The sequence below is a fragment of the Lemur catta genome, chromosome 12, assembly GCF_020740605.2.
Source record: "Lemur catta isolate mLemCat1 chromosome 12, mLemCat1.pri, whole genome shotgun sequence".
NCBI lineage: Eukaryota > Metazoa > Chordata > Mammalia > Primates > Lemuridae > Lemur > Lemur catta.
Window position 1 is genome coordinate 35,079,976 of NC_059139.1, and position 144,179 is coordinate 35,224,154.

The 144,179-nt window shown below is 38.6% G+C and overlaps 2 protein-coding genes, 1 non-coding gene and 2 pseudogenes across 6 annotated transcripts; 3 read left to right on the forward strand and 2 right to left on the reverse strand.

Annotated features, from left to right (window-relative positions):
- Window positions 1-2,162: 2,162 nt before the first annotated feature.
- Window positions 2,163-3,374, reverse strand: LOC123648045 (annotated as a pseudogene).
- An 8,205-nt stretch (window positions 3,375-11,579) lies between these two features.
- GPBP1 (GC-rich promoter binding protein 1) lies at window positions 11,580-90,317 on the forward strand. Of its 4 annotated transcripts, XM_045566338.1 has the most exons (14): window positions 11,672-11,846; window positions 13,096-13,132; window positions 13,776-14,053; window positions 45,600-45,719; window positions 64,471-64,594; window positions 64,728-64,951; window positions 67,648-67,714; window positions 68,787-68,846; window positions 76,065-76,249; window positions 76,818-76,958; window positions 78,926-79,093; window positions 79,603-79,790; window positions 86,264-86,366; window positions 89,826-90,317. In XM_045566338.1, the coding sequence occupies exons 4-14, from the start codon at window positions 45,657-45,659 to the stop codon at window positions 89,982-89,984; spliced, it is 1,482 nt and encodes a 493-aa protein (XP_045422294.1). In that variant the 5' UTR covers window positions 11,672-11,846; window positions 13,096-13,132; window positions 13,776-14,053; window positions 45,600-45,656; the 3' UTR covers window positions 89,985-90,317. The 4 variants fall into 4 exon arrangements, with proteins under 4 accessions (XP_045422293.1, XP_045422295.1, XP_045422296.1 ...); XM_045566337.1 differs by having other exon boundaries at window positions 11,580-11,846; window positions 13,096-14,053; XM_045566339.1 differs by lacking the exon at window positions 68,787-68,846 and having other exon boundaries at window positions 11,580-11,846; window positions 13,096-14,053.
- LOC123648766 lies at window positions 87,233-87,397 on the forward strand. Its single transcript, XR_006738773.1, has one exon. It is a non-coding gene; the product is annotated as a U1 spliceosomal RNA (small nuclear RNA).
- A 17,915-nt stretch (window positions 90,318-108,232) lies between the features above and the next one.
- LOC123648156 (SWI/SNF-related matrix-associated actin-dependent regulator of chromatin subfamily E member 1-like) lies at window positions 108,233-108,929 on the reverse strand. The gene is made up of 2 exons (XM_045565876.1): window positions 108,801-108,929; window positions 108,233-108,698 (listed from the first exon to the last, which is right to left on the reverse strand). The coding sequence occupies exons 1-2, from the start codon at window positions 108,845-108,847 to the stop codon at window positions 108,233-108,235; spliced, it is 513 nt and encodes a 170-aa protein (XP_045421832.1). The 5' UTR covers window positions 108,848-108,929.
- A 12,256-nt stretch (window positions 108,930-121,185) lies between these two features.
- On the forward strand, window positions 121,186-140,074 carry LOC123648157 (annotated as a pseudogene).
- The last annotated feature ends 4,105 nt before the right edge of the window (window positions 140,075-144,179 follow it).

Here is a 144,179-nt window from a genome sequence, read left to right on the forward strand (position 1 = left end):
GTTGGAGGATTTAAAAGATAGTAATTCCTCAAACTACTCTATTATTCTAATATTTAATAAATTCCTTTTTATCAGAAATCCTCTCTTTAATTCTGATCAAAATCACCAATGCTCTGATTTACAAGCACATTTTCTTTGGTTGTAATCTTGACAGAGATATCAAAGAGTTGTGACAAACTTTGCTTTAGTAACTTTACAGCTTGGAAAGAGAAAACTAGAAAGAAAAAGAAAATAAAACCAAGGAGGAAGAGACACAAATAAATCAGAGGCAAGGTAGCTATAAAAATGAAGTGTGGTTCTGACTGAGGCAATCAGGAGCCTTAGCTATCACTGGGTAAACACTGGTGACGTGGGACAGAGATTTCCACAGTAACACTGAGTAATGCTGATGTGCAAAGGAGGCAATCCTTAATCACTCACTGCAACAAGAAACCAGGGGTAGGAAATCCACAGATAATCCAAGCATTTCATTTTCATCATGCTTCTAGCTCCTTTGATAAGCACTAAAAATATTTGATTTGAGTTTCAGTTCCTGTTCTTTTGCCTGTCAATTTTGAGACAGAAGTGGTAATAAAAGTTGAAATGTCTGAAAGTATGGTAGTATGAAACCAAACAAATGAAAAGCCAAGAACCTTTATTGTTCACCAAAAGACTCACTGCTGAAAAAACATTAGGGTGTATACATGGGGGATGGTGAGATGACCGTAAAAACCTTTAAATAAAGTGAGGATTTAGTGACTGATAGGTTATTTGATATATAACTAGGTAGTAATGTCATGTCCAGATATATGTATAAGAATGTTTATTGGGCCAGGTGTAATGCCTCATGCCTGTAATCCTAGCATTCTGGGAGGCCAAGGCAGGAGGATTGCTTGAGCTGAGGAGTTTGAGTTCAGCCTGAGCAAAGAGTGAGACCCTGACTCTACTAAAAATAGAAAAAATTAGCCAGGTGTGGTGGAGCACACCATTAGGGGGACTGAGGCAGGAGGACTGCTTGAGCCCAGGAGTCTGAGGTTGCTGTGAGCTAGGCTGACACCACGGCATTCTAGCCCTCTAGCCCGGGCAACAGAGCAAGACCCTGTCTCAAAAAAAAAAAAAAAAAACCCAAAAAAAAAAAAAAACAAGGGATGACTCAACAGTGTAACATTTATGAGCCAATGATAGGCATCAAATAAGAACAAAGATCTCTCAGCAGATTCCAACATTGATAGGTGACTTGAAACCCTGTCTTTCCCTGAATCCTTAGCACTATACAAGCTACCCCTCTCCAAATCAGACACAACTGGAGGCAAGGTGGAAACCTAAGTTGATTGCGGTTACCACTGGAATATAGAGCTTATTGTGGAAATTTACCTGAATTTTATTTCTTGCCCACATGAATTTTTGGTCTGGGATGCATACTCACTACATGTCTCATTACATGTCTCCATGGATATAGGAAAAAAACCAAAGTGGTTTTTCTATTCTCTCAACAATCCACACAGAAGACTTTTGTGACCTCAGGTTATCAAGAAGTGTGTGGGGATTTCTGCCCACCAACAACCAGTCAATCCTGCATTGGACAGTCTACTTGCTCAAGGCTTCTTAGGTGTGGCTCCAGGTCACAGTCCTCAAAAAAAAAAAAAAAAAAAAAAAATTCTGCATTGGATTCTTCAGTGGGCAGCAGCTGGGTGTCCTTTAATTCAATTCAATTCTGAGGCTACCTACCTGGAGAGTCAAATCTTACAGGTTGAGGGCTCAGTCCACAAGACTGTCCCCCACTTCAGATGTCAATAGCAGGCCCCAGGTTGTTTTACCTGTGCTTCTGACTGACCAGCTATAAATTGGAGTTCCCAAGGCCTCCTCCTTGGTGTCAATGAGTCTGCTAGAGTGGGTCATGGAACTCAGGGAAACACGTTTACTGGTTTATTTTAAAGGATATACACAGAATACAGGAGAAGAGATGCCTAAGGTGAGGTATGGGGGAAGGGGTAAGGAGCTTCTATACCCTCCCTGGACATACCACCTCTAGGAATCCCTATGTGTTGAGCTATTCAGAAACTCCCGACAACTTGTCTTTCTTGGTTTTATGGAGGTTTTATTACACAGGCATGATTAATTAAATCATTGGCCACTGGTGATCAATTTAACCTTCAGCCCCTTTCTCCTCCCTAGAAGTTGGAGCAGTGGGGCTGAAAAATCCCAAGCCTTTAATCACAAATTTGGTCCCCTAGGCAACCAGCTCCCACCCTGAGGCTATCCATGACTTCCCAGTCATCAGTCAAGAAAAAGACACTTATCCCTTCAGAGATTCCAAGAGTTTTTGGAGTTGTATGTCAGGAAATGAGAAGATGAAATATATATTTCACAATAACACAATGTCCTAAACTGAACTCATGATTTCCATGTTCCACCAGCTTTTTTCTCTGCCTGTTTCCTAACTCAGGGAATGCCAACGGCATACACCCAAATGCCCAAATTATTAGAAACCAGGGTCATCATCGACGGTTTTTCTGTCTTATCTTCACGAACAGTTAAACACAACATTCTCCCAATTCTATATCCTCTTTTTTTGTCATTATTGCAAAAGCAAATTTTAATTTTTAACCTTTAGTTTGATTTAAACATTGGTTTTAGTATAATGCTGACACCAGCTGTGCAGAAAGGACTCTGGAGAGATGTTCCACAGCAGCACACACCTGTGGCTCTTCTCCAGGACAGCCAATATTGCTTGGTCAAATACATTCTTTAGGCCTTTCTGTGTGGGTGCAGAACACGCCACATACTTGACAGCCTTCAAGTCACCGGCCAGCTTTTCAGCAGTCTCTGGAGTAACAGGCTTCTGTTTGTTCTTGGGAAGTTTCTCAGTTATAGAGGGGTAATCAGTTTGGGTCCTGAAAAGCAAGAAAGGAGTCTTTGGACAGCAGTGAATTATCTCAGGCACCCACTTTTCTTTCACATTTTCAAATGAGGACAGAGAAACCACTGAAAAACAGACTAGAAATACATCGGTTTGTGGATAACTTGGTGGTCATAATCTGTCATAATCCTCTTGCTCTGCAGTATCAAAAAGTCCAAGAGTATATGGCTCTCCACCAATCATAACTGTGACTGCATAGTTGTCAAGAACAGTCAGAATATATTCAGATAGAAATTTGTTTGTTGTGTAGGATATCAGGAGATATGTTTTATCAATAGCACCATTGTCCAACAATGCATTTAATTGTCTGCATTGTTGAAGTAGTTTTATATCCACTTTAAATATTTCAAATCTGATGCTGACCTCAGTGTCTCCACCAGGGCATTGGCAGCACTGCTCGGGGTCTCCTCGGCTCTATATCCTCTTCTTGAATCCGTTCTTGTTGCTTTACCTCTCCCTGCCCATTCATTTATTCACTCATTCAGTTCCTCATGAAACCTAGTGTCCAGTGCATGAGGCAGATATCAATCAAATAATCTTATAAATAACTGATTTATAATTAACATCAGTGTTATAAGGGAGAGTACAGGGAAGTAGGAGGTCAGAACAGCCACCTATGGAGGTGAGGTAACATTTAGGCTGAGATTTAAAAGCTTGTAAGAGTTGGTGGCAGAAAGTGGTAGAGGACATGTGTTCTAGGCAGAAGAAACAGTTTTCATGATGACCTTCAGCAGGGAGAACCATGGTGTGTAGGAGAAACCGAAAGGCGGCCAGAGTGGTCCCAGCCACCATCATCTTTCACCTGGATTATTGCAATAGCTTCTTAGCTTCTATCTCTTCCAGGAGTCTCATTTTCCTTATCTCTTTTCCAGAGGATCATGAGTCATGAGAAGGCTCTTTCGAAAGCATAAACCCAATCATGTCTTTCTCCGGCCTAAAATAAAAGACTTTCCACAGCCCTCAGGATAAACATCTAATCTCCCCAGCACAGTGTTGAGGCCCTTGTGATGTGATCTCAACCTTCCCTTGGTTCCCAGCAGCCTGGGTGGTGACAGTCACTTTTCTTTGCATTTTTGGAAATGCCCTACTCTGGCTTATTTTCATACTTGCAACTCTGGTTGTGCAACAGCTTCTACCTGGAGGGCCCTACCTCTTGGAATTCTATTCAACTTGCCAGACTCAACTTCTGTGGCTTCTTCTTGGAAAGCCACCTGATAGCACCCTGTACATGCTTCTAACACAGCACCTGGCACAGTCTTGAAATTCATTCATTTGACAAATATTTATTGAATGGCTACTATGGCTAAGCAGGGTAAAACACAGCAGAGAACAAAATAGATATCATGTCAGTTTTGTCCCTCAAGCTGTAAAAATTTGGAGTTGGAAACTGTGTCTTAATTACTTCTGTATCCTCAACAGATGCACAGCAACAGCATCTAATATTACAGAATAAATCTGAATTTAATTCAGCTAGGATTCAAGCGCAGGTCTAACTCCAAAGCCCATGCTCTTTCCACTGCTATGTGGAGTCCAGATTAATCTGAGTCTGTAGTAAAAGTAGTAACACTATTAAGGCAAATGGCAGCATGGATCACATCTAACTAGGTCCTGGTTCATCATAAGTGATCAATAAATAGTATCATTTCTACCATATCTTCCTTTTAAACTACATCCTTAGCTCAATGATTCACCCACTGGCATATTACTATAATTTTTCCACTACTTCCCCCTCCTTCCTTTCCAAATACACTCTCTAGATTCAGAAATGTCCATTACTACATAGCTTTTAAGAGGAAAATTAGATACAACCTAAATGTCCTTCTATAAGGCATTGGTTAAATAAGGTAAATTCTTTCAAAGGACTATTAAATAATTTTTAAAAATAATAAGTTGCCAGGCATGGTTGCTTGCGTCTGTAAGCGAGCTACTCAAGAGGATAAAGCAGGAGGATCACTTGAGGCCAAGAGTTCCAGACAAGCCTGAGCAACATAACAAGACCCTCCTCTCTACAAAAAAATAATAAAATTAGCCAGATGTGGTGGTGTTTGCCTGCAGTCCCCAGCTACTCAGGAGGCTGAGGCAGGAGGAGCACTAGAGCCCTGGAGTTCAAGGCTGCAGTGAGCTATCATTGCATTGCCATTGGATGCCAGCCTGGGTGACAGATCAAGACCCATCTCTAAAAAAAAAGAAAATTAAAAAGAAGAAAAAGTTAGTGCTAAGTGCACTGACATGTAAAGATGTTCATGTTATATTACCAAGTTTAAACAAGAAACTGCAAAACGTTATATATAGTATAATCCAATTTTAGTAAAATATATATGTATGTATGCATAGGAAAAAATCTAGAAGGATCACAATAAATTGTTCATAAAAGTTTAATTTTTTTTTTTGAGACAGAGTCTTGCTCTGTTGCCTGGGCTAGAGTGCCGTGGTGTCAGCCTAGCTCACAGCAACCTCAAACTCCTGGGCTCAAGCAATTCTCCTGCCTGCCCCTCCATCCGCCCTTCCCATTCCCCAGGAGCTGAATCAAGCCACCACGACCAGCTCATTTTTTCTATTTTTGGTAGAGACGGGGTCTCACTCTTTTTCAGCCTGGTCTCAAACTCCTGACCTCAAGGGATCCTCCTACCTGGGTCTTCCAGAGTGTTATGATTACAGGTGTGAGCCACCATGCCCGGCCAAAAGTTTAATTTTGAAGTATAGTAGGACCTTCTAACATATACTTTTGTATTATTGGAAATTTTTAATAACCAGCTTGTATTATTTTCACAATTAAAAAGGAAGATATAAGTAAAAATATAATCGAAGTTGCTTCTCAAATCATAAAATATTATATTAATTCCTATGAATTTTAACAAAAGCCAGTCAGTGTGAACAGAGCTTCCAGTTTCACTGAAGTTGAAGTGATCTATGATTACTCCAATTCTGAAACTTAAAGGCTCAACACTAGGTACCAAAATGAGAAGTCTTTAGTTTCACTTCTATCTGTGATTTCCTTTGGTTGGCTTTTTTTTTTTTTTTTTTTTTTTCAGACAGAGTTTCACTCTGTTGCTCACTCTGTTGCCCGGGCTAGAGTGCCATGGCGTCAGCCTAGCTCACAGCAACCTCAAACTCCTGGGCTCAAGCGATCCTACTGCTGGGACTACAGGCATGTGCCACCGTGCCTGGCTAACTTTATATATACATATACATGTGTATATATATATGTGTATATATATATATACACACACACACACACACACATGTGTATATATATATATATACATATGTATACATATGTATACATGTATATATATACATGTGTATATATATATTTATATATATATATATAATTTTTTAGCTGTCCATATAATTTCTTTCTATTTTTAGTAGAGACGGGGTCTCGCTCTTGCTCAGGCTGGTCTCAAACTCCTGAGCTCAAAGGATCCGCACACCTCGGCCTCCCAGAGTGCTAGGATTACAGGCGTGAGCCACCGCACCCGGCCAACCTTTTATTTCTTATAGGGCAGGTTGTTCCTGAAACATTTCTCTTCACAATGTTTTTTATTTTCAGTAACCATTCATTCATTCCTCCAGGTAGCTTGTACCCTGTGTCCCGCATTGTGCCAGGTGCTGGGGATACAGCCGTGAAGAAAATGGAAATGGGCTCTCTCCATTGGGAAGAGGGACCCATTAAACAGATCAACACAAAACTGTGAAACTTGCCAGAAGAAAAAGGGGTGTGCAAATATATTTGATTATACCAAGAAGAAAGGCTCTGTGAGTTTCTGATTTTCTCCAAGTAAGATATTTGAGCCTCAACTCAGAAGGTCTGTGAATAGCCAAAGCACAACAGCAGGGCCATAACTGGTAGTGAATAGAGAATAAAGGGGGACCTCTGCACCTTGGCAGCCAACTCAGACTGGTCAGGCTGTGCTGGTTCATGGGAACAGGAGCTGGTGGCTTCTAGATGCTTCTATCATGTCACCAGCAATATTTATTGAGACTACTATGAGCCCCAATAAATACTCAATGAAACTCAATTTACTGAGGCCTCTTATGGGCTGAGAATTGGTTTAGAGTAGGGGATGCATAGAACAGCATCCCTGACTGGAGTTTCACCTTCTGGAAAAGGGGACATAAGGGAGAACAAACAGATAAAACAGTGATAAAAGTGGGATTAAATCCATGTGAGAGTCCAGAGAAGGAAGTTTTGAGCTTTACCTGATAGTGTGTTATTTGAACAGGTCTCTTAGGAATAACAAATGAGAATTTGAAAAGTAGAGAGTGGGCAGGAGAAAGGCAATCTTGTTATAGGAAACAATATTTGCACAGAATGTTCAAGAATAAGGAGTACCTGAGAATTGCAGACAGTGCCTAACACAAAGGCAAAAGGTAGGGTAGCCATGCATTTAACAAATATTACAGGGGAGTTCATAATCTATATATGGCTCCCATGCACATGTGTGCATGTAATAAATTTATGTTTAAAAAAATTATTGGAGAATTGTCACTGTGGTAGAAATTGTACTGGTTGCTATGGACAAATATGAGTAAGACACAATCACTATTTTTAAGGATCTTTGAGTCCAGTGGTAGAGACAGGTAAGAAATCAAGCAATTATAATCTAGTATAGTAAGTATAAGAAGAATGATGAGGAAGGCCCTGGACATCTTTCCAGGATTAAGGTAGAGGTAGAAACTGGTAGATAATTATTTATAGAGGTAAGCACAGAGTTTATAATGGGAACAAAAAAGAGGAACACAAGATTTAGTTTTGAGGGATTCAAGAAGGTTTCCTATACAAATATTTATTCTGCTTCTTAGTTGTTGCAGATCTTTGGGCAATTAAGTTCTAAACATTAAATTATTATAAAATAGTATATTCAAATAGTATAACAGCAAAAAGTCCTGATTTGATGAACACTAAAAGGTTATTCTTTAGGCATTGTCCATTCCTATAAACATACTTTTCAAAAAACACAATGGTGATCATGATACATATTAATATATTGTTCTGTCACATGCTGTTACCTCTTAACAAAATATTGAATATCTGTATTTGTATGTATTGGTTTACTTTATTTTTTTGAACAGTTGTATAATATCCTATTATATAGATATACCTTAATTTTTTAAAACGATTCCTTGGTTGGTGGACATTTAGGTTTTCTGGTTTTCACTATTACAAATTGGAAATGAATACCTTTGTTTATATGACATTGTATACTTGGGCTGATATAATTTTGGAGCAAGTTACTTAAGCTCTTTGTGGCTAATATTTATAAGCTTATTGAGACAATTAAGCTAATTTATTTAAAAGTTCTTGCATAGAGCTTGGCTAAAGAAATGTTATTAATAGTTCTCTTCCCTTAAACTACTATAATGCCATGTTCCTTAATAGATTAAAATAATCTATTTTTATGTGATAAATCCCTTGTTTAGATTTCACTAAATGAGTAAAATAAAATAATTTTCAAAGCAACACAATCAGTTACTGGTAAAAAAAAAAAAAAAGAAAACAAAAAAAAAATAGAAGAAAATAGGAAAATAGGCAGGGTGTGGCTCATACCTGTAATCCTAGCATTCTGGGAGGCCAAGGTGGGAGGATCGCATGAGGTCGAGTTCAAGACCAGCCTCAGCAAGAGCGAGACCCCTGTCTTTACTAAAAATAGAAAGAAATTAGCCAGAAAACTAAAAATAGAAAAAAATTAGCTGGGCGTGGTGGCGCACACCAGTAGTCCCAGCTACTCGGGAGGCTAAGGCAGGAAGATTGCTTGAACTCAGGAATTTAAGGTTGCTGTGAGCTAGGCTGATGGCCACAGCACTTCAACCTGGGCAACAGAGTGAGACTGTGTCACAAAAAAAAAAAAAAAAAGGAAGAAGAAGAAGAAGAAAATAATGGAAAACATGTAACAACTCACCTGCTGAATCAACTAGCCAAAAAAAAATTAAATTAAATTTATACTAAAAAAAAAAAAAGAAAACATGTTACTGGTTAGAGACAAAACTTTGTATATATTTTAAGTAGCTTTTAAAATATTTTTTAAATTTTTATTTGTTGTAGAGACTAGGTCTGACTATGTTGCCCAAGCTGGTCTTGCACTTCTGGGCTCAAGCTATCCTCCCACCTCAGCCTCCCAAAGTGCTGGGATTACAGGCCTGAGCCACCATGCCCAGCCTTGAGTACTTTTTTTTCTATGATTAGAAAAGTAACACATGCTTCTTGGAAGTATAAGGAATAAAATAAAGATTCTTTATTAGTTTGCCACCTAGAAATAAACATTATTAACATTTTGTGTCTATTCTGTCAGACATTGTCCCCTGATTATACTTTTTTATTTGACAAAAATGAGATAGTTTTGTAATCTGCCTCTTATTTTTTTTCAATAGTATGCTGTGAACATCTTTTCATGTGATTATTTTTTATAAACATTGTTAATGGCTTCATATTCTACTCTATGGATGTAACATAATTTATTTTCACAATCTCTTTACTTATAGGCATTTATGTTGTTTCCAATTTTTTTATGGTTATAAACCAGTTATCTCTGAATATCTTTACAAATTGTTAGACCCTTTCCTGTTATTTTATTAAAATAAATTCCAAGGTGTAAAATAACTTTGTAAAGGGTATCTTAAAGACTTTAAAATTTTTATAAAAGCCATGTTATCTTCCAGAAAGGCCATACAGATTTTCATTCTTGATATGGTTAATGTAAATAAATGCCAGTTTCTTATATTCTCATGTAGGTTTTTAGTCTTTTTAATGTTTGCCAATTTGCTAGGTAAAAAGTGGCATATCACTGTTAGTTTTATTTTCATTTTTTTCTGATTTTTGGTGAGGTAGAATATCTTTTCACATAATTACTGATCCTCCTCCCCTAGTATATATACACATACATGACTAGCCTGTTCATGTCCTTTGACTTTTTTGAGTAATTGTGGTTATCTTTTCCTTAATCATTTGTAAAAGTTCTTAATATATTATGTAAATCAAACATTAGATACTAAATTAAAAATAATCTGCTTGTACATGTACAATTGTTTTTCCATTTCACTGCTTTTCAAGTTTATAGTGTTTTTTAATCATATGAAAGGCACAATTTGTGTGTGTTTAAATTATCAGCTTTTTCTTTTTGCTTCCTTTTTTTCTGGCTTGACATCATGCTTAGAAATAAAAGCATAAGCATGTCCTCTCTCAATACATAAATTCCTTCTACCGAAGCAACGTGGTGTGGAGAAAAGAATGTGGATCAAGACCCCAACAGATCTGAGTTTAAACCTGGTACAAAGTGTGCCGCCCAACTTCTATATTGCATAACGTTAAACACGTTAATCTGAACCATTTCCCTCATCTGCAAAATGAGGCAAACACCACCCACCAGAGGCTGATACAAGGATTAAAATGCCTAGCACAGACAAGGCATCTCGCAAGTGTTAATTCCCTTTCCTTAGCACCCAGCAGGGGCATTAATTGCCAAAAGCGGCCATCTCCCGATGAAAACCGAAATAAACGGTTGGGAAGTATAAATTTTGGTGAGTTTACATTCCAGCAGTCTTTCGGGGATCTTTTAGAAGCAGTCCATTAAACTACAAACCCCATAATGCACATAAAAGTACCACAAAGTTTCTGTGTAGGAAGCCCTTGTGCCGTGGGAGAGGGCGAAAAGCCAGATACTTCTGTTTTCCAGCTTTTCTCTCCTTAAGACACCCCCGCCCACCTTCCCTCTAAACGAACGTGGTTACTTGTCTTTCCCTGGAATTCGGACTTTCCCCGGTTTCAAAGTGAGCCTTCCGTTTAGGCGAAAAGGTATCACAATTAGAGAAACAACTGTGAATACCATGACATTCATTAAAAAAAAAATCGCATGGGCCATGCGGGGCTCTGAGACCTCTGCTGAAATAATTTATCTACCGTAGATTTAGTAGACAGAAAAATGATCATTAGCATGATTATACCTAATAGCCATTTTTGGCCTTTGAGAATCTGGGCTGGGTTCCCAGCGAGTCTCGTTTTATCAGCTCCCGGCCTCCCACGCAGCGCTAAGGTCCGACTCGCTCCGCATGGAGGTGCGACCGCGGACCCGCAGCTTCAGGGTGCCCCGTCACCCCCGCGCCTGCACGGCCGCCGCTCCGCCCGCCCGCGCAGGGCCGCGTACGGACGATGCGTGAGCTCCGAGTCACCCGGGCCCGAGCGCGGTACCCGGCGAGAGGCGCGCGCCGCGGCTCCACCGAGCTTCGAGCCGGGGAAGACGTCGCGGCGCGCGCCACCCGAGCCCGCGCGGCAGCCACTCGCTTCTCGCGGCCCCACCAGGCCGGGCTCCGAGGCGGCCCCGGGCGGGGGGAGGGGTGGGAGGAGGGGCTCCTCAGGGAGCGGCGGGGAATTCCCCCTTTCACCGAACGTTCCCGATTGTTCACCATCCACACGTCAGCAGCAGGGGGTAATCCCCGACTCCAGCTGCTCCTGACGTCACCGCGCGGAGCCACCGCCCCCCGCGCGCCCCTGCTCCGGGGCCTCCTCGAAGCCCCGCCCCAGTCGTAGCCACGCCCCTTCTCCCCTCCCCCCAGCCGCCCGACGTAGAGGGCGGAGCTTCTCTGACCGGGGCGTGAGCGGTTGCTTGGGCCAGAAGGTTCTCTGGTGTAGGCGCTCTTCCTGCTGCCCCGCCCAGTAGGTTCGTTCGCACTGCTTCTTCCACACCCTTTCTCCCTCCTTCTTTTCCTCGCCCCGCCTTCTCCCCCCCTTTTCCTCAACCCCTGTAGTTCCTTCCCCGCCTCGCCACCTTCCACGATCTCGCGAGACTTGGCCCAGAACATTGCGGATCGGGTCGGCGCCATTTTGGGACTGAGAGTGGTTGTGGGGGAGGGAAAAGCGGCAAAAGGGGATTATTCAAAGTACCGAAAACCTCCTCCCGGGATCGAGCGCAGCGGCACCCCCAGGCCAGGGGCACCTCTGGTGAGGCAGAAGGTAACACCGTTCCCTGTGTTCCGTGCCGGAGCCCGGGGGAGGAGGGGGCTGCCCTGTCGGCGTTGGGGTGTGAGGGGTCGGGAGCGGCGTTGGCGGCGCGAGGTGTGAGGCTGCCCGCAGACGGGGGGGCGGCGGGGAGCAAGGAGGGAAAGGGGAGGGAGGCGCGGAGAGGCCCGTGTGGGTATCGACTCGGCCCCGGTGCAGCGGAGGCGGCGGTTGTGGGAGGGGGTGGGTGGCTTAGCCTTGGCGGCTGAGTGGGGGGGTGTTGGGTGTTTGGTGTTTGGTGGAGGCTGGGAACGAGTCCGACGCCCTCCGTGCTCGGTCTTCCTTCCTCGGGCCTCTTGCACACGCCCGCCTCCTTTTGCATCACCACCCCTCTCAGAGGGCCGAGGGAGTTGAGGCCGAGTTGTGGCCTTCGGCTGTTTCTAAAGCAGTGCCCCAGCTCTCCCCGCCTCTTCCAGGACCGTGGCACTTGCCGTGGACTGAGGCGAGTAACTACCTTGTCCCTCTGAGTCCTGTGGAGTCTGAGGGGATCTTTTTTTGGGGGGAGACAACCATTCTTTCTGTGGTTTGTGACAAGGGCCCGGTACCTTCCACCCCCTCAGTTTTGGGAGAAACCTGTTTTCTTAATTCGAGGAAATGGGAACCTACACCTTATATCCCCCTTGCTGCCCTCAGAAGCGGGAAAATCTCCTCAGGCGAATTTAAGAAACGTTCTTGTCCCACTTCTCATCCATCCTGGTAGCCTTAGTGGGGGAAATATGCCTCTCATAGACATTCTAATTTGGAGGGAGCGTCTTTTTCTTTATACTCTTCGTTCTCTAAGTTTCATTTACTAATGCTCCGATGGCCGCACACCTGTCTGTTCGTTTTCCTTTGGTACGTTGAATAGAATTAGAGGTCTTTTGTAAGACTGTGTGCCAATTTCATAGTTTTAATATTTATTAAAGAAATGTAAGAAGGCACGCTTATATAATCCCCCAATGTTACATTGCACCCCGTTCCCAGTTCAAATCAGTACTTCACCCCCATAATACCATCATCCACCGTTTTTCCCTCCCTCTACTCCGAAGTCCTTTTCATTTAGTGTACTTATTGGGTGCTTGCTTGGGCAAAACCCTTTTCTAGTCTCTTGTAGGATTATACTGATGTGACTTTCTCTCCAGAGTTTGTCTCTTTGAGGTAGTGATTGATTTTTAATTCAAAATTAAAACGCACTGTGTAATTTTTTTTTATATAACTTTTACAGGTGATTGAATTACTCAGATATGAAGATCATCTACTAGGTTTGTGTAAAAGGCCCCGGATATTTCAAGTGGCCATTTTGGAATTACAATGTTTTTGGATAATTTTGCCCCAGAAGTTTATTAAAATTGGCAAGAATCATCTCTGAAGTGAATTGATAGTAGTGAACAATTCAACAAGCTACTTAAAAAGAGACCCAGGCGTTTCTTCAGTATTTTGGTTCAAGCGGATTATATAACTGGTTAAAGTATTTCAGCTGGTGGTATTTTTGCCTCCCCTCCCCACCCTCCCCTGTTGGTGTTCTTCAGCCCAAACTGTAAGATATGTTTGATTTGTTTACTGAGTAGTTTCACCAGTTTCAAATGACTGTTTAAATATTGCTGAAGTTTCATGGCAGTTTATTTTTACCGTTATTAGAAGTTTTAGGAATTTTTGACCTCAGTCCTTTTCATGTCACAATGGGACAGCTTTTCTAAATGAATACATTGAAAGAATACAGAGTTTTTTCCCTTTTATCTTTTATTTACATGGAAATTTAAGATGTTGCTGTTTCCCAGCAGCATAGTAGTATTGAGATAGCTATGTGTGTCTGTGTATATCCTGATATTTAGGAATGCTCTTCAGATGTGAAATTTTCTTTTTGTTTTTGCTTTTTGGCTCATAAATTGGATATTTCATCTGGAGTGGATAAATACAACAGTGTCAAGTACATGGAATAATACAGAAGACTTTGATCTTAAATCCAAGGAACTTGGCTAATTCTGGAGATAGCCATATGAAAACTTTAAAACAGAAGTATGGGTAGCTGACTTGAAGTAACTCTATGTCAAATAGTCATAGGTTAAGTATCTTCAAAGAACTTGGATATTATTTTAGAGGATACAAAATAAAAAAACAAACTGGAAAACATAAAGATTACAGAGAAGAAATCAACACCTTCCTGTGCAGTCCTGTTGGAATTTGTAAGTACCATTATGGTGAACAAATCAAATGTTCATTTGTAAACTGTAATGAGAGTTAAGTTTATCCTATGTTATTCTTGGAAGCCTTTCAGTTTCTTGAAATAATATTGCTTGGCTTCAGTTTCCTGGACAGTCTGAAAACAACTATTAGCCATTGTCTGAGTACATAGAAATGCAGAAAAAAAGACTTAAACCTTGAGAATATTTCGGATTCAAACAGTGCTAAATTAAAAGCTTTTGTACTTTTAAAGTGAAAAACTAAATTCATATGGCCAATGTTCCCCTCAGGCTTTATGGATCCATAGTGTGGTAGAAATGTAGGAAAAAAACCCAACAAATACTTCATGTCTTGATAGCCAGTTTGCAGTCTTAAGTGTGGGTTTAAACTGCATTCCAAATGAAGTTTAGTGTTCAGTTTAGAGTTGTTTAGTTGTTTAAAACTATAATACAGGTCTTGGTTTCTAATCTGATATTTCATGACATGGCTTGTCTTGAGAGATAACTGTGTCCTAACATTTTAATCCATTATAGAAATTAACTTTCTGAAACAATTTGAAGTGGTTTTGTATTTTAAATTATTCTTTAAGATTTTACTTGCCAAAAAAAAAAAAAAAAAAAAAGAGTCATTACCAGGAACAGAAACAGAGGAACTGAGCAAGCTGAATTAAGAACCTTTAAGAAACTATCTACAGCAGTAATAGCACCAGAAAAAAAAAAAAAAGAAACTATGAGTACACATTTTTTTCTCCCAGGAAGGTTATGCTGGCTTAAGTTTATAAACAAAGCTTTATTATTATTTTTTTTAAGGTTGTGACTATTAGTTGCTATAATAGAAATTCCTTTTGACAGATGGGAGAATTATCTTGTATTTTTCAAGATTGAGTGGTGTTTTTAGTTACCATTAGTTTCTACATTTAGTTTTTCAGTGAATCATAGGTATTCAGTAGTGTTTTTTAAAGAGATACACTAATACGGGGAAGGGTGGAAAATAGGAATTACCAAGGATCATGAGATTAGGGAATGAAAGATAATTTATCTTAATTCTGTTGATGGATTCAGAAGTGTCAAAACTTACCAAAATGTACATTTTCCATATGTAAGGTTTGTCATTTATATCAGAATAAATGGTATAAAAATCTAAAATACACTAAAATTTATTTTTAAGCAATTAATGTTAATGAACACATCAATGTACCTAGAATTAATTTGAATTTATTAAATTGAACTATCTTTCTGAGATAAAATGTAATTTTTGAACACCTTATCAAAATGGCCTAATAACTTGTCAGTTGCTCATTTATTTTGAAAGAGTTTTTTTTGCAAAACTGTTGAATCTTGTTAGCTCACACAGAGTAAAAGAAGTGGTAGAGTCAAAAAGAATGTAGGTCTTCAGATGCAGAATTTATTTTCTGCTTTAAAATTGAGATTAGAGAGTTTAGTAATTCTGTCATAATAGACTAGATTATATGTGTTTTCTCTGTTAGATCTAAGTGTAGTCATTCTAATTGTGTTTCTAGCTTGATTTTTCAAATTGGTGAAAATGTTCTGCTCCCCTTCATTTGAGAGAGCCTGTATTTTATGCATTTTTCAATTTAATGAATTTTCAAGTTACTTGTCTGAGATTATGTATTATCAATGTGATTAAGAAGTTGAACTGGAATCAGTTCATAGAAAAGAACCATATATAACATTTATTAGTGATTGTTTTCCTTTTAAATTGCCCCTATTGATATTACCCTAAGCGGGAGTATCAGTATAAAAATTACTCCTGAGACTAGGGTTTTTAACAGTTAACTTTAATCCTTGAATAGTCATTTGGGAACTTTGTTGAAAGCAATTGTTCAAGGATGGATTTACTTGAACATTTTGATAAATATTTTCAGTATTTTATTTTCTGGGGATTGAAATAGATAGTACCACTAGTTAATAATTGGAGCAATTGCTGGACTGCTTCTTTTCCTCAGAAGTATACCTCTTTTTCTCCTATCTCCCCTATTCATATTTTTTCCTTTTTTTCCCTGAGTTTAAACCATAGGTTTAAAAATAATAATCATAAAGGCTAACGTTTACAGATGATGATGGTGTCATGTGTTTTGCTGTGTACTTTATCTGGTATATCTTAATTCTTAATAGTAATCGTATGAGGAAAGTACTATTATAGTCTCAGTGGTGTAGGTGAGAAAATTAAAATTTTGGGAGGCTGGCACTGGGAGAAAGTTACTTGGTAAGAAGTGGAATTTTGACCAAATGTTCAAGCATTCTGACTTAAGAACCCACGCTGTTAATCACTGTGCCATACTTACACTGCCTTCTTGTGGATTTGACTTTACTAATTCATTCTATTTGAACATTATCCTTGATATTTTTGTTTTTCTTTCCATATGCTGCTTCTCTTTGGTTGATGTTGATTACAAACTACTAATGGAGTTTGGAGATAAGCTAAGAGATAGAAGTTTCTGTTAGTTTTGCTATTTGGGAGATAACTTTGGTTAACTAAAAATTAAAGTGTGATTTTAGGTTATATTTGGATCTCCTACACCCATAGCTGCTTTCCACAGGTATGGAGCTAAATGCATATTAGTTCTGTTTTACTTTTTCTTTATATTTAAATTGAAATTACTACTTGGGTTTTTGTGCTTAAAGCTGCTGATACATTAAAATTGAGGAAAGGAAGAGTAATGGTGGAAGAACCGGAGTGAGCAAAAGAAAAAAATACAATTGGGAGAGTTACGGGAAAAAGGGATAGTGATGGAAACTTCTAGTCTAAGAGTAAAATAAGCAAAGGAGGATAGATTGTAAACCCAGGCCAGATTTTTAACTTTCTTTGACTCAAGCAACTTTTATGTTTCATTTTTGATAAAAATGTTTAGGTAACAGTTTAGGTCCAGGTAAGGGTAACGATGTAGAAAAGAGTAATGGCTTGAGAGTTGAAAAGGAGATTTGGTTTAGGTTGGATGTGCAGTCTCTAGAAAAAGGCCTGTATGACTTCGTATATTCACCTCTTTTGGCCTTAGTTTCTTCATTAAACTGACAGACATAATGTATATGGAGGCATTTTATTAATCGTGAAGTGTAATACAGATGTAAAATTTTACTCTAATCCTAATATTTTAAGATTCTGCTTAATACATTTTTACTTGTCAGACCAATATTTGTCATAGTGTCTCAATTTTTTCTATCTCCTGTTGCTGTTAATGGCATTACCTGCATCCCGTTCACACTCACCTGAAGACTTTTGCCTTATGCTTATGATACACAGCTGTGCCTTCACATTTCTTTCTAGTTTAATTTACTCTATTAGCTTGGTTATTGACTAAGGAAGCAACTTATCTCTTTGCCTTAAGTGGCATTCTCACCTTCCCAAAGTCTTCTGTGGCCAGAGAAACCTATCTAAAATATAGCCCTTGATTTTGTTACTTTAACAGACCTTAGGATGGTATATTTGGCATATTTAGAAAGAGGAGGTTGGAAAGAGATGTATTCCTGCCTCCCCCTCCCTCTTTTTTTCTTTAAATGTTTTATATGTCAGGAGTTCTTAACATGAATTCTTTTTGGGGACATGGATGAGAATGGGAGACTGGTTTTTGAGAATTCTCTGAAACTGGTAATTTTATAGGCACTTACATGTGTTTTTCTGGAGAGTAGGTCCCTTACTTTCAGCAGGACCCTGATAAGAAATAAAATGACAAGGTTTACTGATAAACCTTTTGTGGTTGTGTCTCTTTCTCAATTTTACCTGATTTGTTTTTGTCCTATTTGTCAGCCACCCCGCTCATCAGAATAGTTACAGGCTTTTGCTCTTTATCTCTTCAGATAATTGCTAGTCTCTGCATCTTTTTTATACAAATATCCCACTCAGTTTGTTGTTCTTGAGTCATTTTTTTGGTTCAGCTTGGTGGATGCAATGTTTTTGGTCTTTCATTTTCTGCCCTTTAATTCAGTTTTATATTTTTAAAACCATATTTAAAAATTTCTCTCTTTTTTTGCAAGAATAAGTTTTTTTTTAATTGGTAAAATTTTAAAAAAATTTAAAAAATATTTTTTAAGGAGAACGGGGTCTTGTGTTGCCCAGATTGGAGTGCAGTGGCTATTCACAGGCGCAGTCCCACTACTGATCAGCACAGGAGTTTTGACCACCTACTCCATTTCCAGCCTGGGCCTGTTAACTCCTCCTTAGGCAATCTCTGGTGGTTCCCGCTTCCAGAAGGTCACCACATTGATGCCCAACTTAGTGCTTAGTGTGGACACCCGATCGGCATAGCACACTACAGCCCAGTACTCCTGGACTTAAGTGATCCTCCTGTCTCAGCCTCCCAAGTAGTTGGGACTACAGACCCGGCCACCTTGCCCGCCCTGCAAGAATGAGTTTTTAAAGCTCAAATATATGCTTTCTTTGAAACTGAGCCTTGCAAATTTTTAAAAATTCTTAAACTGAAAAATTATAGTTTATCCTTACATATGCATACTAATAGAAGAAATAGTTTGCTGTTCAATGAATGTAATTTTTTCTTTTTTCTTTTTGCAACAGTGTCTCACTCTGTTGCCCTGGGTAGAGTGCCATGGCATCAGTCTAGCTCACAGCAACCTCAAACTACTGGGCTCAAGTGATCCTTTGCCTCAGTCTCCCAAGTAGCTGGGACTACAGGTACATGCCACCATGCCTGGCTAATTTTTTCTATTTTTAGTAGAGATGGGGTCTTGCTCTTGCTCAGGCTGGTTTGCTTCCCACCTTGGCCTCCCAAACTGATAGGATGGATTACAGGTGTGAGCCACCACACCTGGCCTTTTTTTTTTTTTTTTGAATCTTTTTTAGGCATAATCTCCCTCTGTCTCCCAGGCTAGAATGCCGTGATGTCGTCATAGCTCAGGTCAACCTCAAACTCCTGGGCTAAAGCGATTCTCCTGCCTCAGCCTTCCAAGTAGCTGGGACTATAGGTGTGTGCCACCATGCCTGGCTAATTTTTCTATTTCTTTATATTAATAGAAACGGGGTCTTGCTCTTGCTCAGGCTAATCTAGAACTCCTGGCCTCAAGCAGTCCTCCTGCCTCGGCCTCCCAGAGTGCTATGATTACAGGTGGGAGACACTGTGCCCCGCCCAATGTAATTTTTTAAAATAAGTTTTTTAAGACAAATATTTATTTCTGTGGATGTTGGTCAGAGCTACAGTTTTTTTTTTTTTTTAAACAGAGTCTCACTCTATTCCCCGGGCTAGAGTGCGTTGGCATCAGCCTAGCTCACAGCAACCTCAATGTCCTGGGCTCAAGCAATCTTCCTGCCTCAGCCTCCCGAGTAGCTGGGACTACAGGCATGCACCACCATGCCTGGCTAATTTTTTCCGTATATTTTTAGTTTTCCAGCTAATTTCTTTCTATTTTTAGTAGAGACGGGGTCTCGCTCTTGCTCAGGCTGTTCTCAAACTCCTGAACTAAAACGATCCACCTGCCTCGGCCTCCTAGAGTGCTAGGATTACAGGTGTGAGCCACCGTGCCAGGCCTAGGGCTACAGTCTTTTGAAGGCTTGACTGGAGTTGGAGAATCTTCCAAAATGGCACATCATTGGGGCTGGCAGGCTGATGTTGGCTGTTGGATGGAAGATTCAGTTCCTCACCCTGTGGACCTCTTTTTTGAGCTGCTTGAACGTCTTTTCAGTATGGCAGTTGTGCAAGTGATGTGCGAAGAAAGGTGAATTATGATCTAGTCTTATCAGTCAGTTCTGTTATATTCTGTATGTTAGAAGCATGTCACTCAGTTTAGCTCACAGACAAGGTGGGGAGAATTAGGCTCTACCTTTTCTCAAAGAATTTGTGGACATTAAAAAACCACAATAGAAGAACTACTTCACAGCCAGTAGTTAGTTGTCCACGTAAACAAACAAGTTCTTCATCCCGCAGACAGGAGAGACTGGGTTATTATAAGTTTAGGGAAGAAAGTATATTCCAAATTTATGGATTCTGGAGATTTAAACCTTTCTACCTTTTTGCCACTGTATGAGATATAGAGGTAAGGTTTTTTTGTTTTGGTTTGCAATCTCCCAGTGTAGTAAGAAAATTTTTTAAAAATTGTGGTAAAATAAAGATATATACCATTTTAGCTATTTTTAAGTGTATAATAGCTCAGTGGTGTTAAGTATTTTCACATTGTTGCGCAACCATCATCATCTCAAGAACTTTTTTCAACTTTCTAAACTGAAACTTGATACCCATTAAATAATAACTCAACGTTTTCTCCTCTCTCTAGCCCTTGGACAGCCACCATTGTACTCTGTCTCTGTGAATTTGACTACTTCAGCCCCTTCACACTAAGTGGAATCATAACCATTTGTTTTGTAACTAGTTTATTTCATTTACCATGTTTTCACAGTTCATCCATGTTGTAGCTTGTGTCAGAATTTCTTTCAATTTTAAGGCTGGATAATATTCCATTGTATGTACTGTTGTCCCTTGGTGTCTGTGGGGGATTGGTTCCACCCCCTCCCTCAGATACCAAAATTCATGGATGCTCATGGCACTGATATAAAATGGCGTAGTATTTGTGCATAACTGCACATCCTCCCTTAAAGTCATCTCTAGATTATTTATGATACCTAATACAATATAAATGCTGTGTAAATAGTTATTGTACTATATTGTTTAGGGAATGTTGACAAGAATAAAAAGCATGTACATGTTCATTATATACCCAGTTTGCTTTTTGAAATGTTTTTGGTCCATAGTTGGTTGAATTCATGAGTGAGGAACCCATAGATAGATACAGAGCGCCTATTGTATATACCATGTTTTGTTTATTCACTTGTTGATACACACTTGGGTTGCTTCTATCTTTTGGGTATTGTGAATCCTGCTCTGAAAATAGGTTTACACATACCTGTTCAAGTCCTTGTTTTCATTTCTTTTGGCTATACCCAGCAATGGAATTGCTGAATCATATGGTAATACTTTTAACTTTTTGAGGAACTGTAATACTTTTTTCCATAGTGGCTGCACCATTTTACCTTCCTACTGGCAGTGCACAAAAGTTCTCATTTTTCCACATCTTTTCTATTTGTTGTTTTCTGTTTTTTAGATAGTAGCCTCATGGGTGTGAAGTGGTATCTCATTGTGGTTTGCATGTCTCTAATGAGCATCTTTTACTTACGGGCGATTTGTATATCTTCTTTGGAGAAATGTTTATTCATGTCCTTTGCCCTTGCCCCCTTTTTAAAAATAAAGAGATGGGGTCTTGGCTATATTGTCCATGCTGGTGTCGAACTCTTGGGCTCAAGCAATCCTGCCTCAGCCTCCCAAGTAGCTGGGATTACAGCTGCATGCCACTGTGCCTGACATCTTTTGCCTGTTTTTAAATTGGGTTATTTGTTTTTTGGGGTTGTTTTTTGGTTGTTGAGTTTTAGGGGTTTTTATGTGTTTTGGATATTAACTTATGATGAATAAATTTTAATAATTAGTATTTATCGATGCTTAGCATGTTTCAGGCAGTGTGCTAAGCCTTTTAGGTATATTAACTCATTTAATCCTCATACACTCTGTGGGAAGATCCTATCATTCTCATTTTACAGTTGAGAAAATGAAGGCACGGAGATTTTAAGCAGCTTGCCAAGGTCACACAACCAATAAGGAGTATTTATGAACCCATGCTTTCTGTATCCAGAGTTTATATATTTAACCATTATGGCTGACAGTTAATAGTTTTTAAGGTGATAATATGGGAAAAGTAAAATGTTTACTGTTTCAGAAATTAAGAATATTTTCTTAGCCAGCAACTATGTTTTATTTTTCTTAATGTGGTACAGTTGTGACTTATAATTCTAATATGGTTTGTTTTCATTTAGGGATATTTTCCTCTGGATCACTTCATTACTAGTGATTATATAGTATTTTAGTTTGGAAAGTGCTTTTCTCAATTACCATGTGCAGTAAGTGCAGTTTCTATGTAATTATTTAAGAAACTGAGTCTGAGTAAATAATTTATGCAGAGTCCTCAATAGGTAGCAGAGGCAGAATTTGCATTCTGTTAATTGTAACCTTCTGGTACAGTTACCTTCTTTATTCTAAGTAGTAACTCTTCCTCTAGAGCACTGCTGTCCAATAGAACTTTATAAAATGGTGGGAACATTTTTCTTTGTGCTGTTCATTATGGTAGTCACTAGCCACATATCATTATTGAGGATTTGAAGTGTGGCTAGTGAAGAGGAGGAACTGAGTTTTAAATTTTATTTTAGTTACTTAACATTTAAACTTACATGGCTATACTGGCTGCTGTATTAGACAGCCAGGGCTAGAGCAGCGGTATAGAATCCAGTCAGATCCATATACCATTTATGACATGTCCTTTTTAAAGTCCCATTTGCTGTCTTGAAATAAAATATCTTATGTGCATAATAAGATCAAAATAATATACAGTTGTAATCAAAAAGGTAAATAATATGCTTGATTAGTCCTGCTTCAAAAAAGAATAAAAAGGTAAATAATAGGAAAGACACTTACAATAATGTATTTCAATATGTAGTACCACGGGTGTGACCATTCTAAGACGACACACACGCCCCCCTGCAAATTTCCAAAATACTCCTTACAGGTCATTTGCCCTTCTTTCAAAGAAACAAATTAGTGTTCTTGAGTACTTTGTCCTTTAATGGAAGGAAAGTACCACAGATTGATGAGTACAGTGATTAGATTATGTTTCCTTTGTTTTTTCTGATGTTTACTGCCAGTGTAGTTGAATTTGCAATTAGTAAACATTATCAAAGCTATCGTATGGTGTTGTGACATGGTATTTCTATACATTGATTAAAAGAAAAGACAAATGATTGTCAGTTTTCCTCTACTGTAAATTGAAGATAAAAGTCAGCATCCAATTTGGATTAATGGACTTGGTCCTTGATGTAGAAGAAACACTGTAGGATTAATTTATAAATCCTCAGATTAACTAGAGAAGGTAAATTTAGGGTCAAAGTAACACAGAAGAACAATATTCTAAGTCTTTACACTAAAAATTAACATTTCAGGAGTTGATCTTTTTAAACAAATGTCTGCTGATATTTTTTAATGGGGATGTGAATCTATTTTTAAATTAGGTTTATTCTATGAAAGTAGAGGAGGGAACAGATAAATTAGGTTTATTGAGGTGTAAGTTACATACATAAAAATTCACTTCTAAAGTGTATGCAGTTGTGTAACTCCACCACATCAGAATATAGAACATTTTTATTCCTCAGAAAGTTTGCTTTTTCCTCCCCCACCCCCACCCCCAGTCCCTGGAAAGCACCAGGCTGTTTTAGTATTGAAGTTCCTTATATTGTGTGGTGTTTCTTAGAACTTCAAATAAAAGGAGTCATACAGTGTGTATATAGCCTCTTTTCTGGCTGCTTTCATGCATGTTGTTGCATGTATTATAGTTGATCTTTATATTGTTAAATAGTATTTTGTTGTATAGTTATATCACGATTTGTTTATCTGTTCTCTGGTTCATAGACATTTAGTTTGTTTCCAGTTTTTGGTTATTATGAATAAAGTTGATAGGAGCATTTATGCATAGGACTTGGTGTGGACTTACATTTTCATTTCTCTTGTGAAAATAACCTAGCAGTAGGATTGGCAGAGTCGCATGAATTGTATTTAATTCTGCTAAAAAACCTGTCAGACTGTTTTTCAAAATGCTGAGCCATTTTGCATTCCTACCAGCAACGCGTTATTCTTGTTAGCCCTTGGTGTTGTCAGTCATTTTAATTTTAACCATTATGTATAGTTTGAATTAACATTGTGCTTTTTAATTTGCATTTCCCTAATAATGATAGTGAGCATCTTTCCATGTGTTTTGGTGAAGTATCTGTTCAAATATTTCGCATGTTTAAAAAAATTTGGTTTCTTTAATGAGTTGTAAGAATTCTTTATGTATTTTAGATAGGGCTGTATCAGATATGTGTTTTGCAGATTCAGTCTGTGGGGTTTTTTTTTTTTTTTTTTTTTGAGACAGAATCTTGGCTCTGTCACTCGGGCTAGAGTGTCGTGGCATCAGCCTAGCCCATGGCAACCTCAAACTCTTGGGTTCAGGCAATCCTCCTGCCTCAGCCTCCCAAATAGCTGGGACTACAGGCAAGTGCCACTACACCCGGCTAATTTTTTTCTATTTTTAGTAGAGACAAGGTCTCACTCTTCCTCAAGGTGGTCTCGAACTCCTGACCTCAAGCAATCCTCCTGCCTTGGCCTCCCAGAGTGTTTAGGATTAGAGGCGTGAGCCACCTCGGCCAGCCTGTCCTCGTTTTATTAACAGTGTCTTTTGAAGAACAAAAGTTTTTAATTTTGAAATTAAAATGTATTAGTTTTTTTTTTTTTTTTGGTGCTTGTTTGTGTCTTGAGAAATCTTTACCTAATGCAGTCTCAGGATTTTCTCCTACGGTCTCCTATAATTTTTTTCTCCTACGGTCTCCTATAATTTAGGTCTGTAATCCATTTTGAATTACTTTTTTGCCTGTAATGTGATGAAAGGGTGTGTAGTTCAGGGTTTTGTTTTGTTTTGTTTTTTGCATATAAATGTTCTGTTGTGCAAGTTACTTGTTGAAAAGGCTTTGTTTCCCATTGAATCACCTTGAAATACCTATGTTGAAAATCAATTGAATATGTGTACATATATGTATTGATGTCAGTTTCATGAAATATTAGTCATAAATAGAAATAACATTTGATTTTTTTTTCTTCCTGCCGTAACACCTGATGTCTTACGTTTTGTAAAATATTTTATAGGAAATTTGGAGTAACAGGGAAATTGTTTCTGTGGGCATGTGAAGTAAGACCTGTTGTAAAATAATGCCATCTTGAGTTCATATAGCAATCTTTTGAGTGGCTGGAAATGTTAGGTATTATCTAATTTATAGTTGAGCATACTTGAAAAATAAATGACAGCATTTCTATACTGGAAATAAGAAAGTAGGATATAACAGTATCAACTTATTTACTGTGATATATTGACAGTGGATCTGGAATTCTTATATCTCTTTAGTGCTAGTGAAGATATTCCTTGACTCAGCAAATGTTGGCGTGCCTGTGCTATTGTTGGTGCTATTGTTTCATAGTGAACAAGGCAAAAATGTAAGATTCCTCTGTTCATGTAGCTTGTCTGCTCTGAAGTTGTGTGAATACAGAGTAAACTGAGTGCTTGAATTTGAATTGTTTTCATCCTATTTAATAATACTAATAATATCTATTTGATGTTGACCAAGGTGGCCAAGCCATTATTTTATTTATTTATTTTTTTATAAAGAGATGGAAGTCTGGTCTTGTTGCCTAGGTTGGAGTGCAGTGGCACAGTCATAGGTCACTGCAACCTCAAACTCTTGGGCTCAAGGGGTCCTCCTGCCTCAGCCTCCTGAGTAGCTAGGACTATAGGCACGTGCCATCACACCTGGCTAAATTAAAAAAATTTTTTATACCTGGGGTCTCATTATGTTACCGAGGCTGGTTTCCAACTCCTGGCCTCAAGCAGTCTTCTGCTTCAGCCTGCAGGTATAAGCCACTATGTCTGGCCAATCCAGTCTTTATAAATTAATTCTTACTCTGTAAAAGAATGCTTTACAAAGTTATTAGAATCAAGTGAAATAATGAATGCTAAATGCTTTGAAACTATAAAATGATACATTATTAGTAGTATTGTTAGGGCTGGTTGCATAGGTGGTAGTGGTTGAGGACCATATGATCAACTAAGGGCAAGATTATGAATTGGGCTACATTGGTAAATATAAATTGAAGGGACAGAAGTGAGCACAAACCAAGGTGTATACTTAGGTTGCATTTTATAACAGACTTGTTAAAATGCACATTTTACTCTTCCGGGGTAATATTTGTGTAATCTTTGATATGGTATTTAAATGGCATCTTTATGCAAATGATCTCATATTTAAATCTCCAGTCCAGATCTTTGCCCCATATTCTAGACTTAAAACTTAACCAGCTTCTTGACTTCACTTGTTAAATTTTAGCATTTAAAACTGTGCTCTTGGCCAGGTGCAGTGGCTCATGCCTGTAGTCCTAGCACTCTGGGAGGCTGAGGCGGGAGAGTTGCTTGAGCTCAGGAGTTTAAGACCAGCCTGAGCAAGAGCGAGACCCCCCCCCATCTCTACAAAAAACAGAAAAATTAGGCGGGCATGGTGGCGAGTGCCTGTATTACCAATTACTCTGTAGGCTGAGGCAAGAGGATTGCTTGAGCCCAGGAGTTTGAGGTTGCAGTGAGCTGAGATGATGCCACTGCACTTTACCCAAGGGCAACAGAGCAAGACTCTGTCTCAGAAAAAACAAAAAACAAAAAAACCCCCCAAAAACTACTCTCTCGTCTTCCCTGTCTCAGGAAATGACTTCACCAGCTACCTATTTATTCAAGCTAAAACACTTGGAAATCACCTTTAAATTTCTTCTTTTCTCTCATCCATTAGCAAATCTATTTTGCTCTGCCTCCAAAATCTCCCAAATATAGCCATTTCTTTCTATTCCACTGCCACTAGACTTGTCCAACCCATTTTCCTTTTTTCACTTGAACTACTACTGCAGGAGCCTTCTAACTTTGTTCCTGTGCCATTCATAGTATGGTTCATTATTTTCAGAGCGTTCCTTTAAAAATGATAGTCAGATTGTGTCATGTTTCTGCCTAAAACCTTCTAATGTCTTTCCATTAGACCTAAAAATAGCATGCAGCACTGTACAGGCTGCACTGTTTATTCGTCCCCTCCCTTTCTCTGCAACCTTGCTTATTGTGTTACTGGCCCATTGGCCTTTGGCTTCTTTCTCTTCCTTGAACACGCCAGGCATTTTCCTTCCTGTATTAAGTCCTTAATTTGTTCCCTCTTCCTCTGTTCTTCCCTTATTCAGTTAAGTTTTAGCTCAAAGATTACCTTCTCTGAGAGATTTTCTGTAACCCTTCTATGTAAAGTTGGCAACCCCCTTCTGATACTCTTTGATTTCTCTTATAATTCTATATTATCCTATTAATTTCATTCAGGTCATGGTCTGTAATTATCTTGTTTACTCTCTGTCACCCATCTTTATCACATAAACTCTTTGAGGGAAGGGACCTTGTCCCATTTGTTTCGTAGTCTGTTACTTGCAGGGTAAAATAATTATTAACATTTTAGATAATTTAAACTTTTTTTGTTTTTTTGTTTGGAATTGAGTATATGCAGTTTTTGTTTTAGAGCTGCTGTTTAACTGCTTGGGGATTAGGTGAAAGTTTTTGTTAAGGGATTATTTATAGCTGAGTTAATTTGTTGTCACATCATTTAGAAGCTGTTTTATCAGCCTAGACCTAAATAATTAGTTACATGAGATTCTAGTTTGTTTGCTAGATTCAAGACTGGTTTTGGATTTGCTATTAGCTTTCTGAAGAGACCACCTGATAAATCTTTATCAACTTCTTTGATATGACCCTTGCCTTTAAAAATTTCCACCAGTTTTGAACTTGTGGGTTGAAATCTAGGTAAATTGTCCTCTCAGATTTAAAAAAAAATTTTTATCTTTAGGTTTCAAGGCATGGCTTTGAAATACATGGTTGAACAGAATTTTAGACTTTTTATTTTCAAAATTAGGAAGACCATCATAGTTCATTTATAATAAATTAGTGTCTTTATTTGAGGAGGAAACGAGGGGAAACTAATGCAGATTTATGTCTCAGAGCTTTGAGTATTTTTGGTATGACAAAATTTCTCAGTATGGTCTTGTTTTAGTTCTGTGTAAGCAAAGTATATTAAAGATCCCTTGCATGTCTCACCATCAGATTGGTATTAATTGATCAACACTTATATGCACATATAGTAGGTAACATTCATCGGGTTTGGGGCAGGTTGGGGGGGAAGGGATGAGTATATTCACACCTAATGGGTGTGGTGTGCACTGTCTAGGGGATGGGACACACTTGAAGCTCTGACTCAGGCGGGCAAAGGCAATATCTGTAACCTAAAATTTTGTACTCCGTAATATGCTGGGGGAAAAAAACGATCCCCTGCATGGGACTTGGAACACTAGGTTGAAAACTAGTTCAGAAATGGATTCACCTGATAATCAAGATGTCTTAAGGACTTTAAATTAGATGCCTTGATATTTTTCTTTTAATTCGATTGGTAATTTCAGATTTCTCACATGAATTATTCTTCAGTCTCTTTCTGATTAAAATGAGTTCCTTTTGTAAGCACAACGTGGAGATGGTGAAAAGTGAGTAAAAATGTTTTGACCTTAGTCCTATTAAATTAGTACCTCTGAGTACTTAATTTGCTGAGAGGACAATAGTATGGGTATGGAAGAAAGTTAGTGGAAACCAGATTATGATTGCCATGGTAGCTCAGACTACTCATCTTTTACTTGTTTAGGGATTGAGACCTGTATTATGTATGGTTTGATATAGCTGTAGCTCAAGACTGACTGACAGGTAAGATTAAAACCTAAAACTCAAAATTTAGGAATTACCTCTATATCTGTCATTAAGGCTAACGTTTTGTATTAGGTAAGATCTCTACCTTCTGAATATATTATGGGTTATTTATAGTATGTATATGTATACATAGTGGTTAAGAGTTTCACCTACCACTGACTAGTAATGCTACCTTGGGAACTTTACATATATTTCACATCTATATGAAAACCTGTTTTTCTTGTTTTGAAAAGAAGGTAATATCAATGCCCCAGGGATAGGATGAGGACTACATGGGGTAATGCCACCTAAACAAACTGCCTAGCAAATAGTAAATATATTAAGTATTTTTAGCTGTTACCTTTATGACTATTTATGTCCTTAAGTTAAAGCACTTAAATTTCCAAGTCTTTCACTTCGTATCAAGAATTCTGTTTCTTATAGTGCTCTGCCTGGATTGACTTGTGCATAGAGTTAGGCTTATTTATTTTTTTATTTTTATTTTTTTTAAATTTTAAAGATTTATTCTGAGCCAAATTTGAGGACCATGACCTGGAGCCACGCCCAAGAGGCCTTGAGCAAGTGGACTCAAGTTAGGCTTATTTAAAAAATTCGTTTGTTAAAACTTGTTTCCTGCTCTTGGGATGATTGGTCTTCAGCCTAATGTAGCTTCAGAAAAAGATGGATTATGTTAAATGTTTAAGGATTCAGGAAATGGTAAAGTTGAGTCAGACTAAAAGGATTTAAAATTATTTTGAATTTGAGCACACAGTACGAATTACAAAAGGTGCAAGGATTTTAGGGAAGAATCACCCGCCCCCTCCTGTTGCCAGTGATTGTTCTCCTCTGAGGAAAGCACTGTTAGTTTATGTTATTTTTCTAAAGAGATTTTATGTATATATAAGTACATTCTTTTTCTTTGTAATACAAGTAGTAGCATTATGTCTACCCTGCTTTACAGCCTTTTTTATTTAACAGAATATCTTGGAAGATTATTCCATATTAATACATGTAAAGCCACCTCATTCTTTTTATTGGCTGCATGGTAGTCTAACCAGACCTCTATTGATGTACATAAGGCTGTTGGGGTGTTTTTATTTATTTACTTTTTGCTATTATGACCAATGCTAGTGAATATTGTAAGTATAGTGCAAATTCATATAAGTGAATTTCTGAGTGTAATTTAGGATAATACCAAATTGCTCTACATAGAGGTATACTGACTTAAATTTGTAATACTAATGGGATAGCAGACTTTTGTTGGCATTTTGCCTTTTTCTTTTGGGTTTTTAAAAAATTTATTAAAAAATCTTTATTTGTGATTTTTATGGATGTGTAATAGAGTTGTACATATTTATGGAGTACATGTGACATTTTGATACCAGTATACAGTGGGTAATGATCAAAACAGTAATTGGGAGATCTGTCTATCACCTCAGGTGTTATTTATTTGTATTAGGCACATTCCAATTCCACTCTGTTAGTTATTTTGAAATATACAATAAATTATTAACAATTAATATTTTAATTGCCCTATGTGCTACTGAACACTAGACCATATTCCTTCTATCAATTTTTGTATCCATTTTTCCCCCTTCCTTCTCCTCTCTCCGCTGTGATTTCTAGCCTGTGATAACCAGCATTCTTCTATCTCCATGAATTCAGTTTTTCTTCTTTAAAAAAATTTTTTTTTAACTCTTTGAACTGGGATACTGAGAAAAGAGTTATTTGTTTTTTTAGCTCCCACACGAGTGAGAACATGTGATACTTATTTTTTTGTGCCTAGCATATTTCACTTAACATAGTATCTTCCAGTTCCATGCATGTTGTTGTAAATGACAGGATTTCATTCTTTTTTATGGCTGAATAATACTCCATTGTGTACATGTACCACATTTTCTTTATCTCTTCATCTGCTGGTAGATGCTTAAATTGATTCTACATCTTGGCTATTGTGAGTAGTGGTTCAATAAACATGGGAGTACAGATACAGCTTCGATATACTGATTTCGTTTCTTTTGGGTATATACCCAGCAGTGGGGTGGCTGGATCATTCGGTAGTTCTAGTTTTAGTTGTTTTTTTTTTTTTTGAGACAGAGTCTCACTGTTGCCCTGAGTAGAGTGCTGTGGCAGCAGCCTAGCTCACAGCAACCTCAAACTCCTGGGCTCAAGCAATCCTCCTGCCTCAGCCTCCAAAGTAGCTGGGACTACAGGCTTGTGCATCCAGCTAATTTTTCTATTTTTAGTAGAGATGGGGTCTCACTCTTGCTCAGGCTGGTCTCAAACTCCTGAGTTCAAGCCATCTTCCTACCTTGGCCTCCTAGAGTGCTAGGATTATAAGTGTGAGCCACCATGCCTGGCCTATTTTTAGTTTTTTTGAGGATGCCTTTTTCTTTTGAATGAGAATGAAAATTTTCCATGTATATAAATCTTTATGAAGTTTGTTTATATCCTGTGCCCATTTTTGTGTTGAATTCTTTTTTTTTATTGATTTGTAGGAATGTTTTCAGTGTGAAGGAGAATCAGCCCTTGATTTGTGCTGTATGTAATGTGATGAGTATTTTCCCCACCGTATGTTGTTTACTTTGACCTTGGTTTTGATGAATTTTGTCATAGGACACCTTTTGTGTTTATGTATAAATAAATACTTGAATATGTCATATAAGTATATTTTTATGACTTCTGGATTTTGTGTCATACTTAGAAAGACTTTCCTTTCTATTCCCTTTTTTGATATAAATTTTTTTTCTCCCGTTTTTGCCTGGTGACTTTCCTTTTATTTTTTTCCTTTAAATCTTTGGCCCATTTGATGATTATCTTGTGTAAGTTTTGACGGAGGAGAGTTGTTCAGACTTTTCTCACATACATAATTTCTTTGTATCTTTGGGTGTGTGGTCTTTCTGTTCTCTTTCACTGATAATTCTTTATATTCATGTACTAATGCTTTGGTGTTTTACTCACTATAGCTTTAAAACTGAGTCATATTAAATAAAAGGTTGTTAAACCCTTTAATCTGTGAAATTAAGAAAACTATTCTTAATGTTTAATGATTTTGTAATTATAGAAAGTTGATTAGCCTTTGACATCAAATTATAAAGCCCATTATTTTGTTGCAAATAGTTATGAAAATTATATATATATTTTTAAAAAATGAAATCTTTTTGTTATGAAATATCATACAGAAAGGTGCTTGCTTCCAAAATACGTAGGTAACAAAATACACATTTGTAACCATTATGCAAGTCAAAAAATACAGTGATGAGAGCACCCCAGAATCACCTCTTAAATCCCTTCTCAGACACTGTCTTCCTGAAAGGTAACCATCATCCTGACTTCTAACCAAATAGATAAGTGGTCCCCAACCTTTTTGACACCAGAGGCCAGTTTCATGGAAAACAATTTTTCCACAGACTGGGGGCGAGGGGTGGGTGCGTGGGGATAGTTTCTGGATGATTCAAGTGCATTAAATTTATTTGGGCAGTCAAACCTCTTTGCTAGTTAATCTATTTGCAGCCGAAACCCAGTGCCATCATCACCACCTCAGCTCCACCTCAGATTATCAGGTATTATATTCTCACAAGGAGTGCACAGCCTAGATCTCTTGCATGTGCAGTTTACAGTAGGGTTCATGCGCCTATGAGAATCTAATGCTGCTGCTGATCTGACAGGAGGCAGAACTTACGCAGTGATGTGAGAAATGGGGAGCAGTTGTAAATACAGGTGAAGTTTCACTAGCTCGCCGCCCACATCTTGCTGTGTGGCTGGTTCCTAACAGGCCTTGGACTGGTACCAATCTGGGGGTTGGGGACCGCAGCCGTAGGTTTCTTTAGGTGTTTTGTGATTTACATAAATCAGTATGCATGCTTTTGTGTTTGGCTTCTTTTGCTCAATGTTATGTTTGTGAAATTCTTCTATATACTGTTGCATATAGCTGTGTATTATTACTGTGTAGTGTTCCCTTTTGTGATATACCACCATTTAGTTATTCATTCAACTCCTGACATGTTTTAATTTGAGTATTGCAAATAATGTTGTCACAAACATATTTTAGATGTCTGTTGGTGCACATGTGCAAACATTTTATTAGATATATAATTAAGAGTGGAATTACTGGATTATAGAGAATGCCTATGTTTGGTTTTAGTAGACGATACCAAATAGCTTCAAAAACAGTAGAACCATTTTACTCTACCAGGGTTCTTGTTGCTCTGCATCCTTGCCAGCACTTGGCATTGTTGATCTTTTTAATTATAGTAATTCTGGTGGGTGTGTGGTAGCATCTCATTGTGGTTTTAATTTGCGTTTTCTGATTTATTAATGAGGCTGAACACTCTTGTAGGTTTATTGGGCATTTGGCTGTCCTTTTTTGTGAAAGAACAGTTATATTTTTTAAAAGTGAATTCTGTACCATAATATAGATGAAAAGACTGGAGTAAGATGTACGTATTTATTTAATTCAAATTCAAAGTTATTTTAATTTTTTTACTTTTTTAAAAATTTCAGAATATTATGGGGTTATAAACATTTTGGTAACATAAATTGCATTTGTACCGTTGAGTCAAAGTTGCAAGTGTGCCCATCCCCCAGATAGTGCGCATTGTACCTGTTAGGTGTGAATTTACCCATCCCCTCCTCCCACCTGCTTGATTTCTGATGAATGTTATTTCCATATATGCACATAATTATTGATCGATTAGTTCCAATTTAATGGTGAGTACATGCAGTGTTTGTTTTTCCATTCTTGTGATACTTCACTTAGAAGGATGGTTTCCAGGTCCATCCAGGTTAATACAAGAGGTATTACTAGTTCAGACTTAGTTGTATTTGAAGCTCATTAGGAACAGCTGTGACACCTTGGGCACAACTGCTTTAAGCCAGAAGTTTTTTTTTTTTTAATTTGTAAAATGAGAATTAAAATACCTTTTTTCTTTTGAGGATCAATTTAGGCATGTAAAAATTTCTTTATATCATATCTGCACGTTGATTCTCAGTATTTCCTTTTCCTTCTGTATGATTTCTTTTTTTTTTTAATTTTTTTTTAATTTTTATGTATTTATTTATTTTTTGAGGCAGAGTCTCACTCTGTTGCCTGGGCTAGAGTGCTGTGGTGTCAGCCTAGCTCACAGCAACCTCAAACTCCTGGGCTCAAGCAATCCTCCTGCCTCAGCCTCCCGAGTAGCTGGGACTACAGGCATGCGCCACCATGCCCGGCTAATTTTTTCTATATATATTAGCCGGGCTAATTTCTATATATATTAGCCGGGCTAATTTTTTCTATATATATTTTTAGCTGTCCATATAATTTCTTTCTATTTTTAGTTGAGACGGGATCTTGCTCTTGCTCAGGCTGGTCTTGAACTCCTGAGCTCAAATGGTCTGCCCTCCTTGGCCTCCCAGAGTGCTAGGATTATAGGTGTGAGCCACCATGCCTGGCCTGTATGATTTCTTCTGTTAGTAATTTTCTATCTCTACCTCTTCCAGTTTTCAAAGTCAAGATTTCTACTGTTCTTTGCTAATCTGATGTGGAGTTTCAATAAAAAGTAGCCAATTATGGGATTAATTTGATATCAAATTATTAGAGTACTATAGTCTGGATTTCATATTTTGATAATTTCAGGATAAGCATTATCTTAGTGCACTCTTTTGTTTTCCATCTGTTTTGTGTTTTGTGGCATGAGATGCTATAAATGGAAACCAACAATCACTTAACAGCTTGTCTTCATAGTGCTGAAAGAAGTAGGATTTTTAAAAAAACTGTCAGTTGTTTTTTACAAAGTAATTTATGTACTAGTGTACAGCTTACAAGACTTTCCTGTATATTATCCTCCATTATTTGAGATATAGGGATCATCATAAAGTCTTAATTTCCGTGCTTAGAGCAGGAACTCTAGTTTACTGAAGCAGTCCAGTGGGCATCCTGTTGCTTGAAGGTGACTAAGCTTCTCACTGATGGGAGAAATTGTAAAAGAAAAATAACTAAAAAAATTTTTTCCCTTTGATTTTAAAACTTTTTTTGCTTGATTAGGTCTCATTTTTTCCTTCATTGTAGGAGGGCACCTTTTTTTTCTCTCTAGAAGTTGTTTTTTAATCCTTTGGGTTCTAAAAAATTTATCTTGCTGGTTATTTCTTAAATTATATGTTTCCTTTGTTTTCATGTTTTTTTTTTATGATTTCTTTCATGTTACTGCTTTCCTTAAAATGTTTATTGATATTTAAGAACAAGGTGATAAAAAGCTGTTAGGGAGTATTGTGTATGTGAGCAGTGCTTATTGAATGGCTGGTATGTTGTAGGAAATATCTTTGTGGTGCTGGAAATCATGATAGCTCCTTATTTACATTTTTGAGAGATTCTACCATTTTGTTTTATTTTGGTGTGGTTGCTATGCTTGTGTGTTTGTTCACATTCATGTAGACTGTTATGTACTCAGATTTTTCAGTTTTCGAACCTGTTTCCCACTCTGCCCTCTTTTGTATCTGCAGTACCTATAGTTTCACAGTCCTAAATCATTTCAGCATTCTATGCAGCAAATCAGCTTCTTACTATATTCTGCTTTCCACATGTATTCTAGGCCTTGGGTCTCATTGTTTTGTTTCATCTGTTATTATGTGTCCATTTACTTCATTCCAAAAATTTCATGAAGTGGCTCATGGCCTCCTTTGCATTGTCACAGTTTTACTCCTTTATTCTTGTTTTTCCCTTCTTTTTATTTAGTAGGACCTTTGAATTCAGGATGCCATCATGAAATCATTTGTATTTGTAGTGGACACTAATGAAGAGAATAAACATGTTTAGTATCTTGTAAATCGTAGAGTATTTTTATATTTTTATTGTGGCAGTGATCTTTATAGTTTCTTTAGTTTTCTGTAGTTATTGTTAGTAATTGATTCTTTCGGTAATTTGAAATGTTAACTGCTTCTCATTTGGTTTTTATCCAGTTAGTTATGAATCCTTATATTCAGTCTGGCTTTTCAGTTGGAATAACTTACATGCTTAAACTGTGTCCTTAGGTAATAGGCATCTATTAAATAAAAAACTTACTGTATCTCATGATAATAAAGTAGAATGTGATGTAAAGTAATTATGATTTGCACTCCATTAAATGTTTTTCGAACAGAAGAAAAGAGCACATTTACAAGTATGGGGAACATACAGTAAAATTCTTTTTTGTGGTCTCTGAGAATACTGTATTCCAGAATATTTATTTTCTGTCTTTATAAAACATACATAATACCTATTGTGTATAACAGTATTCTTGTGAAGTGAAACTAGTGTTATTCCTTAACAAAAGTCAGCTGTGTTGTAGTATTTATTGGGTTTCATTTTTATGGCTTGTAATTTTATATCACTGGAGTTAGAACTAGGGCTAGATATTGAGATACACAAACATTTGGGATGAGCAGAACCTGACAAGGCGACTGAGAAGGAGTTGCCATAGGGACACCAGTAATGTGATGTATTGGGTTAACCTTGAGAAGGAAAGTGGCCACAAGTGTCAAATATTGTTTAGTGGATTGAATGAGATATAGAATTGAAAGATGACTCTTCCCCTATTAATTTTTCATGTTGGTACCAGATTTATTTTCTGAAAGCACATTTCCAGACATGTAATTGTAACTTTAAAAGTTCTAAGTACTCTCCTTGCCTGCTGAATTAAGTTTTGATTTCTTGTACACCTGTGTGCTGTTCAAGGCCCTTTAGGTATTGTCCCCAAACTACTTTGTCTCCTTGAATTTAGATACACCTGAAATATATTAAGTGGTATTTGACCTATTTGTTACTGGCTTGATATGTTGTGAGTTCAGTGACGCTAGACCTGTTAGTTCCAGATACATTCATATGGGAATTGTTTAATACCATTTAGAAAGGAAGCTTTCAATAATTGTTTTAAGAGAGAGTCTTGTTCAAAAAATATTCCTTACTTGAAATTCTTAATACAAAGTGACGATTTCATTTCTTTTCTTTCTTTCTTTTTCCTTTCCTTTCCTGTCCTGTCCTGTGCTGTCCTGTTTTAGAATTATGCTACTGACCAATGCATGGGTGCAGGCAGGGAGAAACTAATAAATTCCATTTTCTTTCTGTATTAGTGCTTGAAAAGGTAATTTCATTTTCTTCTTAATTAAGACAAAATGTAAAGCATTATAGTTTTGTGTCTTTGGCTAGATAAGTTTGAAAGTTATAAGTAAAGGCTATGTTGATATCTTAAGGGATGGTGCATTAGCAGCACCTTGGTGATCATTGATTCTAGTGTTCTGAGCCTTGTTCTTTTAAAAAAGTTAAATTCTACATCACATGAGGTAATTGTCAGTTCCTTGTGGTCATACCATAGACGTACAGACTTATTTTTGTTTGTGTTAATATTGCAGTTGAACTAAGCCATTGCTGGGATTTTACACAATATAGCAGTGTTTTCTCATACAAGTGGTTTAAGAAACCCATGTGGTAAACCAAGCATTTGATGCAATGTTAGTTTATTTGGTGGTAAGTAACTTAAAGATTTTTATATTAAAATATGTGGATAGCAGTGCTGTTTACAACTAATTGATCATAACCAGTTGCAGATTCCTTTGTTCCTTCTCCACTAGCACTGTTTCACTTGACCAGCCACAAAAAATATTTTTAAAAAAAGAAAAAAATGTTGACCTATTATAGTACAATGGAGAAATTTCATAAATTTGTAAAAATAAAACAGACCTTGAGGATAGGTTACTTTGGTTTCTTTCTGAAGTATTTTGGAAGGGATAGGAGAATGGGTTTGTTGTTAATAACTTTTACTGATTTCTGTGGGAAAGGTTGAGAGAGATACTGGTAGTGAAAAAGCATGGTTTTTGAGATAGCAGGAAGACCTGGGTTCACAGTTTTTGGGTGCTGTCATTTATTGCCCATGTAGCTTAAGAGTAACTTACTTCAATGTTTTGTAATTCTGCCTCTTTTTCATTTAAGTTGATCCCAGCATATTTTTTTTAAAACATGTCTGTTTACATTATTTGAACATTTACATTATTCATTACATTTACATTATTAAAAATCCATTATAGTGGCACTTTCCTTATGGTAAATATTTCACAGAAAAAATAATTGCTTATACCTACAACTTCTCTGAGAGGATTTCAAGTAGCAACCTTGTTTTTCAATTATTTGTTAATTCTATTAGATTGTTAGCAGTTAGGGGCACGACTGCTCTCTTGAGCCTTGTATCTTCCAGTGCTTATCCCATATTGCTCACATTAGCTGTTCAGTAAATGAATTCGTTTGAATTAAATTTTATCCCAACTAGTCCACATTGCTTGCAGTATTGTTCTAAATTATAATTTACCTTTACCTATCTTTTAAACAAAAAAGGATCCCATAGGCTGATTAGAGAAAATTTCAGAGATGTCTTAGCCTGCTTCAGTGTGATGTAAGGAAAGAGAAGCTCAATAAGTAGAAATTTGTTTGCTTTGCAGACTAAGGCTTTTTTTTTGTGGTAGTGAATTTTATGTAAAATTAAGTAGGTTCCTTATAAGTTTTGAAGTTCCTTGTTTATATTTTGTGTGTTTCATCTTTAGTACATTTCAAAAAATGAAAAATTTTAAAAAGCATTCTGTTTCCAGATATTTATATTTCAGATATTCTGATCTGTATCTAAGCATAGTGTTTGATGACTAACTGGATAAAGTATTGGATACTTTGTTTTATGACCAAAACTCTAAAAAATAGGCAAGCAGAATTTTTTGCTACCTTTAGAGGCCATATTTGTTAGGCAAGGGTTTTTGTCTTTGAATATTAGGGCATTTACCATCCTTTTCTGCTAATAATAACTCTTGGTGTTTAAAAACAGATTTCTAGGTTCTGCTTAAGTCTCAGTAAATCAGAATCTACAGGAGAGGGGCATGGGAAGTCTTGAAATCACTTAGCACCCAGATGCCTACTAAATATTAAAAAAATTTTATTGTGTTAAAACAGGTAAACAATTCAGTGGAATAAAATGTCAAAGTATAGTTTTCAAAAGTTAAAAACATGACTCATAAAAATATAGGATGAATGTGTTTCATAGCTTGATCACTTTTTAGTTATTTTTGAATCAGGATCTTGCTCTGTCACCCATGCTAGAGTGCAGTGGCACAGTCACAACTCACTGCAGCCTCAAGCTTCTGGGCTTAAGTGATCCTCCTGCCTCAGCTTCCCAAGTAGCTGGGACTACAGGCATGTGCCACCACGCCTGGATAATTCCTTTTATTTTTTGTAGAGACATGGTCTCACTGTTTTGCCCAGGCTGGTCTTGAACTCCTGGCCTCAAGGGATCCTCCCACCTCAGTCTTCCAAAGTGCTGGGATTACAGCTGTGAGCCATCATGCCCGGTCTTCGAATTGCTTTTTAAAATTTATTTTCCTTGACTATTATAACCTGATACTTTTGAAGATTTTGAGCCAGTTATTTCTTGTATCTCTTACATTGGCTTTTCTCATGTTTAGATTCAGGTTATGCATCTTTGGCCAAGAATATTACAGAAGTAAAGTGGTGCTTGTTTTGCTAATTGTTATGTGGTGCACAATTTCAATTTGTTTTTTATTGATGATGGTCACTTTGATCTGTTGATTAAGGTGGCATTTGCCAGGCTATTTCACTGCAAAACTGTAATAAATATTTTTTGGGATGTACATAATAAATTGTGTGATAACCTGTTCCTCAAGGGTTTTTTTTTGTTTATATATATTTATTTATATCTGTTTCTGGATTCATGGTTTCCTATTTTGTTCTAGAGGTTATAATGCATTACTCTCATTACTATTTTTTTATTGAGGTACAAGTCCTAGTACATAAAGTTAACGTCTTAAAGTATACAATTTATTGGCATTTAGTACATTCAAATACTTGGAAAACTACCACCTCTGTCAAGTTCCAGAGCATTTTTATCACCCCAAAATAAAACCCTGTAACTTTTAAGCAGTCACTACTCATTTCACCGTCCCCCCCAACAGTCCCTGGGAACACCAGTGTGCATTTTGTTTCTATGAATTTGCCGTTGTGACTATCTCATATAACTGGAATCATATAATATGTGATCGGCTTCTTTAATTTAGCATGTTATAGAGGTTCAATTCAGAATCATGTATTAGTAATTCATTCCTTTTTATGGCTAACATTCTGTTGTATATACCACATTAATTCATTTGTCTGTTGATAGACATTTGGGATGTTTCTACCTTTTAGCTATTATGAACAGTATTTAATGTACAAGTATTTAAGTACTTGTTTTCATTTCTTTTGGGTACATACCTAGTAATGATATTGCCAGGTTATGTGGTAATTCTGTTTTAACTTATTGAGGAATTGCTAAACTGTTTTCCACAATGGTTGCATCATTTTACCTTCACATTAACAATGTGTACAAGGGTTCCAGTTTCTCCACAGTTTTGCTAACACTTTTCCGTTTTTTCTTTCTTTGATTGTAGCCATTCTAGTGGGTGTAAGGTATCTTATTGTGGTTTTGATTTGCTTTTACCTAATGAATACTGATGTTAAGTATATTTTAGGTACTTATTGGCCATTTGTAGATCTTCTTGGGAAAAATAACCTGATCAGTCCTTTACCTATTTTTTTTTCTTTTTAATTTTTTTGGAGACAGAGTCTCACTTTGTTGCTCAGGCTAGAGTGCCGTGGCGTCAGCCTAGCTCACAGCAACCTCAGACTCTTGGGCTCAAGCAATCCTACTGCCTCAGCCTTCCAAATAGCTGGGAGTACAGGCACATGCCAACAGCCCAGCTAATATTTTCTATCTTTAGTTGTTTGGCTAATTTCTTCCTGTTTTTAGTAGAGACGGGGTCTCACTCTTGCTCAGGCTGGTCTTGAACTCCTTCCTGAGCTCAAGCAATCCTCCTTCCTCGGCTTCCCAGAGTGCCAGGATTACAGGCGTGAGCCACCGCACCTGGCCCATTGTTTTGATCACTGTAGCTTTATAGCAAGTTTTGAAATAGGGAAGTTTGAGTCCTATAACTTTATTCTTCTTTTTCCATATTGTTTCTGATATTTACGGCCCATTCTAGTTCCAATTGAATTTGAGAATAGCCTTTTCTATTTCTGCAAAAAAGACTGTTGGAATATTAATAGGGATTATGTTGACTCTGTACATCAAATTGGGTAGCATTGCTATCTTAACAATGTTAAGTTTTCCAATCCTCAAACATGGGAATGTCTTTCTATCTCTTTAGGTCTTTTAAAATTTCTTTCAGCAATGCTTTATAGTTTTTAGTGTACAGCTCTTAGACCTTCTTGACTAAATTTATTTATAGGTATTTTGTGGTTTTAGATGCTATTATGAATGGAATTCTTTTTTTTTGATTTTTATTACAAGTATATGCAGATATACAACTGATTTTGTGTGTTAATCTTGTATCTTGCTGTGTTGCTGAATTTGTTAGCTCTAGTTTTTTTCTGGGTTCTAGAATTTCTGTATATAAGATCATGTCATCTGTGAAAAGGAATAATTTACTTTTCCTTTCCAAGCTGGATTTCTTCTTTTCTTTTCCTTCCTCCCTCCCTCCCTCCCTCCCTTCCTCCCTCCCTCCCTTCCTCCCTTCCTTCCTCCCTCCCTCCCTCCCTTCCTTCCTTCCTTTTTCTGATTTAGAGATGGGGTCTTGTTATGTTGCCTAGGCAGGAGTACAGTGGCTATTCACAAGCGAGATCATTGCACAGTACAGCACACTATATATAGTTCCTAGGCTCAAGAAATCCTTCTGCTTCTGCCTCTTGAGAAGCTGTGACTTCAGATGCTCACCACTGAGCTGGCTCTAGATGCCTTTCATTTCTTTTCTTGCCTAATTACTGTGGCTGGAACTTCCAGAGTACAGTATTGAATAAAGGTGGTGAAAACGGGCATCCTTCTTTTGTTCCTAATCTTAAGGGGAAAGCTTTCAGTATTTCACTGTTGAATACTATGTGCTGTGGGTTTTCCAAAGATGCCCTTTGTCAGGTTGAGAAAGTTTCCCTCTAGTCCTAGTTAGTTGAATATATTTTTATAATGAAAGGGTGTTGAATTTTGTTAAATGTTTTTTCTGATTAATGTTCATCGATTTAGATTTGGTTTACGAGTTTTTCTTCTCTTTTAAAGAGATGAGGTCTCACTCTGTCACCTGGGCTAGAGTGCAGTAGCGTGGTCATAGCTCACTGCATCCTTGAACTCATGGGCTCAAGTGATCCTCCTACCTTTGCCTCCTGAGTAGCTGGGACTACAGGTGTGCACCAGCAACCCACTAATTTTTTTTGAATTTTTAAATTTTTTTTTAGAGATGGAGTCTCTCACTGTGTTGCCTAGGCTGGTCTTGAATTCCTGGACTCACACAGTCCTCCTGCCTCAGTCTCCCGTAGCTGGGATTATAGGCTCAACCCACTGTCCCCAGCTCCAGTTTGATGATATTTTGTTGAGGATTTTTACTCTATACTCTGCCTGTAGGTTAGAGTTCCTGAACTATTTTTTGGTTATTTTGGGTGATTTTGATGGGCTTTGTCACCTGGGCTAGAGTGCCATGGTGTCAGCCTAGCTTACAGCAACCCCAGACTTCTGGGCTCAAGAGATTTTCCTGCCTCAGCCTCCTAGAGTAGCTGAGACTACAGGAGCTGGGCACCATGCAGGGCTACATTTTCTATTTTTAGTAGAGACGGGGTTTCACTCTTGTTCAGTCTGATCTCCTCAAGAGAGCCTCCCAGAGTACTAGGATTATAGGTGTGAGCCACTGCACGTGGCCGGCTTTTGTGATTTTTAAAACTTGTTTTTAAGTTACCTGAAATATAAATCATTATAAAGACAGTAAGTTTGATGTTCATTCTGATGGAATCAATTTGAATATGTTTTTCTTTGGAAATAAGCGGCACAAATTTGGTAGGTTCAAAAGTAAAACATAACAAGAAATCGGAAAAATTCCATTTATTTGTGTACTTTTGCCAAAGCATATTATATTTCAATCTGAAGAATAGTATTTTGGACTTACATCTTTTTTTTTTTTTTTTAAATTCAGGCATATACTCTTAAAGATGTACACTTAGGCTTTTCCCCGTAAAACCAACTTTCCCTCAAATTTTTGTTGTCAGTGGATTTCATCCATCATTTCAGGAACAAGTTGTAAATTGGGTGAGAGATGAAAATTTAAGGTTTTCATATCAGCAGTATTTATAACTCTTAACTCTTTATGTCCATCTGGGACCTTCAGACTTCATATTGGATTCTGATATGAGATTTCTAATGAGCTCTGGTATCTTGACTTCTGGGATTGTGTTTTTTGGGATAGGGGGTGGGGGCAGTAGTCTTATATGTACCAGTTGATGTACCAGTTGTTAAACATGTAAAGAAAATACATAAACGTTTTTAGTTAGTCCATTTCTAATGTTTGTATTTGGGTTGCCATAACCAAATACCACAGACTGGGTGGATTAAATAACAGAAATTTATTTTCTCACGGTTTTGGAGGCTGTAAGTTCAAGATCAAGGTGTCAGCAGAGGTTGGTTGCTTCTGAGACCTCTCTCCTTGGCTTGCAGATGGCCACCCTCTTGCTGCCTTTTCATAGGGTCTTTGCTCTGGGCATGCATCCCTGGTGTCTCATTGTGTCCAAATTTCCTCTTATAAGGACACAGTCTGATTGGAGTCAGACCCACTTGGATAGCTTCATTTTAAGTTGATCATTTCTTTAAAGAATTTATCTCCAAATATTGATACATCCTGAAGTATTTGGTGTTATGACTTCAATGTATGAATTTGGGGAGGGAGCACAGTTCAGCCTATAACTTTATTACACAGGAAAGGAAGCTGAAATGAAAATCAGATGACAAAAGGCACAGTTAAAATGAGTGGAGTAGAACATGAATTAACTTCTGCCATGAGCTATTCATACTTTATTCTTTAAGAACTAGATTTATATTAAAATTTATAAAGACACTGCAGGAACAAATAGGTGATTTCAGTGGTTTGCCTCCAGGGATAATTTTCAGTTTTAACTTTTCACTTAACCCTTTCCTATGATACCTTTTTTTTTTAATGATAAACTTTTAAATTTTTGATTATTTTAAGTTCTCTGGAGCTTCTTGTGAATTTTTATTTGGTGCAAACTTTATAATTTCTCTTTCTCATTGAGTTACTGAACCTATAATTTTAGAGAAGTTTCCAACAAAAAGTTGTTGGAAAAACATATACCACACAGTACTGTTTAGTATTTAACTTCATGTTAAAAGAGATAATATAAAATTCCTTAATGATTCTAAGACCCTTTAGTTTTCATTTTTCACAAGACTTCTAAATGTAATGCAGATAGAAATAAAACTCCCGAATGCCTGAATTTTCGTGATGTGTAGTATATTTCGATTAGGTACATTTTTTTTGGAGGGGCTTGGGGAGACAGGGTCTTACTGTGTTGCCCAGGCTTCAGTGCAGTGGCATCATAACTCACTGCAACCTCCATTGCCTGGCCTCAAGTAATAGTCATGTCTCAGCCTCCCAAAGTGATAGGATTACAGACATGAGCCACTGCAGCACAGCCTAGTTACACTCTAAAACAAAATTTATTATTTGTTTCATGAGTGTTTTATTGGAATTCATCTTAGGTTTTTCAAATTGTATCAGGGTTTTTCTTCCTTAACTTATATGAGCATTTAAACATTTTGACTTTCAGTGTGAGTTTTAACCCGTTGTATTTATTTCTTATATCTGGATACTCTTAATAGAACAGCACAGTTTTGGGTAGTGGAATTAGAATATTTCTGTAACATCCTGAAAATCTTATTTGAATACTTTAGGAAGTTCATATGGCTTTTAAAAAATTCTGCCTTAGCTCTTAATATTTGAAAGAAGACTTTTGAAAGTATAAAATCAACAGTATTTCATTTAACAGTTATTTGTTAAAATTTCACTTTGAGATTATTATGTAGTTGTAAACATAAAGCATTGTACTAATTTGTTATTAGTAAATGTAAATATTTTGATGTTTAGAAATTTCATTTAGAAAGGTTGACCAAAATAGTCTAAGCTCTATATTTATTTCATTTTTTATTTTATTATTTTTTTCTGGCAGAGATGATCGCATGATAAGCTCTATATTGAAATGAGAACAGTTACCCAGTTGACTTCTGCCTCATTTAAAAAAAAATCTGAATTTACTATGTTTAGATTGGTCTGACAACTTGAAACTTTCATTGATACAGTTGAGACAGCCTCTGGAAAATTGAAATTCAGAATGCAGAAGAACAGTAGTTTCTAAAGTATTTTAAAATTTTGTTATGATGATTGTAATTATAAAAAACTTTTTATTATGGAAGTTTTCATACACTTCCTTGTACCAACATACAGCTTTAGTGTTTACAAACATGGACAACCTTGTTTCAACTATACCCCCATCAGCACTCTCTGGTTTATTTTAAAACAAAGTCCGGTGTATCTTTGTTTTAAAACATTATAATCACCATGCCATGATCACATCTAAGTGATTATTAATTCCTTAGTGCCGTTTAATGTCCAGCTTATGTCCACATTTCTGCTGTTTCATACTTTTTTTTTTTAAAAAGATGGATTTGTTTGAGTAAGGATACGTGCTAGGTGCATGCATGTATTTGATTGATCTGTCTATTAAATACTGTTATTTGTTGAAGAAACCAGATTATTTGATATTTGGAATAGTCTGTGCTCTAAATTTGGCAGATTATTTCTCCCAGATGTGTTTTAACTTGTTCCTCTGTCTTGAATTTCTTGCTATTGGTAGTTAGATCAGATTTCAAATTCCATTTGGGGTGGGATCAAGAATATATCATAGATGGTAATGTGTACTTCATATTGCATCACATCAGGAGACACTTGATGTCTATTTGTCTATTTGATTTTTAAAAATAAGTTTTATTGAGGTATACTTTGTGAAAAAATGACCAATTTTAGGTTGATAATCTGATGAGTTTTGACAAATGAGAAGAGTTGTATAACCATCACCACAAGCAAGATAATACCCAGTTAGCCAGAAAATTCCTCTTGCCCCGTGCAGTTATTACCCCCGCCAGGAGCTGTTTTTTTTTTTTTTTAATCACTATAGTTTCGCCTTTCCTAAATTTTCATTATAAATGGAATATTGTAGTAGTTAAGTTCATTGCAATTTAAAGAAGATAATTTTTGGCCAGGAGCTACAGGTCTAATTCCTTCCATTTTTGTACGACAGGGACTTGCCATGAGGTGTTGAAGCCTTGTTTCATTGAGTTGGAGAGACTGGACCTAAATGGCGCAGCATGACTTTGCTCCAGCCTGGCTTAATTTTCCTACTCCACCATCATCAACAAAGGTACTCTTTCCTGCATCTCTCTTTTTGTGTACCTGCCTTTCTTTCATTCATGTTCTACACAAATGAAATTAAAATGTAAAGGTTTAATATCTTTGCAGAGAAGTACATTTATATTATCATCGAAGTTATTTCATGTTTAGTTTAGTGGTTTTATTAGTTTAAAAGTCAGTTTTCAATATACCATCAATATACTAGACCATTTACTTCCAAGTTGCCTTTTGTAGTAATCAGTGTTCCACAAATTTTAATTCATATCAGATACTTTGAACATTACTTATTATAAATATCTTACCTTTTTCTATACTATTTTTTTCTATCTTATATTGATAGCCCTTTTAGATAATAATGCTACCTAGCATACATCATGTACTTTAGTTGCAAAATGCTTTGCCAAACATTATCTAATTTGAGTAGCTATCCAAGAATGTGATGATTTAGAACTTGTTTTTAGTCCTTGCTGTACTCATTTTAAATATTGACCTTCTTTAATGCACTTGGGGAAAGTGAAGATTGAGTTGCAGAGTAAAGGGTGTGTACACACAGTCACTGTGGGATGAAGGTGGTTTTATCAGGGCTCTCTGACTGTCTTTTACTGATCTTTTCTGTAAAGCTGTTTGCCTCATTTGATATCACACCCCCATGTGTTAGGTTCCATTAATTGCCAGCGGATTGCTCTGTTGTTTTCAGCAATGCCTGGGGGCATTAATTGCAATGTGCTCAGATCCAATTTAATTAGGGCAGGCCTGGGTTTTGGGGCCAGTGTTCTGAGATTCATTCTGACCCCAGTAGGGCTCTTCTTAGCTGTCTCTTTACCTGGTTCTTTCTGAATTAGCTGGCCTGTGGTTCAGCTTATTGTTCTTCATTAAGAGGAACTCCGGGCTCCTCTTGTTTTCTTACCACCACAATCTCCTTTATTTCTGAAAGTGTCCTCAGCCTTGACTTTTTCCACACTGTTTGAAGTAAAGTCAGTTCCTTTGAGGGCTGCTTCTCACCTGGGGAAAATCTCTGAGCCACTATTCCAGGCACTGGGTGGAGAAGTTTGCCTCTCAGTATGGAACTTCTGTCCTGTTAGGTAACTAGGGCAAGGGCAGTTGGAGCCTATTGGTACTTTGAATCTGGTGTAGAGCCTTCATCCTATGGGTGATAGAGGAAAGGAGCCCCTGATTTCTTGGCTGCACTTACCACCAATTTAACTGATTCAACTGAAATTGGGAAGGGAAGAAAAATATTGGGAGCCTGCCCCTCCCAGTATGCTGTCCCCCTTGTTTAGGAGATGATGGGGCAAGGACCTGGTCTTCTTAGTCACAGCTGCCCAGAGTGGACGAGAGGTTTAGTGGGTTGTAGCTCAAGAACCACAGATTCTTGAGGTTCTGAGTTTTAGTAGTTCTGAACTAGCACAACTGGTAAAAACTATTAAAAACAAACACTTGGGACAGTCTGTGTACATTATCCTAAAGGCACAAAGCAAGTGAAGAAACAGTTTTTTCAAGAAAATCTACTAAAATTTGGTAAGATTTCTATACTATTCATCTAAGAACGTGCTTAACTTTTCGCCTGTTGATAATACGTTTTAAAAAATTGGAGGTTTTCGAAGTCTTTCCATATATCTGGAAGACTGATTTTTCACATAAATGAGGCTTTGAATTTCAGAAGTAATGTGAATTTTGTAATATTGTTACATACCAGGAGTCACTAATCTAAGAAATGTTTATTTTACTTAAAAATATCAAGCAGAGGCTGGGCACGGTGGCTCACGCCTGTAATCCTAGCACTTCTGGGAGGCAGAGGCAGGAGGATCGCTCGAGGTCGGGAGTTTGAGACCAGCGAGAGCCTGTGTCTACTAAAAATAGAAAAATTAGCCAGGCATTGTGTCATGCGCCTGTAGTCTCAGCTACTCAGGAGGCTGTGGCGGGAGGATTGCTTGAGCCCAGGAGTTTGAGGTTGCTGTGAGTTAGGCTTGACACCACTGCTCTCTATTCAGGACAGTGAGACTTTGTCTCAAACAAACAAACAAAAAAGATCAGGCAGAAGGTGCTCTAATAAAAAAAATAGAATCGTTTTTTAATGAAGACTTTGACAACATAAAAAATAGAATAGTTTTTACAGATACATTTACAAACATCCGAAACTGTTGTAGAGCATTGAAATTGTCATCTATTCTCCAATGTGCTAAGAGGAAAGCCCTCGAAGCCAAGTACTAGAAAATGGGCTTTTTGGGTAGATTATATGCCACTAGTGATTTTTAAAAAACTAATAGTCTGATTGCAAAGTGAGAAATATCAGTATATTTCTTCTGATAAAAGTCATAATGTGATATTTCTGATTAGGTCACCTTGTTAGTTTGAAGAGCTTTTGGGGGCCTTTCGTCCAGCATTGTCTATTGTATAGACATATAAAAAAAACTACAGGTGGTCATAGATGATCCACCTGTAATTGACTAAGTATTTGCCTCTAAAGAGGAAATTAGAATAGAAGGAGGCCCATATTATTAAGAAATTAACTCTTTATTTTTAGGAAAGTATCTTTCTCATGAATAACAGTTAATTTCTTATCACTTCTGAGATTTTTCATAGTAATTTATACTTTTGGTTCAGTCAATCTGTGTTCATTTAGGTAGGAAGTAATTCCTGTAGGTGTTTTGGCTTTTCTAGACTATAAGACCTGTGTAAAAAGGGAAAACAAACCATTTTTCCTGTCTGCTTAGCATAGGACACTTCTATGACCAGACGTGTGGAAGATTTTCCCCCCACACACCAAGGAGTTCTCTAGCAGACTCCAACTGGGTATCCCAGAATTCATTTCAATTCTGACTGACATGATCCACCTGGATATAGATCTGACAGATTTAGTGTTCAGTCCCACAAGACTGCCCCCACTTCAGATGCCAATTGCAAGTCTGGGTGACCTGTACTTTTGACTAGCTACAAACTAGGGTTTCTGTGACCCCTCTTTGGGTTTGCCTAATTTGCTAGGATGGCCCTCAGAACTTAGGAAACACTTAGGTTTGCTAGTTAGTTATAAAGGGTACTGATGAGTAGATGGATAAGGTGAGGTATTTGTGTGTAGGGTGGGTACATGGAGCTTCCTTGCCCTCTCTGGGGTATACCATGCTCCCAGCACCTTCACGGGTTTTTCAACTGTTGATCAGTGGATGGGGCTGAAAGTTCCTATCCTAATCACTTGATGTTTTTAGTGACTTGCCCTATCCTGAGGCTATCCAGCAGTCCCACTCTAACTACCTGTAGCATAAACTGGAGAGTTATCTCGAGGGCTAACTACAAATAACAAAAGATACTCCTATCACTCTGAAAATTCCAGGGATTTTAAGAAGAAGCTGAATGACAGGAATCTGGGACAAAGACCAAATATTTCATATTATCCCACACACTGTCAAAGCAGAGACCAGTTCTAATAATTTGTTTTCTGCAATGCTCTATACTTAAAATTACTCTGAAGGTACCGGTTTAGTCTCCTTTTTCAAAATGCTTAGGACTCAGAAGTGTTTTGGATATTTTCAGGTTTTGTAATATTTGCATTATGCTGGTTGAGCATCCTAATCTCAAAATCCAAAATGATACAATGGACATTTCCTTTGAGCATCAAAAAGTTTCAGATTTTAGATTAGAGATGTTCAACCCATACCTTGTTTCATCTAATCTAAGAAATTATTTATTGTAACGTAATCTCTTTTATAGTTCCACTAAGGAAAAAAGAAATTAATATATAGACATTTTAAGAAGCAATCGTAAGTGTAGAAAAACTCTTTCACAGTTACCTGAGTTAACCTTGGAATTGATTATAATTAATCCATGTGCCTTAATAAACTGTCTTCCACTTTTTTTTTTTCTGTAATGTCTTAATATCTGCTTGCCTATTTATGAGGCTCTACTGTGTTGAGACATACCTGTAGCCATATAGGCAGTTCTATAACACTTTATTTATTTTTTTAAGAGTCAGGGTCTTGCTCTGTTTTCCAGGCTGGAATGCAGTGGCAATGCAATGATAGCTCAGTGTAACCTAGAACTCCTGGGCTCAAGCGATCCTCCCACTTCAGCCTCTTGAGTAGCTGGGACTACAGGTACATGCCACACCCAGCTAACTTAAAAAAAAAAAAAAAAAAGAGAGAGAGATGGGGTCTCACTGTGTTGCCCAGGCTGGTTTCAAACTCCTGGCCTCAAGCAATCCTTGGCCTCCCAAAGTGCTGGGATTAGGGCTTGAGTCACCATACCCAGTCTATAACACTTTTTATTAAGCAGCTTTTATGGAAATAATTTTATAATTTAGAAATTTACTCCCTATTAAGGACTTATCAGGTAGTAACAAATTTGGTCCATAATATTTTGAAAAATATGCATTGAAGTGACAAAATTCTCCTAGACAATAGAATTTTAGAGTTGAAGGTACATCTTAGTGATTGTCCTAAAGTCATCTATTTTATACATATGGATTATTTGGAAGGTTAACTAACTTGATTGTTTTCACATAGCTAATTAGTGTGTACCTTGACTAGAATACAGGATGCATCTGCTATTCTGTGCTCTTTCCATAGGACTCATTTGGAATTCTGTAAAACGATTAAAAATTTCAATTCACACTGTAAAAAGGGACTTGAAGTTAGGGAATGGAGACTTCTGCTGATTAAACTACTGAAATCACTTCTTGTCAGGGACTCTCTGTTTGCCCCTTTTCCCCTCAAGTGTAGGTCCCTGGAATTTGCTCCCTTGTCTCACTCATCCCCTCCCACCCCGCCAACTCAGTTGCTCTCATCTATCCTTTTAGTGGGTTTATTTTTCCGTAGGCCTGGCCTGGAGTCATATGAGTTTCTTGCTTGCCTGTTTATTTACTTTTCCTCTTTTGTTGTTTTCTCTGAAATAGGTATAAGACTTGCTTTAATTTTTAAGGAGTTTCACAGCTAATATAAAACACATCAATAAAAAATATCAATATCTGAAAAGTTTAAAAAAAAAACACTTGTAAATAATACTTGTCTTCATTTAAAGTTAACCTGAAGTTAATATTGATGATTGTTAATGTGTGGTGAAATCTTTTTTTTATTTTTGAGACAGAAATCTCAGTCCGTTGACTGGGCTAGAATGCCATGGTGTCAGCCTAGCTCATAGCAGCCTCAAACTCCTGGGTTCAAGTAAACGTTCTGCCTCAGCCTCCCAAGTAGCTGGGACTGCAGGCACTCGCCACCACACCCGGCTAATTTTTTCTATTTTTAGTAGAGACGGGTTCTCACTCTTGCTCAGGCTGGTTTCAAACTTCTGACCTCAAGCAATCCACCACGGTTGGCCAGTGAAATCCTTAGTGTTTTCTAAAACCTGCCTCTTGGTTAATGTTCGTAGGCCATCATAATGATGATGATTTTGATTCTTAAATTAAAATTTGGAACCGACTATTTTAACTTCTTCAAAAATTATCTCTAGAAGATGGTTATCAATTTCGACTCTTAACTAGCAGTATTTGAGGTTTTTTTCTTTACCTAAAATGATTTTGACAAACACATCTTTTAGTGTTGCTTCTTTTAGTGTACATTGTTTGTGGCTTAATCTTTCATCTCTTGGAATCATTCATGGATTACCATTTGTAACCTCTTGTTTGCTGCTGTAGACTTCTGTCTGCTCATATCATTTCCTCCTTTTTAATCTTGTCCTCAGTAAATGGAAGCAGATGTTAATTACTATTGCATTCTCTATTAGAATGTAATGGGCGGTCTTTTATTTATTTTTGTTTGGAAAGAGGATGTGAAGTCTTGAGTTAAGGGTAAAAATGTTTTCAGAACTGCACGGCAGTAATTTTGAGATGTGTAGAGTTTTAGCCCCATCATGTGGTGAAATTTTAAACTGCATGTGGCTGATTATATGTCTGTGGCTTAAGAGTAGTGGCTTTTGAATTGTTGATTGCAACCCATAGTGAGAAGTAAATTTTTCACAGGGTTTTTGTATTTAGGTAGGTATAACTAAAACAATTTCATATGCCTATAGCGTACTAATATTTTCTGTTGTCTTCTGTTCTTTTTTAGTCCATTAAAATGCCACTTGTGGCGGATTGATTTCATCATCCGTTAATGGATCCTGACTTAGTTTGAAAAGGGACATTTATATTATTGAAAGAATACTGGACAGAAGTAGTTACAAATACTGAAAAATTTAGGTAGCTAGGAAATTCCCTTTGTTTAAAATGCTGCTTATTCCCATTGACTTACCGTAGGAAGGATGACAAAATAACCCCTGGAAAACAGGCTATTGTGTATTTTCATAGTTGTACTTGTTTGAAGAAAGAAGATCCCAAGGGTGTGGTAGATGAGTGGTAGGAAATAGAAACAGGCTGGGCACGGTGGCTCACGCCTGTAGTCCTAGCACTCTGGGAGGCTGAGGTGGGAGGATCAGTTGAGGTCAGGAGTTCAAGACCAGCCTGAACAAGAGTGAGACCCTGTTCCTACTAAAAATAGAAAAAATTAGCCAGACAACTAAAATTGGAAAAAACTAGCTGAGCGTGGTGGTGCACTCCTGTACTCCCAGCTACTTGGAAGACTGAGGCAGGAGGATCGCTTGAACCCAGGAGTTTGAGGTGCTTGTGAGCTAGGCTGACACCACAGCACTCTAGCCTGGGCAACAGAGCCAGACCCTATCTCAAAAAGAAAAAAAAAAAAAGAGAAACAATTTTTTTTTTAAGATATGGGGTCTATCTGTATTGCACAGGCTAGTCTTGAACAATCCTCCTGCTTCAACCTCTGAGTAGCTGGGTCTACAAACCTGTGCCTCACATCACACTGGGCCTTTTTAAGCAGAACAAAATAGTGAAAAACATGATGAAATTCCATTGCAATGAATACATTTGTATTTGTATTTGGTATCCTGTAGTTATCTTTAGAACTAGAATGTAATAGAGCATTTTTGATTCTTTTATGGCAATATTTAAAAAACTGATTAATAATACTGTACTAAAATTTTGACAGTGTAAGCAGTGTTAACTTGTATTGAAAACTTGTGCTATGTATTCCTTTAGGCTAACAGGATCAGAAAATCCAATCAGACTGTTGAAACTTCTGTGTAGAAGTTTACTATGTAGGTTTTTTGGTTAATTCTTTATTTCTGTATTCTGGGCATCAGGAAAAATAGAGAAAATTTCTAAAACTATTTTTAAAAACAATTCAAGAAAAAGATAGTGTAAGAGGGAATGGGTGGAAATGGTCTCTGCTTGGCTTGTTTTAATAGCTAATGTTTCTACATACCAGTCACTATGTAAAACAGTTTGTGTGCAGGCAACAAAAATCTTACGTGGTAGATACTCTTGTTTTTTTCTCTTATTTACAGACAAGGGAACTGAGTTTGAGAGACTAAGTAATTTGCTCCAAAGTACTAGAGCTGGAATAGGAACCCATGTGTGCCTAACTTTAAAATTCATCAGTTTAATAAATTTCTTTTCTTGATTATTAGGGAATAGGCAAATTTTCGGAAGTAAAATGCTAGGATACTTTTATGTATGTGTACACCAGAATATATTTTTATCCTAGTCTAGATGAACAAGTGAGATAGCTACTTTTTCCGTTTACTTCAAGGATGGCATCTCCAATATCTTTTTGTATAGTCAGTTATAGAGAATTACTCTCTTTTCGGTGGGTACCTAATCTTTTATTGAGTGGAGTATACATGAATTATGTAATTAGTTATCTGAGAAAGGACCAAGCTGCAGGAATATCTGGACATCTCTTGAATATATTTGTAAGGTAAATTCCTAGCAGAATTGCTAGGTCAGAAGGTTTGTACATTTTGGTAGATAATGCTTTACTTGTACCTATTTATAATCCCATTACAATTTTATGAGGGGGCTAGCTTTTCAGTTTTGGCAACACTGGATGTTTTCAATTTTATATCTTTGTGAAATTAGATGAAAATGGTATTTTGATTTGCATCGTTCAATTATGAGTGAGCATGTTTTTATGTTAGGAAGTATTTCTAAGAACTGCTTGTTCATGTAACCTATTTCTTAGTGATTTATAGTAGCTTTTTTTGTGTTAGGGGATGTGTTTGCCATTTATTTTGCAAATACTTTCCTATAGCTTGTTTGTTGGATATTTTTAGAAAGACAGAAGGTTTTAATGAAATATTTAAACATACAAAGAAGCATAGAGAATAATTAAACGCTGACTACCCAGTTAATTAAACAAATACTTATTAACCATCCAGCATAGTCATATCTTAAAATTTTTGCCATATTTGCTTTGTATCTGTTTTTAGAAATAAAATATTAGATAATATGGTCAAAGTCCACTGTTTACTTCTTCACAATCCTGTTCTCATTTTCAGTTTTTCCTGGGGATATTCTCAGTGCATGTTCTTATAATTGCATGTGCAGTAAATACTGTTGTATGTTTACATAAATTTTTACATAAATAATTATCTGTTTTATATTTTTATATCTTGGAGATTTTTTCCATGTTGATATCTGTAGATTTTGTGTAATTGTCTTGAACTATGTATATTAGATTTGTGCAAAAGTAATTTCGGTTTCGGATCATGAATTTTAAGTCATCATAACTAGGCCCAAACACATCTTTATTAATCAAAATAGGAACCATTACAATCAACACATTTTTGCCAACAAGAAATAAGTTTGTTTATTCTTGTAGCATAAAAATCTGCTCTTAGGGATTCGATGCACTCTTGGAAAGCGTTTTCTGCATCTTGCTGGTTATGGGAGTGTTTTCCCTGCAAATATTTGTCAAGATGGTTGAAGAAGTGGTAGTCGGTTGGTGAGAGGTCAGGTGAATATGGCGGATGAAGCAAAACCTTGTAGCCCAATTCGTTCAACTTTTGAAGCATCGTGTGGTCGGGCATTGTTGTGGAGAAGAATTGGTCCCTTTCTGTTGACCAATGTCAGCTGTAGGCGTTGCAGTTTTTGGTGCATCTCATTGATTTGCTGAGCATACTTCTTGGATGTAATGGTTTTGTTGGGATTCAGAAAGCTGTAGTGGATTAGACCGGCAGCAGACCACCAAACAGTGACCATGACCTTTTTTTGGTGTAAGTTTGGTTTTGGGAAGTGCTTTGGAGCTTCTTTTTGGTCCAACCACTGAGCTGGTCATCACCAGTTGTCATATATAATCCATTTTTCATGGCATATCACAATCTGAGAAATGGTTTGTTGTTGTGTACAAGAAGAGAAGGTGACACTTCAAAACGATGGGTTTTTTTTGATTTTTCTGTAAGCTCACGAGACACCCACTTACCAAGCTTTTTCACCTTTCCAATTTGCTTCAAATGCTGAACAACCGTAGAATGTTCAATGTTGAGTTCTTTGGCAACTTTTTGTGCCATTGTAAGAGGATCATCTTTGATGATTACTCTCATTTGGTGGTTGTAAACTTCAAAGGGTTGGCCACTGCACTCCTCATCTCAAGGCTCTTGTCTCCTTGGCAAAATTTCTTGAACCACCACTGCACTGTGTACATTTGTTAGCAGTTCTTGGGACAAATGGGTTGTTGATGTTGCAAGTTGCTTCCACTGCTTTACATTTTGAACTCCAGTAAGAAAATTTGCTTTTTGTCTAACCTCATTTCCATAGTCTAAAATAAATAACAAGTAATAAGTCATTAGCCAAAAATCCCATAAAGCACGAAATGCACATTAAAATGACATACAACATAATCATATTTACTTAAGAATGTATTCCAATATCAAAAGGCAAATTTTAACAATGCTAAAACCGCAGTTACTTTTGCACCAACCTAATAGTTTTCTATTTTGTGTCTATATACCACATTTGTTCATTTAGGTTTAGATTGTTTATAACTTTTGGCATTTAAAGAGAGTACTGCATTGAATAGTCTTATAATGTCTCCTTGTACACATATGTAAACGTTTTTTAGGCCACTCTTTCTCAAACTTTAATAGGTATGAAAACAACCTGAGGATTTTGTTAACATGAAAATTCTGATTCAGTAGGTCTCTAGTGGGGCCCCAGATTCTTGAAAAACTTGCAAGCGTTGCTGATTCTGCCTGTCTATGGACTATGCTTTGAATAATAATGCTCTGAAATATAGTTAGAAGTAAAATTGCTAGAACTTGACTAGACATTACCAGATTCTTCTCCCATGTGGTGGTCTGATTTATACCCCTGTATGCTATGTATAACGGTTCTCTTTATATTCTTGCCAAAACTTTGTCAGATTACCAGAGGTAACATTTTTGCCAATCTTTGTTATGAAATGCATTTTCACTGTTTCTTGGATGTTGTGATTTACATTTCTGTGAATTGCCTGTTGAAATTCATTTATTGTTTCTTTTGGGTTGCTTTTCTTTTAGTACTGATTTAGGAAATGCACATATGTATATATGCACTTATTTACATATCATATTTAATGTCTTTAGAGTTACAGTTTTTTTTAGTCTTGCATTTATTTCAGTAGTTATCTGGCTACATCTGTTGTTGCTATTTTAAATCCTATTTTTAAAAGGTTTTTTATTAAGTCTTTGTTGCCAGATACATTGTATCTTGTTAGTCTTTTATCTAGCAAACTGGATTAATTCTCACTTTGAAGTGTGTTGGATTTTTTTATAAGGACAGTCATTCACAAATAATACCAATATCTTCTTTTTAGCCCTATTATTTGTATTTCTTATGCATATTTTACTGTGCTGGCTATCTATCAGTTTTTGAAGGGTCTGGCATTTTATCATCTTTGCAAGCTAACAAGCCAACCTGTTACTCTTTCATGAATGTTGGCAGAAGACATGAGACCATCGGGTCTGAAACAGAGAACTTTATTACTTATGGCACAGCAAACCACATAAGCATGATGTTGGCATTGGTGCTTCATGCTCCCTAAGACCTTTGGGGCTTGACAGGGAGGTTCCCAGGTGGATGCTAGTCTTGCATTGAATTTAGGGGATCAACCGCATTTATAATGAGCCCACTCTTTGTCCCCAAGGAAGATGTTAACCTATCCTCAATGTTGCCCACTGCAAACATGATTCTGAGAACTGGCCCATGCAAAGAACAGTCAAGGCCTTGCATTTTTTGCATACAAGCAAGAATGTTCAGGGGTGCTCAGGGCTTTTGGTTTATTGCCTGTCTCTATACTCTACCCATCAGCTCTACATGTTTTTGGCCAAATTTAAATTTTCACATGATTGTTCCACTTTGTCACTCACTTTGATTAATCTGTCATGACAGAGACTAGGATCAAATCCATTTAATTTGTCTTATACAGCATTTAATTAAGGTGACTATTAACATCTTAAGCAGCGGGGTGAGGCCAGGATCCAGCCAAATGGAAATAAGTCCTGGAGAGGGGTGAATGGAGGGTGGGGACCAGTAGGTGATTCCCTCCCCTCCCCCCCATGGTCCCAGGCAACGCTATTATGCATTATAGTTCATTCGAGGGAGCTTTAACTGACCTGATTTTTGGTGTCATTACCTGTAATTATAGGGCATTAGATGGGCCAGAAAGCAGCCCTCATTCTCAATAGAGGACATTCTGTGGCTCATTCTCTCTCATGTGCAGACATAACACCCAAAGGGGCACAGGTCATTCTAGTTTGGAATCTGTTGTTAAACTTTATTTGGATTACTATTACATTAGTTTATGAACATGGGCAGTCACAAAGTAGTTGCAGCCTCAGTTGACACAGATGCCATAACCTGAAACTGCTCAAGTATCTGGGTAAGCATATGAATTTTTTTTTTTTTTTTGGAGGCAAGATCTCGCTCTTGCTGAGGCTGCAGTGCAGTGGCCTGGTCATAGCTCACTGTAACTTCAAACTTCTGGGCTCAAGGGATCCTCCTACCTTAGCCTTCCAAGTAGCTAGTACTGCAGGTGTGTGCCACCACACCTGGCTAATTTTTTAATTTTATTTTTTGTAGAGACAGGGTCTTGCTATGTTGTCTGGGCCTCATATGATCCTCCTGCCTTGGCCTCCTAAAGAGCATATGATTTTTTATCAGTCAGTATGAAATAAGGTTGTGCCAATCTGAGTGTTCAAATGCAGATTGAGGAGCTGCCATTGATGGCATCAGGCATAACAGGATAGTTGGGGACTTAGCCACATCCATGTGAATTTTTCTGATTTCAAAGCATATGGATGGAGGTGACAAATCTAGTAGTGTGTCAAGAATATTATCTCCTCCAGCTGCTGTTTGACTTAGGCAGTGATGCTGGTTTTAGGGGAGAAAGCATTAAAAAACTGTTCATCTTCCTCTGTGCACCTCCTAGGGTAAGGTATTTTCTCCCCAGGTACTGCAGTTGTTTGCTCTCCCTCCCCAGCCATGAAATTGGTATGTCCCAATTTCAATAGTTATTATTTAAGAGAAATGTCATCCCTTCCTTGTACCTAGATGTTTTGTCTGGAGAAATTGGATGCGAATGGGACGAGGGCATTTTTATATAATTTACAGGGATATCCTTTACCTTGATTCACGTAGGATACTGTTGGAGGAATAGGTGAGCAGTGTACTCAAGCAACTGGTCATTGTCTTTATGATCCAGGGGTGGGAAACCTGAGATCTTCTGATTTCAAGATTTTTCTTTTTTAAGCACCAAGGGAGGCAGGAAAAGCTTCATCTTTCTCTGCTGCACCCCTTTTACTAAAAGGATTTATTCTGTAAAATTTGGATTCAATCAAAAGGCCACACTTAAGGACCTAGAATGCCAGGTTTCACCTTAAGGCCCCAGGGTTTCTTTTTGGCCACACTGTCACCCAGAGGGTTGGCCTGGAACTCCAGTTACTCGTAGGGGAAAGAAACATGTCTAGGGATGGTCAGGGCATTATCATGAATTAAAAAAAAAATATGTCTGTAATCTCATAACTTCTCATTGCTTTCATACTGGTTATACCCAGGAAGTGGCTATGAGATGATCTCTTTAGTTATGCTGCATTCATTGACCAGTCTTATAATAATAAGGTGTGTGAGACGAAGGAGGTAGAGTTTTAACTTGTTTTGAGTGAATTTCAGTGAGGCTCTTCTAGTACTTATTAATGCCAGATGCCTGTGGATGGTAGGAAGCATGGAATGTCCATTGGGTATGTTAAATATTGGCCCTGCAAGGTATTCCTAAAAATGTTTCAACAGCAGTAAGGTACCATCAGTAGCTCCAAGAATTAGTCAGAAGTTTGACATAGTTCCCCCTGTGTGATGTGGTCTCCTTCACAAGTAGGCCAACTTTTGGTCAGTGTTTTAAGTTAGCATGTAGTGGTGGCTTCTGCATCAAAAAGATAGTCTTTCGTTTTGTGGCCAAGCTATGATAGTGGATGTGTGTTGTCATGTCAGGTGTAATGATGGATCCAGGTATCATGCTACAGACTTGATCTTCTTTTAGTTGCTTTTGATACCAGTCACTTTCATTAGAGAAAAGGCCCTTATTGTGAGCCTCTTACATGAGTGACTCAAACTGTCTTAGCCCCAAATTTTCAGTTTGGGACCCCATAGTGGTATGGTGTTAATCTGCTAGTCTGTTGTTTTTTAGGGTGTCAAATAAGATGACTTGGCTATTGGCTGGCAATAGTGTAAGAGTCAAAATAAAAAAATGTAGTCCTAGCACTCTGGGAGGCTGAGGCAGGTGGATCACTCAAGGTTGAGACCAGCCTGAGCAAGAGTGAGATCCTGTCTCTACTAAAAATAGAAAGAAATTAGCCAAACAACTAAATTATATACAAAAAAATTAGCCAGGCATGGTGGCGCATGCCTGTAGTCCCAGCTATTCGGGAGGCTGAGGCAGAAGGATTGCTTGAGCCCAGGAGTTTGAGGTTGCTGTGAGCTAGGCTGACGCCACGACACTCTAGCCCAGAGAACAGAGTGAGACTCTGTCTCCAAAAAAAAAAAAAAAGTGGTCCTTGTAAATATTCTCTAAGGATAGATTCTATTTTAGCCCATTGTGCTGTCTTACCCGGAGAAGTTGTTGGGGCTGATTGGCTGCTGCTGTCCAGTGGACACAATTATCTTTTAACTTAGTCGAACCATCAGTGAATTAGGCCCAGGCATTTAGGGTAACGTCTGTAGTTTGAGAACCTTGTTGAACACCGGTGACTTTCTTGCAGGTGGCAGGAAGAGGAATAAGGTTTATTCCAATTAGCTAGGTATGGTGGCAAGTGCCTGTAGTCCCAGCTAGTCAGGAGGCCGAGGCAGGAAGATCACTTGAGCCCAGGAATTTGAGTTTGCAGTGAATGATGACACCACTGCAAACCACTGCACACTGTAACCAGGGTGGCAGACTGAGGCTCTTGTCTCAAAAAAAAAAAGTTCAAAGGGTGTTTTCCACTTATTCATGCAAAACTGAAATATTTGAGTGACAAGAGACTGTTTAAGGTATTGGATATAAAATCTACATTCTCGTGAAGCTTATATATGTGGGTGGAATTTAAACTCATTAACGTGATAAATTTTTAAGATTTAAAAAAATATTGTTATTCCTCGGATAAGCACAACTTAGTTCATAGTGTGTCAAATTTGGTATCTGGTTTTCTGTTTCTTGTAGTTGCTAATACTTGTTTATAATTTTTTCATCAATACAAATATGAATTGCTTATAAATTTTTGTCTGGTTTTGATATCAAGCTTATACTGGCATCAAAATTATTTAGGAGGTATTTTGCCCTTCCCACCCCATAACAGATTGTGTATGATGGGATTATCTGTTCTTCGTAAACATTTGTTAGTTTTCCAGTGAAACAGACTTGGTCAGTTTTTTAATTAGAGAGAGTTTAGATTTTTACTATCGAATACTGTAGCCACTAGTCTCATGACCTAATTTAAATTTGAATCGATTAAAATTAATAAAATAAAAAATTCAATGCTTCAGTCACATTAACCTTATTTCAGGGGCTTAATAGCAACATGTGTCCAATAGCTGTATTGGACAATGGAGAGCTATAGATAGTTTGATCATGGCAGAAATTTCTGTTGGAAAGTCCTGTTATAGATTTTCCTCAATGGTTGTGGGTTGAATTAGGGTTCTTGTTTGTAGAATGCCTCATTTTGGTTATGTATTTTGTCTTGAAAGAAAACTGAGTAGCTTTTTTGAGTTTTAAAATAAATACGCAAATATGGGATATTCACTTATTGGTTAAAAAATACCTCTGCTTTAGTTGCATTTCCTTTTTTAATCCTAATGTGTGTTTTTATCTACTTTCTTGATACGACTCATCTTGCCAAAGCTTTGATCATTTTTATTAGTCTTTTCAAAGGACTAGATTTTGTTCTTCTAGTTCTCCTCAGTTCTGTCTTGGTTTCTTTTTTATTGATTTCCATTGTTATACTTTTTTTCCTTTTGCTTTCTTTTTCTTTACTATTTACAATCTGGCTTTCTAAAACTAATTAGTTTTCAGGGTTTTGTAACATAAAAATTTCCGTTCATAACATTTATTATCCAGGCTTTACTTTTTTTTGTTTGTTTTTTTGATACAGGATGTCACTCTGTTGCTCATTGGAGTCCAGTAGTGTGCAGGCATGGCTCACTGCAGCCTCCCAAGTAGCAATTCTCAAGCAATCCTGCAGCAGCAGTCCTGCAGCTCAAGCAGTCCTCCTGTCTCAGCCTCTGAGGTAGCTGGGACTACAGGCATGCACCGCCATGCCTGGCTAGTTTTTTAAAAAAATTTTTTTGTAGAGAGGGAGGGGCCTTTGCTCTGTTGCCCGGGCTGGTCTTGAACTCCTGACCTCAAGCAATTTTCCCACCTTGGCATCCCAAAGTGCCGGGATTACAGGCATGAGCCACTGTGCCTGACCAGGCTTTATGTTTTTATGTGAATATATATTTGATACAGTATAGTTTTTTTTCCTAGATGAGTTTTGATGCTTTGCTCACTTCCAGATTACACCAAGATAATTCCCAACCTATTATCTTCTAGTAGTACTTTTTTGATTTTATTCCTAAATTGAAAATTTAATTTTATTTGGATTTTGGTGTAAGTTAATTTTGTTTTCATATGACAACCAGTTAATAATAATGGTGAAAACTAATAATAATACATAGTGAGGTGCTTACTATGTACCAGACACTGCACTTTTTGTTACTTGGTTATGTCATGTAATCCTTCAGCAATTCTTAAGAAGGAGATACTTTGATTTATATACAGAAGGAGAAACCAAACATTAGAGAAATTTAGTCACTTGTGAAAGCTGTTCAGTTAGCTCCTGCTGGTATCAGGATTTTGAATCTAGTTAGTTTCATTCCAGAGCTTTCTCTCTAAACTACAATGCTATAGAATAACAGCATCATTTATTTAGTCATCACTCCCCAAACCCCCACATCCTCATTTGCAATTCCAAAATCCAGAAAGCTCTGAAAAGGGAAACTTTTCATAATTCCTTTTGCATTCAGACTACAGCCACATCTGTTTTTTTTTTTCTCTTTTAAGAAATTCTATTTGGTGTTAGTCTTCATGTTTTACTGTAAAGAGGAACATGTTTGAATATGGGAGTTCACCATATTACCTTTTTAAAATCTGAAAATTTTGCAATTCAAACATAACCTGGTTCCAAGGGTTTTAGGTGAGAAATTGATGAATACTCAATTATGGATCCATTGTTTGAAGTACTGTTGCTTAATGATTTGTCTGTTTCTGTTTCTGAACTGAACTCTTAATTATAGTGTAAGAATCCTTTATCTGAAATTCTTGGCCACAGTGTTTTGGATTTTGGAATTTTTCAAATTTTGGAATATTTGCATTATACTTAGTGGTTCAGCCTCCCTTATCTGAAAATCCAAAATCTCAAGTGCTCTAATGAGCATTTCTTTTAAAGCTTCACGTCAGCACTCAGAAAGTTTTGAATTCTGGAGCATTTCTGATTTTGGATTTTTGGATTAAGGATACTCCATCTATATTTGTATGATTCATAATATTTAGTAGGGCTTGAACTCTCATTACTCTTAGTTTTTCACACTTTTTCCATGGCTGTTACTGTTAGGTCCGGAGGCAAGAGGGAGACACATGAAGCCTCCTCATGTGTAGCAAAATGCTGTTTATTTGCTCATCTGGGTGCAGATGGCTGGGGGCCAAAAAGAGCATTCACACCAACGGAGGGGAGAGCCTTGGGTTTTATAGAGGGTTTTTCCCCGGGGGAGTGAACAGCTGCTGTAATAAATTCTTTTCAAATAACTGGAAGGGATAAGGAAAGTAATTTCCCCTCTTGTATTCCATTCTTTTATCTCCCTAGGGTTCTGGCAAAGGCTATGTGCCTAATAATATACCCCTAGGAAGGGGACAGCAGTGGGTTTTATAGGAGGCTTGTATGGAAGTTGGGGGAGGGTGAATTCTTTAAGTCTAACACCATATTTGTATTTCTAGATGAACTTTAATTCATTTTGTTATTCACAGGATGGCAGCTTATTGGCATGTTCATCAGGATTATATTGAATTTGTAGTCAAATTTAGAGGGAGAATTGGTATCTTTATGACATCAGGCTTCAGTTTAGTAGCATGATTCACATTTTCAAGGTGTATTCTTTACTAGAGTTGTAAAGATTTTTTAAAAAATATCTTAGTTCTGCACATTACTTGTTATTTCTGCCCTTGATATTTTTTTCTTTTTTGGTGTCATTATGAAAGGCAGGCTATCTTCGTTTTACTCGAACTTTTGAATCACCCGTTGTTACCGGCCTCCAAGTGGAGGTTTTTCCAAGTTCTTAGACATCCTTGGGGAGAAAAGAGTTTCAGGACACACCCTGTAAGCCAAACAAGTGACAGTTTATTACTGAAAGTGAAAGTACACTCTTGGAAGAGTGGGCAGGCTCAAAAGAGGACAGAAACAGGATCTCTTGCTCAGGCTGGTCTTGGAACTCCTGAACTCAAGCGATCCTCCTGTTGGGCCTCCCAAAGTGCTGGGATTATAGCCATGAGCCTCCTTGCCCAGCCCAGTTCTTTTAATCCTTATAGAATTTACTCTTGTGGATGGTATGAAAGAGGATTCTAACTTTGCTTATTCCTGGTAGAAAAGTCTCATGTTCCCTCCATTGGTTTAAAATGCTATTGTTATCACAAAGCAAAGTTCTCTTTCTGTATCTATACCAGTAGTGTGTTTTAATATCTGGCTTAATAACTAACCTTCCCCACCCCATTACCACTTTCTTTCCCAAATGTTTTTTGGGAATTTTTACACATTTTCCCATTCATATGACCATCTGTGTCTATCTGTTAAAATTGGATTTGTTTAAGATGTTGGGAGTTTTGGTTGTGATTTTGTCAGATTTAATGGATTAATATTGGAGCTAAATAACAACCTTTATAAATAGGACTTTTGTATGTTTCTAATATTTTGGAATAGTTATACATTCTGTTATTTTGATAGCTTTTTAAAAACATTTGGTTTGAGCAAGGGGAGTTTGGAAATTATTCTAGGGGACTTAAAACTGAAGTTTAATTTGACAATTTTTTTCTGATACAGAAGAAAATCATGAGCGATAGTGAAAATTTTTATATATCAAGTAGTGTGTGATACAGAATGTCATGTTTTGTTATAACTTGTTTCCCTTACAATGAATGCTATTTTACCTTTGATTTTTTTTGAAAAGTAGATGTTGTTGAGCTTTTTCAGAAAAGGTGTGCTTGTTTCTTTTAGGTGGTAGAAAATGGACCAACAGTGAAGTCCATCGTGATGTATTTAAAGTTACCCAGTTTTCAGATGCCTTGAAAATAACTATAAAATGTTCCTTTTAACCATTTAAAATTCTTGGAAATTAGTTGGAGTATTACTAGTTTTTAAAGCGTATTTAGATTTTTTAAGTGTATTTACTTGTATATAATTTGTTTCAGTCATCATTGAATTTTGAGAAGCATTCGGAAAACTTTTCATGGACAGAAAATCGTTATGATGTGAATCGTCGACGACACAACTCTTCAGATGGCTTTGATTCTGGTGTAGGACGTCCTAATGGAGGTAAAATTTGCTAAGGAATGATAGGGTTTAAGGATAATTTTCTTCATGGTCTTTTAAGAAAGTTTTGATTGTGATTCAGTCTTTAAGTATAACTGTCTTTGAATTTATGTTACATTATTGTTACCAAATAAAGGTAACTTTGGAAGGAAGGAAAAAAACGGATGGCGTACACATGGAAGAAATGGTACTGAAAACATAAATCATCGAGGGGGATACCATGGTGGAAATTCCCGTTCTCGTAGCAGTATTTTCCATTCTGGAAAAAGCCAAGGACTACATGAAAACAACATACCTGACAATGAAACTGGGAGGAAAGAAGACAAGAGAGAACGCAAACAGTTTGAGGCTGAGGATTTTGTAAGTTTCTTGTAATTTTAATGCAGATGAAATTTCTGCAAGTGCTGTCAAGGTACTCTTTATGATGTTTTATCAATACAGCTTGTTTTCTACAGGGGTCACACTAGACAGGTATTTGCCCAATTAAATTTTTATTCCTTTCATTTTGTGAGGTCTTTTGTTCACTGTCTCCCTATCCTCCCTCACCCAATTTTCTCTTTCTTTTCTTTCTCTCTCTCTCTTCCCCTCTCCCCTTTTTTTCTTTCTTTTCTGTCTTTCTGCCTTGTCAGGCTTGCTTATTCCAAAGTCTTGCCATGTGACTTTTTAAAACTTTTGGATGTATTTATGAGTTTTATTCTTTATAGAAATTTGAACAGTTTCCCTTAGAACTAGCTGGGGAAGCTGAGCTTGGTTCCTTATTTGCAAGCACCTCATAGTATCTCTAAAAAGTTATTAATAGCTTTTGGAAAGACTATTATTTTACCCCAGTACATTTTGTTTAGATTGTTGATTTTAAATAACACTTGTTTATTCACATAGGACTCTTAATTTAATCCCAGAATACCTCTCCTTGTCTTTCAGCTATTTCTCTATTCAAATGTTTGGTCAGGGAATGCAAACTAATTGTTATCCTAGGGTAGATGCAATTTGGCATGTTAACTCCATCATTAAAAATATATATGAGCTAATTACAAACAAAATTTTTTAGTTTTTAATGTGTTATATACTATATTCTTAAAGTGAGCTAGAGAAAAAAATGTTCAAAAAGTCATAAGAAAAAGAAAATATATTTATTAATCATTAATTGGAAGAGGGTCATCATAAAGGTCTTCATGTTGAATAGGCTGAAGAGGAGGAGAAAGAGGAGGGTTTGGTCTTGCTGTCTCATGTGGCAGAGGCAGAAGAAAATCTGTGTATAAGTGGACTCTTAAGTTTAAACCCATAGTGTTAACTGTATAAACAATCTGGGAATAATAGTGCTCTCTCATAGTGTTGAGAGGGTTAGATAAGTAATACAAGTAAATCACGTGAGACAGTACATGAGAAATAGTAAGCACTCAATAAAAACTAAATGTTGTTATTGTTACTATACCCCACTCTCCTCTACTTCCAAATTGGTGATCATTAGCTATTATAACCATTATGTTTTTGAGACAGAGTCTCACTGTGACATCTGGACTGGAGTGCAGCAACACAGTCATAGCTCACTGCAGCCTCAAACTCCTGGGCCCAAGTGATCCTCCAGTCTCAGCCTCCCAAAGTGCTAGGATTGCAGGCATGAGCCATTGCACCTGGCCAGTTAGCTATTATAACCCTAGACCTGGAATATAGATGCAGAGTGTAATTTCTAATAGTATATTTTAAAGTGCTGTGCACGTATAACCACTACCAAAATCTTAACCCTATTTAGTTTGTGTCCATGAAGGAATCATACTGGTATGCATGTGTACTTTTGTGGGACTTTATAGTAATATCAGTACAGTGTTAATCACTTTTGTGGGTGATTAAAACAAATTAGGATTCATTTTATTCAGCATATATTAAATAGTACCTTCTTTAAATGATGTGGGCTGTGTGGCTAGGTAATGTGACAAATGTCTGATGCAATAATGGAAATTTAGGATTCTGGAGATTAAACGTATCTACCAAGATTAGCTTTAGCTTACCCATTCAGTGCTCATCTCACTTTGCTTTTTAATAATCCTGAGCATCACTTGTTCAAATAAAAGTTTGGACTTTGCTTTGAGAATGAGTTGTGTTAACTAAAGTATCTAGTGATGTAAACCTACTAAAAGAATTGGAGGCTAGGCGCAATGGCTCAGACCTGTAATCCCAGCACTTTGGTAGGCTGAGGCAGGAGGATTGCCTGAGGCTAGGAGTTAGGGATCAGCCCAGGCAACTTAGTGAGACCCCATCTCTACAAAAAATAAAAAAAAATAGCTAGTGTGATGGTACAAACCTGTAGTCCCAGCTACTTGGAAGTCTGAGATGAGATGATCACTTGAGCCCAGGAGTTTGAGGCTGCTGTGAGCTATGACTGTGCTACTGCACTCTAGCCTGGGTGACAATGAGACCCTGTCTCAAAAATAAAAAGTAAAAAAGAATTGGAAAATGGTCTGATTTTCCTCTTCTGTGATCTTGAACTTATGCTAAGGAGGGGTTGTTTCTCAGACTGATGCAGAGACCCACATTCTCTTTAGTTTGCTTTGTATTTTTATTCACTCGTTTTCATCAGTCATGGATGAGGAGGATATTAAAGACATTTTCCTTGTTTTCTCATACTAGCAGTGAGTGTAGATAGTAACCATTTCAGTGCATAGTAAAGCAAGTTGGAAGTAAGGTTTATAAAATAATTTTTAATGCAGGTTGAATATTCCTAATATGAAGTTCTTAGGACCAGAAGTGTTTCAGATTTTTAATTTTTTTGCATTTTGGAATATTTGTGTTATGCTTAGTGGTTCAGTGTTCTTCGTCTGAAAATCTAAAATCCAAAATGTTCCAGTGAGCTTTTCCTTCGAGCATCACATTGACACTCAAAAAGTTTCAGATTTTGAATCATTTCAGATTAGGGATACTCACCAGCAGTTAGAGTTGATTATATTAGATTCCATATTTGAGCACGTATAATTTTGAGATTGCCTTTTTAAAGGCTTCATTTTAAAACGTGAGGTGTTTTAAATATTTGTTTTAATTTTCTCATTTCTACTTTTTTCCAGCCATCTTTAAATCCTGAATATGAGAGAGAACCAAATCAGAATAAATCCTTAGCTGCAGGTGTATGGGGTAAGTAATACTTGATCTGTCCTTAAGGGGCACAAAATGTTAATATTTGTAGGTTTCACTTTGGTGTGTTTTCTAAAATAAGTAGGCTAGAATAAAACTTTTCTCTTTTAAATATTTGTTTTTGATATGCTAAGCTACAAAAAAGGTAACACCTATCTTTTAAAAAGAAGGGATTTGGAATAGAAGAGTTTGATTTGAAGTAGTTTATTTGTACATATTAGTACCATTAAGTATACTCAACTTGAATTTGAGTTTTTTGAAAATGATTGTAGAGTAATATAATGAATTGGTAATCATTTTGAGAGCAGCCAGATAATCTAAAGAAATAAAAAACTTAGTTTAAATTAATTTTTAGTTATTCAAAGTTGAGAACTTAGTTAACTGTAATATACAAGTACTTTTGTTCATAGAGTGACATGAAGTTAATCCTTTTACCTATGAAAATGGTTATACATAGACTGTTAAAAATATGTATAAATTTGCCTATGGAGCTAGTCTGTATTAGAAATTATTTGCCTCTCTGATTTTAAAATCTTAATGAGAGTTTTTCTGGTAATAATTCCCTTTTCTTTAAAATCGCTGTGAGTTTAATTTGATAGCATCTTACAGAAGATTAAACTGCACTCAATAGTACAAATTAGACAGCTTTTTAAAGAGTCAAGTGAAGTTTAAAATAATGGAAAATTATAATGTGGAGATTTGACATCTGAAAAATAAATTTAATTATTTGATGCCAAATTCAGAGGTGCTGTATCCACTTTGGAACTTGTACACATGTTCATTTGTATTTTTCTATTGAAAAATCAACAACCTACTAAAACAAAAGGATTGTGGCTTATGACAGCATACTAGTCCTAACAATGAAGGCATTATTTTAAACTTTGCCACTTCCTGTGCTTTGTTGTATTTGTGGGGTGAAACTGGGGAATAATTTTGTTTTCTTTTTATCTCCCTCTTTATTTAAGGGCTTTTTGAGGGTGGGGGTGGGGGTGGTCAGACACTTTTGTTAGAACCATGTGAATGGCATTGTTTTTTCTGTATTGCAAATTAGTATTTCTACCACTCTCCCCAGGCCTACACGCCCAGACACACACATACCCAACCAAAAAAATCTCCCAAGCTCCTCTCTTAGGTATGTTTCCTTATTATTCAGTTTTTCTGGGAACAGCTGATTGCATAAGAATATAGAACCACCTGGAAGGTGTTAACTAGAATCTCTAAGAAATTAGGAATAATTTGGATTTGAGTAGAATGAAAGTAAATTAAAAAATGAAGAATGTCAGTGAGCGTTTTGTCATATAAAACTACCTATAGATACTATTGGTACTGATCCTTGGTTGATTTAATAATCTTAGAAATGATTTAAAGGCAAAGACATCTTTGGGAATAATGAGACTAAAATGTATTAACATAAAGATTTTGGTTCTCCTGTTTCAGGGTTGTTGGTCTAAGGATTTTGAGTACTAGTTGAAAAGATGTTTAAAAGGAAGATGTACTCTTTACTGTGTTTAGGTAAACTAAGAAATATGTCTGCATAAAAAAATGGTTAATTGTGGCATGGTTAATTGTTAAATTCCCAATACTTCCAATAGGAATACAATGAAACTCTCATTGTATTACACTTTACTATTCCTCTCTCACTTTCCCCCCTGGGCTCCCAAGTATTGTTTTCCCCATTGCAACATTTAAAATAGCTATGTTCCTGAGGAAGACGAGAGAATTTTAGGAAAGACTTCAATAGAACTTATCTAGTGCTACTTCCTTCCAGGTAAGTAAAAATTTACTAACGAAATGTAATATGTATAAAAAGAAAAAGCAATTTGTCCACAAAACTATAATTCTACAGCTCAAAAATTGGCAGAGTCCAAACATAATATCCCAATTTTAAAAAAATACTTGAGGGGAAAGTAATTAAGCTATTTAAAGTTCAATTCTACTTAGAACTTAGTTGGCATTACTGGAAACACCTTCATTCAGCTTGTATCTGTGACTTCTGTAGTGTTTTAACCAGGATCATAGCTGTTGGGTGCATGATTAATGGTTATTAAATAATCTACATGTTTTTAATAATTGAAAACTAAAACACGAATTCAAGGTACTTCACTGTGCCTGTGAGAATTTTAAATTAGTTTGTGTTATTGAATCATTTGGGGAGGGTGGGGAAGAGGGGAAGAGAGAGAGGAGTATTTTAAGTGTTTGTATGCAATTTGAGATGTAATTAGTGACTGTTGACTTAGGTGTTTTTAGAAGTCCTATAGGCCTTTTCTATGTCAGTACCTCAGTATGTCAGCAACATATTCTTTACAAAGCATAACATTTAGTTAAGATGTTAAATGGTGAAAAATGTCAGTAACTACAATTAAGCATAGTCTTGTTTCAAATCAGCATTTTTATTTGCTTCTGTTCTTTGAAAATTTGAGTTGTCCTGATTTTTTTGCTCATATTTGATAAACTACTTACTAGCATAAAAATTTATTGCTTAGATTTTTTTTGTTTTGTTGAGCATTCCAGGTTAAAGCAAATTAATGACTAGTTCATAAAGGTGGGTTGTTTTCTAGAGAATTCCAATAATAGGCCACATCCATACAGATTGAGTTACATAATTGCATTAAATGAGGTAGATCATGAAGAAAACCAGTAGGGTTATTTTTTAGGAACTTTGTAAATAGAAGTAAGGGAAGGAGAAAATTCTTTGTCAGATTTCTTTGACAGTATTCTTGATGGATCGTTTTGTTTATATATTGAAAGGACTCCACTTTTCTTGAATGTCTTTCTTATATGAAAAGTTGTTAATAGTGTTTTAAGAAGAAAAAAGTAATGCAACACGTGCTCAGGACTGAGAAGAGGAAATTAACAGGGTTTGAATAGATTGCTTGACACAAGTAAATTTTATTTGGTCAGTGTTAGAATTACTTCTTGTTCATCATGGAAGATGTTTATATTTGTGAAGTGTATTTCTCTAAGCCTGTTCTTTATATTAATATCAGAGACCTAATTAAAGGAAAAATACCATATCAGTTGCTATTGATAAAAATTATTAGTGAAACATTTGATTAAAGCTTCATAGCACTGTAAACCAAAAACATATTTGTTAATTATATAAAAGCATTGAACACCAACAAAATTCTAACAGTATCAATCTTTATAAAAATCTTAAACAGATTGTTTTTCTGTATTAAAATTAGTGTTCACTATAGGAATTTGTTTTACATTGTTATGATATAGATTCTTTGTGTTTGGTATGTGTACTGTCTCATACGACCAAGTTTTCTCTTCATATTAATTTGAAAACTTAATTCATTTGAATACTACTTACCTTTCACTCAGCTACATGCTTTTGTTTACACATTTGATTTGCCTTTTATGTCAAGATAATGAGGAAACTAAATTAGTAACTGGCATCAATGTGATGGCGACTCTAACGCCACTTGGTGTAGTGTACGCTTTTATTAGTATTTTCTGTTGGAATAGTAAACATTTCAAAATATCTGGTGTAGGAATACTCTAATTTCCATTTTCTCCAGTAATATAATACTTAGAGTATTGGCTTTGGAATCAGATAGATATGAGCCGTAGCATTAGATCTTTTACTTATTATTTAGGTTTGGGGCAGATTTCTTAATCTCTGAGTGAATTTCCTCATCTGTGAGATGAGGATGATCATAACAATCATAATGAAAAACGCACTGTTAAGGTTAGAGTGTCTACTGCATAAAATTTCTGATCATGTCATCATGTTTAACAAATGTCTGCTAATTTTGTTATTGAGATAGAATAAGTGAAGGAGATTGTAGTTGAAGATTTATTTATTTTTTATTTTTTTGAGACAGAATCTCACTCTCTTGCCTGGGCTAGAATGCTGTGGCGTCAGCCTAGCTCACAGCCACCTCAAACTCCTGGGCCCAAGCGATCCTTCTGCCTCAGCCTCCTGAGTAGCTGGGACTACAGACATGCGCCACCATGCTTGGCTAATTTTTTCTATATGTATTTTTAGTTGTCTGGCTGATTTCTTTCTATTTTTAGTATAGACGGGGTCTCGCTCTTGCTCAGGCTGGTCTCGAACTCCTGAGCTCAAACAATCTGCCCGCCTCAGTCTCCCAGAGTGCTAGGATTACAGGTGTGAGCCACCGTGCCCAGTCTGAAGATTTATTAAAAGGCAAAAAAAAGGGGGGGCACGGTGTGGGGGGAGATTTCTAGATGGTAGACCAAAGCATGAAGTAGTTAATATAATGATTGAATTGGAAACTTTATTTATGTAGAGGGTACTCTATGGAGAGTATAGTGAAAGACAGAGAAGGTGAGGAATTGAAGTGTCAGCTCTGAATTGTCCATGTGGCCAATTTACTTTGTTGTGTTACATGTGACATTATTTTAATTCTCATTTGTCTTCCCAAGAATTGGGCCACTTCTCTTCTACCACTGGTTTTGTATTTAAACAACAAACTCTTATATTCATAGGTATGGGGACAGATTGGATAACAAGGGAATTAAGCGATATTTAAGGTCAGTTATTGCTAGGTTACAGTTATTTGTGAGGATAGAGGGAAATAATGATATGAAAATCCAAAACTTGTATTTGCCTTCGGGTGATATGGACTTAAATTGGAATATGAGAAGACTTGTTTAGGTGAGCTTGAGGTAATAAGCACATGCAACTTACAGAAGGAAAACACTGCAGTCACTTATTTTCTAATTCTTTTCTATGGATTTTAAAAGGTCTTTCATCAATATATAAATTTTCTCTTTAAAAGTATAAGCAGTTTGGATCTTTTTCATATAGTTTACCAATTGACAAAGTAGACATTGGGTAATGTTTCAATTAAAGAGCATAACTACGAGGAAAGTTTGTTCTAGGTGAATTTGTGGAGAATAATCTTTGATGAACCAATTTATAAATAATATAAAATGGATATAAGTAAGTTTGCCTTTTAGCACCACCATCATCCCTTCCTTTACTTATAGGTAATTATTACCTTTAATAACACTTTCTTTTTCTTAAATGAGCAGGTTTATGTAGTTTATTCAGTTAGTTATTCAGGATATAGATTGGTTTTTATCATGTTTGTCTTATAGTTTTTCTCATTTTTCTTATAGGAGTCAACCCAAAATTCTTGAAAAAGCCCACTTTTAATTTTAATTGTAATTGGAAGCCTATATTGGAGATAGTATGACATTTGTGTATCTTTTTCCCTAGTTATTATTTTTTAAGGGACAGGGTCTCAGATTTGTTGCCCTAGGCTGAAGTGCAGTGGCACAATCATAGCTCATTATAGCCTATAACTCCTGGGCTCAAGCGATCCTCTTTCTTCAGCCTCCTCATGTAGCTGGGACTACAAATGTGTGCCACCATGACCAGCTAATTTTTTAATTTTTTTTTTTTTAGACATAGGGTCTTGCTGTATTGCCCAGGCTGACCTAGAACTCCTGGCCTCAAGTGATTCTCCAGCCTCGGCCTTCCAAAGTCCTTGTAATTATGTAAATATAAAACATTTCACAGTAACTCTGAGACAAGTACTATTGTTTTCCATTGTATAGATGAAAGATTAAGTAACTTGTAGTAAGGTTGGAGCTAGTATTCAAATTCTGATAAATCTGGTACAAAAGCACATATTCTTAACCTGTGTTCTATAATATTTAAATATGAGTGCTTAATAAGCACAATAACTGTATCTGCTTTTCCCTCCCGATCTCTACCATCTTCCTTCATGTTCCTTTGTTATCTCTTATTTTGCTACCTACTCTTATGATTGATTTCTTAGGAGGCTTCATTTTTCTTCTTTATGGACTATCCCATCATTCTTTGTACTGAAGACCTCATTGAGGAAATAGCCAGAATATTTCTTACTTCTTGGTGTCTAGGAATACAATTTTAGGAAAGATGGAATTTGTAGTCAGGAACTATATTGAGGCTTACAGGTAGTATACCTGCTTGCTTATCTGCTCTGCATCTCTTCTACCTCCTAGTTTTGATCAGTCATTGATTACGTTTAAAAATTTTATTTCTTCTTGTATCTTCAACCCTCTATGTGGAATCATTTTCTTTCTGTTTAAAGTAAGGATCTTTCTTGTTGAATTATTTGATATCTATTTGTCTGAAAAAGTTTCATTTCTTTCCTCTGCCATATCTTGCATTTTCAAGTCCCATTTTCTTCTATTCCAGCCATTAGGTTCCTCTGTGCACACTGTAAACTGAAACTTTTTTCTTTACTTCTCCCTGTAGAAATGTGTGTAGAGATCATTCCCTTGTTGATCACCCTGTTCCTATTCTATACTGTTGTATTTGGTTTCCTCCTCCATTATAGTAATTTTAATGTTAAGAATCTAGAAGAGAAAGAAGATAAACTCGAGTGCTTTGTCAGCCATATTGAACTGGAAGTCTTCATCCGTCTTGTTTTAAACTTAATTATGGTCTAGTGATAAAACCTACTCCCTATTTCTACACCTGGATTCCTCTGAGAAGAGACCTTGCAGCATTTCCCATTATCAGTCATTCTTTAGATTCCTGGGTTTTAATTTAGATTTATAGTTGCATGTTAAGATTTTCTTTTATGTTTTATTAATTAATTTCAAGAATCTTTTAAAAATGCTTTATTCACACTGTAATCTGTTTACCAAAAGTAGTAATTGGATGGCTTACATTGTTTAGTACAGTTTCTAATGTTCTTCATTGTTCTGTTTGAGATTGTTGCTCTAATATTTTGTTTTGTTGACTTCATTATATAGTATCTTCAGAATAAGCCATACATTGGTGATTTACTTTCTGTGTCCTCCTTGCATGCCCAGAAGATGTCTTTCTGAACCCTTCATATTGGGCTTTTTTAAGGCAGTTGAGAAGTTGGGATGTTTACCCTAAAAAGACAACATTTGTTTAATTTTGGGAAAGATGAATCTTTTCTCTGTTTGTTCAGGCCCTTGTTCTTTTATCTTTTAGCATTTTTATAGGTAAAGTACAATACCAGCTTTGTCTTTTAGAAAGTTTGAACCCCTCAATGAACCTAAGAGTCCCTCCAGTTTTGCCTGAGAGTCCTTGTTTAGTTTTGGGTTTTGATGTAATCCAGTAGGAAGTTTGGTTTAGTTTGTTTGGGGTGGGGCACCATCACGAACATGTACTCAGCTCACCAGTTCACATAATCATATCTTATTTGATATGCAGAGTTAATTTTAATTTAAATTTTCTGGGATTTATCTCTTTGAGTTAATTTTTTTCTTTTTTTTAAAGAGACATGATCTTGCTTTGTCCCTGGCTGAAGTGCATTGGCACAATCATAGCTCAGTGCAGCCTCAAACTCCTGAGCTCAGGTGATCCTCCTGCCTCAGCTTCCCGAGTAGCTGGGACTACAGGCACACCTCACCACACCCGGCTAATTTTTTAAAAGTTTTTTTGTAGAGATGGAGTCCTGCTATGTTGTGCAGGCTGGTCTTGAGCTCCTGGCCGCAAGTGATCCTCCCACCTCAGCATCCCAAATTGCTGGGATTACAGGTGTGAGCCACCACACCTGCCCTGAGTTAATTCTATTATTCTAAACTTTCCAACTATGAAACTGATGCTTTCAGAGGTTTTTTTTTTTTTTTTTTGTAAGGGTAGAGACATACTTCACTGCATTAATTGTGAATGTGTGCATGTGTAACCTCTGTTTGATTATACATACACATTGATTAAACTCTAGGAGTACTGTTTCATATTTTTAGCATCTACAGTGGTCTTGAGAAAAGCCTGCCTTTAGCAATTATTCTTAATACCATCTTCAGAAGCCAGGAATAAGTTGGTTGGTTTGCATTCACACAATTCCTTGAAAGTAGATAAACGGTCAGTAAATATTTGAACGAATTGGTATTGTGAAAATAGAATTCTCTTTCTTATTAGTCATAACATAGATATTTAGAAATAGAGGGGATGTCGTTTCTTACTGGTAATAACATGAATCAAGTAAAAGTAATGAAAAGAAACTAAATAATTCTCTTTTCAAATGGGGAAGGTGAAAATAGAACTGTATTTTATATTCTAAGTATTGAGTCACTAGGATGAACTTTGCAATTTTTTAATAAGTTAATGAAAAGTATGTTAGAATGTGATTAATCCTGGTTTTGTCAACATCCTGGGCCACTATCTAGCAGAATTCATCTATATTACTAGACATTGTGCAATTTTTGCTATATTCTGTGGGATTATGTTTTAGCTGTATTTCTTAAACTGGAATATATTTGTGCTTATGTAGCTTAATTATTTTACCCAGGAGGCAGCTGTTATTTTTAAAAATATAATCATGGTTTGGAATATACTATTCCTTTGGTAGTTATATGCTGAAATTTGAAATTGTGTTTGACTCTTGCTCGTGCTTTATTTATGCAGAATATCCTCCGAATCCTAAATCTAGAGCTCCAAGGATGCTGGTCATTAAGAAAGGTAATACAAAAGACTTACAGCTATCTGGATTCCCAGTAGTGGGAAATCTTCAGTCACAGCCAGTTAAGAACGGAACTGGTCCAAGTGTTTATAAAGGTTTAGTCCCTAAACCTGCTGCTCCACCTACAAAAGTAAGTTCTACATTGTTACAAATGCAAGTTTTGAGTTGATATCTATTTATTTTGAGGAAAAAGTGTTAAAAGTTTACTCCAAAGTGTGGGAGTATTCATAGGGTATTTACTTATAGGTGGAAAGAATTGGCCAATTGTGAGCTCTTAATTTCAGTTCTCTTTTGTGTGGAAGGTGTGTGTTTGTCCGTGTGTGTTTTCTTGTTTTAGTAGTGGTAAATGAAATTCATAAGATTTTTGTTTTGGTAGATGCACTTGTGATATATTTGCTTAATGATAATATTTAATGCTGTTTACCTAAAAGGTTTTGAAATGCTTGACTATTTTTTTATTAAGTGAAAGAAACCTAACTGTAGGTTTATGAAGGTTTGAAAAAAATTACTATTTAGTAGAGATTTTTATCGGAATACTAAGCTTTGATTTTATTTGTAATAAAAGGGACAGAGAACCATGTTGGAATGATGTAATGAGCCAAATGTAGCCATTTTTGTTTTATACCATTCACTTTGTTTTCGTCTGTCTTCTATAATCTGTTTTTGGCAGCCCTTAATGTTCATGTGTTTTTCTTTAGCCTACCCAGTGGAAAAGCCAAACTAAAGAAAATAAAGCTGGGACTTCTTTCCCTCATGAGTCTACATATGGTGTTGGCAACTTTAATGCTTTTAAATCAACTGCCAAGAATTTTAGTCCATCACCAAATTCAGTGAAAGAGGTATGTCATTAAAAATTATTCCGGAGGAATATAATTATGATAACTTACAAATTCATTAAATGAATACATTAAAAATGAGATATTTTAGTTCCTTCAGAAAACTTGACTCAGATACTTTCCTCTACTTGCTAGCTATTTTTGCACATAGAGAAAGTAGGAATTAATTTAAAAAATTTTTTAAATGAAAATTTCCAGTCTTACTGCAGAGTATGGAAAACAGTACATTGAAGCTCCCATATATCCATCAATCATAAAAATATTTTTTAAAAAAGAATTATTGAGGCTGGGCGTGATGGCTCATGCCTGTAATCCTAGCACTCTGGGAGGCCGAGGCGGGTGAAGGTCAGGAGTTCGAGACCAGCCTGAGCAAGAGTGAGACCCCGTCTCTAATAAAAAAAGAAAACAGAAAGAAATTATCTGGCCAACTAAAAAATATATATAGAAAAAAATTAGCCGGGCATGGTGATACATGTCTGTAGTCCCAGCTACTCGGGAGGCTGAGGCAGAAGGATCGCTTAAGCCCAGGAGTTTGAGGTTGCTGTGAGCTAGGCTAACGCCACGGCACTCACTCTATCCCGGGCAACAGAGCGAGACACTGTCTCAAAAAAAAGAATTATTGGCCAGGTGTGGTGTCTCATGCCTGTAATCCTGGCATTCTGGGAGGCCAAGGTGGGAGGATTGCTTGAGGTCAGGAGTTTGAGACCAGCCTGAGCAAGAGCAACGCCCCGTCTCTACTAAAAATAGAAGAAATTAGCTGGGCATGGTGGCACTCTCCTGTAGTCCCAGCTGCTCCGGGAGGCTGAGACAAGTGGATTGCTTGAGCCCAGGAGTTTGAGGTTGCTGTGAGCTAGGCTGAGGCCACGGTAGTGTCTTTTAAAAAAAAAAATTATTTTGAAAATTGTAATTTTATTTGATATTTATGATAGAGTTAAGTTGTAGGATGGAACCTTGACTAATAATGAGCATTTGTATGATCATCTTTTGGGGGTAACAGACATTTTATTAGTGTTAACACTGAGGCAGGACAGAAGAAGAAGAGGGAAAGGGTGCATATTGTTATTTTACTGACTATGAGTACCTTGTACCTCAAGTATTCATTTTTGTTTTGACCAGGTTTTTCAAACTCCTGGACCATGGAGTTCTCTGTCTAGTTCAGGGTCAAAGGATGCTTACGACTACATTATTATACCTAAAATTGCTTTGAGTGCCATATTAGAACAATGTAACCGTTTCTTCATATACTGTTTATTATTTATGTTCTCAATCACAAATTTTTAGCTGTGAGGGAAGGACCAAGATTCCTAGGTGGTTAATTGTGTTTAGGTTAATTATAATATGCAGACATTAATGCCAGCAGTTAAGCATTATTATAGTTTATTTCCATGGGTAAAAACCCCTGTGACATAGAATTCTAACATTCTAGTTTCTGTTATATTCCACTGTCCAAACAAAACTCCACAGAACCAAAAACAAAAGGACTGCAGTTAATATGCATTTTCCTCCTCACCTCGCTGCCCTCTTGTAAAAAATTTTCCCTGGCGAAATACAATCTGATAAACCGTATGTGTATACGTGTATAAATAATTATAAAATAGATCTTGCTGGAGCTGTTACTCGAATCCTAGAACTGTTTGGAACACAGTTTGAAAAACTGCTCTTTTATGTATTATAGAAATGTTTACAATCACAGATGCATTTATAAAATATTATTTAGACTTCTAATTTAGAATCATAGTTCTGAGTATCATTGACTTCATTGTTTCTGTGGTAAGAAAATTCTTCTGTTGACTCATTCAATAGAAAAGAAAATATATAGGGATGGAAAAAACTAGATTTTGAATTAGGACCATAAGAATCAGTTTTGCATCGTGAATAAAGGTGAAATAGGAAGCTGTGGTAGTTGTGAACTTTATATTGACGTTAATTCCCTGGCTGCATACTTACCAGCATTTTTTAATTTCCTCTAGTGTAATCGCTCAAATTCCTCTTCACCTGTTGACAAACTTAATCAGCAGCCTCGTCTAACCAAACTGACACGAATGCGCACAGATAAGAAGAGTGAATTTTTGAAAGCCTTGAAAAGGGACAGAGTAGAAGAGGAACATGAAGATGAAAGCCATGCTGGCTCAGAGAAGGTAATTGAATTTGTAGTTATACTTGATTTGACATTATTATGTCTTTAAAATATTTGAGTAAATAATTAGGACAATGGAATAAACGCTAATCATATTTTCATCTAATCATATTTTCATCTACCTGGAAAGAAGGCTAGGTAACCATTTGCATAAATAATGACTTCCTTTCTAAAGTAGATTTCTCTCATTCTTAAGTTTCTGTGCAGAAATACATGTAAAAAATTATTTATATCTGTTTTTGTTTGTTTCCCCCCATCTTGCCTGCCTGCCTACTTTTGGTTTTGCCTTTGCTGAACAGATGTGAATACTTAGGGCCAGAGAGCTTTGGGTATCCTTCCCAGCTTAGCTGTCCATTTGTAAATACTAAATTCCTAAATGTCTCCTAAATTTAATAAGTATTACATTTTTGTATTCTAAATGGAAATACAGCCAAGATCTATTAACGTTTTTTAATAACTGTATTCTTTAGAATTTATTATTCTTCTTTTTTTTAATTCCCTAAAAATCAGGATGACGACTCATTTAATTTACATAACAGCAATAGCTCTCACCAAGAAAGGGATATAAACCGGAACTTTGATGAAAATGAAATTCCACAAGAGAATGGCAATGCCTCGGTGATTTCCCAACAGATTATTCGGTCTTCAACCTTCCCACAAACTGATGTTCTTTCAAGTTCACTTGAGGCAGAACACAGGCTAGTATTTATTTTTACTTTTTCTTTTGTCATTTTCTTTACTCAGGATTTTGGTTACAGAGTTCTTATGTAATTTAATTCTTAAACAGGTTTATCAAGATACCGTTTATACACCATAAATTTCACCTGTTTTAAGTGTATGGATGAATGGCATTTAGTATATTCAGACTTGTGCAAATGTCATCATAATCTAATTTTAGAACATTTTTATCACCCTAGAAAGAAACTCAGTGGCCATTTGCATCTACTCATTTGCACTATGCCCTAGACAACTACTAATCTACTTTCTGTTTCTATAGATTTGCCTTTTATAGATATTTCATGTATGTGGAATCATATATATGTTTAGCTTCTTTCACTAAGCATAACATTTTCAGGGATTATTTGCATTGTAGCACAGTTCAGTACTTTTTGTTCCTTTTTTATTGCTGAAGGCTGTGCTGTATGGCTGTACCACTTACTGTTCATCAGTTGATGGATATCAGTTGTTTCCACTTTTTGACTATTGTGCATAATGCTGCTATAAACATTCGTACATGTGCAAGTTCTTGTGTGACATGTTTTTATTTCTATTGAGTAGATACTAGGAGTTGAATTGCTGGGAAATAGGATAACCTTGGGTTTCACATTTTGAGAAACTGCCAAACTATTTTCCAAAATGACTGCCCTATTTTACCTCCTCATCAGCAATATATAGGTTTTAGTATCTCCATATTCTCAATAATACTTGGTGCTATCTGTCTTTGATTATAGTCATTCTGGTGTGTATGGAGTGTAGTATCTTTTTGTGACTTTTAGTATGCATTTCCCTAATGACTAACAGTATTGAATATCTTTTTACATACTTATTGGCTGGTTATCATCTTTAGGAGAAATAGCTACTAAATACTTTTCCTGTTTTTACACATGATCTTTAAGGGTAAGAAGCGATTACTTTGCCCATTTTTACATTACATTCTTTTATTAAGTTGTAAGAGTTCTTTATATATTTTGTGTATAAGCCTCTTAACCATATATATGATTTGCAGATATTTTCTCCCATTCTGTGAGTTTTTTCACTTTCTCAGTGATTCCTTTTGAAGGGCAAAAACTTAATTTTGTTGAAGTCCAGGTCATCAATTCTTTTCCTTATGTTGCTTATGCAGGTTTTCTGTATGATGTGAGGTAGGAGTCTAAATTCATCTTTTCCCTCATGGATAGCCAGTTGTCCCAATGTATGATTTATTTTGTATTGTAAACTCTCAAGAGCACTTTCTGCTTCTATCAGTATAGTCTTAAACATTTTAAGTATAGTAACCTGTTGAGGGGTTTAGTCTCAGAATTGAAGAGCATTCAAATCTAGAATGTCCTTTTAGTTAAGAGCAGATGTTTTGCAGAAATGACTTACCCTTACTGTGGTCTTTAAATAACAAAACCACGTGGTTGAGCATCAATACATAAAGGATGTGTGGAATGTTGCTCAATTCCTTTTTAATAACTAAAGGATTACAATTACTAAAGCAAAGAAGAAAGTTAATTTATATACTTCTGTTGTCATGTATTATTCTGTAATTGCTTTGTATAAACGGAATTGTTTTGCCACTAAAAATTCTTACATATATTAGGAGTAGGCTTAATGTGGACTGATACTTATTAGTGGCCCAGTTGATTGACCTTTTTTTTTTGCCAGTTCTCCTAGAACCTCATTTAATTCTAAGACAGTGGGAAACTGGGTTACACCTTTTGAATAACTTCTGTAGAATTTATTTATAATTTCAGCCTTTATTTTCATTATGAATCTAAGTTCCATGTGACCAGAAATGTCCATTTTCTTCTCTACTGTGTTTAAATTTGTTAAATGAATGAGTAAAATAGAAGTTGTATTTTTCTACTTACTTTGTAAAACTTTTATATGTATATTAAATAGTCACATTGGTTGAATTTAACAGTCAGGTGCCAGTAATACAGTTCTCAAGGATAATTCTTCTGTTCAAATGTTAAGGTAAAATATTAATCAGGCACATATATTGTTAGTTTTATTGTCGAATGTCAGTGACTTTATCTCAGGGTATTGAGATTAGCCTCAACATCAGAGGGATAGTTGTCATCTTGTTTAAGCAAGCACCAGATGAATTAGTGGAAATGAATCCCATGGGACTGCAAACTAGTACAACCTTTGTGGAAAGCAGTATGGAGATACCTCAAAGAGATACAAGTAGAACTACCATTTGATCCAGCAATCCCATTACTGGGCATCTACCCAAAGGAACAAAAAAACATTGTATATAAAAGACATCTGCACTAGAATGTTTATACCAGCACAATTTATAATTGCAAAAATGTGGAAACAACTCAAGTGCCCATCAATACATGAATGGATTAATAAAATATGGTATATGTATACCCTGGAGTTCTACTCAGCCACAAAAAACAATGGTGATCTAGCACCTCTTGTATTATCCTGGATAGAGCTGGAGCCCATTCTACTAAGTGAAGTATTCCAAGAATGGAAAAACAAACAGCACATGTACTCACCATCAAATTGGCATTAACTAATCAAGACTTAAGTGCACATATAGTAGTAACATTCATCGGGGAGCGGGGAGGAGGGGATGGGTATGTACACATTTAATTGATGCGGTGTGCACTGTCTGGGGGATGGACACGCTTGAAGCTCTGACTCAGGTGGGGCAAGGACAATATACGTAACCTAAACATTTGTACCCAGGTAATATGTTGAAATAAAAAAAAAATTAAAAAAAAAAAAAAAAGAAATGAGTGCCAGAGAAATTCAAGGGTATTTGGGGATAGAGATCATTATGGCTTGGGTATCAGGAAGTTTTAATTGGGACCTAAATTAAATCTTAAAGAAAGGGCGAGGCATAGGGGGTAAAGGTATTGGATAGTCATTCTGAAAGAAAAAGGGATGCGAAGGATTGTTCTGCATTGAGTAGACACCTAGTTTGTTGTAGGTGTAGTGAGTGCATTGTCTGGACAGGAGTGGAGAATTTATTTGATGGAGTTTAAAGATGGTGTTTAAAAGGCAGGGCCTTAGAGATCTGTTCAAGCTCCATCATTGTATCAGATGAAGAAATAGAGAGGTGAAGGAACTGAACTGATATGTGTCTTAAACCTGATTTGTGATAGAGTAGAAACTGTGACCCAGGTCTTCTGATTTCTAATCCTGTGCTTTTTCTGTAGTAAGGATTTTGAATTTGTGAATATGGTATAAACAAAGTTAAGGAGTTATTCTTTAGAAAGTGAGAAGCCATTGTAAATATTTATCAAAGGGTGGTAATTGTGAAAGCCATATCAGGATGATTTGGTAATAGTTTGAAGTGACAGAGAGAAGAAATTATTTAAATGAAAAGGCGAAGTACAGATGTATGCTAAAGTAATAGTAGCCATAAAGCAAAGTAGCCATACTTAGTGACAGGGTTACCTTCTGAGAAATGCATCATTAGGTGATTCCATTGTATGAAGATCAGAGTGTACTTACACAAAGTGAGATGGTATAGCCTACTGTATACCTAGGCTGTGTGGTATATAGCCTGTTGCTTCTAGGCCACAAAGCTGTATGACATGTTACTGTAGTGAATATTGTAGGCAGTTGTAACACAGTGGTTATTTTTGTATCTTAAACATAAGTGAATGTTAAAAAGTACAACGTGAATGTTAAAAAGTACAGTAGCATTATGGTATTAATATAATCTTGGGATTATATGTCATAATGTGCATTTTGTCTTTGACTGAAATGTCATTGTACAGCACTTGACTACATTTCTAATTGAGGGGGAAAGGGAACCACACAGGTTGTTTTGAAAGCTATTTCAGAAGCAGTTAACAGTTTGTTACAGCCTGTTTTTTTTGTCTGTAGCCTCTGGAGAGAAGGGTGGGGAGAGGGGAGAGTAGGAAGTTAGGAATACTTGCCTTTTGTTACATTCCCCTTCATAATAGTTAAAATAATTTTTTTCATCTGCATTATTCAGTTAAGATTTAGTTTTTAAAAGTAAAACAAAGTTTGAGTCTGGCAAAAGCAGTTAGATTGTTCTGTTAGTTTAGATCTGTAGACTCTGGATTAGGCGGCATTGAATGATAGAAGTGATGGAAATGGCATTTCAAAGGGAGGCCTTCTTGGTTAAGGAGTAGAGACAATGCATTGAAGAGAAAAGTTAAGTGACTAAAAGGAATGAAAGAAATAATGCTGACTGACATTTTGGTCCAGAGGCAACAGGGTGTTATGCAGTACTTACATATTAACATGGGAAGTAGAAAACAAAAATTGTGTTTCCTTCATCAAGTAGCGAGTTGACCTTGATTCTTCATCTGTAAAATATGGCTATCATGTTAAGTTTTATTCAGAGACTCTGAGTACTGATATTCTCTGAGACCTTTGAAAAGAGGTATAAAAGTCTACAAACAGCTAATGTGTGGTAGGCATAAGCTGAAAGATGAGTAGGTGTGAATGTAAGGAGCCTTCAAAAAGTTAGTGGAAAAATGGAGTTAAATGATAAAAAATAAGAACTTTATTTCTCAACCTAAACTCCATCGAATTCAAAACATTTTTGTAAGCAATGGTACCTACCAGTCCATTGCTAAAGAACTGGGGGTCCTGGGAATTTAACCATGTCAATACAGTCTTTTTTGCGTCATTAACTGAAGAAAAATGGGTGCACTTTACAAATTTTTTTAAGATTGGGAAATAAAGTCCGAAGGAGCCAAATTGGGACTGTGGACTATAAGGTGAATGCCTAATGATTTCCCATCAAAACTTGCAAAATTGCCCTTGTTTGATGAGGGGAATGCCTAAGAGCATTGTCATGGTGAAGAAGGATGCTCTGGTGAAGTTTTCCTGGAGTTTTCTGTTAAAGCTGTGGCTAACTTTCTGAAAACACTCTTGTAATAAGCTTATGCTATCATTCTTTGGCCCTCCAGAAAGTCAACAAACAAAATTCTTTGTGCATCCCCCAAAACCCAATGACCTTTGCTCTTGACCAGTTTGCTTTTTCTTTTACCACTTCTGGCTCTTTGTAATCATTGCTTTGATTGTGCTTTGTCTTCAGGAATGTACTGGTGAAGCAGTGTTTTATCTTCTGTTATATTTCTTCAAAGAAATATTTTAGGATTTGATACCATTTGTTTAAAATTTCCATTGAAAACTCTGTTCTTGTCTGCAGCTGATCTGGGTGCAATAATTTTGGGAAAGTTTGCTCAACTTTTTCAGTCAGAATTGTGTAAACTAAACCAGTTGAAATGTCTGTTGTGTTGGCTATTGTTTCCGCTGTTAACTGTCAGTCCTCTTCAATTAGGGGCACGGACAAGATGCATTTTTTACTTGTAAATTGATGTGGATGGTCTGCTGCTGTGGGCTTCCATCTTCAACATCATCTCCTCCCTTCTTAAAACAAGTTATCCATTTGTAAGGTGGTGATTTCTTTGGGGGATTGTCCCCATAAACTTTTCATAAAATATTAGTGGTTTCACCCTTCTTCTACTCAAGTTTAACATAAATTTGATGTTTGGTCTTGCTTCAATTTTAGCAGAATTCATGTTACTCTGATAGGGGTTCTTTCAAACCGATGTCTTATCCTTCTTAGTTCCTCAGACTGTATCCTGTTTAAACATGTTACAACACCACAAGTTTATTTTGGCACACAAAAAATTTTAAATCCATGCACAGTGTTTTCATAATACGTATTTTCCCTGAACTTTTTGGACACCTCTTGTAGGAATCACAGAAATATTTAGGAGTTCCAATTAAAAAAAAAGACGAATACAAGATACGTAGCCGTATAAGAAGCAGAAACTTTGAAATCATCAACTCAAATGTGGTAGCTATTGCTATAGTGTTCATGTTTACCCAACTAGAGAAAAATAGTTAATTCCTTGTCAGTCTTCTCTTAGCTCTTTTTGCCTAAGATGGAAGTATTATCTTTAAAAATTAGAAGGAAAAGTCATTTTTCTGTTACTGTAGAACATAGTGCCTCTATGAATTGAACACAAATTGAATTACATGTTGAGGATGACTATTTGCATGCCCATAAGAGGCAATATCAATAGAAGAATAAATTATTAAGATACAAGATAGGGTAAGCAACCCCAAAGTAGAAAACCTAATGAGTAGCCAAAAATATGTTGGATTATGGTTGGAGAAAAGGGAAGGGTATTGATGTTACTTTAGTACAGGAATTTAGCAAATTTTGTTCAGTCTCCTCTATTGCAGGTTTGTAGCCTACAGAGTCTTTGACACCAAAGAAAAGACAGTTAAGTAGTTCATTCTTATTTTATTCTCAAAGTTTTTTGGACTTAAACTTTCTATTCGTTTTCAGAAAGAGATATACAAAACATTAAATACAAAAAATCTTTCTGATGTATCTGGGGGACTTTTGTATAATGGATCCTAGATTATGTTTTCTTGTATGTAAAAGAAATGGAATTGTCCTATTCAGAGGAAGCTCTAGATTAAATTTAATTTCTTTCCTCCTCCTTTTCAGATTGTTGAAGGAGATGGGCTGGCAGGAAGACAGTGAAAATGATGAAACATGTGCTCCCTTAACTGAGGATGAAATGAGAGAATTCCAAGTTATTAGTGAACAGGTAAGAAAATGTGAATCATACTAGTTCATTTTTAAAAGTACCCATCCTTAATTAGAAAAACACAATGTATAAGCAAGGGTTTGATTGGGGGGAGTGGTTTAAACAGTTTGATTTAGCAATTTTTAATTTCACACTGTAACCCCCTCCTTTTTAAACCTTTTATCCTTTTCTTTACCCAAGAATATTTCATATTCTAAAATATCTTGTTTTATGTCTCTCTAGTTTTCTTTTCTTTTTCTTTTTTTCTTTCTGTCTTCCTTTTTTTTTTTTTTTGAGATACGGTCTTGCTCTGTGTCACCCTGACTAGAGTGCTAGAGTGCAGTGGCATCATCATAGCTCACTGCAACCTCAAACTCCTGGGCTCAAGCTATCCTCCTGCCACAGCCTCCCGAGTAGCTGGGACTACAGGTGTGTGCCACCAGGCCTGGCTAATTTTTCTGTTTTTTTATTAAGATGAGGTCTCGCTCTTGTTCAGGCTGGTCTTGAACTCTTGACTTCAGGCAATCCTCTGACATCGACCTCCTAAATGCTAGGATTACAGGCGTGACCACCATACCAGGCCCCAGTTTTCTTTTTGAAAGAGTATTAAGGAAACGTTTGGTAAAGCATCAGGAAGTTGAGATGTTTTTCCAAATCCATTATAGATTTTTTTTAATAGGTCTGGTCATGCAGATCCCATTTTCTGTATGGAGATATTATCATTGATACGTTTTGAATGTAATCTTTGAGGAAATTAGTCATGCTAACTTTATAATATAATTGACTTGGACTTGATCTTAATTTTAAATTTTTTGGAGAGTAAATTTAATATATTGTGCCTTCCCTCCCACTGCACTTTGAAAAATTACATTTAAAAACACAGAACAATACTTACCTGGTAGGGGAGATACCATGATTATGAAGGGTGGCTTTCCCAGAGTGAGGCTTATCTATTGCACTCTGGATGTGCTCACCCCTGCAATTTCCCCAAATGTGGGAAACTTGACTGCATAATTTATGGTAGTGGGGGACTGTATTTGTGTTTTCCCCTGAACAAAAAATGCACATAAATATATTAAAAAAAAAGACAGAAAATTTATCTCCTTAACCCTTTTTAGGTACAGTTTAGTGGCATTAGGTACAATTCACATTGTTGTGCAACCATCACCCCAATCCATCTCCAGAACCTTTTCATCTTCCCAAACTGAAACTCCATATTCCATTAAACAATAATTCTCCATTCCCTTTTCTCCCTAACCCCTGGAAACCAAACCACTGTTCTGTTTTTTTTCTCTTTGAATTTGCCACTGTGCCTGGCTGGAAAGTCTTTAATGAAAAGTCATGATAACAGACTCTGTGTCCTAGTTTGCTCATTTGCTCAGGAGAATCCCCATTTATGCATGTTATCCTGTTGTAGTTAATAATAGGAAATGTTTACTTTCATTTTCAAAGTGCCCTAGTTTGAATGATTAATCACATGACCTCTCTATGTAAGTAACATTGCTTGAACTCTTAATGCCTTCTAGGTATTGTGCTAAGTTCATTTTTGAAGCTTTTAGATGAAGTAGGTACTACTGTTAGTGTTGCTCTGTACATGATGAAACAGGCTCATAGAGTAATTTTCTGTAGGTCATACAGTTTATAAGTAGTGGAGCTGGCCTTTGAGGCCAGGTCTGGCTGCTTTTATAGCCTGTGCCTTTAACCATGACATAGGGTTAGAAAGATTTATTGGAGTCACATGAAGGACTTTGCCATGTCAGGAGTGTGGATTGTGTTCTATATAATAGGTCCTTTGGAAATTTTGTTAGGGATGTGAACAGTCATTCTTGTACGCAAGGAAGTGCAGTGTGTAAAGTGTGTACACTGGAAGTATAATTTGTTAGCGTAGCATCAGAGTGATCAGTTGGGAATAATTTACAGTAATTAGAGGAGGAATAAATGAGAGTCTAAACTAGGGAAATGATAGTAAAAATGGTCTTGTTGTGAGTAAGAGATCTGAAATAGAACCAGCAGGATTTTGAAATTCCAACCTGTGAATTGATGATAGTATTGTTATTATAAACAGGAATATGGAAGGAGGAGCTGGTTTTAGGAGGGTTAAAAAAAAATTTAGGTTAGATATTCTCAGGGGTCCAGGCATATAGAGAAATCAGGGATAGGGACTTAGATTTGGTTTTTATCAAGATTGTCCACAGCTGATTTCAAGCTGTGGCAAGATTAGGTGGCATTGGTTGATATATCATGTGAGGCAAGAATAGAGCTTTGGGGAATGGGATAGGTGGGTGTATCTTTAAAAGAGGAACCCAGGTGTATTTCTAAGCATCCCTGTGGCCAAGAGCATTGGAGGTGGATGTGTGGCTTTTGTTTTTCTCAGTAAAGATGGTGAGGTCATTTGTTCAAAGTAAAGGCAAGTAGCATTGTTGACTTAGAAAAGCAAGATAGAAAAGAAAATCTGCTGTGGAAAATAGAGAATTAAATAAGGGAGGAAAAAAGGGAAAGTGAAAGCAAAGAATCTAGACTTTGTTCTTTCTAGTTGTCAAGATACCTAACAATCGGTTATTAGCTTGATGGACATGGCTCTTCAGGTTTGGACCTTTCCAAATTATTTGTAATCTTCATCATTAAAGAACCCCCTCTAGAATACGAAACCTGTAGACGGTTTCAAATACCAACTTATTTAGCTGGATTCAGTCTTATAGAAGATTGCATTTAGAGGTTTTCATGAAAATTACCAGAATCTCATGTTTTTCATGGAAGAAATTCAAAAGGCCTGAGTTAATAGTGTGTTAACATTATTAATTTCATTTTATTTTGTATCTTTAAATTTTTTTATTTTGGCCCAACCATCTTTTTTCCCCTCTGATATCTGATCATTTTAGCCCAATTCTTATTTATTACCCTACTAACTTTTTAGTTCTGATATTTTTTCCAGTATCTTTATCTCTGTGATTAAGCAAAGGGCTGCCTTATTCTACTTATTCTACAGAATATGAATTAAGCAGGTTGTGGAGTGTGTTAATTTAGGTCAGAATATTACATATAATAGCTGTTGTGTAATGGTTGCTGATTATATTCTGAGTGGCATCTGAAGGTATTTATTATAATTTTCACTTAAGGAAATGAAAATGTGGAAAGGCTTTGTGCATTATTAAGTGTGACAGTTAACGATTCATATGTGCCCTGTCTGGATCCAAAATCTGTGCTTTTTCCACTATATTATACACACTAGATTTTTTAAATCTGCTTTGATTTATTATGGATGAATGATGGATGAATATTATGGAATATTTTGTTAGATTGGATCCATTACCTGTATCTGTCTAAATAGCTTATTTTTCAAAAATGATATCATTACCTATGGGATTTTTAGGGTAGGATATAATTTTATTTATTACATTCATGGTTATATTTAATTATAGTATTCTTAATAGGTAAGTAACTCTTGAGGGTAATTTATTTATTTTGTTTTTGACATTCTAGTTACAGAAGAATGGTCTGAGAAAAAATGGTATTTTGAAAAATGGTCTGATCTGTGACTTCAAGTTTGGACCCTGGAAAAACAGCACTTTCAAACCCACAATTGAGAATGATGACACAGAGACAAGTAGCAGTGACACATCAGATGACGACGATGTGTGAAGGATTTCCTAACAGCTTTAGAAATTTTAGTGTGATACATCTCTCATACAGTTTGGGGTGAATTGTAAAAATGAAGAACTATAATTTATGTAGTGAAATACCCCATTAGAAGATGATTTTTTGGGGGACTTCAATATGAAGAAAACCAAGAATGTTGTGTTGGGCTGTGTTGAACATTATTTCTCTGTAAATGAATGTTGTAGAAATGAGGACTTTGGTTGATCCAACATTGACTTTCTTCATCACTGCAGCATTTCTCTGACTAGCAATGTGATGGTGTAACAAATGAGATTTTCTCATTTAATAATAAAAAATTGTGTAATGTTTTGCAAAGCTTCTGTCTTAAAATGTCCAGGTCTTAAGAAAAAAGGCAGCTTACACTGTTTTGCTTGCAGAGTCATATCTTTTTCGTACAATGGAAATCCTCAAGTCCACTTTGTGTGCCCCTCCAACCCTTCCCCAAAGAAACAAACAGAAAGGAAAATGTAGCATGTTGGCTAAAGCTGGAGCAAAGTGCACTAAAACATTAATTTCCTGAACTCAACTGTTGTACTAGTCACCTTTTAAAATATAAATTGCTCTTCAGCCATTTGTAGTGCAGTAAATGTTACAGGAAAGACTTGCCACATTTTCTTCCAAATTTTAAGAGGTGATTTTCAAGAGCTTTATTTGGGTATGTTGTCAGACCAGGATTTTCAGAGTTGATGGAAAAGAGTCTTGTGGGAAAACTTATTTTGATAAATTATTACACTTGCAGAAAAACTGATCACAGTGACTGGATCTGTCCACAACATGGAAAATAAACTGGATTTTCAGAATGTTGTTGTTCTCTGTAGTGTTCAAGGTATTGGTCTCTAAACACAAACATGCTCTAAACATACTTTATTCACTTACATAAACAAAGTTATACTTTACAAAAGTTATAGTTTATTAAAGATGGTGATTGCTTTCTGAGGTTAGAAAAAGAAAGCTTGGCTTTTTCATTATCAAATGCACAAGGTTATTAAATGAATGTTAAGGAACTATATTTTCATTTGCACATTAATTTTAGAATCATTTCTGTTTTGCTGCTGACTGGAAGCATATTTTGGCTCTTTGTGTTTGTATTTTGATTTTTCTGGTTTTGTTTACACTCATGTTGCTTATAATTCTCCCCTGCAACCCCATGTTTAAATATATTCTATTTGTAAAGAGCATAATCTTAGAACAAAAACGTTTGAAGTTTTATGTCAGATCTAATCTGAAGTTTGTTGTTTTCAAAATTGTATTTTCTTAGAAGGTTGCAGTAGTTTTGCTGTTTCCTCAGTACCCTGCCCAGACTTCTCAGCTTTCACCAGAAGCTATATATTTTTGTTCTCATCGAGACTGGTAGTGATGGGGAAATTAAAGCAAAAACAGCACACGTGTACACCCCTACACAACTTGAGGATGAGTTAAGAGTGGTAACAGAAAGTATTATATATTTCAAGTTAACTTTTAAAATAGGCTCATATAATTTGCCACAATTCAGTCTAATCAGCTAAAGTTAGCATTAGCCACAAGAGAACCTAAAACACACTTTGATAGAGCTGTATCACATATTGAATGTCTTTGAGACTCCTAGGTTGTATGATATTTGGTTAATAGATTAATGAAGTTTATCAGATGCAAACTGTATTTGCTAAAATAATCTAAAAGGGACCTGAGAAATGTGGTTTACATTTAAAATCTACCTTATTGTGTATTTCTACTTTCAGAAAAAATTCTGTAATTTTTGTTTTCTGGCATCTTCTTTCTTATATTCAGACAATTCTTTCTGCCTTAATTGCCATTTACTCTGTTAACTGATGTTTACGGTGCTTTCGTGCATTGTGATACAGAATGTGTTTACTAGTTTATTTACAAATACGTTATAGTACAGCAAAATGATTATTTTACGTATTAAGTGATGACATTAACAAATTTGGTTCCCGAGGGAAACCATAGATGTGTAATTTAAGAGAACTGTTAAAGTTTTGCATACTTTTAACTTGCTGTCTAATGAGAAGCTGATAATGAGTTTGGACCATATTGTTTGAAAGGGAACGCACAAGCACAGCTTCTAGTTAAATTGTAGGTCTAGCGTGAAATTTCTATACTCAGCTAGGTTGTGGAGGTCTGAAAAAAATAATTTTGGCTGCTTCAAACTAATTTTTGTGGCAAGTTGTTTTTTTAAAAACCACTTTATTGAGGTGTAAATTGACATAAACAACATGTAAAGCATACAATTTAATGTTTTAACTGACAAAATCACAACCAAAATAGTGAACATGGCTCACATCTCCACGTACTTCACCATTTCCTGGTGCTCCCTTTGTAAATTTCTCCATCTCACTACTAACTCTCCCCTGCATTTTATTAAATAAAATGCAATTAATGAGCAGAATTCTTAGGGAAATGATAGGGAACACTTACGGAAGTGTTAGCCAAAAGATAAGCAGATTGATTTAATAAAATCAGACAATTAAAATTCAGTATGTTGAAGGAAGCATCTGGTTCATAAAAATTGTTTTAGTCCTTTTTTATTTGTGCTTATGTGTACTGTTAGAATATGGTTTAATATAAACATTCATATTTTAAGTTATTTAGGAATATGCTAAGTGACTTGTTTTTGACCAAAAAAAGAATAACCCCTAATCTGATACTATATTCTGTTTGCATGCTCCATAATCTCTTATAAACGTTCATTAGCGTTACTAAGGTGTGCTTTATTAGCATCTAGGTAACTGGAGTAGAAAAAAAGCACACACTTGTGAAAATTTTCTATTAATATAAAGCAAGGTTTTTATTTTGGCTTACACAATAAAATTAGGGATGTAAAAGCTAAGGCTTTTTTTTTAAAGAACTAGTTTTGAATTCAGAGCTAGGGATTTTTTTTCCCCCCTCCCTCCTTCCCTCCTCTACTCTGAAGGAACAGAGCTAGGGCTTTTAAGTATTAGAGTATCACTAATTGAGAGCTGGATATTTTGACTTTTTCTTTTGGATAGCTGCATGTTTCATAAGGTTTTAATAGTTATTTGGCTGTTGGGAAGGGGATGTACAGGGCATTTCCAGCAACTGCAGAATCCCTAAAAGCTTTCAGATGATGCAGAGAAGCTTTGATTATTTTTTGCTTTTAATATTATTTCCTCTTTTTAGGCAGGGCTGACTACTAGGTCTTAACAAAATGATGGGGTTCCAAGGAGAGTTGGGATTGTTTTCATACGTAATTATGGGACATGTGGACCTGAAAAATGTGTAGTTTAGGACTTGGGAGTGTGTAGCATTTACTTAGCTTATAGAAGTTTGTAATTGTGAATTTTTATTTGTGTAGTTAATTTCTGACATTTATCCTTTAAATTCATGCCACCTACACTTGTAGAAACAATCCGGTACAATAATGAAGTTATAATGCATTACACCATTTGATATGGTTGATGGACACAGTTGTAGCGTGGTCATTGTAGCAGTGTCCTAACTCTTGCAGTATGTGAGCATGTGTAGTAGTGGTTCCCAAAGTTACCTGCACACTGGTATCATTGGGGAGCTTAAAAAAAATACTAGGCCGGGTACGGTGGCTCACGCCTGTAATCCTAGCACTCTGGGAGGCCGAGGCAGGTGGATCGCTCGAGGTCAGGAGTTCAAGACCAGCCTGAGCAAGAGCGAGACCCCGTCTCTACTAAAAATAGAAACAAATTATCTGGCCAACTAAAATATATAGAAAAAATTAGCCGGGCATGGTGGCACATGCCTGTAGTCCCAGCTACTCAGGAGGCTGAGGCAGTAGGATCGCTTAAGCCCAGGAGTTTGAGGTTGCTGTGAGCTAGGCTGACGCCATGGCACTCTATAGCCCGGGCAACAAAGTGACACTCTGTCTCAAACAAAACAAAACAAAACAAAACAAAAAAAACAAACCAATGCTTGTGTCAGCTCCCAAAGATTGTGGTTTAATTAGATTGGCTTGTGGCCAGGGCTTTAGAATCCACCCCTCCAGTAATTCTAGTGTATTGACATGAAGTGTGATGGAGGTAATTTGAAACCGAGCACTGCCCCTTAATTAGCTGTGACCTTAATCCAGATATGTAACCTGTGCAGACAATATTCCATAGTAGTATTGTGAGGATGAAAATAATCATGAAAAATACCTGGTATAAATCCTGATTTATAGTAGGTGTTCATAAATTTTAGCTGTCGTTTTAGAACTAGTAACACCATGTTATTCATCAGGCGTCCCTGTAGCACCTGTTTTTAAAATTATATGTTAAACAGGTACTTTTCTAATCGGTCGTAAATGATGTGAAGCATCTGTTTGAGTTCTCACGATGAATTAACAACTGTTTCATCTCTGCTTCATTTATTTGCCTTTGGCATTATGCTCAGTTATGGTCTAAGCTTGACTATTTGATTTATTCAACCTTAAATGAGATTGACCAGATTTCTGAAATGTAATCATTGAACTTTAATGGTAAGTCACATTGTTGTGAACTAATTACAAGGATGGGCTTCTGTGCTTTCGAACCTTTAAAAAGAGAATTTCCTTTGTTAGTTGTATTTCATGCTTTTTATGGAAATACGGTAGATGAGCAGAATTCTAAGCTGAGGTTTGATATGCTACCTCCATTTCTCCAAAGATTTTTCCTCATTTTCTGGAATGCTAAAGATGAGCAAAGATAATGGGCTAGAGAACTGTGACAGGAGGGACGTAACTCTTGCTTTACTTCAGGTACTTACCCCTTTTATAATGGATATTTGATAGCCTAAAAAAAAAGTCACTAGATCTAGGTGACATTGACACGTTGAGAAAATTAGACTGTAGGTGTCAGCTTTTGTGGAAGAGGTTTATGATTCTGTTTTCTCAATAGTGAATGTATTTTGTCATATTCTTAATGCCATTTTAATGTGGGGTTTTCTTTAACAGTTGGAGAGAAGAGAAAACTAGCAATTGATTAACCCAATGGAATTTCCCTTCAATTAATCCGAATACTGTAATAAGGTTAAATTGCTTTATGAGAAGTTGAGTTGGTAAGATGAAAAGTATTCATTTTATTTGGAGTTAGTATTTTCTCCCTCGAGTCTGGACTTAATGTCCTGACAATGTTTAGCTTTTTAAAAATTGTTTTGGTTTATTGAGTAGTAGAGTGGGTTATTTGGCAGAATAGCTAAAGCCTGTGTACTGAGAAGTGAGTCTAGGAAATTCCTCTGTCCCCAAATAGAGGCATAGAGTCCCCATGCCATCTATTAAAATGTCTGCAGTTCCTTTTTTTGGAGATTATTTTCTAAATTGGTTGTTGGCAAGCTTTTTCTGTAAAGGGCCAGATAGTAAATATTTTAGACCCTGTGATCCCTTTTGTAACAACTCAACTATACCCTTACTGCACCAAGGCAGCCATAGACAATAAACAAGTGATAGATCTGTGTTCCAATAAAACTGGGTAGCTAGGGGCAGTAGTTTGCTAGTCCGTGGTCTAAATTTTAAAAACGAGGCCTTTGGAAACTTAAGTGAAAATTGGGTTGTGGTATTTGATCTTTACACCATTACTTGTATGATTTTTCAATCTTGCTAAACGCTTTTTTAAAAAATTTTTCTTGTTTGTAAAATGTGATTGTAATATTGTATCCACGCAAAGTAAAATATACTGCATCCTAAATCCTGAAAAGGAATGCAGATTTGTCAGTGCAATACAAATAGAGACTTTATTGAGAAAATGGGAAAACTTCAGTGAATGATGGAGACAGTTTTATAAGGACGGACTGCTGCTCTTTCTCCTCCAAAAATGAAGCAATTATCTTTCTTGTGTTATCCTGCCGGCATTCTCTACTTTGAGTATTTATAAAGATAAAAAAACTTTGTCTTTTTTTTTCAGTTGGATTGTGCCAGCAATAATAAGGACCATTTATTTAATTTTTTAATTTTTTTTGAGAGAGCCTCGCTCTGTTGCCTGGGCTAGAGTGCCGTGGCATCAGCCTAGCTCACAGTAATCTCAAACTTGTGGTCTGAAGCAATCCTCCTGCCTGAGCTTTGAGTGGCTAGGATTATAGGCATGAGCCACCATGCCCGGCCAAGGACCATTAAAGGCAGAGGCTTTGCATGCCTTTGGTGGAAATTATAGCTTATTTTTCTCTAATGTGGGAAGGTTCTTGGCAAAGACTATGTCATCCGTTGTTATGAACATGAATTGAGAACCAGAGGCAGCTACAAGCAACAGGAAGTAATCAAATAGAACAAGAATGTTGAAACAAATGAGGGTCCAAAGTTTGGTATTGGAAGTTGCTATGCTTAAGGCACCGGGGTTTCCAGAATTTTAGTGCCTGTATTTGAAGTTGGGTGGATGCTGGTGAGACATAATAGCTCAGCAGAAAGCTGTAGGTGATGAAGTTAGCATCTTATCAGTAGCACACATTTCAGGCTAACAGAACTAGGCATGGGGAAGAGGCCAGTATTGACATTTTTCCTGGGGTGGGGATGAGGGAAAGATCTCTATGTCTACTTGGGGGGGGTGGGGAGACATGAAATTGGTGTATTGGACCTAAAGCCCAGGCATTGGAGATAAGAAACAACTTCCTCAGCCAGTGAAGCCACTTCAGAGGTACTTCATGGGGTCTAAATCCATAGAAAAGAATAACAACTTGCTGCAAGGACTGAGAACCCTACCACACATAGCTAGAAGCAGGGCTAAAAAGTCTAACTGGCTCCAAAGTTCAAATAGCTTGGTCTATCCAAATGACAAGAAGGTATCTGATCCAGTGTGAAAAGTAAGTGGAGCGAGAAAGCCTCCACTAGTTTACATTTAAATGTGATCAGTGACTTTGGTAGGAAATATTTCTTGTAAGTGCGACTTGCCAGATTAAAACAGTGAAGTCAGTAAAATGAAGGCATGTTAGGCCAGGCCCTGTGCTTAGGTTACAGAGAATAAAGATAACCCTTACACTGAAATTGATCGCAGCCTTGTAAGATAGACTATTGCAAATGAGTTTTCAAATATATGCAGTGTACAGAGCACAAGGTAGAGTAGGATGATTCAGGGAAAGTTTTTCAGAGGATGTCGTAGTTGGGTTTTAATGAATGATTATTAGCTTGGTGCAAAAGTAATTGCGGTTTTAGACCATGAATTTTAAATCATAACTAGGCTCAAACACATCTTTATTAATCAAAATAGGAACCATTACAATCAACACATTTTGGCCGACAAGAAATCGGTTTGTTTATTTCTGTAGGGTAAAAATCTGCTTTGGGATTCGATGAACTCTTGCAAAAGCATTTTCTGCATCCTGCTGGTTGTGGAAGCGTTTTTCCCTGCAAAAACTTTTCGAGATGCTTGAAGAAGTGGTGGTTGGCAAGAGGCGAGGAGAATATGGCAGATGAAGCAAAACTTCGTAGTCCAATTCGTTCACCTTTTGAAGTGTTGGCTGTGTGACACGTGTGGTTGGGTGCTGTCATGGAGAATTGGGCCCTTTCTGTTGACCAATGCCAGCTGCAGGCGTTGAGTTTTTGGTGCATCTCATCGATTTACTGAGCATACTTCTCAGATGCAATGGTTTTGCCAGGATTCAGAAAGCTGTAGTGGATCAGACTGGCAGCAGACCACCAAACAGTGACCATGACCTTTTTTGGTGCAAGTTTGGCTTTGGGAAGTGCTTTGGAGTTTCTGGGTCCAACTATTGAGCTGGTCATGGCCGGTTGTTGTATAAAATCCACTTTTTGTGGCACATCACAATCTGATTGAGAAATGGTTTGTTGTTGCATACAAGAAGAGAAGGTGACACTTAAGAATGATTTTTTTAAATTTTCTGTCAGTTCATGAGGCACCCACTTACCAAGATTTTTCATCTTTCTAATTTGCTTCAAATGAGAAATGACCGTAGAACGATCAACCTTGAGTTCTTTGGCAACTTCTCGTGTAGTTGTAAGAGGATCAGCTTCGATGATTGCTCTCAATTGGTCATTGTCAGCTTCCGATGGCCTGCCACTGCACTCCTCATCTTGAAGGCTCTCGTCTCCTTTTCAGGACTTCTTGAACTACCACTGCATTGTCCTTAGCAGTTCCTGGGCCAGATGCGTTGATGTTGTATCTGCTGCTTTACGACCCATTTTGAACACGAATAAGAAAATTTGCTTTTTGTCTGGCATCATTTCCATAGTCTAAAATAAATATGAAATGAACAGCAAGTAATAAGTCATTAGCAAAAAAAAAAAAAAACCTGAGAAATGTACATTAAAATGATGCATAACATAACCACATTTACTTCAGAATGTATTCCAATATCAAATGCCAAATTTCAACAATGCTAAAACTGCAATTACTTTTGCACCAACCTAATACTAAGGCACATAAAGGGGAATTTTAGGCAAAGGTCTTCAAAGGACATATTCAAAGGGATAATTCCAGAAATGCTCTGAGCAATGGCAGCATCACTAGAATCATTTACATGTTGACTGAATACCTCTATGTACCTGGTACTTATATTGAGTGTTATTTGTAAGTGCAGAGCCCACTGATGTAACTACTCTGAAGGTAGCAATAGTCATTCATTTGGATGGTCCAGTTTCAGTGTGTTAAATAAAAATCATGTTTGTTATATAAGATGTGACAGTGAAAAAATTCTAAAGTAACACTTGTTTGCCTTGAGATTTAGCTATATTCATTTGGTGTATGCGTGTTCTGCTGGAATTGCAGGTGCTAACTTTGACAAATTTTCAAGCTGTTCTTTTTTGACTTGGAGATAATTATGAAGAAAGGTTACATCATCGTAGTATATTTCTCAATGCAGGCTGGGTTCCACTTTACAGATGTTGGTCTTGCTGAACCTCATTAGCACAGCATCCTTGGGTCTCAAAAGATCCAGTGACCAATCGACTTGAGGATTCTGGGCCAGATTTCTGGTCAGGCTGTTTTGAGTAAAAGGTAGATGTGTGTGCAGGGGTCCCCAAAAGATAAGGCAAGTAGACAGCAGGAAGGAAACCTGTCTTCCAGTATGTGAAGGACTGTTAGCAAGAGAGGGATGAACTTGGTAGTTTTTGTGTAATTTTGGTTAAGTTACCTGGCTTGTATGTGCCTCAAGTTCAAGGTGTAAAATGGGATACTATTTGAAGCTAACCCAGTAATTGTTGGAAAGACTAAAAAAAAGAAAAAAAGTATGTAAAGCTGTTAACAAGAGCTTGGCACCTAGTCAATGCTCAGCAATAGCAGCTTTTTTGTTTGGCTTTTTTCTGTGTAGCTCCATTAATAAGAAATCTAGCATTAAAATCATACATTAAGTAAATGTTATGTTGCATTGATGAACACTATTTTTATGTTTATCAAGAAGTCTTAAACATATTTTCTACTGATCTTTGCATCAACCGCTGGGGTGTGATTGAAAGGATTATTCCTGTCCAGGCGGGCTGGCTCACACCTGTCATCCTAGCACTCTGGGAGGCTGAGGCAGGAGGATCACTTGAGTTCAGGAGTTCGAGAGTTGGAGACCAGCCTGAGCAAGACCAGCCTTTGGAAAATCTCACTGTACATGAATAAGGAAATGAAAATGAAAACAGAAACATGTTAGTATTATTAATATAATGAAAATAGTTTTGACCTTGACTAACCCCAAAAGGGTCTCAGAGACTCCCAGGAATCTGGCCTCTACTTAGAGAACCACCGTCAATGACAGAATGGATGTGCTTATACCTAAAATTGGTAACTAATTCAAAACAGGACATTCTCTCCTCTGCAGTTCAAAGGCCACTGCCCCTAGCCCCAGACCTTGAGCTCACTGACCAAGGCCTGTGATCATGTTTCACTTGTCTTACTGTCCTTGTTACAGCTTCTTGTCCATAAAACATATAACCACACTCAATAAATGTTCATCGAAAGAATTTGAAGAACTTTTTATTTCAGTAGAAAATATAAAAAGATTTTTAAAGCTGTGGTGCCATCACATGGCATGATATTGCAAAGCAACTTAGAAAAAATACAGCATGTGTTATTTTTTAATCTTGAACCCAGTCTGGATTTAGGTTGCCACTTTGTATTAAAAAGATTTTCTTTCACATCAAATTAACTTGCAAGTATCAAATTATTTGGATAAATTCCATCCCCTCCTATTTTATTTTGATATAGGTTGAAATGATGGTATTTATTACTGAATAGTTTTTCACTAGATTTATTGAGCTGACCAGTCCCCCCTTTCATTTCCTACTCTTCCATTGCCAAGAAAAGTTAAATGGTTCTCATAGTTGTAGTTAGCTTTCTTTCTTTCTTTTTTTTTTTTTGCGACAGAGTCTCGCTGTGTTGCCCGGGCTAGAGTGCTGTGGCATCAGCCTGGCTCACAGCAACCTCAAACTCCTGGGCTGAAGCGATCCTCCTGCTTCAGCCTCCCGAGTAGCTAGGACTACAGCCACATGCCACCAGGCCCAGCTCATTTTTTTCTATTTTTAATAGAGACGGGGGTCTCAGTCTTGCTCAGTCTGGTCTCGAACTCCTGAGCTCAAGCTATTCTCCTGCCTACTGTAGTTAGCTTTCTGATAAGAACGATGTCTCCCTGGCAGGGTTCTTAAGCTACTTCTGACTTTTGATTCAAGTCTTCACACTGCTTCCTTATGGACCTGCATTTCTTTTGAGAACAGACATTTATTTCATATTAGGAATTTCAAGCATATTTTTGCATTTTCTATTTTCATTGAGTTTATTTTTTTTCTTATGCCTCTTTCAAATAGATGAGTTTTTTTTACTTTGTGAATTTGTAGGTTCATGTACTTCTTACCAAAAGAGTGAGGTTGATCATATTCACAGGAAACTCTTAGATATATGGAAACTGTGGGTGCCCTTCCCAATTATTATTAGGAATGTGGCAAATCTGATGACATGCCATGGGTATATTGAGTTCCTTTTACTTAAACTGTTAAAAGATTTTTAGATCACTCAGTCACTGTGATGGCCAGTATAGAGGAAAGGACCATGAGTCAGATACTGGCTTTAGGGATATCCAGATGTCCAGTTCAGGGACAATGTGAAGAGATGGAGAATTTTTTCGTTTGTTTTGTTTTTGTTTTCTGGAGGTTCACCAAGGTTATTGAAAGACTGGAAGTACTAAAATTTTGTAACTAGGGTACCAAGTACATTTACAGTATGGCTACTCTTCCATTATTTAAACATTTTGTTTCATTTATTCAACAAATATTTATGGAGAATCTAATACATAATAACTATTGTGTATCTGGGACCACAGATACTGAAAAAGAAAGGAGGCTCATCTTTCATGAAGCTCTTCATCTAGTGAGGAATAAGCAAAGTTAACAAGGCAGCATCACGAGTGCTATGACATTCGTAAAGGCAAGGCAACAGAAAGGTGAGACTCTGATCTTTGTGTACTGGCATGGTTATATATGTATTAATACACGGAGAGAATTTATAGTATTATAAAGAATACATGATACCATGTCATATGGATCTTTCTGTAATATGCTTTTTTGCTCCCCAGTATTTTTTATATGTATCCATGTTATACATGTAAACTTTCTTATTCTTTTTAATTGCTGCATAAGATGTGAAGGAAATAAAAATATTTTACTCCAAAATATATTTCTTTGACATTTTTTTTTTTTTTTGAGACAGAGTCTCGCTTTGTTGCCCGGGCTAGAGTGAGTGCTGTGGCGTCAGCCTAGCTCACAGCAACCTCAAACTCCTGGGCTTAAGCGATCCTACTGCCTCAGCCTCCCCAGTAGCTGGGACTACAGGCATGCACCACCATGCCCAGCTAATTTTTTCTATATATATTTTTTAGTTGACCAGATAATTTCTTTCTATTTTTAGTAGAGACGGGGTCTTGCTCTTGCTCAGGCTGGTCTTGAACTCCTGACCTCAAGCAATCCACCTGCCTCAGCCTCCCAGAGTGCTAGGATTACAGGCGTGAGCCACCGCGCCCGGCCCTCTTTGACGTATTTTGAGATTGCTGCTCAGAGCCAGCAAACAGAAGTAACCCTGCAATACTGTCTTTTGTGGGAGGGATTTGCATCTGTATGGATGCAGCCAGGTTTACTCTGAGACCTTCTCTTGTCCAGAACTAGGAAAGATTAACTGAAGAGTCTAACATCTTTAAAGGGTCTGCAAGAAACATTTTCCATTTATTTCCATTTGATTTACACGAGACCACCTTTGCTAGCCAAGTCTCCTCTTCTCCCCCCTCCCATAACCTGTTTCACCACCATAACCTGTTTTGCCATGCTCCAAGCCTCTATTCTTTCTGTAACCTCAAGGTGGTATATAAGCTTCTGCACCCTATTGGGGGTTGGATAATCACTGTGATTTTCCCCATGTACACGTTAATAAATTTGTATGCATTTTCTCTGATTAATCTGCCTTTTGGGAGTTGATTTTTCAGTGAATCTTTACAGGGCAAAGGGGAAGTTTTCTACAGAAGCCATAGCATAAATAACCGTCTATTTAGCCATTTCTGATAGGCAGTTCGATTGTTTTCATTTTTTAGCTTTTTCAAATAGTGCCACAGTAGCCACTTTTGTATAAGCCTCCTTGAACACATGTACCTGTTTCTTTAGGAGAGTCACCAGTAGTGAATTTACTGGGTCATTGGGTATGAAATTTAAAAAATAGTTTTAAAATAGATTCTGTAGAATTGTCTTTATTTTTAAGACAGGGTCTTGCTCTGTCCTCTGGTATAGAGTGCAGTGGCGTGATTATAGCTCAGTGCAACCTCAAACCCCTGAGCTCAAGTAATCCTCCCATATCAGCCTCCCAAATAGCTAGGACTTCAGGCATGCATCACCATGCCTGGATAATTTTTCTTTTAGTTTTTGTACAGATGGGGTCTTGATGTTTTACCCAGGCTGGCCTCAAACTCCTGGCCTCAAGCAATCCTTCTGGCTCAGCCTCCCAAAGTGCTAGGATTACAGATGTGAGTCACTATGCCTGGCCCTAGAATGGCCTATAAAAGAGGCTGTGGCAATTTATATTTCGTAATCTGAAGGAGATTAAAAAAATTATCTAACTTTTAAACCAAAGCATGTATTACTTAGGTAATCAAAAACAAAATCCATAAAAATATTCTCAAATTCTCTTTGTCCTCCAGATATGTGGAAGAGAATAGGTGGATTTTCACCTGTCCTAGCTCTCTCCAGGGAGTCCTCCCAGCTGAGCAGAAGGTGGAAAAAGTAGCTTCGGACAGCAAAGGCTCATCAGTCTTCAGAGAGCTTGCTTCTGTCCATGTGGCCTCCAGAACTTACCTGACAAGTAAGAAAAAGCCATAAATTCACTATAGATTGAATATCCCTAAACCGAAAATCCAAAATCTGCAATGCCACAAAATCTGAAGTTTTTGAGTGCTGACATACAACAGAAATGCTCATAGGAGCATTTTAGATTTTTGGATTAGGGATGCTCAACCAGTATAATGCAAATATTCCAAAATACAAAAGAAAATTGAAATCCGAAAAACTTCTGATCCCAAGCATTTTGAATAAGAGATATTCAACCTATATTTGGTGCTTTATTTACAGTTCTAGCATGAGAGAAAAGCATCTCTGAGCTTTAGGAAACAAGATTTTGTTTGAATATGTAAAAATATTGTCTGAGAAAAGAAAAGGCTTTTGGAATTCACAGAAATTTATGAAATGGAAATACTTCTTTCTCTGACATGGACAGTGAATGTAGGACTTACCCAGAGAGCTTAATGGGATCTTTAATAGGAATAAAACTGCTTTAAGTGAGGCTCTTAGCTAAAACATCAGTGTACTTTAATACTCTTTTACAAGTGGTATCACCTACCACCAGAGGGGGCCAAAGAGCTTTCCATGACTCGTGAACTCCCCGGCTACAGGAGAGAGTGAGCGTCTGTGTCATATTTGCCTGTCAAAGGTACAGCATATTGAAGGAAATCAAAATGTCTTACCCCCAAATATATTTCTTTGACATATTTTGAGATGGCTGTCAGAGAGCCAGCAATCAGAAGTAGCCCTGCAAAGCTGTCTTTTGTGGGGAAAACTTGCATCTGTAGGGAATCTGCACTGATGCAACCAGACTTTTTCTGATCCAGGATCTAGGAGAGATTAACTGAGAGTCTTATACCTTTGAAAGGTCTGAAAGAAACATCTTCCATTTATTCTCTCTGAGGGTTGCTCCCTGTGAGGTTTTATCTACACAATAATACCACCTTTGCTAGCCAAGTCTCCTCTTCTCTCCTTCCTATCACCTGTCTTGCCATCATAACCTGATTTACCACCATAACCTGTTTTTGGCCATGCTCTGAGTTCACGGTATTTGTGTAACCTCAAGATGGTACATAAGCTTCTGTACCCTGTGCAGGGCAGGGAGGGGGCAAGTAATTACTCTGTGATTCTCCTGTGTACGCATTAATAACTTTTGTGTGCCTTTCCCCCAATTAATCTGCCCTTTGAGAACTGATTTTTCAGCAAACCTTTAGCGGGTGAAGGGGAAGGTTTCCCATGGCTCCTACTATATATAATAATGTTTAAACTTAGTTTGAGATGATGGATATGCTAATCACCCTGATCTGATCACTATACATGATATATATCAAAACATCATTATATACATCATGAATATGTACAATTATTATTTGTCAATTCAAAAATTAAAATATTTATTTACTTTTTAATAGAGACAGGGTCTCACTCTTGCTCAGGCTGGTCTTGAACTCCTAAGCTCAAGCGATCCTCCCACCTAGTCCTCCCAGAGTGCTAGGATTATAGGCGTGAGCCACCACACCCAGCCTAAAAAAAATAAAATAAAATAAAATAAAGTTGGCATCCAAGAAGAAATGCCATAGGTTTCATTTTCTTAAAGAAGCAACTTTATATATAAAATGAAATATGCACATTGGTAAAATAATACCAAAAAAATCAATACAAAAAAGATTTTTGTATATAAAAACACAAAATGTTACGAAAGACAACTATCCTTTCGTTTTGTCAGTTCATTTTTCAATGAACCTTTAGAGGTCAAAGGGGAAGTTTTCTATGGAAGCCATAGCATAAATAACCATGCTTTCCAATCCTACCTACTGCCCAGGGGCAACCAATTTTTAAGTATTTTTCTAGAGACAGGATATCGCTACTTTGCCCAGGCTGGACTAGAACTCCTGAGTTTGAGAGATCTTCCCACTTCAGCCTTTCAAGTGGCTGGGGCTACAGGAGTGCCCCACTGGATCTGGCTAATGGGCAACCATTTTTAACTCTTGTTTCTTTTTACTTTGAAAAAAAAATTATATATCTTTTTAATAATACAATAACAAAGTACAGATTTTCAAAGTCTATTCATTAGCTTGAACCACTGAACAATTTATTGAATATCCAGCCAGAAAGATTCCATGTGATGAGTCTTTAACAAATATAATCATTCTAAAAAAGCAATATATTCACATGGTTCAAAATCCAAAAGTTTCCAATAGGAATTCAGGTCTCCTTCCTACCTCTGATTCTCAGAGGCAGCATATTAAAGTCATAGTTCTATGTTCATCAACCTGAGACATTAGCTACCTGCTTTATATTATGGTAGATAATTTATATTATAAATATAGTGGCAGGTGAGGGTTTATATTTATTTTATGATATATGAGGTGTTGACTCTTTTTTTTTTTTTTTGAGACAGAGTCTCACTCTGTTGCCTGGGTTAGAGTGCCGTGGCGTCAGCTCACAGCAACCTCAAACTCCTGGGCTCAAGTGATCCTTCTGCCTCACCCTCCCAAGTAGCTGGGACTAGAGGTATGCACCACCATGCCTGGCTAATTTTTTCTATATATTTTTAGTTGTCCAGCTAATTTCTTTCTATTTTTAGTAGAGATGGGGGTCTCACTCTTGCTCAGGCTGGTCTCGAACTCCTGAGCTCAAACACCCCCCTTGGCCTCCCAGAGTGCTAGGATTACAGGCGTGAGCTACAGCGCCCGGCCTAGGGGTTGACTCTTGTACTCCTTGTCTTCACTCCCTTCTCCAACCTCCTTACATAAACATTTCTGGGTCATTCACTAGTCAAGCTTTATATGATTTTGGTAGAAAATATTCACTGCTAAGTTAAATACTGGAGTATTTGTTTTGTTTCTTTATATAATATTTGTTTTTCCTGGAGTTAATGCCTCACTTTTCATTCATTTTCCATGTACATCATCAGGTTTGTTGAATGTCGATTAGATTTTCCAAATGACCAAATGTACTCTGTATCTTTTTTGCATTCTCTGTCCTCTTGCTCTGAGCTGAACTGCTTGTGCTCTGAGCCCGCACAGAGCCAGCTCTCACCCTCCACCTTGCCCTTGCCACTTTATACTGTTGGATCCCCTCTTGCCTGGGTCCTGTGTTTTCCTTTTCTTGGTTTAGTCCCTCATTTGCTGGAGTACATCTTCCAGGAACTTCCCAAGAGAGGGTGAATAGTTAGTATTTTGAGTTACCTGCAAGTCTATGTCTTCATTCCTAATGTATATGTTTCTGGGTTAGTAATCTTTTTTCTGAGGAATTTCTTCATTGCCCTTCAGCCTCTCTCTCGTGTTGCAGTTGGGAAATTTGATGGCATTCTGATTCTTGCTTATGTGCATGTCCTCTTTTTTCTTTTCTGAAGCCTTGTTTATGGAATTTTGTAATGACATTACCTTGTGCCTATTTGAATTTATTTTGGTAGGCATTAAGTAGGTCTTTTCAGTTCTTGGCACTTCTCTTGTATTTCTTTAATTTCTTCTCTCCAGCAGGATATCTGCTGTTGTCCACCCCTGTGACTGTGTGCCTGTGGGTTTACGCCTCTCACTGCCCTTTCCTGTTGCTTCAGTGGGGCTGCAGAAGGAGAGGAGATCAACCTGGGCGCTCAGTTGCCAGTTGACCAGGTGTCTCTGTCCCATCACGTGTTGCAGGTTTGCTGCAAGAGGAGCCCAGTGTGAATCTGTGAGAAGTATCCTTTGAAACCCCAGAAATAGAACGAGCAGAGTGTCTTTAAGTAAAAGATTTTGTAAGGGGAATGTTTTAGGAAAGGTCCCTTCTCTTTTGGCCTCACTCCTGCCAGAATTAAAATGGGAATGGTGGGCATGGAAGGGTCAAGTTTCAGGGAGACAGAGGAGGAGGAACAGGACTTGGCAAGCGCCTGGCTGTGAAGGGGACTGACGGAGAGGTACAGTCATGGGCTTGGACTAGTGGGGGGCAGATAAGCTGCCCAGGCCCCCTTTCTTGAGTGCCCACCTTCTGCCACCCATAACCACCTTCCAAAATCTCAAATTCCAGTAGGCTTTCTTGCCCTTCTCTGCCAGCAAAACTTGACCTTTTTTTTTTTTTTTTTAAGAAATTCCCTCTCTTCAGCCGGCTGTAGCCTCCTCAGTCCCTGCTTATGTAGCAGTCCAGTAGTTCCCAAGCCTGAAAGTGTGGTGGAATTACTTGGGGAGCTTTCAAAAATGCAACTGTCCTAGTCCCACTCATTCAGATGCTCTGCGGCTAAGGCCCAGGACTCTATTGTAAACAGTGCTGCCCAGATGCCCAGCTTGCTTTGGAAATCTCTGGGGTAGCTAATGGCTTCCCTCAGGTAGAGAATAGCCCTCTCCTTAAGGAGACCTTGCTGGAGGGACATGAAGGGTGACCTGTGGTTCTGGCTTTGTCCTGGGCCCTTCAGATTCCTTCCCACCTCACTGATGGCACCCGAGAGTGGGTTGTGGCTGCAGGAGACGCTGAAAGAGCGTGTTTCTGTCCTAGGTTACTGTCATGGAGGTGTTCCATTTTGATAAGAAAACCCGTACCTTTAATTTAACATAATTTGTGATTTAATTTGGCTATTGCAGTGAAAGTCAAGGGATGATTTTCTTTGGAGAGAGGGGGAGGGAACCAGGAAAGGGACTCCAACCAGGGTTTTTTAAACTCTTAAAAAAAAAAAAAAAAATATTTAGGTCATTAAATATGAAATGTCCGATTTCAAATCAAAAATTTAGTTTATTATATCTTAAACAAGAAGCAGTACAATTTATCAAAGTGTGAGCCTAAACTGTTGACACAGTTTTGCCATCTTAATGGTAGCTTGCTTATACCAGCATCTAAGAAGCCTGGAGAGCAAGTGGCCATGAAATCTCCAAAGGTGTTTTCCATAGCCTGTTGAGAATTGAATGTTTTTCCTTGCAAGAAGTGGTCCAAATCCTGTAAGAAGTGGTAGTTAGTTGGTGCAAGGTCTGGTGAATATGGTGGATGACAGGGAGTTTCCAAGTCCAGCTTCTGTAGTTTGAGCAGCATTGTTTGTGCAACATGTGGCTGAGTGTTGTTTTGTAAGAGGATCAGCACCACACTCTCAACTAAAGATTTCACTGATGAGGTGGTGGTTTCTCTGGAAACAGGCAGTGGCTGTATGCTTCACTGAGAAGCCATCATCATAATCATCTGGATCTTCAGCAGGCTGAATGCTCAAGTACGATTCTCCTTTCTCCATGCAAGACTGTCTCTGTTGATTTTCTTCCTCTAAAGCAGCTTCTGCACGACTTTTTGCATTTATGTAAGCAAGGTATGTGGGGGAATTATGATAGGCCTCCATAGATTCATTGTACTGTATATTTTCTGCTTTGTATTCATTTAAATATTCTTGTTTCTCTTCATCTCGCCACATGCCACCAATAATCTTGCCAATCTCCCATAACTTTAGGTCAGGGTTAGAAGCCTTTACTTGGTCCCAGACCTTTCTGCTGTACCTCATGTAGGGCATCAGTGGCTTATCTGGTGGCTTTGGGGGTTTTGGAATCGTAATACCAGAGGATGCCGTGACCCGGCTGTTGGGGCCCAGGTTCCTTCCCAGCCAGTAGTTGTAGGTGAGATGACTGTGTGGATTGTATCCCACAAACCCTGGTGTGCTGGGCATTTGTGTTGCAGGAGCTGGGGTGGGAGGTGGGGCATAAGATGGTCTTTTTGACATTTTGGAAGATTAAGTTCTCAGTTTCTTAAGAATGAATCTGAGACACCGCAGGCAGAAAAAGTGCCCGCAGCTCCGGCTTCGCTTCCCTTTTTTTTTTGGTAGCAAAATGCTGTTTATTTTGAGTATCTGGGTGCAGATGGGTGGAGGCCTAAAAAGGCGTCCACCACCATTTTTTTGATGAATATTTGGTTTTGGACTGTGTTTCGGCATTTCATCTTTATCCAATCATTGTGCCTATTGCTGTGATTGTCAGAAAGAATCCATTTTTTATCAAATGTAACAATACAATGTAGAAATGGTTCACCTTTATGTAATAACAGCAAAGAAAGGCAAGCTTCAAGACTGTTTCTCTTCTGATGCTTGTTTAATTCATGTGGTGCCCTTTTATCCAGCTTCTTTATCTTGCCAATTTGTTTCAAATGGTCCAATATTATTGGAATAGTAACATCAAACCTTGCTGCTAATTCATGCATAGGTTGAGATGGATTCACTTCCACTACAGCTTTCAGCTCATCATTCTCTACCTTGGTCTCAGGTCACCCATGTGGCTCATTTTGAAGATTAAAATCACCAGAATGGAACTTCTGGAACCATCGACATACTGTGCATTCATTATCCACATCCTTCCCAAACACTTCACTGATATTTCAAGCCGTCTTTGCTGTATTAGTTCCACAATGGAACTCATATTCAAAAATAACATGAATTTTTTTCTTATCCGTGGTTTCACAAAGGTTGCTCTAAAAAAATATTTGAAAGATAATCACAATCCAAAAACCATGTGTTTGAAATAATGAGAATGTACCTTCACAATAAAAATAAAGCATGAAATGTCACAGTGAAAATGTCAGAGATATCAACTGTCAAACTTAGCACTTAAGGAAATTGGACAGTTCATAGTTAATGACCTAATGCAAGAACATGAACACCAGGGGGCAGCAAATCACCATTCAGAGGAGGGGCTGCACACCAGTAAGGAAAATTGTTTTCCTGAAAACGTGATGTGCTTGTTGAATATCCATTAACAAGGGATGCCTGATGTCAGAGCTGCTTTTACCTGAGTGATAGTTTCAATTTTTGTGTGTCTTTATTTTTCAGTGTTTTCCTCTGCACTATACGATTCCCCCCCCATCTTCTTGTGAAATACGTTGACATGCTCCACTCCGCGTTTGCGCACACTGGGGTCCTTACTCAGAGACCGCTGGCGGGACCCTCCAAACACAGCCGCCCGTCCTGGGCACAGGCAGCCTGAGCAGCTCATTTCCTGCATCCTGAGGGCTGAGGAGCTGGCAGTCTCCACCCACCGGGTCTCTCGGTTAAGAGTCCTCTCCGCCTCCCTTAGATGACGGGACTCTAGGTGTCTGATTCAGGTGAGCATGTTCACAGGGATGACCCTGCACGGTCCTGAGGGACATTCTGTATAGTCAAAGCTAAATTGTATTTGGCTTGGCACTTTATTCTAAATCACTTAAGTCTGCTTCCTCTGTTAACTTTGGAAATTATTACCCAGGATATCTTTTTAACTAAAACTTTCCATAATCCATCCAAGTTGGGGAAAACAAAGATGATGTATAAGCTAAATATAGTTGTCATTGGCAACCAAGTGGAGCTTTTCAGCTAGCACTCGTCTGGGCCTTGGTACCATGTGATGTTTTCTGGTAGGTGCTTCGAGTGAAGGTGCCACCAGAATCCAGAGCATTGAGTTGCGGTGACATTCTCCTACCAGATGTGTGACCTTGAACAGATCTCGTAACCTCTGTTCCTCATGTGTAAAATGAAGAAGTTGTCTTAGATAATGGCTTTGAATTAGAAGTGCACCTGTGACTGTGATTTGAAGCAAGTAATTCCCAACCTGCCTCCTCTCTTACAGAATCACAATCTCCAGGGTGGGTGTGGTGTATTTGGGTGTTTTTGGGTGCAGTGGGGGGAGAGGAGGGTACTCAGCCTGCCCCAGGTGATTCTGGTTTGCTCCCTAGGATCATTGCTAGTGTTCCTTCTGACCTTCATTCACCAAAAATTTATCAAAAATATGGTGGTATAAAGGCCTTTATGAGTTCATTTTGAATTCTGATCCAGTAAAAAATTACCAAGATTATATGGACTATGCCAAACACACACAAACACAATTTTTGTATGTTATAATTAGTATAGTAATAGACGCTTGGTTAGGTTACATTAATATCATTATTTGTTTATTTTCTAAATTTCAGTGATTTGATAATAGTTGACAAAATCAAACGCCCTAGGACACGTAAGCTAAGAAATGAGTAAAATTGAATCAATTAAGCTGAATCATAAAGTGTTCTGGAAAGAGAATCTGAAGTCCTGGCACCAGCCATAGCTCTGCCACCTGCTGGTGGTGCGATATTGGGACAGAGGACGGGCAAAACGTCTTGTTTCCTCATCTTGGCTAATTACTTTTCAAAGGAGATAATAAAAACTCACTGCTTACTTCTCGGGATGAAGATTAGGATTAAATGAGATACTGTGTGCAAAAGCACTGTGTAAATTATAAAGAGCCATCAACTTTAATGTGAACCTCTCCTTATTGCTGTCACTGTACCAAGCAGGAGCAGTGGGATTTTTTTCCTCTCTGGCTACGACTCCTAAAGGTAGCATTGGACGAAGTTGGTTTTAGTTTGTATGTGGTGAATGATCTCTGCATTTTCTCTCTTTTGCTTTTCATGACCCATAGCAACCCACCCCATCATATTCTTGGCTTCAGCTGACTCCTCTCTGAGACTTCCTCCCATCTCACCCACTAAAAAGTGTACCCTGTGGTCCACAGTGCCTCAGCTGAAGCCTTCTCCATTACAGTTGTTTACTTTCTCTGTAAATGTAAGGTTTTGTGGCTGCAGAGGTACAAACGCTCCATCTTGGTTTGTTTTGGATTGGCTTTCTAGGAAAACAAAGCAGAGCGAGTCTGAGAGATGCTGACTTCAGTGGGTCCGGGCAGCGTCCTTCTTACCCCTTCCCTGAGGGCCAGGGGATCTTCACAGCCCCATTTTGGGCCACAAGTTAAGCCTTTCCTGCTTCAGATGTTGAGGCTCCTTTCTCATCCTCCCTTCCTCCTTTCTGGAGTGAAAAGGGGTCGGTGCATTTGTGTCCTGTTTTACAAGGGGGAGGGAATACAGACAGCGTAGGTATTGAGAGAGGCATGTTGAGCTCAGAAGCCCAGTGGAATGGGCCTGCAGGGCACACAACAGGCTGCTGTGGTTTCTGGGAATACGATGCTTTGTCTTCTCCTGTTTCTCTTCCCCAAGAGAAAAGGGAGGTATTAGATGACCTTGTTCAGGGCCACTTTTAGTATTAACATTCTACTGAAGGCTCTACAAGAAGCTGAAGCACCATTTGTTTCTAATTTTCCATACCCATTAGAGAGGAAAAGTTTTGGGATCACCAAAGAGAACTTAAGAGAGATGGCCAGCCCTGTATCCTGCATCGCCAACTCCCTTGGCCCCTGTCCCTCTCAGTAGGGTGGTAGCTCCGTCATGGGACACATGCTTTGCCACTAGCAGTAATTCCTGTTGAAGACAGGTGGGACATTGAGTCCTTCTCATCAGCACTGGACCAGGGCGGTCTCTGAGCTTGGGGTCAGAGCTCCTCACACTCCTTTTGGTGGACCAGCTTTTAAAAATCCCCAGTTCATTACAGATTGACACTTGTGTGAAAATGAATTTTTGCCTTTGTAAAAAATGAAATAAAAATACCCACTGCAAGCCCCATTTAAAAAATTATTCAATTTTAAGAGATATAATATTACTCTGTCAAATTGCTATCACAGTTTTGGGAGACTTAATTACCACAGAAAACAGTTCAGTGATGGTTCTCCTCCTGGGGCAGGTGTATGGACCCCACTTTTGGAAGCTCTGCTCTGGGGGATTTATGGAGGTGGCAGCCTCTAGCCCTGAACCCACCACCAGTGGCTGTGCCAGGAAATCCATGCTCTGTGCCTTGGTTTCCTTACCTGTAGGATAGGGGTCGTGACGTTGCCTGCCTTGTAGAGTTGTTGTGAAGATTAAATGAGTTAGTACATGCACTTCTCTTCTTAGTCTGTTTTTGTGTTTACAATATAAAGGAATACCTGAGGCTGGGTAATTTATAAAGCAAAGAGGTTTATTTGGTTCACAGTTCTTCAGGCTGTACAAGAAGCGTGGCGCCAGCGTCTGCTTTTGGTGAGGGCCCTCCGGAAGCTTCCATTCATGCCGGAAGGCAAAGGGGAGCCAGCATCACATGGCGAGAGGAAGGATCCAAGAGAGAGAGGGGAGGGAGGTGTCAGGCTCTTTTTAACAATCAGTTCTCATGGGAACTAACAGAGCAAGGGCTCACTCATTACTGGGAGGACAACATTGGGCCATTCATGAGGGACTCAAATACCTCCCACCAGGCCCCACCTCCAAGACTGGGGATCACATTTCAACCTGAGATTTGGAAGGGACAAATATCCAAACCATATCAACCTCTTAGAATAGAACATCACTACTACTACTAAAGCATGAGCCAGATGTGATCAGTCCCAATTTACAATCAGTTCCTTATGTCGGAGGCTGAGCCAGGAACAAGGGCAGAATTTGGGAGCCACCTGCCTTGTGCTCTTCTCGTTAGATAGCAAGACTTTCTTTTCCTTACCAATACTCACGTAGGTAAGTTGGAGCTGTTGGAACTGCAAACATTTCAAGATTTTTGCTTTTTCTACTTTCTTATGGTTTGCCTGTACTTTTGCTTGGAAAATGAGAATCTATTGAGGCAATCTGTTTATCTTCTTTATTTCTGGTTAGTTTCTCTTTCTAGTTAAAATATACAAAAATTTTTAGGCTCACAGTATGGCAGGAGGATGTTTAGATCTAAAATAAACTGTTTTGTCAAAACCAAAAAACGAGGACTCACTTAATCCACATAACTTTTCCTTTAGAGATCCCAAATTTTCTCCTAGACTGAGAGCACTATTGTGTTTAATTAGAATAGAGCATCTTATTTCTGGTGATTTGTTAGGTTTTGACATGTTGTAAAGGCAGAACATATAAGTGCCATGTTTTAAACAATGGAATCATTCTTATGAAGTCATTGGCCTAAAGCTTAAATCTATAGCATAGCCCCCCTAAAGAAGACTGTTTTGCTATATTCCATCAGAACTTGGCCTTATGTTTGTATTGGACTTTTTCTAAAACACAACAAAAAACTGGGTGAGAAATTTCTGTTTATGCCACAAATCCTGTTTCTCCACTGGCTTCTGTTTTGTTTAGGCATTGCCTTTCACAGTGTTTTGATTTGAACACAAAATAAAGGCTGTGCAACATTTCCATGTTCTAATGCCCCATTCAATTCTTGAGGGAAAAGTTGGTCAGATGAACAATTGATCTTTGTTTCTCTGTACACCTACAGAATACATAAACTACAGTAACATCACTCCCAGGGATCTGATTTTTCCGTGGTGATTCCTAAGTACCTCACCTGTGTGTTGCTAGGCCTCGTCTGCTCGTGAGTTATAAGAAGCTAAATGAATGATAATAATTTACCATTCACAGGGTTGGGTGTCCACTGAGGATGCTGGCGGGCACCTGCTTCACAATGGCCCTGGCCCCAGCCGCAGGCTGGACCCTAGAAGGTGTGCTCAGGGCTCTTTGGTTGCTCTTTCTGAGTTGCTGACTGACTGCTCCATTCCTGAAACCCTGACTGAACAATTGCAAGCTACGTTCCTTGATGAACTGGTGGCTGCCACATTGCGGACTCTGAGCTGTCCTCTGTCCCACGTGTTCCAAACAAGTCTGCAGTTCCTTCAACTTTTGCCAAGAGCCATCTCAGGATGGGGTCCAGACCTGAGTCCTGGGTGCCTGACTGTGGGGCGGTTGACACACTGTGTTCTGGTCCCTCCAGGCTCCGCCACCCAAGGTACCTTAAATACACTCCTTCGGCTGATAGTGCTCATTCAGATCAACTTCTGCTAAACATTTCTCCCAGTTTTCTAGGTTTACTCAGACATACTGTATGAAAGGGTATGATTGATTAATTTGAGTGTTTCTTTTTGGATAACGTGGTAACTAACTACTGGTGTTGAATTTGTTATGTGAAGTAGGCATGAGGGAATGGTTTAAATGTTTGAAGCATTTTAATTGTATTAATTGAAAAAACACTTATTTGAATGGATAAATGTGATTGGTCCCTCTCTAATCCCCTCAGGCACAGTACCTGTCACTAAGTGGTAGGTTGTAGGAGCACTTCCAAGAGCCCCATGAAAGTGATCACTGACAGAAAAGGGAAGTCACTTGAGCATATCTGCTTCTGGCCCATTCTCTCCTCTTTTTCGGGTCTCCAGTTAGATATATGTCTGATCTTCTCACTGTGTCCTTTATGTCTCTTATCCATTCCTTTCTATATTCCATTTCTTTTACTCTCTCTGTGTTTCATTCTCTTTCTACTGACATATCTTCCAGTTCACCAGTTTTTTCTCTAATCTGCTGGTAATCTAGTACATTGTTTTAAGTTTTGGTTGTTGTATTTTTCAGTTCCTGAATTTCAACTTGTTTCCTTTTCAAATCTGCAATGTTGCTTTCTACCTTTTCTAATTCTTTGCTGAAATTGTTTAGTGTCGCGCCGCACTCGCCTGCAAGGACGACGCAACAAACTGGAGTTCTTCCAACAGCAGTTTAATGAGGCATCTAGTCTAGTTACATGGCGAGAGACCCCGAACAGGAAGGACAGTGGGCTTATATACCATTGCAGGTAGTCGTGGCGGGAAGTGATTGGTAGAGGGCCCTGACAAGGCTCCCAGCAATGATTCTATTGGCTATGTGCTCACCCGTAATCAGAGACCGCTCCCAACAGTTTAGTTTTGTTTTGATCTCATTGAGCACGTTAATCATAGTAGTTTTATAGTCTGTGTCTTGTAATTTCATTATCTGGACTACCTGTGTGTGTAATTCTGTTGTTGTTTGTGCTGGTTGTGGTTCATGTCCTCCTGTCTCTTTGAGACCTGATTATGTTTTATTGTGTGTTGGACATTGTATTTAAAAGAATTACTTGTAGAAATAATTTGAAGCCTAGAATGACATCTTTTCCCAGAGAAGATTTTCTTTTGCTTCTGCTTGGTGCCTGGAGGAACATGGAGGTGCAGGGCTGAGACTTTGCAGGGCTGAGACTTTGTGGGCCACTTGAATGACTTGCAGTCAAGGCTGCAAGTGAGAGCAGGTTTAATTGCAGTTTGTACTTATTTCTAGGATACAGCTCTCAGGATGCCAACCCCAAGCACTGGTAGCTCACTGGGACCCCCTTTTAGTAGGGTCTAGACTCTTACCTTTTCCCCTGCTATTCTCGAGATGTCAAAATTACTGCTTTGACTTTTGTCTGTCTCTTCAGGATAAAAGCAGCCCCAGGTGTGAGCCCATCTCTCTGAATTTTCATTTTTAACTAGATCATGGTAAAGTATTTTCTCACTTTCTAGTTAGCTATTTGATCCTTTTACAAAAATATTTTTATATGTTTCATCCAGCTCTAAAAAGTTGTCTTCAGCAGAGGAGTTGGTTTGAATTACCTAGTCTGCCTTTAATGGAAATTGAATTTGAAAGGAGATCTGTAAAGGCTGGCTAGTGCCTGTCTGCAAAGAGAACAATTTGCAGCTGCTTGCTCTCTGCTCCTAAGCTGATCAGAAGTCAGAGCCCACCAGAGCCCTCCCACTGCACAGACTGTCACTGCAACAAAGGAAGCAAATCACCAGAGGACCTGTGGTCCTGTGGTTTTATATCACATACCCAGGCAAAATAAAACTTGTGTGAGTCCAGTACACTATTAGCAATACACTGTTACACTCTCACTCTGGTGCCAAAATTCCCAGTCTGTGAAATGTGAGGAAAGGACCTATTGGCTAGGAGAAGGCAACAAAACCACCCTCTCCAGACCTGGGCTATAGCTCAGACAAAGCAAGTACTTTCACACTGCTTTGTGACATGGATTTTGCATTTGTACAATAGTTTTTAAACTTCTTTCATGTGTCTACTCCACTGGCTTCCAAACTTCAGCATGCATGAGAATTTTAGGAGAGCTTGTTACAACACAGATTGCTGACCCCACTCTGAGTTTTTGATTCAGCTGTTCTTGGCTGGAGTCTGAGAATTTGCATTTCTTAGAAGTTTCCATGTGATGCTGCTGGTCTGGGGACCACATTTTGTGAATCTCTAATCTACCCCATTCTCTAACCAGACTATAAGTCTCCTGAAGGTGGGGACTGTAACTCATCCTCCTTGGTCTCTCTCCCCAACTAGCTCAGTGCTGTGACCCACACAGAACCTCATTATGCAATACTCATTGAATGAATAATTCAGGGTTGTTTTTTGTTGCTGTGGTTTTTGTATGTTGCAATTTCCTAAAGCATAGCTACCATGAAACCCCTAGTATGCTTCATAATAAGCCTCACAAGACCCTGATCTATATGATTTCCCCACTCCAGTTGTGGAGAGGGGCAGCTTCAGGATGAATAACTGCTATTGAGGCACTTTCCTTTTTTATTCATTGACGTATTAATTAATTAATTATGTTCTTAGAGACAGGGGTCTCGCTCTTGCTCAGGCTAGTCTCGAACTCTTGAGCTCAAGTGATCCTTCTGCCTTGGCCTCCCAGAGTGCTAGGATTATAGGCGTGAGCCACCATATCCAGCCAGCACTTTCCTCTCCAGGATGGTTCTCCACTTGTGGTTTGAGAAATGAGAAGGCTCTCTGTGAGCATGCAAATGCTAGTAGTGGCAGGCTATAATTGCTAGAAATCAAGGGTGGTTAAATTAAATCTAACTACAGAGACAAAAGAGTGTGGAGCCAGGAAGAGAAGCAAAGTAAACGGGAGGATAAACAGTCTGAAAAAAAGATAAAGAAAGGACCTTCAGAGCCCGAAGCAGGCAGCCACATAGGGCCTTTGAGTGCTGCCTGTGTGGGAGATGCAGGCCCTGCAGGTAGGGCTTGGCGCTTACTATCCCCCTGCTGGTGGGTGACAGAGGGCTGCCCAGTGGGGCAGGGGATGCTGTGGTTTGGACGTGGTTTGTCCCCATCAAAACTCACATTGAAATTTAATTGCCAATGTAACAGTGTTGGGAACTGGGGCTCTTCAGAGGTGATTAGGTTGTTAAGATGGATTAACGTCTTCCTTGTGAGATTGGATTAGTTCTCGTGGGAATGGTTTAGTTCTCGCGAGAGCGGGTTGTTAAGGAGCGGGTCAGCCTCCGCTATCCCCTCTCTTTTGCGTGCTCCCGCGGGCTGCTCTTGCACGTGCTCCCGCCATGTGGTGCCTTCCGTCGCGCTATGACACAGCGCCAGGCCCTCGCCACAGGCTGTCCAGATGCAGCCACCCAATGTGGACTTTCCAGCCTCCAAAACGGTAAGGAATAAATTTCTCTTCCTCATAAATTACCCAGTTGCAGGTATTCTGTTGTAGCAACAGAAAATGGGCTAAGATGAGGTGAAATAATCAAGGTCTTTCTTTAGCACTTGCTGGTCTTTTTTGTAGACTCTTCTACCCTCTGTAGCCCAGTGTTCTGATGTTAGGGGCTTCTGTCTGGTGAGCTGGTATGTGATTGGACATTAGAGTGTTAACAACTGAAGGGCATTTCTGTTTAATTTAGTTAAGTTTAACAAATTATTGGTTAGCTGCTACACACCAGGTATCTCTAGCCACTGGAAGTAAAGAAAAAAAATACAACACAGTCTCTGTCCTTTTATTCTAATAGGAGATGCAAGGCCCCGTGACAGGGGCAGGCAGAGGGCAAGGAGGAATAAGTAGCTAGGCTTTGAACTTTTAATCCAAATTGGGAAATTTTAGAGAGTGAAAGGGAATGCTTAAAAATTACAGTGGGTCCCTGGAAAGGAGGATGTAGGGCCGCCCTATCTTATGATGGGCTATTAGAGCCATGAGAAGGTGCAATTTAGAATAGTCCAGCCTAGTTAGAAGGTTGTGGGTGGGGGCTTAGAGTGGAATTCCAAACAGCTACTTATTGGTGGTTGTGCTTGAGTTGAGTCTTGAAGCATGAACCTTTGCATTTTCAAGCAGGACCACCTGAAAAGGAGGTTTTTCCCCAAATGACTCTATTGGTGGAATTTCAGGTGTTGTGACTCCTGGGAGTATAAAAGGGGAAAACTTCTAAATCATACTACTTTGGGTAAACACCCAAAGACCTTCTGTGCTTAATATGCATTTATGATTTGCAGAGGCAGCAAAAGTCACTTCATAGTTCATGATTCCTCCTTTCAGAAAAATAAAAGGTCAGCTGATTCACTCAGAATTCTTAGAAACAAGGAGAAGCAGCACACTCTTCCCAACTCAACCCTGCCATCCTTACCCTACCTCTCTCTGTTGCTCTCTGTTAGTATAAAGTAAATAAAGCTGATCTTTTAGCCAAGGTTGTAACAAGGTCAGTCTCAGGCTAGGAGACAACCAATCTCATTGTATAGCTCTCAATATTTAGACAAAGCTAAATTCTTTGCATTGGCACTAAATGTTGTCTCCTCAGAGCCTGCGTTTCCTCATCTAGTCTCTGCCCCAAGTCCTCCTTTCTTTGCTGGGTTTCTTTCCTAATTACCTTGCCTGCATTTACTTTCTCACCTGCTGAGAGCATATTCTCACAGTAGCATAATTGCATAGCTGTGGCTTATATTTTGCTACTACCTTGGGTACAGTTTGTTGCAAATAAGGACATTTGCAATCTCTGGGAGATATTGAAACAGTCCCAAAATAGCAGACATGCAAATGCTTTGCCTGATTAGCTGCTACTTATTAAAACATATGGTTTAAGGATTGAGTTGCCAATTTTATGTTTCCATAAAGTACTGTATGGTGTTGAATAATGAGGCAAATTGCAGAATACTGATGTTTATGGAGCAGTCAAATCTGTGAATTTCGGAGGCACAGACCATGAATTCTAAGTCGGAGTTTCAAGTCAATATGAACATTTTGCATTATGTATCTTCAACACCACTTGTTCTTATAAGGATTGAGCTCTGCTTTTTTCTCTTGTTGGATTATATCTCAGTCTGTTGCCTTTGCCCTTGTAGTAAGAAATGTTTCCCAGTACAACCAAAGTAGAAAAGACTTAAACTTTTGCTTCCAGAGTGTTTGCACTAAAAGCCCAGTGTCTGGTTGTTCTGGGTTGAATTGTGTCCCTAAAAAAGGTATATTGAAGTCCTGACTGCCTGTACCTCAGAACGTGACCTCATTTGGAAACAGTTTGATTGCAGATGTAGTTGGTTAGGATGAGGGCACACTGGAGTAGGCTGAGCTCCTAATCTAATGTGACTGGTGTCCTTACGTGAAGGCAGTGGTGTGAAGACACGGACACACAGGGAGAAGGCCACGTGAGGATGGAGGGATGCCCAGGGTTGCCTGCAACCGCCAGAAGAAGCCAGGAAGGGGCAAAGCAAGGAAGGATTCCCCTACAGCATTCGGAGGGAGCACGGCCCTGACGACACCTTCGTCTTAGACTTCCATGACGTCTGGGCCTGTGGTTATCCTCCTCTGGATGTCCCCGTTCACAGAAATGGCTCAATGTGACTTGGTGGTATATAGTACCCCACCCCACGCCCAAGTTTTCCTTTCCATGATTTCAGTTACCTACTGTCAACCTCAGTCCAAAAATATTAAATGGAATAACTTCAGAAATAATTAATAAGTTTTAATTGCGCACCATTCTGAGTAGTGTGCTATCTGGCACTGCCTGCTCTGTCCTGCCCTGGGGTGATCCTACCTTGTGAATTAACGAGTGAATCATGCCTTTGTCCAGTGTATTCGTGCTGTCCACACCAGCTGCCTGTTAGTTACTTAGGAGCCATCTCAGTTAGCAGGATCGACTGTCTCGGTGTGCCCTGTCGTGGTTTCCTGTAACCCCCTCCTACCCTCCCAGGTGGCTTCTGTGCAACTTCTAGGGTTTGGTAGATCGTTGTTTGGGAACCATCTCATGTAGCCTCATTGGGGTTCAGGTTCCCCACCTGGCTCCCCTTCCTTATACAGTGCTTGTGAGAAATCGTAAGTCGATGCTACTGTCCTATAACTATTACTACTTCCCTCTCTCCCCCTCTCTCTCTCTCTCACACACACCCCTCTCTAGGGCCCTGGTAAAAATTCCAAAGCTATGGATGTCACAATAGCTATTGGGTTTTTGGGAACAGGACCAGCTCAAATCATTCAAATTTGACCAAAGTTTATATGGGAGAATCTTTTTTCCAAATTATGACACCTTTTCCAAACTCTTCTCAATTCTACTCTCCAACCTCCCCCCATCCCCCTTCATCAAAACCCTTCATATCCTGAATTGTGTTCGCCGCTGCGGCCGTGCGGCTGTCACTCTATAACACCAGTGTGGCCTCTAGCTCGCGAGCTCCAGCCGAAGGAGAAGGGTGGGTGAGGTCTTTATACCATGGCTCATACGCGGCAGACTGCCTGCAAATGGACCGGTGGTAAAGCCCCCAGGAAGCAACTGGCTACAAAAGCCGCTTGCAAGAGTTCACCCTGCACCGGAAGGGTGAGGAGACCTCGTCGCTCCAGGCCTGGTACAGTGGCATTTGGTGAAATTAGACGTCATCCAGAAGTCCACTGAACTTCTGATTCGCAAGCTTCTTTTCCAGCGTCTGGTGCGAGAAATTGCTCAGGACGTCAAGACAGATCTGCGCTTCCAGAGCGCAGCTATTGGTGCTGTGCAGCAGGCAAGTGAGGTCTATCTGGGTTGGCCTTTTAGAAGATACCAGTCTGTGTGCTATCCAAGCCAAATGTGTAACAATGATGCCAAAAGACATCCAGCTATCATGCTGTATACTGGAGAACATGCTTAAGAATCCACTAAGGTGGGAAAACATTTCATTCTAAAAAAAAAAAAAAATTATCCCTGTTATTTATTGGTAGTTCTGAACGTTACATATTTTTCCTCCTATGGGATCAAAAGGTACCTAAGTATATGATTGCGAGAGGAAAAATAGGGGACAGAAATCAGGTATTGGCAGTTTTTGCACTTTCATTTGTGTGTGAATTTTTAATATAAATGCGGAGATGTGAAACATTAGAGCAAGTCAAAATGTTTCAGTGAACAAGTTTCAGCAGTTTAACTTTATAACAATTATAAATAAACCTGTTAAATTATTCTGGACAATGCCAGCATTTGGATTTTTTTTTAAAACAAGTAAATTTCTTATTGATGGCAAAAACAAAACAAAACACTTCATATCCTGCCACAAACCACTGCCCTGTCATGAGTGACTGAAAAGCAACATGGTAGATGATCCTCTTCCTCCGCTTGAAAAAAATGTTCTCATTGGGGTTTCTACTTAGCTTCCATTTTTGGTATCTTGGTATCTAGTGTCATATGTCTCCTAGTTGTTTGCAATAGAAAATTCCTTAAATGGATGTGGGTACTCTCACCATGTTGCCACCAGGGTGACCCTTACTAGATCTGATGTCAGCAAATAACTAAATCTTGTGGCTTGGAGGCCTATAGACTGTGGGGTGCAGTAAGGCAGGGTTTCTGAACTCCTTTGACCAAAAGATGCTCTGCAAGTTATAATGAGTTGAAAAAGCACCAGAAGGAACTTATGAAAGAACATGTGTATGTGGATTATAGTAGACAGCAATTATAGAATCAACGTGAATTAATCACTACAAGATATAATCACATTTTATTAAAAATTGTTTTACAATGTAATGAGATTAGATAAATGAAAATTTTATTAAGAATAAAAAAATATATAAAGACAAAACATAAATATACTTTGTATTTTTCAAAAAGAGAACAGTGTTTTTGATAATTTTTCATGTCTGCTACATTTTATGGTATTACTGAGTCAGATTCTCACACCAAAAGCGGTGTAGAGTCCACTCTTACATATTTTTAAATTTCAGTCTAATTTGGAAATTCCATTTTGCGTTAGGAATGTTGTAGCAAAAGGAAGATGAATATCAGCTATATATTTTATAATTTTTAGGTCAGTATGAATTAGGCTGTTTTAAAATTCATGAATTGTTTTGTCTTGGACAGCTTATTCTTCAATTTCTTTCTTTCTTTTCTTTTCTTGTCTTTTTTTTTCTTTTGGGGTCTTGCTATGTTACCCATGCTGTCCTCGAACTCCTGGGCTCAAGGGATCCTCCTGCCTCATCCTCTTGAGTAGCTGGGATTACAGGTGTGAGTCACCATGGCTGGCTTTTCTCAATTTCTTAGAAATCAATGATATAAGTTTTTCATTTTTACCTTGGAGAATTCTAAATTTTTGCCTGTTTCATTTAGACATACTTTGAGAGCCACAAAATTCTACTTTTTATGCAAAATATCTTTCTTTCAGAAATAGCACCATGGGAAATGAGTAAAATATATATATGTTCACTATTTAATAAAAATATCTGTTGATATTTTAAGATCAATCCATTCTAGATCAGCCATCATTTAGGAGACAGCTGTTAGTGGGACAATCTGCTTGGAGACGTGACTTGCCCTGCCCAGGATCACCAAGAAGTGTCCTGCCGGCTGGCCATTTACATGAGTGCCTCGTGTCCTACCTGCCTGTGGGAATGTCACATGGTCAGGTGATCTCTAATGTGGTTACATAATAGTATACAGTATTTCATTGATTAGAGACAACAGTGGTTGCACCATTGATGTAGTAATAGCTTTTTAGGAAAAAAGTGCCACAAATCAATTGTTAAGATCACATTGATTTCAGAAACATTAAAATGTGAAAAAAACATCTTCATCTTTGAATCAAAGAAAGAAGATAAAGCTATATAAGTATGTTCAGCAATTTTCTTATTTTTTATATTTAAAAAAAATATTACCCCTCTCTCTGTGTGTGCATATGTATATGTATATATAAAATGGTATGCATATTATTCATTTATTAATATTTGTTAATTTTAAACATTTTGGAAATACTCTAAGTTAGAAGGGAGTACAGAATGGCATTGCACACAGCAAAATAACTCTCATAAAAATGGTGCTAACCAAAGGAACCCAAATTGTCGAGGAAGGCAGGCCAAAGAAAGCTTGAAATAGTCACTGATCACAGATCTGGGTCTTAAGTGGAATGCATGCACTGCACACTCTGACCCCATGGAATGTCCCCCAAAAAGGAAATTAGCATAAAATCTGGGTAATTGTTCTGAAAACCACAAAAGAGCATCTGAATCTTGTGTTACTTGCCATCTTTGTTTCTGCTTAGTTGAGAACAGGAAACTGTAGATGACCACTGGTCACCTAAATTTTAAGGTTTGGGAGCCCTTTCTTGGCCAATTGGGAAACTTCTGGGAAGGGCCAGATTCTCATGGCCCCAAATTCAGTCAGTATCTTCTCCCTCTATCCCTTGCCCGGTCCTACCTAACCTCAGGTGCCCTTGCTGCTCTGTTACTGTGTTGGAATACACCTTGCGTGGGGATTTCTCAATACATCACCACTTCTTCAACTTCAGATTCTTTGGTGCCCGATTAGCATTTTGGAAAAGCATCGATTCCCAACTCCTCAACTCCAGGCTTTTAGTTGTTTCAGGTTTCACTAAAACCTCCTACAGAAATTTGGCCAAAAAAGGGAGAGGAGATGGTTTTAGATGTATGTATTTTAAAGTATCCTAAAAATATTTACTGGAGAAACAAGTGAAAATTGAGGAAGAGAAGTTTTTGGCTCAGATGTTAGGATGTTGGCTGGATTCAGGCAATTGTCAGGATTCGGACTGGGGTTAGGGAAGGATGCTGTGTCTCTGTGTGTGTAGAACTCCAGTGTGTCTGGTCTGGCCACCTTGGAAAGAAATGATAGTTGGTGACAGACTCCCCCCGCCTCCTCCCATTTATTGTTATTTTTCTTTATTATTAATATTTTTATTGTGGTAAAGGCACATAAATTAAAACTTACCATCTTAACCATTTCTAAGTGCACAGTTCAGTAGTGTCGGTTACATTCGCTTTGCCACACAACCGGTCTCCAGAACTCTTTTCACCTTGCAAAACCCAAACTCTGTTCCCATTAGACAACTCCCCCATACCCACCTCTCCCCAGCCCCTGAAACCACCATTCTATTTTCTGTCTCTAGGTACCTTATAAAAGTGGAATCATACAGTATTTGTCTTTTTGAGACTGGTTTATTTCACTTAGCACAATGTTCTCAAGGTTCATCCATATTGTAGCATGGAAGACACATTTCTCCTATTTAAGGCTGATGGGACAGACATCTTTAAAAGGATGTAGAAAGCAGAACATGTAGGGGGCACTTAGAGGGAACTTCATACTCATTGGATAATTTTTATTTTTCTGGTAATGCTTATTAAAGCCTTTTAAATACTTGTGCTTTCAAGTTCCAACAAGCTGACCTATTCAGGTTCCCTGTGGACAGGGCTGAAGGAGGAGAACAGTCTGAGGATGCTCGGAGAGCTCCTGAATGTTCTACAAATGGTCTCTTCCCTTCCTGGCCTTTATAAAAAGAGTGTTATTTTTAACCTTAAGTAGTGGTTCTCAGTGCAGGTAGGCGTGTGGGGAGTGATTTTACCCCCTTCCCCAGGGGACATTTGGCAATGTCCGTAGGCGTTTTTGGTTAACTTGGGGGAGGGTGCAACTAGCATCTAGTGGGTAGAGGCCAGGGTTGCTCTAAACATCCTACAATGCATGGGGCAGCCCCCACAACCTGAAATTGTCCAAATGTTAATAGTCCAACTGTTACTAGTGCTGAGGTTGAGAAACCCTGACACAGAGATAGAAACTCAAGAAGGTCACACTGTGTGTGGAGGTGTAGCCAGTGGGGAACATCAAGTCATGACACACTGATGATTCTCCTCGTTAAGAAGGTCTGGCATATACTGAAGTAGAACAGTGTCCATCTACGTCAAATGCTCAAAGTTGATACAAAAGATCACATCAACAGCGGCTTTCTTACCTAAACACCATTTGTCAAAACACAAAGCCCTTCAAACAGCTGACATTCGGGGAGTGCAGCCTCTGCCCTGCTCTGGGAGCTTCAACTCAGGATATTTCATGCTAGAGTAAACAGGATAAGCCTTTTCAGCTGCAGTGCTGTTTACCAGGAACCTGCTGGAATAAACTAGGTTGTTCAGTTTAATTTAGGGAGCAGCAGTGGTTCTTCCATTTGTTGAGCAGCAACAAATGTGTGGGCACATCTGACAGACCCTATCAGCTGGACTTGCCAAATGGAGAGGAAGACTCTGGAGTGCTTTCCCAGAGGATGAGGAGGGTGAGGACGACAGACTGCCCCCCCCCCAGAGGAAAGAACCGACTTAGATGGGAAGGAAGCAAGCCTAACCGCCCACCCTGCTCTGAGGGTGGGAATGGGACGAGCTCTGGAGGTCCCTGTGAGAGCTGTGCACCAGTGAGACAGAGACTGAGCTGAGAGGGAGATGTGGCCGTAGGGCACAGAGTTCCAGTTAGACTGGAAGAGTAAGTTTTAGTGACCTGCTGTACTGCATGGTGATCACAGTTAATACTAATGTGTTGTATGTTTCAAAATTGCTCCAATTCTGAGCACACACATACAAAAAGATAAACTGGTGAGACGATGGATATGTTAATTAGCTTGATTGACTCTTTCTATAATGTATACATAGATCAAAACATTACATCGTAACCAACAAATATATATAATAAAAATAAGTTAACTAAAAATTAAAGTGAGAAAATGAAACGTGGAAGATTTGAATATTATTTTTCTCCCATAGGTGGAAAAAATACACTTTAATAAAAATTGTACAAGTCTTCTGTGTATTTGCCACATTAGAATTCCCATCTACAGAAGACCAGGGAAAGAGGGAAAGCCCTTAGTAGTGAGTAGAAAATACAGTCTAGCCCAGCATCCCTCAGAGATCCAGAGCTGTCCTAATTAAGAGTAGATGCATCCCCTTTTGATAATTGTAACTAGATTTCAGTGCCAAACTTGATTGCATTTTATCTAGTCTCTGGGCAACCTGGTTGAGCTAGAGAAAGGTTGTGTTTAAGTGCAGTAAATGCCTCACGGAGGAACACAAGTGAGCTCTCATCCAGAGGATGTTAGGGTGTTCCCATTTCAGCTGTAACTTTTCAACTAAATTTCCTCCTGTTTTTGGTTCCATTGACCTATTACAGTTATAGCTGGTCCTCAGTGTCGTGGTTAAGAGTCCAGACTCTAGATTAGACTATGAGGGTTTGAATCCTGGCTGTGCTGTTTGCTAGCTGAATGCCCTTGGGCAAGTTACTAAACCTTTTTATGTATCATGTTCATCTGTAAAATAAGGATGAAAATACTTGTACCTGCTTCACATAGTTGTGCTGATTTAAGTGATTTAGTATTTGTAAACACATAGAACAGTTTCAAGGGAATGGAGAATACCGTATTTGCTAAATAAATAAAACAACATCTGACATTTTAAATTTGAAGCTCTAAATTCACACATTAGATTGTAACTTTATAGACTTTGAAGCCTGGAGCTAAATCCTAATGGAGCAGGTATCCTAAAAGTTAACGTGCATTTATCAAATAGCCCCCAGTGTCCCCAGGTCTGATTTTTGACTGCAATAGCAAGGGATTCTACCCTCCAGGGCCTGCACATGCTGAGGGTACCAGACATCCTTGAAAAAGTCTCCGACGGTTTCATAAGGTTGGCACCGACTGATTGTCTGCCTTCCCATCCACTGGGCAGGTGACATTTGGGACTAACTGCAAATTGGGTGAAATACAAGTTTTACTGGAGCAGGGACCTGGGATGTCAGAGAACAAACCCGCAGTCTCTCTCACTGGGAGGTGATCACAGCACTCACGCAGGAGGTTACAGCCTGGATCAAGGGTGTGGTTAAGATGTCCTCGGAGGGGCACAGTCAGGAGCTGGTACAAGCTGCAGGAAGGAGGAGGCCGGCATCTCCGCCCCAGCCGTGGCAACGTCTCCTCCACCTGCTCTCCCTGGAGCCCTCCTCTTCCACTGTAACAGGGATGTCAGGGATACTTTGACAGAAGCAAACCAAAGGCAAACCAACACACAAACAAATGATTGGAAAACAAGCCCACACAGTAGCTTGCCTACTGCCCGGAGGCCTGAAAAAGTTCAATCAAAACCTGAATGAAAGAATGCAAGTTCTGGCCACCCCAGGCACGGGCTTTGGAACCCAAGAGAGAAGACTTGGAAATGTCAAACCAGTTGCTGTCTGCAGACATTTTACTTTTTCTCTTTACTGTTGTCCTTAAAATTCCCTACAAACAGTATTGCTGGTTTTCAGGGTGGAAGAGAGTGAGAGAGAAGGAAACAGGAAAAAATATTTCAAGGGGAGGCAGAGTTGAAGGAGGACTGCAGTCGAAGGCTGGCGATTATTCCCCGTCTCTGTTTTGTCTTCTTCCTTTAATGTCTAAGGGAGCGCAATGGCAAAGGCTGGTTCTGAGCAGCGGAAGCCCAGGGCAGAGCAGTCCCGCTGCTGCCGTCAGATTTAGCAAGGTTTTTGCCCGTCTGCTTGCGGAGAGAAGGGGCCAGAACGCTGAGAACCAGGCATGACCGCTCTGTCTTGACGAGTCTTCCTCATTCTTAAATAGAACCTTTCAGAGCTTAGCTCTTCCCTGAAAATTTCTGTGGCTCAGAAACCTGCCCTTCGAACCCCAGGATGGCCAAAGTTTTTTTTTTTTTTTTCTTTTCCAAAACCTAATTCATAATCATCTCACTGGCTGCCCCCGGGCAGGGTTATCAGCTTTGTTGTCAGGATGTCTTATATTGGATGCTGTTATGGGTCAAATTGTGCCCCCTAAAATTTACATGAATGTAACTTTATGTAGAAATAGGGTCTTTGAAGATGTGATTAGTTGAGATCATTAGGCTGGGCCCTAATCCCATGTGACTGGTATCTTTATAAAAAAGGAAATTTGGATACAGTCACATGCACACAGGAAGAACGCCACGTGAAGATGAAGGCAAAGATCAGGGTGATGCTTCTACAAGCCAAGAGATACCGAAGGCTGCCAGCAAACCACCAGAAGCTGGGGGAGAGACAGAGAACAAATTCTCCTGCACAACCTTCAGAAGGCACCAGCCCTGCCAGCACCTTGACCTCGGACTTCTAATCTCCAAGCTGTGAGACAAGGAATTTCTGTCGTTTAAGCCACCCAGTTTGTGGTCCTTTGTTACAGCAGCCGGAGCAAACTAATACAGGCATCAACTCGAAGGTCTGGTCTTAATGGAAATAAACAAACAAACTTCTTCCTGGCAGGTTGATCTATTCCACATTGCCTACACAACCTTATTTTGACTTTTGCCAATAATGTTCTGTACAGTGAGCCTTGGTTTGGTTCTGCTCTGGATCCCCCTATATCTCTCGGGTGGAAAATTTCCTAGCTGCTGCAGGCTGTGTGGGGGACCAAGAATGGAGCTCTTTGTTTAGAATTTGCGTGGTATACATAAATAACAAGCATATGGGGAATTTTCAAGCCAGAGGCATTGCAGAGTTAGGCAAGGGAAGAGAGACTTCATTTGTTAAAGACATTTCCTGTTAAAATTCATCACAAGCTTCCCTACATCCTCCCTTCCTAGGGTCCTGCCCTCCCCTCCACAAGCCCCAAATATGTAAGAGACTTTCTTAGCAGCGTAGGCCCAACAGGATGTTGCGAGAATGGATAAGAAAAAATAGTACATCAAACCAGATGAATGGAAAAAACCCTATTTCTTTTTATGCATGTAACTTCAGAACTGTAAAAAAGAAACGAGGAAGAGAATTTCTTGTTAGTGAACATGCTGGTAAGTGTGTCTAAATTGTTTATACAAAGGATGGCCTTTAGAAAATAACCCTGATTATTTCCTATTATTAACAGATAGAGGGACATGCACTGAAATTCTACCTTCAGGCTTTTAATGAAGACCTCTTGTGCTAGCAGCCTGGCTGCCCCAGGCTATAACATCGGGCAGGCCAAGTTTAAGGTGTAAGAGTTGGTCTACTCCAATCCAGCCCACTCCAGACAGGCTGAGGGGGGCCCGGCCCTGGGGCAGGATTCTGGGTTCCCTGAATGCAAGGTGCCCGCTTACTGCTAGTTCCTGTTACCCTGTGGGTGTTCCACAGCAGCCACCTCTATTGGCTCTGTCAAAGCCTTTTTAAATGAAAAAAATTTCATTAGCTGCCAGGGAATTGGTGAGACAAGCTGTGAAAACGGCAGCTCCATTTGCTTGTGACTGAAAAGGAAGTTGACTCCTGGTTAACAGAAGCATCCCAGTTTCACACCCCGTTAACAGGGTGTCGGTGGGATTTCTCCGTTTCAACCCAAACCACAGCCCTGGGGAAGCTGGCCAGCCTTCCAGTTGCTTCTGGTGCGGATATACTTGGCTTCGTGGGCTGACTCAGTTGAAGTGATTTCTTCTGACCAATAGTTTTGGAAGAGGCACTTTCCCATTCAAATGTAACCACAGAAACATATTACAATTATAAATATACATTATGGAAGGATTGCTTTGTATTTTGAATTATGGTGCCTTCTGGACAAACCTCCAGAAGACCAGTGTATATAACTGATAATATGTAATAATATTAGGAATACAAAAGTGGCAAAATAGTTATGATGCCTACTAATACGAATATTCATTAAATGGTATAGTGTACATGAGCAAATACAGAACGTAGAGCATGAAACTGAGGAAGTCAGATTTGGGTAAAATTTACTGAAGATATACAATGTGCCAGGAAATGTGCTATGTTCTTCACCACGTATCCTGCTCTGGGGTGGAGGGGAGGGTGGTGGGAGAGAATTAGATCCATTTGGAGAACTTATCCTGAATCATTGCAGAAGGGTAATTTACATGAATGTTAATGAAGTCATTTAAGAATTTGAAGGGAAGCAGAATAGAGGTAATTATGTATCTAAAACCCACCCCCCTCAAATTCAATAACATTTTTCTGATTTACAGAAGGATTTAATCTCTGAATAATGTTTTCAAGGTCAAGACCCAAACCTTGTCTTTGAAATAATTGGCCTGTTGCCTGGAGTCAGGGGTTTGGGTTTTAGACATAAATACACTAATCAAAAACAGCTTTCAGGAAGGTTTCATTGTATCCCAAGCCTACTACGGTGACTTGCACATAGTATGCTGTGAAATAAGGGTTTGTGTAGTGGATGAATAGAGAATTTTATATTGAAATGTTGTTTGTAGCAGGAAGTTCCTGTACTTCCTTTTCCACTTAAAGATGATGAAGAGGGACTTGTCTGAATTGCAATAAGAGAAAATAGGTTAGAATTCCTGGCTGCAGGCAGAAAGTGATCTTGGTGAGCTTCAAGAGGGTTAATGAAGTTCTTTCTGGAGATATCTATGGCAACAGAAAGGTTAAACATAGTGCTGTGTAGAAGAATGGGGTAGGAATTGAAAACCTGTTCCTTACCCATCTCCTACCTGCCCGTTCATTTAGTACCTGCTGGGGGACACGGCCACACCCAGATTGATACGAAATCTCCCTGAGTGTTGAGACTTTATAGTCAAGACACTCAGCCTTTTTGAGGACACAGAAATCACTCAGCTCATATTGCCTGAAGTCTAACAGGGATACGTCTCAGTTAGGAATTGATTCAGCTGAGAATGAAGGAAAACCCAAAATAAATTGGCGTAAACAAAATAGAGATCTAAGAAGTCCTGAGGTAGGTATCTAGTTCAGCATGTTGTCAGGAACCACCATTCTCATCATGTGGCTTCTACCTCATTGTCCAAAATGGTTGCTTGAACTCCAGCCATCATGTCTACATTCTAGCAAGGAGGAAGGAAGGGATGAAGAGGGGCATATCCCATTCTTGTAAGCACATATCTTAGAAATTGTGAGAGATACTTTTGCTTGCGTAACATTGGCTAGAACTTATATGTAGACACCTTAGTTTTAGGGGAGGCTGAGTAATGTGGTCTCTATTTTGGGCAGTCAGGTACTAGCTAAATACCAAGGGTTCTATTATGAAGAAAGCAGAGGAGATTGGATGGTGGGGGACAACTTGCAGTCTGTACTATAAAGGTAAAATGGGCATCTGAGAGGTTTAATAGCAAGGCTTGTCACCCTAGCCATGAAACATTACCTTCCTGGGGTAAGGTTCCCATTTGAGAGTAGGCTCCAAAGGAATCACTCTACACTTCACTTTGGTCCTTCTCTGGGTGTTTCTAAGTAGCTTAACTTGATTTTGAAATCTTGACAGTAGGAATACCTTGGCAGATCCTGCAGGCATTTGCTAGACTTTTGGGGGCACCTTGGGTTCATAGCACTTCTTTTTTTTTTTTCTGGACAAAGTCTCGCTCTGTTGCCCAGGCTAGAGTGTTGTGGCATCAGCCTAGCTCACAGCAACCTTAAACTCCTGGGCTCAAGTGATCCTCCTGCTTCAGCCTCCCAAGTAGCTGGGACTACAGGTGTGTGCCACCATGCCCAGCTAATTTTTTTTCTATTTTTTAGCTGCCTGGCTAATTTCTTTTCATTTTTAGTAGAGACGGGGTCTTGCTCTTGCTGAGGCTGGTCTCAAACTCCTGACCTCAAAGTATCCTCCTGCCTCAGTTTCCCAGAGTGCTAGGATTACAGGCTTGGGCCACCAAGCCCAGCCAGCACTTCTAAACTTTTCCAAACTCTAATGAAAAAATGCACTCTGAGGAAGTAGATCTGGGCTGGGGCCTGGGATTCTGCATTTCTAACAAGCTCCCAATGCTGTGCTGCACACCACGTTTTGAGTGCAAGGATTTAGAGAAGGTTCTTTATGGCAATCTGAGTCCCAGTTTGTAGCAGGATATTCAGGAAGAGATGGGTGCTGGGGATTAGTATATCCATCTGTGGTTCTCATATACTACTGTTCATAAGAATGCACTGAGGAGCTTGTTAAAATACAGACTTCTAGGATCCCAACAACTGCTTTCAATGTAATAGGTATGCAGTGACAGACACATGATTTTTATAATAGGCACTCTGAGTAAATTCTGATAAAGGTGGCCAAAGAGCCACATTTTCAGAAGTATTGGTACCAGGTGCCTAGGCAGTCTGCATTGGTGAGGGTCTTGACCTCTCAGATCATAAGCTTATAGAGATCCTGGTGTTCTGGGATACATGGACTTTAGGTTTTAGGTTTAAGTCATTAAAGGAAAGACATTTTGCTTATCTTTATGGCCTAGGAAAATTTCATCAAAGGCACATTTCCCCCCATTTTGGAGCTAAGGATTTTTTTCTTGCAGGAAGTTTGAGGGTGTCTTAGTCAGCTTGGCTGCCATAACGTAATACCGTAAGCTGGGTGGCTTGAATAACAGAGATTTATTTCTCACAGTTGTGGCGACTGGAAGTCTGAGATCAGGATGCCAGCATGGTTGGGTTCTGGTGAGGGCTCTCTTCCTGGCTTGCAGCCAGCCAGCCTTCTACAACCACCTTCTTGCTGTGTCCACACATGGCAGGGAGGGAGCGAGCTCTGGTCTCTTCCTTCTCTTGTAAGGACACTAATCCTGTCATGGGAGTCCCAGCCTTATTACCTCATCTAGACATAATTACCTCCTGAAGGCTGCACCTCAGATACCGTCACATTGAGAGTTAGAACTTCATCATATGACTTTTGGGGGAATACAAACATTCAGTCCCTAATAGAGGGAGATTCAGCATCACTAAGAATGGTGCTGGCAGATTAACCAGAGATTTGGTAGGAATCGAGGACAGACGTTGGGGCTGGGGCAAGAGAGAATCAGGGAGGGGAGAAGCTGACCTCCCCTGGGCATTGCTATGTGCAGACATGTGCTGGCCATTGGGTAGGTGTTCCTTAGTGGAATCCACTACCACACTTTGAGATAGTGGAGGCTGTCCCATTTAACCTCAGGCATTTGTTTTAATATTCTGTTTGCACATGCTAAATATTTAATTTATAAAAGGTTGGAGGAAAGGAATGGATTTTGTGACCACAGGGTACCAGGGGTCTTTTTGCCTCTAAACTTTCACACCATGTTCACTGCCTAGAAGGTGTTCTTCCTCCCTTCCTCCATTGCCTCCTTCCCATCCCCAGCTCCCCGCTGCCACTCCTGTCTTCAAATCCTCTGCACTTACAAGGGCCTGGTTCAAGCGCTAGGTAGACTTCTCCGTCAACCTTTCCAGGAGTCCTAGATCACAGACCCTTCCACGGATTCAGTCCTTCATTCACATGGAATAGGTTCCCCCAGATTTCCACCAGCAGACTGGGGACTCATACCAAACTCCAAATACCAGTAATCCCAAACCATTCAGTGCCGGTGTTCTTCTGAGACTGAAGAGCTGGTGAAGGAATCACTCTTGTTTGGTTGCTTCTTCAGTGCACTCAGTAGCTCCAGGCCCTGTTTCCTTGGAGACGAATCCATCTAGCCTGTGAGGAGAGGAAAATGTGCTGGCCCCAGGGGCTCACCTCTTTTGACCTTTCGGTAGATGTGTAGCAGGACTGGCTCAGCAGGGCAGTCAGCTTGACTGAAGAACAGGCTGATTCTAGTCCTGGGCTCCAGAGGCTCCATTTCAGACAAGGTCACTTCCTGGACAAGAGAACATCCAGTGTTATAGTCACATAGATATTATTCCCTGTCCTATCCCTTGATGGTGGTGGGCTCCACTCTACCAGAACACTGATGTATTGCATTGGTTATGGTTCTCCAGAGAAATAGAACCAGTTGCATATATATCTATATCTCATATATCTATGTACATCTATATCCAGGAAGAGGTTTGTTATATAATATTGGCTCATGTGACTATGAAAGCTGAGAAGTCCCATGATCTGCCATGAGATTGCAAGCTGGAGACCCAAGAAAGCCATTGGTGTAGTTCTAAGGTCTGAGAGCTGAAGGCTTGAGAACTAGGAGTGACAAGGGCAGAAGATGGATGTCCCAGCTCTAGCAGTCAGACAGAGAGCAAATGAACCCTTCCTCTGCCTTTTTGTTTTATTCAGACCCTCAATGAATTGGGTGAGGCCCACCAACATTAGGGAGGGCCATCTGCTTACTCATTCCACAATTCAAATGCTAATGTCTTCCAGAAACACCCTCATAGATATACTCACAAATAATGTTTAACCAGCTCTCTGGGCATCCACAGTACAGTCAAGTTGACACATAAAAGTAATCACTACATGTATATATTTTAAAATTTCCTGTATATTACAATGTGTTGGCATCTTAAAGAACGATTCCTTCTGGTGAGAGACTGCCCCTCCCAGGGCTAGCCAATTCTCAGAGGCAGCAAAAGGCTCAGCCGAGAGCATGCCTTTCCTGCAAACTGCCCAGTCCAGAACCAGCCACCTCCCTCTATCTGGCCGGTGTACCTCAGGAGGCAGTAGTCCTCTGCTTCCCATGTCTTCCCCACGCCCTGCGTGGCCTGCTGTGCCTTCTGTCTGTAGGACCTGTGAATATAATACACTTTGTTCTCCTGACCTCCTCCCGTGTCACCTCTCATGGTCACACCTGGCTGAGCATAAAAGAATGCATAACAGTTGACCATAGGCTTGGGGCTCACATAGACTTGGCCAAATCTTTTGGGAAAATGAGAGCTCAGGGGACTGTGTACCCCCTGTTATTCCTCTGCTTGTCATCCCCGCCCCCCAACATTATTTTCTATCCATACCGTGAGGCATAAGTGATGTGTGTCTATGAACGCTTTGTAAAACACTTTCCAAACTTTGGCCATTAACTACTCCTGCATTTGAGGATAAAGCGACTTCTGTGGTGACTGATCGTGGACTCATAACAAATGGTGGAACCGTTGCTTTCTTCCCACTTAATAAATATTTTATGAGTGATTGGAGCTTATTGAATTAGCTGGGCCTTACAAAGACTTCCTCCTCCTTTGCTGGGAATGTAGCCAGAGTTGTGCTTTAATAGACACATGTACGTGTGCTCACACTGAACAAATTCTCTGGCACAAAGAAAGTGGTGGAAGAGTTAGAAAGGCAGAGAGAAGCAGAAAGCAGCCCCAGAGGAAGGACGTATATAAAAGCTTCAGTAGATTATACAGAAGGAGTAGTGACATATTCCCCCGGAACAGGAGACGATGCTGTCTGGGGCTTTGCATGTCCTGTTCTTTCCCGTGATGCCACTGAAAGAAATGAATGATGTGGGGAGGGAGGGAAGCTGAGGGGAGACCAGAGCTCCAGGCCTCAGCGTAACCACGCTGCCTTCGTGCCTTCTGAATGCCCGCGGGAGCTGCTCCTCCCGCCTAGCGGAGAAACAGAACCGGTTTCCATACAGTCTAGAACAGCTGGGATCGCAGATAAGGTGCAGTTTTCCTTTTCTGGCCCGGTGACCTGTGCCTTTTCAGTCAGTCCTGCCAACTTGGGTGGGGGACCCCAGAGACAGAAGTGTGACTGCTCTGTCCTCACCCATAGGGGCCGATCCTGGGGCAGACTGCGCGACATTTGTGTCCTGCTTCCTCGCAGGAGGGGCGGACCATCTCGGGGGCAGCGGGGGGAGGGCGCTGCAGAAAGACAGTCCAGGTGCGGATCCTGCCCCTTCAGTGACCCCAGGGCCTTAGGCAAATTCCTCCACCAACCTGCCAAGGAGAATTTCTGGTGCTGACGGTATAGCAGTGAACAGAGGGATTTTAGTTCTTGTGGGAGACAGTTTAAGAACAGGTAAAGGGGTGGGAAGGTCAAAAAAAAAAAAAAAAGAAAAAAAAGAAAAGAACAGGTAAAAAGAAAACAAAAGAATAGCGAATTATAATAAAGATTTCAAAGCAGACATAGGAGCTGAGGGGGCGATGGGGGCGAGGCTGGGAAGAGGACCAAGTCAGACGTGGTCCTGCATTCAGGGACTCACGTCCGAGGGGGAGTGAGATGCCGGCACAGGTGCGTTCATGCACACGCACATGTGCGGACGCTGCAAAGGAAACAAGGGCCTGGGCGAGGAAGAAATGGCGGGATGCAGGTGGATGGATCTACTTTAGGAGGGTTGGTCAGGGGAGGCCTTGAGGCGGCCACAGTTGAGCTACTAGAAGATGAGAAGGCGCTTGCCCTTCAGCCCGGGCAGCAAGCAGAGTATGCAAAGGGTGGAGCAGGGGAAGAGCTGGGAGCGCCAGAGGAGGTGTAGGAAGCCGGGTGGGGATGGAGTGGGGGAAACAGGACGTCCGAGTAGGAGACGAAGCCGGGAGCCTGGATGGGGTCCCATCACAAGAGGCCGTGCAGGCCCTGAGAGGGGCCTTACCGTCACTTCCAAGTGCGGAAGAAGGCATTTTGGGCAAGATAGCGATATAATCCAGTTTATTTTTAAAGAAATTCATGCTTGCTATTACTTTTTAACCTCTGTAAAGTGGGACTATTAATAGTACCGACTGCAGAGGGTTGGGTGAGGGTTAAGTGAGATCTGAATATGAAGCTCTCAGCCCGTCGTCTAGCACAGGGCAAGTTCAGGCATGTTACCTATTCCTGTTATTCATCCGCATGCAAAGCAGGCTTTGAAGCCACTGAACCATCTCATTCTAAAATTCTAAAATTGGCTATTTTCTTCCCAACCACTTGGAGCTGCCTTATGGGGACAAGATGAGGTTAGACCATATCTGCCTGTCTATGCCTACCTACCTACCTACCTACCTACATACTTACCTATACCTCAATCACTTTGTATATAAGTGGAGTCGGCAGAGGTAGGGTTGAGATTTTTGTGTGAGCACACATTTGGACCTAGTCTAACACTCAGACAAAAGGGCAGTCAAGTTCCAAATTCCCAGGTCCTTACTGGTTGTAGTAATTCTCACTGAGGAGCAATGAATTTGGTCATAAAATTGTTGTAAGGCAACCACAGAATGCCGAATTTTAAGCTAAAATGTTTTAGCTTTCTGGTGAACCCCCAATGTTGGACATTCTTTTTCACCTCCTTTCCGTCCTCCACCCTGCTCTCTGTCCTGGGGGCTGACCTCCATGGGCCACATCCCCTCTGACCGCTGGGTGATGCGGCCAAAGGCAGGAGACTGAAGGGCGGACAGACAGAGAGGTCAGAACATTTATTCCTTCTGCTCCCTCCCTGACGGCCCCTCGGAAGCAGCCACAGCCCCCCACACCGCTGCTTCCTCTGGGTTCAGGTGACCTCTCTTTCCTTGGCCAGGGCCTGTAGCAATTTCCTGCAGGTGCTTGCTGCTTTCCCTTAACCCTGCCCACATCTTGATAAATAGTCTCTTCATTAAAATTCTTTTTAATCATCTCTTTTTCTGTGTGCCATCTGTTTCCTGCTGGGATCCTACCCATATACTCTCTAAGATCAAATGTTTTTAAAATGTTCCCTTGCTGTAGGGCACCAGCCAGTTAAATGATGTAGGTATATTTTAATATATATCATATTTCAGTGATTCTAAGATGTAACACCCCCCCCCCCACACACACATTTTAGCATCTCTGAAATGAGGATGAGATTTGGGGATGTTTTACTCTTGCTACCAGTGTGGTATCTGTCAGTGTTTCCCTATGCGTGTGTGAACTCGGTCACTGATGGTCATGGAGTCCTCATTTTAATTGAGTTATGTTCATTGTTGGTACTACTTGCTGGTGTTTAAAACATTTTCAGTATGTTTACATTCTGATTCAGCTCTGGAATGAAGTCATTGTGTATATAGAGGCATGAAACAGAGCAGTGAGGAATAATTTTGATGTCAGTGAAGCAAATATCCATCTTGGCAGAATGGAGACAATTCCTTGTTTTTAAAGGGCTTTATGGTACTTAAAAAAGAAAGATACCCACAAGTAGTCAGAGCCGTGTCGCATGTGTTACCGAGATGTGTAGGATTGCCTACAATAGGACAAGCAATGCAGCTATAGGCAGTAGGAATTCCCAGATCCCTTGGAATAAATCAAAAAAGTTTCAAAGAAGCAAGGAGTTGGTGTCACTGAGTGATAGTGTTTTTTTTCTTTCATAGTGGTACATAAAATAATGGTGTGTCCTATAAACAGTTGACATCTGATGAAATATGGTATTTCCTAGAATGCTATTTCCTGATTCTCTAGCCTGTTTATTGACTCCAGTCCTGCTCCCTGGCAAATCTATAGAGAAACAAATAAAGGCATGGCATTCATCGCCAGGTAGGTGGGGAGTGTTTCTCTCAACTTTCCTTCCTCCAGCTCCTGACCCCGCAAAATCTAAACGTTTTCAGTTTGAAGCTTGATGAGTTACTGAACTTCCAGGGGGGTCCAGAAGCCCCCAGAGGCCAAAGGCTCCCTGAGTGGGCTGCTGTAGAGAAGAGAACAGACTGCTGCCAGGGGAATGTTAATTGAACATTTTATCTCCCGGTCTTGATGGAATAACTGAGAATAGGCCTTAAAACACGATTCCAGAAAAAATCAGGGAGTAATCAAAGAATGATTCAATAGAGTAGGAACATGTGACCCATGGCATCTCTGCTGTTTTCTTCCAAGCTCCCAATGGCACCCGAATCTCATGACAAGCTGGGGAGGGAATTACCAGCAAGGCAGCTCCTCAGCTGTAGTCTGCATATTCACAGCACTCTATCTGGGAAGAGCTGAAAGTACTTATACACAGCTATTCTCCCAAGTGACAAGAAATATGACGTTTTTGTGTGTGTATTTCAAAGGTAATACCCCTTTTCAAGTATGATCTTCCTAGGGGCTGTGTGCTGATGGAAAGTGGCTTGGGTGAGGACTGCATTTGTGAGATAGCTTTAGAACTCTGTGCTGAAATTGAAAAAAAAATAAGCATAATAAACTTAAATAAACTCTAAAGGTCTATTAAAGGGCCATATACATAAAAGTAGGAGACAGAATCAGAGGTGGATGGAGAAAGTCTCTGTGGCTAGAGGGACAGATTTTGTTTTAAAAACAGTTCAGGTGCTGTGCCAAGTAGCCTCCTTTTGTCCCCTGGTCCACCCCCACCTCCCTCCCCTGTTCTCTCCTTTTTTTCACCTGTCTCTCTGCTTTGAAAAGCTGACCTGTATGGACCCCACAAAGGGTTCCATGTCTTCTGGCTTCGGGTCAGTCCCAGCGGGAGAGCAGAGGGAGGGGTGAACGAGGTCAAGTATTTGTTCCCTGGCTCCCTTGAAGTGCCATGTCCGTCTGTTGAAAGTCGCAGCTCTTTTGAAGGTGTGGTCTCTGCATATGCTCTTCCTCTAGGTTTTGGTAACTTCTCCTACTCTTCTCTTTAGGCCCAGTTGGTAACAGTTCTGCTGCTATTCCACTGCAGGGTGCTGCGCTGTCCCTGTGGTTCCTCTACACCCACAGCGTTCTAAGTGAATCCTCCTCGGAGTTCCGTATTTCAAGTGTGCCATCTGCTTCCCCATGGAACCCTCATGCTTATGTGCCAGATACCCCTGCTTCCGTGGGAGACGTCACCCTCTGCAAGCCTTGAGAGATTGGAATTAGTCTGGTTCGGTTCCTTAGCCCTGAATTTCAGGAGGCAGATGCAGAGATCTGACAATGGTGATCGAGTTTTCTGACCTGTTCTGGGTGTCCAGAGATTTGGGAGAGTTCAGAGCAGTCATTTGGGAATTTGAACCTCTAGGTCTGGGACAAGAAGTTTGGAAAGTGAGTGTTGGCTTTAGTTTTCATTTCATTAAATCATTTAGTGATGGTTATTTAAGAATAACAAAATCATAAATAAACAGGCTGAAATTCGTGTTAAATGCTATTTTTTTGGTCTCTCCCCGATGGGCCTTGAATAATATTAATAGTACAAACTTGCAGAATATGGGGTTTGGTGAGTTTAGCTTTCCAAACAGAATTGGACTTTAACATTTGTAGTCACAATTTTAAGTAATACCCAAGGGGGAGTTGTCTGCTGTGGACAGTTGTTGAGGATGTGCACTGACACCTGTAGGGGGCACCATTCATATATACTGTTAATTGGCATACACTGCACAGCTGTGTGCAGTGACCCAAGGAAGAGCCACAGTCACCTCCAGCACAGTTGCGGCAGAACAAGGTGGAGCTTAACCATTGCCTTACTGCCTCTGCCCCGTCTGTATTTCAAGCTTCTGCTTTAACTTCAAATATCTCGTTTGTGGTCTGAATTTTGCTCTTGTCTTTAGCTCTTTATATATTGTAGCTAAATGTTTCACTTATAATGTTTCAATGCTCAAGGGTGCTCTATGGCAAATTTAATTTGGGGAGCACCAGGATGCAGAGAAGGATCAAGTGTCTGGAGACCTGTATTCAAACCGTGGCTGTACAGGTTCCTTCAAACTCTCAGAACCTGAGGTTTTCTTTTTAACTGCAAAACAGTGTGAATAGTGGCTTTTTCATAGGTTTTCGTGGATAAACAAGATTACATATTTGAAAGAGCCTGACACACAATGCATGCTGAGTAAATCTTGGTTTACTCTTATAAGGCAACACATATAAAAGTGATACCTTCATACAATGCTGTTATACATGAATTTCTGGAAGGATTAATAGGTAAGCTTCTTGGAGTCAGTTTATGACAGATTTCTTCATGCAACAGAACAGTTTGGGAGGCTAAAGACAGCAGCTTAGCTGGAGTCGAGGCTAACTGCACATGGCATTCAACTCCGGGGCAGAGGTCTGATCCCTGGAGAGTTCAAAACTGTCCCTAGCTTTTCCTTTTCTCTCCCACATTTTGAGTTTTCCTATCTATCGACAGAACGAAATGGTGAAGAGGCATTCCTCTTTGCCTTCGAATGTTTGCATGGCCTGCTTTTGTGATTAGAAAAGTCAGAGAGAGCTGGGATCTTTCACCCTTATCCTAACTGGTACATGGCACATGTCTGCATTTGGAATTCATCTCATTATTGGTGGGGTCTGGGGGAAGGGTGACATTTAGAGCAAAGTGTTGTTCTTAATGCCAAGATGGGCCTATCAGCTCTTCTGCTCTCATCACTTGGACGTTGTGTTCTACGGTGATGGGATTAGGGAGCGGGAAGTGAAGGATGTCACAAACTGGAGAAGGGTTTAACCTGGAAGGGGACAATCATTTACTCCCCTGTTAGGTGACTCCTGACTCCAAAGCCAAACTTTTCAATCTTCTTCTGTGATTCCGGGAGCCAAAACAATGAAAGAGGACTTGGTCCAGTAATAATAGTGATAGCTTATATTTGTATAATGCTCTGTGCTTTGGAAAGCCGCTCTGCAATCTCACTTGACCCTCACATAAACCCAGTGAGGTGGCTTGGGAGGCATTAGTTTCTTTATTTTAGAGCTATGAAATCCAAGAAGATATTAAGTGTCTCGCCATGATCTCATAACATGTAAGTGATAGCGTCTAGTTCTCCTGGGTCCTAGTCTAGTATTTTTTATATTACACTGTATTGTCTTGAGCATTCACATTCTTTTTAAAAAATTTAATGCAATTTCTAATGAATATGTAATATGTGTCCATGGTTTCAAATTCAAAAAGGTCCAAAGGGATATACAGTGAAAAATGTCTTCCTCCCTCTTGTCCACTCCTTCAGGAACACACTGATCCTTTCTGGATATAAGCACCGTTTCTGTTTCTGTGTTCTTTGGTGATACTCTGTGCATTTATAAACATGAATGTGTATCCTCCCCCTCCCCGATGATTGACTTAAAAAACAAGAAACATCCTAGAGAAGTGGGCTTGGAGAAGTTGGTAAAAGATCTCACTTGGGCTTTTATGAGAAACACATCTAATCTTTATAGCTTAGCTTTTGGGGGTCTAAATGGTATATTTTAGCTTTTTAAATATAAAAGACAATTGCTTTACACTTTAGATCTTAAAAGTAATTGAGATGAGTTTAAAAGAAGTTCTTACTGTGGAACTTTTTTCTAATAATAATAATGGATAATTGTTATTAAGATATTTACTAAATTTCAGTTACCATTCTAAGTACTCTTTGTATAATATTTTCATTAATCTACACATTAAAACTATAATAAAGGTACCATTATTGTTCATTTTTACTGTTGAGAAAACCAAGTCTCAGAAAGGTTCGGTAATTTACCCAATAGATTCAAAGCAAGGCAGTCTTACCCAAGGCCCACATTCTTAACCCCTATATCCATGTGAAAAACCATTCATGTGGTTCCATAGCTCCTGGAAATGATTCCATCAAGGAAGCAGGAATTACAGATAGCCTGCCCTTTTCATGCTGGCTTGCTCCCGGTGTTGAAGTGGTCACTGAAGCTTGGTCGGCTTCTGCTTCCCATCTGCAGTCTTTCCCTTCTTCTGCCCAAGGTTGTGCCCAAGGGTCAGGAATTTGCTTTCTGGCTCATCAAGTCATTTCCCATCTTCCTCCACAATTCCTAAACCAGGGCTGTAAGAGTGTTCTCTCTTGTAAGTATGCGACACTGTTTTCTAGAACATGAAATCATCAAGATGGGACTCAAGAAACAGAAGTTGGAGAAAGCCACTTAGTATTCCAGAAATGTGGGCCCTTACATTCCTAGTCTTAAAGTCAGCTCCCCTAACAGAGCCTCACTATTCCACGTTGTCACAATGCATCACCTCTTCTTACACTGCATGTTGTCTTTAGTTGTGCTCTCAAAACTCGGAAGCACAGGACCAGACTGGTTTTCCCCAATCCATTGCACATCAATGCTGACACTCAGTTCACTCTACCTGAAACTTGCCAAGCCAGTTCCATACCTGAACTGGCCCACACCTTGGTCAACAAGATGAGTGCACTGAGCACGCACTCGGACGGTGTGTCATGGTCAAATTGCTACAGGCATTTCTAAGCACTGACTGTCTTTGCAAAGCAACAGTTTGGGGACTGGCAGCAATGTGAAGACCACACCTTAGGTAGCCCTGTGTGTAGAATGCTGTGAACTGATTAGCTGGATGCACAAGCCCACTAATTATCTAACTGGCTACTCGACATCTTATGTCTGCATCTCCCAAAGGGCCCTCAAACTCAAATGTCCAGAGTAGTTTGCCGCCTTCTCCTCCCAAGCTGTCCTCTTCCAGCTTCCTTTACACAGTAAAGGGCACCATCATCTCTCCAGTTGCATATCCTCCAGTTCCATATCCTCCCTTCAGTACCTGCTCTGAGGTAATGAGCCAGGACCCTGTACGTATTTCTCCCTGTAGCAGGCACGAGGACGTAGAGCTTCATCAGCAGGGAGCCCTAGAGAGACAATGAGGGAGGAAGTGGTTTCTTTGGTTGGTTGGTTCCAGTGTGCGCAGGCTCCCACTCTGACATTGGCTGATGAGTGTGAATCTTGTGTGCCTGCGGTGACATTTTGGCAAGTTCACCCCACGCAGGGGTCACAGGCAGCACAGTCGGCGACAAGTCAATATCTATTCAACCCCTAGTGATTAGAACATGCCACAAAACAACCCAAAGCTCATCTTATCTGACACAGTCACGAAGATGGTCGGGATGCTGTGATCCCCTGGCCCCATGAGATGGTCTCCACCCAGTGCCAGCCGTTTTCTGCCATTCAGGGTGAGCACCATCTGTATTTGCCCTGCCCTTTCCTCAGAACAAACAGAGGGGACGTGAGCAGGGCTTAGAAATACCTGCAACTATCCCACA

Coding starts and splice junctions, on each gene's coding strand:
- GPBP1 (XM_045566337.1), top strand. CDS start 45,657: ATGGCGCAGCATGACTTTGCTCCAGCCTGGCTTAATTTTCCTACTCCA. Junction 45,720..64,470: donor CTCCACCATCATCAACAAAG/GTACTCTTTCCT, acceptor AATTTGTTTCAG/TCATCATTGAATTTTGAGAA. Junction 67,715..68,786: donor CTTAGCTGCAGGTGTATGGG/GTAAGTAATACT, acceptor CACTCTCCCCAG/GCCTACACGCCCAGACACAC.
- LOC123648156 (XM_045565876.1), bottom strand. CDS start 108,847: ATGTCAAAAAGACCATCTTATGCCCCACCTCCCACCCCAGCTCCTGC. Junction 108,699..108,800: donor CCTCCCACCCCAGCTCCTGC/AACACAAATGCC, acceptor CAACAGCCGGGT/CACGGCATCCTCTGGTATTA.